Genomic DNA, 138,310 nt, shown 5'->3' on the forward strand with positions numbered 1-138,310 from the left:
TCAGTTGTTCAACTTTTCCTGCGTTGGTTCAACATGACCATTTCGAGATTGTTTGATAGTCATTAAGGGCTTTTGTCTACCCTGATGTACAGTACACTCATAGAACACTTCTTATATGGACACACTATATTTGCAGAGAGGTTTTTTTCTTTCTTTTTTACCACCACACACCAATGAGCATATCTGAGGGCACCGCAGCATCCTGGGCCCGTCGGTGTCCCTCACCTTCTCACCTTCTTGTTGGAGAACAACCAATGTGATCTGCCTCAGAGGCCCTTTTTTTTTTTGGTTCAGTGGCACAAAGAGCATCAAGCACACAAACATAATTTTGTGAAAAGTTTCTATAAAAAATTGTGAGAGTGCTCATTATTTGGACTAGATTATTATTATTTAGTTCATTAATTGGTACTAAAACATCAAAAACCAGGAGAAGAAATTCCAGCCTTTTCAGATATGTGTCACGATTTAGCCCAACAGGTGAACCCCTTTTCCGACTCAGACAGTGTTAGAAAACCTTAAACAATTTTACTTGGTTTGAATTAACTGCACAAATGTAGAGTAAGAAGTGTATTATTGAGACCACAGGATTTTTTTCTAGATGTCTCAATTAGATGCCTGCTTTAGATTACACGGCAGCTGGCCCTAAAAGTGAGTCTTTAATCAACAACTGATGTGTTTCAAGGAAGTTAGCTGCTTTAGCCTCAGTATGATGCAAGCAGAGACTCTACCTTCCGTTTTCTAGTTTTTCTCATGATGCAGCAACTGCTGCAAGGGTTTTGCAGCATTCAATAGGAGCGCCTTTCATGTGCAAACATTGGTCTCCTAACAGTTAAACTGCCCTCCTCTGTCTTAAAGACTCGTGCAAAAAAACAATAGCGAGGAGTATTTAAAGCATTTACTCTACAATAATTCAATATTTTTCTCATATTTTTTGCATGATAAAAAAAAAGCTGGGAAATGAGTGTTTTTAGACATAAGAACATGGTCTCAACTATGAATCACAGCAGTGTGTGTGTGTGTGTGTGTGTGAGGCTCATCTTAGTGTGAAACAACATTATTTCAACTTTAACCTCACTGACTGAAGCTCAGGTGGTTAGAGGGTTGTCCATAAATCATATTCACGATCCAAGACACAGTCTGAGCCCTTAGTTGCTCTCAAAGGCAGGTGGGATCCTTGCATTGCTGCTCTGTCATTATTGGTGTGTGTGTGTGTGTGTGTGAGTGTGTGTGTGTGTGTGTGTGTGTGTGTGTGTGTGTGTGTGTGTGTGTGTGTGTGTGTGTGTGTGTGTGTGTGTGTGTGAGTGTGTGTGTGTGTGTGTAAATGAAAAACACATTGTCGAGTGCTTTGCAGGACCTGGTTAAAATGTCCCATGTGGGTGCTTACCTTTTACCTCTTGCAGCCGTGTGATTCAGCGAATATGGGCGTGTGATGAACAGGAATTGATAGGTTCCATTATAATGTTGCGCTGTTCCAAGCAACTTACAAAAAGGATATCAGACTGACATCTCTGACATCAACACAATAAGTAAAAACAAGCTACTAAATGTACAGAGAAGATATAAAGTTTAAAAAGAAAAAAAAAGAAAAGGAAAGGAAACCAAACACATAACTTAGTAAAAAATAATTTTCACAAATAGAAATATTTGCATTTTTAGTCATGTTAAAGAAGTTGCTGACTTGCCAGTTTCAGTTAATCATGCAGATGGGGCATACCTGACTTTGACTAATGAGTTCTGTCAGGTGGGAGACTCCACCTACAGAATAAGCACAATGCGATATGTAAACGCTCATCGAGTTCCTGTTTTGCAGCACATGCTTTCTTGACTGTGCAGTCGGAGGGTCTATTTTTGAAAAGCACTAACACGGGAGGATGTGGTCTCTGTATTGTTTCCCTTCGAGGGTGGTTCTCAGTTGTGGTCGATCTGGGATGATTTAGGCCGCTGATTACTTTGATTCCTGCATTAGAAGGTAAGCGTTATGTCTCTCTCTACTAATTTTGTCTTAATCTCAATCTCTTTAAAATATTGCCCAACAGGCACACGTGTCATACTGTATTTCCAGCGTGCGTCTCGGGTTGACGAAGTGACATTTAATCTATTTTACAGTTTAATATATACACTATGTAGTAGCAAGCTTCTGTCACAGAGCTTACATCAGATCGAGTGTTATTCAAGTTCTGCACATTTCCTGTTCCCCTTCTTTTACAACCCAAAAGCCAATGTTTGGCGCAATGAGCATTTCGCAGCCTTAAACATGCACATTGGTAGAATGGATTACAGAGCTGCAGAGAAGAGCTGCATGTCTTCGCTCTTCTTTAACACAAACTATTGCAGCAGTAAGCTTATTGTTTCAGGCAGCCTCTGCAACGACTGGTGATTCTGCATTGTGGTCAATTTTACACGGCAAGGCTAGACAATAGAGCCTGGCAGGCAGCATACAATGGATCAACACCTGCTTCCTCAGTATACAATTGATGGGCTTGCTTGCTGATGTGAGATAATTCAGGTACACAGAGGACAGAGCTGCCGAAAATAAGATATATATCCTAAACATCCTTGCAGTCAAACAGGCGTGAGCACATAGACTTTTTTGTGTATTTCTTTGTGTGTGTGTGTGTGTGTGTGTGTGTGTGTGTGTGTGTGTGTGTGTGTGTGTGTGTGTGTGTGTGTGTGTGTGTGTGTGTGTGTGTGTGCGTGTGCGTGTGTGTGTGTTTGAGTGTGTAAATGATGACAGGGTTGAAACAGCTGTCTGGAAGTAATGGATAAACAACTGAAATCTACAGCTAAGTGTGGATGAATGGCTGAAACATCCTGTTTCAGTACCACCGCACAACTCCTCTGTTTCAACTGTCTGCACTCATTCTTTACTGAATCGCATGTCCTCGTGCATTCATAATAAAAAGAAACACATGAAATGTTGACAGTGAGACATTTTACTATTTCATGGAAAATATTAACTCATCTTGAATTTGATGCCAGCAACATGGGGCAACAAAAAGGTTGGAAAAGCAGGTGGTATTAAAAAGAAACGGCTGGAGGAACACGTTGAAACTAATCATATTAATTAGCAACATATTAGTCGCATGACCAGCTATTAAAGGAGCACCTTAGAGAGACAGAGTCTCTCAGAAGTAAAGAAGGGCAGTGGTTCAGCAGTTTGCATTAAACTGTAAATATTCCAGCATCAACAGTGCTTGATATCATCAAAAATATGTGGAGAATCTGAAGACATCTGTATGCACAAGGAAGATGGCCAGAAATCAATATTTAATACCTGTGATTTTCGGGACTTCATGCAGCACTGCATTAAAAAGAGACATGATTCTGTCCTGGAAATCCCTGCATGGGCTCAGGAACACTTCCAGAAATCACCGTGCCATCCACAAATACAGGTCAAAGCTCTATCATGAATATAGGAAGCCACGTGAACATGATCCAGAAACGCAACCATCCTCTGCGGGCTAAAGCTCATTCAAAATGGACCGAGGCAAAGTGGAAAACTGTGTGTAGTAGTGGGACCATCCATCTCTGATGGTATGGGGCTGCGTTAGTGCTAATGGAGTGATGAGAAGTATATACAAGCTTTAGAGCAACATATCTAGATTACATCTTTTTCAGGGAAGGCCTTGCATATTTCAGCAAGACAATGTTAAACCACATACTGCATCTTTTACAGCGGCATGGTTTCATTGTAGAAAGGTCCAGGTTCTGGACCCTCCTGCCTGAAGTCCAGACATTTGACCAACTGAAAAATAATAACACTGTGGTAAATAACTCAAAGTGAATCTCTCATTTTCAACATTTGATATGTTCGCTAAGTTATACTGTGAATGAAATATTGTTTTACAAGATTTCCAAAATCATTCTGTTTTTATTTACATTTTCAAAGCTTTTAAATTTTTTTTTTTTAAATAGGAGTTGTATAATGCATTCTTTGGAGGGCCTTTCCTGTTTTAGTTACAGTAACAGCTTCTTCATGCACCTCAACATTCTGAGTGGTACCAGGGGGAGTTTTCCTTCTCACTGACCTCAGGCCGGTCTCATTTGAGTTCGGCAACGCAGCAACACCTGCCTAAAGAACTCCCGCTTTCAACAAAGTAGTCATTTATATTGTGACATAGTCATTGTGGTTTTAGTTGTTCACTTATCTCAACCACAGACGTCATGTGATTGTTTCAAAGCAAACTTCAGAAATTCTCAGCTAAATCATATTTATTTGTTTGAAATTCCTTTAAAAGCAGATGTCATAGGAGACTTTAGGTGGGGATCCAATAAGAAGCGGTCATGCCATGTTCATTTCCAGGCCAGTTTTGAGTCATATGAAATCAGATGTCAGCTGCTAATTTTAAGAATGAAAAAGTAGAAGTTGTGGTCGGCTGCTTTCCACCAGCTCATCTCCGGTCCACTCACGCAGTCTGTGACTCACCAGTGGGAAGTGCCAGGCTGTGTAGTCTGCGCTGACATCTGTGCCGTGGACACTGGTGTTTGCTTTTCTGTCTGCGAACAGGTCTTTTATCCTGTGTTGGGCTCGACTATTTCTGGAAAGGAACTGCAAGGATTTTTAATTGTTGGCGACACAGCGAACAGGAAGTTTGGACTACTGAAGAGGCACTCTGAATTACCAGAACACAGTAAAAGAGAGCAGACTTCCTGTGGGTTTATCTTCTGTTACTTGTCTGTGGATGTTTTAGATTCTCCTCCAGATGATGGAGCAGAGTTCGTGCACGGAGGATCGTATCGAGCATGTCCTCGAGCGTTGCCTCTGTCACCTGGGTCTCGACACTCCTGACAAAGAGCTCTGGAACGGTAGGACCCCAAAACCATACTTGCTTTTAATGTTAACATAAAAAAATGAATAGATATACAAGCAAAGTGACTAAGCTGACAAACAAGTATGGGGGGAAAAAAAGCTTGCGATAATATGTTAAAACTAACATTCGCTAAGTATCTGTAAAAGCTGCTGAACCATTTCAAATCAATTTGTAACCTCAAATATCCAGCTAAACAACAGGAGACGTATTGTCTGTATAAAATAGGAATTGAAAGTGGTGACACAGAGCATGTGGGAGTATCTTGCAAGATATGATTTTGGAATAACTAACAAAAGCGGATTCATTCAGAAATTCAGCAACAGCAACGTGTGTACTCGTTTGAATCGCATCCCTCACCTTTCTGTGGAAACGGTGGGTTTGTGTTTACCGACTGACATCAGAATGAAACCCAAAAGGAGAACTTCAGTTCAGGTTCTGTGTTTTTGTCTCTCGGGTTAGCTGGACTGTGCATAAGCCGCTGGTGTTTGGAGGAACTCGTGAAGAGAGATCCCCATCACTTCCTCATCCTTCTTCAAAAAATATTGTTGAAAACCAAAGAGGTACAGAGCTGAAAAACCACCATCACCGTTTGACCTCTTCATTGTAATGTGTGGGGGTGGCACTTTGTTTCACTTTAGATTTTTCTTGCTCGTTCAGGTGCTGGAGCAGTGTCAGTATGAGCTGGTGGTTCCCCTCACTCTCATGTTCTCTTCAGCTCTTCTTGGAGTGAGTTGGTGTCAGTTTTGGGTACTCACTGAATACAACATTTCTAGACTTTGGTTCCTTGTTTAACCAGGTTTCTTCTTTGCCTCTCTCAGACTCCTTATGTGGATCCAGACTGCGGTGTGCTGCAGGAGGCCTGCCTGTTGTTCCATAGGTTCCTCTCCTGGCCTGAGCCCTGCAGCTCTGCCTGCAAACGCCTGTTAAATATCATCCAGCAGGAGCTCCGGGCACCAGGTTGCACTAAAACTCATTTACACTGCAATAAAATGTCTTTTCCAACACAGTTCCAACCCTCTTAGACAAGCTTTCTGTCATTTCTTTTAAGTAGTCTTCAGGAATAGTTCTCCAGTATAAGTTTTCGACTAATTGCTCTTTGGGAATCGCCGTGTTGTTGCTTAAAATGTTCTTACACTAACGTTGTGTAAGAACATTTTAAGAATCAGGGTTGTATTTTATGTCTGTACAGCTGTGTTATCTTTGGATATTTTTCACAGATGCAACTAAAGCAGTTGGAAAAAAAGGATGTGCCTTTGCAACAGGCTGCTAGTAATAAAGTGCCTAAAGATGCAATTTAAAAAAAAGGACCGGACTGAAAATGTGTGGAGAAAAAAAGAAAACGCCAGAAAAAAACTTTCGGGAAGCCTGAAGAACTATTGCTCAGGACCACTTCAAACGAAAGAAATTAGGGGTGACTCGAGAGTTTTGCACAGTTCTTTATGTCTACCTTTCGCAGTAGAGAAGAGATGGTTTCAGGAGTTTGCTCAAACTAAGGGAAATGTAGTTTATATAGCACAGATCATTAGATTACATGATGGGTAGATGCTCGTGTTCAGTGCAAGCTAGACCACACAGACTTTAAAGAACAACATTTGTATCAATGCAAAAATGTTACATTTTTACTAGTTGATAACGTTAAATAGGAATAAGACTCGTGTGAGAGATGGGTTCACCTGACAAACAGCATTTGGTAAATGTGCAGATGGTAGTTTAGCTTTTTCATACATCTCTGTAACCATAAGGGAACAGTATTCACCTGATGGTGCTCACGGTCTCTAACTCCCTTTTTTTGTCGCAGGCATTTCTTTTCAACGCATGGTAAGGACAGAGCAGGCCGTTTCCCATGACATTCACTGCTCTAAAACCATGTAAGTTCACTCAGACTGCAACGATTATTTAATGAGAGCTGTGGAAATGCCACAAACAACAGTTTTTATACATCTGCATGCGGATGAATGTCTTTGTTAGAATGGTGCTGATGCTGAGCCCAGATGATGAGGACCCCCCGGAGGTCCAGTCGGCCTCTGTGCAGCTGAGCACCTCCCACCACTCCAGCAGCGACATCAGAACCACTCTGATCCTGCACAGCTTTCAGGCTGCTCTGGGCAACAAGCACGACCGGCAGGCACTTCACACGGCCCTGCAGGTGAATCACCGGCAACGTCACATCACTGGTTCTCCTCCTCGTTCTCTCCTTCTCTCGCTCTTAAGATTCTCTCTCTCTCAATGTTCCTCCAGAGAAAGCAGTCAGAAGAACTACAGCAGCTCCTGGAGGCGATAACAGACAGCATGGAGATGGCAACCTCGACAGCAGATCACAGGACGGCTAGAGAGGGTCTACTCGGCAGAATGGAGAGGCTCAGAGAAAGCCTCGGTGTTCCTGGTCCTGCTGAGGGCTGCACGGTGACTGGTAAGACAGCAAACGCCACAAAAGAACTGGAATAAAAGCAGTTTTTTCCTCAATCTCATCATCATCTTCTCTGGTCAGGAGGTGTGGAGACTTTCACGCTGCCCCTCCCCAAATGTCACACATGTTCATGGGACAACGATAACTTCGGTAATTCGCCTGGTTTGAACAACTCTTCAAATAAGATCTGACTTTAGTGTACAATCTGCACATCTGTGTTTAATCCAGCTCTTTTTTCCGGCTCTTCTTATTCACACAGATGTTCTGAAAGAGATTCTTGCAATCGATTCCGACCTGGATTCTCCTCCAGAGTGTTTCTTCAAAACAGGAATGGATGAGGATGACAATGACACCAGTGTGGATGAGGAGGATGAGTTGGAGAAAGTGGATCATGACTTTCAAAGCCATCGCATCTCCACTGTGTCTTCCTCTTCGAGGGACTCTGCCTTTTCCAGCATGTCTCTCTCTTCCAGCTGGTCTGTGCCATCCGGCTCATCGGGTGTGGAGAGTGACTTCAGTGAGGACATAGCCCACGAGGACACAGAGGAAGGCAAAGACGGCCTAACAAAACCCAGAAAGAAACCCAAGAAGAAGTCCAAATCCCTCTTGAATATAGAGCGCTTCTCCTTGCATTTCAAGACTCCTCGCAGTCCGAGCACATGCCGCCGTGCCCAGAGCATGGGCTTCCACGGTGATGTCAGCAAAGACTCCAAGTCCATCTCAAGACAGGCTCGTCCCCGGCACGTGTCCACCACTCCCTTAGATCCTCTCTCCCCCCAGAGGCACGTGTGCATCTTCAGGAGGCCGATCCTGAGCTGCGACGAGGGAAATGTGGCAGAAGGGCCGACCCTGGTTAAAGTGGTGGTGTTCGGAGGGGACAGAGAGGCTGGAAGGCTGGCCAGAGCCTACAGTGACCTGCAGCAGAAAGAGACTAAATGCCCACAACTCACCAGGATGTGCAAACTGCAGTTTTACTTTGTTCCGGCCAAAAGGAGAAGTGGAAGTCCAGGAGGGGGACACACGCCAACAGAAGGGCAGACAGGAAGTTTAAGCAAAACTGCCAACTCTGTGGTGAGAACTTCAGCCACCATCACATCCTCCCATCTTTATTACTTTACCTCTATATACACACACGTGTGATAGTTATTTTTACGAATAAGTCTTCGATCAGTTATGCACCATAAATCAGAGCAAGTTGTGGTGAGACATAAAGAGGAGGGTTCAACATTCCTGACCAATGCTCTCCTTTGCTTTTTTTTTTTACTGTTAGAGGCCGGATAACAGTCTGTTTTCTGTACATTAGATAAAAAAAACTAGCAGCTTATAGTTTGAATTGTATGTGTTGTGCAACTTTCTGGTGAGCATCAGTGTTTTTCCTCCAAGAAGTGATTTAGCTCTTTGAAGGTTCATTTTACGAGAATGATTGAAGCATTTCGTTTCTCTTTATTGTCACAGGACTCAAATGGCACAGCGGAGGACAGCACCACAGATATAGCCCAGATGTTGGGCGCAATGGATCCCTGGTACGATCGCAACGTCCTCAGCCTGCTCAGCTTGTCCTCTGACGTGCTCTGTCAGGTACTCTCCTTATTCTTCGCAGTTTGTGATATAAATCAGGATAGGAGCTGAAGATATAAACACGCGGAGGTGAAAAACTGAACACAGGGAGGAGTGTTAGCAAAGAGCTTATACAGTCTGGCAAGGAGTGACTGTAACCAGGGGAGTGTATTCATGAGGAGAGTAACGGTGAATATGAAAGAGGTGCATGTTGGGAAAAGAGCTGTGGCTGTAATCAGCAGAACTCCCAACAGGTGAGGGAGAAAACCAGCAAAGCTAACTGAAATGCATAGAGGACAGAGGATTTCAAAATGACGCAAGATAAGATTTTGCTTTTGGCAATCTGACGTAACTGATAAAAACTGTGGTGATTTGCTTCTCTAATTTAGAAGAAATATCTAAAAACACTCAAAGATTTATAACAATAGGGGGACAGTGAGAAGCGATTTCCAAATACAACAATTTCAGACTTGTTTTCATTAAGAAAACGCTGTGTTAAGCAGTCTTTGACATCCTGTAGATGGTTACACAGAGGATGCAGTGGTATCGAGACATCCAATTTAATTGGGGGAAATAGATTTGGATGTCATCAGCATAACAATGAAAAGAAATATTGTACTTTCTGAAATCGATCCAAAAGACAGCATGTATAATGAAAATAGAATAGGATCCAAAATGGACCCTTGAGGTTCACCACATCCACCATATTTGGTGGTCCTATTTGAAGATTTTAAGTAAGTTATCATGTTCCACATATCGAGCTTTCTAACATTTGATGCTAAAATATGCAAATGATGTATTACCTGTCTGAGTTTGTAGTGATTTGCATGAATGTTCAATAGAAATAGAAATAGAAATAGAAAAATACTTTATTCATTCCCCAATGGGGGAAATTCAAATTAGTCAAGTAGCTCAACATTTTTTAAAATATTTACAACGATTGTATTAACAACAACAATAATAATACCAATTCTAGTAAAAAATACTACTACTAACTAATAATAATAATAATAATAAATGACTAAATAAACAAATAAATTAAAAAAATCAATCAATCAATCAATTTGAGAAGAACTCAGCAGTCACTGTTAAAAAGCCTTATGGCTGTGGGAACAAAGGACCTCCTGAACCTCTCAGTCCTGCGGCGCAGAGAGATGAGCCTCTCACTGCAGCTGCTCCTCTGTCCTGCCAGGGTGCTGTGGAGAGGATATCACCAGGTTTAAAATTCCTGTTGAATTTGACAATATAATTCAATCAACTGCTTTGTACAGGATAGATTTTGGAAACTCTTTTCATTTTCCAAAAGTCAGAAAAGAACGAATGCTTTTGAGAACTATTTATAAATCCGGCTGTTAAAGACACGCTCGAATAAAACCTGACTCTCTTTTTCTGCAGTGTTTTTATTATGTCTTTGCATTTCCCATGCATGCCAGTTATCGATACGCTATATCAAGTGTTCGTTTGGTAAAGTCTATTTTTCTGGTAAAGTATACTTAAGATCTCTGACAGCTGGGTAACTGTATGCATATAATGCCCTCACCACAATCTGTATTCTCTGAAATCCATGCGACTCAGGCTCCCCGAAAGGACGAAGATTTCTCAATGAATTCTGGGAACTCGGAGCATCTCCCCCTGCTGGCCGACTTGGTGCTTTATTATTGCAGAAATGCAGACCAGCCGGTTCTGGTGCAGCTCTACCAGGCTGAGGTCTGAGGATCATCTCACACAGACACACACACACACACACACACACACACACACACACACACACACACACACACAGACAGGACACAGTGACCTTTAATCCGAGCTTATCTGCTTGCAAATGAAATATTGTTGTTCCTTCTTTCACACAGCTGACCCTGGTTGGGGGAGAAAAGAGAAGGGAAGTGTTTATTCATTCTTTGGAGCTCGGACACACAGCTGGAATCAGAGCTGTTAAGGCCATGGGTTAGTAACACTCAGAAAAACATACCCAGACAACAGCAGCACCATATCGACTCGCACACCCTCATGCACCCATAAACTGATAAGTGCTTCATTCTTTCTGAAGGGGCTGCCAGCAAAAGGTTTGGAATTGATGAAGAGCGGGAGGCTGTCCCTTTAAACCTGAGAGTTGCATACAACAAGGTACAAGACTGTTCCTTCATACAGATTCCCTGCAATTATAAACAATAACACATGGGTCTACTTTCATAGCCAGATCTATTTTTATATCTGTCCTGTTTACACGTAATTACAGGTTGCTGTGAGCGGGAGGAGTCAGTGGATCCAGAAAGAGATAGCCTGCACATCGATTAATCTTTCCAAAGCATGCATGAAACCTGAGCAGCTCGGTCAGCGTCGGCACACAACCACAGTCCACCTCTTTTCATCGTGTGGCAGTTTTAAAATTAATCTTCTTTATCATATGTGGTTTCTGTACAGATTCAAAAGAGAGCTTGCAGATGGCAATGACAGAGGTCCTGAAGCGGCAGTGCTCCAAGTCTAAAAAGTGCTACAACCAGGTGGAGGATGCATAACACCCTGGGAAAAAAAACACAATATCAGCACTAGCAATTTGAAGCACTCACTAATGACATTTCTCTCCTGCCGGCAGCACATCTCGATATCAGAGGTGAAGGTGGATAACGTGCAGGTGATTGGCGGAGACGAGGGAACAACCTTTGCTGTTTGTCTGGATCAGGACGAAAAGAAGTTCATTCAAAGTGTCACCAGGTAGCGGCGCCATCGCAGACTGTCCTTGAATTATTTCAGTTGGAGAAATCCGTTGAAAGGGTGGAACAAAAATTATGCATACACAAAGTCTTTGGCCGACATTACTGGTGATCAGACTGACAGAATGGCGTGTTGGAGTGTGAGATTGATGAAAGGGATAGGACGAGACCCCTGGAGTCCTATGTTGCTGGTGGAGGAGCCGAGTTAGGAAGAGGCGGGGACATCTGGTGAGGCTCCCCGGTCATCAGAGGTGGAGCTGTGGGGGAGGTGTGTGGCACGATAGTCAGTCTTCAGAGAGAATAACACAAATTAGTTTAAGGCTACGGCTACACGGAAACGTTTTTCACTGTAACCGATACTTTTGCTTATCGTTTGGCTGTCGCGGCCACATGGAGCCGGCGTTCCCACTACCCCAAAACGATAGTTTTGGAGAACGGGTTCCAGAGTGGGAAGATCTGAGAACGGCGTCGTTTCGTTTCCATTGTTACAGCCAGAACGGATTTGTTTACATCTGCGTCACAGCCACATGGCCAACGCCAGTGACGTATACACATACGTCAGTGACCAGAACAAAATCCGGAAGAAGAAGACAACACAACAAGGACAGACAGCAATCATCATGGACCCCACAACATTGATAGCAGCACTGCTGCAGACACTGCTAACTACAGCGGCGTTGTTGAAGGAACAACGTGAGCTTCGCGCTGGTAGAAGTAGGGGCGTACACACATGCGCATTGCTTCTTCTATTGTTCTGGTGTAACCGGTGGGGGTGGCTTACAGCGCACATAGAGGTGTGGCGTGTGTACTGCATCGTTTTCAGAGTTTTCATCGTTTCCATCTGGACCTGAGTCTTTACAGCAGCTTTCACGTGTGGTCGCAATAATTTTCGTACCCGTTTTCAAAAAAAGCCTCGTTTCATTTTCGTGTAGCCGTAGCCTAAAGGAAAGGGGATCCGACTGATTGAGTAATAAAGTGACAGGCAAGAAGACCATTGGGCCGGTGTGGTGATGCTGAATCTAAGAATAAAATGAGCGTGGCAGCGTGGAAAAACAGATGTGACGTGGAGTAACAGAAGGGAATCCTGATCACCAGGGAACAAGGACAGACATTAGGGAACAGAGGTTCGCTTATGTAGTCTGAAAAGAGAAAAGCAACAAATATTTCTCTGACAGCCATTTTTCCATCCATCATCTTTGATCTTGTACTTCAACCACAAAGTTCAACATGTAAAATCCCTCCTTTCACCTGATACACTCCTGCACTGATTCTCTGTCTTTGTCTTCAGGTGTGACGTGTCTCTGTGCTGCAAACCAGGAAGCAGTTCGGACTGGAGGTCGTACAAAGCGTTGCCGGGCCAAATCCGGCCTCTGCACCCGGCTTACTGCTCTCTGCTCTGTCTTCCCATTACCTCTTTCTCTGCCTCGTGTCCATGAGGCACTTGGCTCTGCCCTCTGAGGATGCAGGATGTAGGTGATGGGCAGACAGAGAAGGTTAGATGAAAGCTCCAAAGTAAGATATGTGATAAAAGGTCTAAGCGGGGCTTTATAAGATTCAACAGATATATCACTAAATCTGCCATCAGTGACAGATTGCACAATCACTGTCTACTTGAGTACATCGGTGTACATTTTTGATCCATGACTTCATAGAAATATATGTGTATTAATGTAATCTATTTATTTTGATGATTTGACAATAAAAGCGTGTCAAGTAGAAATTTCATTTGTTTTTCTTAGTCCCAAAACTTAAATAAAACCCTGCCAATTCTTTACTCTAACTCCTTAGACAGCCAGTGCTTTTCTCACACTTCCCTTTCCTCTGTGAGGTTTCTCCCCACGCAAACTCTTTTCACACACGCTATCTGGAATATGAAGCTATCGCTGGTTATATTGGAGCGAGTTCCTGAGACAACATAGCAGACGGGAAAGGGACTTTGTGAAGAGATGAAGGGGATCTAAATGAGTAACGTTGTCCAAAAAAAAAGAAGAAAAGAAAAAAAACAGAGGTCTAATTGAGTGTGACTTTGATGGTTATTAAAAAAGACCACAAAATCTAGAGACTAACTGAGCTGGACAAAGCTTTCCTGGAAGGTTTTAAGTTAAAACCTAAGCCGAGGCAGGATTTTCATGTGTCAACAGTGGCTGCACAAAATATCCCTTTGACACATGAAAAGCATCTCATTGGTTACAAACAGAATAATTGAGTGTTTATTGAGTTTCTCCGAGTTATGAAAACACAGAAAAGCAGAGAAAAGGCTCTGAAATCTCCCTAAGCAACAGGTTTTTTTTCCTTCTGTTAATACCCTCCTTTAAAATCATTGTTTAGATCTCCCAAACTAACTTCCTGTCCTATCGCAGATTAAGCTAAGCAAGTTATTCAAAGAGTTCAGAGAAGTTTTTTTGTCTAATTAGACACAATATATGTTTAACTGACTTCCATCACAGTGGGATGTTCATCCCGTGGGTTCAGACACCACAAAGAAAGGTTTTTGTGTTTTTTCGTGAATCACTTTTATTCTTTTTGTGTGTGTGACTCCTGACTGTTAACATACAGTATGCTGACATGTTGTCATTGACAGAGGAGCCAATCAACAGCATTTGTATGTCACCTAAATAATGTTACATTGAACAATGAACAAACATTCATAGGGGCCATAATGAGATCGTTTGAGATCGTTTGTCCAAGGAGGAATACTCACGGTACAGTTTTGAATGATGCAAGGAAAAGCCTGCTAAAGGAATGCAGGTGCTTCCAGAGAAATGTATGAAAATCAAAAGTTACTCTTAAAATGGCATATTAGATTAACTTAATTTCTATAATTTTATTCATTCATCTGGTCCTGCTGATCACCCAAAGCACTTAACATAACAAGCCACATTCACCCATTAATGCAGCACTTTTTAGTCTATACACATTTTTTTCAGCGCATGCATTTGTTGTCGTGTCTATCCTACAATCACACTCTGATGAGGAATGTGGGGTCCTATCATCCCGGCTCACACATCAGCATGATGGATGTTTATTTGATCACACGGCCTGTAATAGCTGCTTCTTGTGTTCGCTCTCAGATCAGCCCCCTGTTTTCTCATTCCCCGTCTCTGGGAATTTATTCGCCTTCCTCTCTGCCGCCACACAGGGGCATCCACACCACGAGGGGGCGCTGCATTCATGCGCACGGCTCCACAGGTGTTAACCAGCAGAAGCGCTGCTGCCGAGCGCTGGAGCCGCCCCGTCTGCAACAGGTGCAGCTCCGACCCGAACACGAAGCGGACAAACTGGTGGGTGTAATGTCGGAATCAGAGATGGAGAGTGATCCGTAGAAGGGAATAAAGAGCTGTTCGCGGAAAGAGGAGGTAAATCTTTAACTTTTGTCGCTCTTTTTTTCTTTTCTTTTCTTCCTCCCTTATCTTGTGGACTTGGAGTGACGTGGACTTAAAGCGTTCCACGTCCCGACATCCTGCAGAGACAGGTGTAGCTCACCGTCTCCCTCCTGGTTCAACTTAACCTGCATATTTTCCGCAGAGAAGATTCCACCCGTCTCTGTGATTCGGACGCACGTTTAAAAGTAATATGTGTTCCGTGCTGGGAATGTTTTGGATTGAGCCGCAGCTTTCTGTCTACTTCTCTCATCTGCAGAAAAGCGTTCATATAGAACCAGATGAAATAACTCGTTGTGTTAATCTTTAAGTAAAGGCAAAAAAAAACCATACAATTGGGGACTTCGTCTTGGTCTTTTGAGATTGACATATTTGTTTTTCTTACTGTTTCACAATCCAAACAGCAGCTGGAGCTGTAGCATTGGATCCTTCCAACTGAAAAAGTGGTGATACTTTACAAACTGTATATTTGTTCACTGAATTATTATTTGCTGGTTCTTCCAGTTTGCATCCATGTGACATCCCTCGGCTGAGACCACGCTGCTCGGGGGGGAAACCATGAAGAGAACCAAACAGATCGACGTCAAGCGTGCCCTCGCCCTCGCGGGCACCTTCAGCTTCCTGCGCTCCTGCTCCAAAGCCTGCCTCCTGCCCTTCCTCACCCTCTTCTTCAGACAGCTGGGCCTGTCTCCTGCGATGACGGGCGTCGTGATGGGTGCCAAGCATTTGGTCACGCTGCTGTGGAGCCCCGTGGCCAGTCTGCTCGCCAAACACTACAACAAGAGGCGCGTGGTGATAAACTGCTCTCTCGTGTTTTCTGCTGCTGTCTCTCTGTTCCTGCTGCTTCTCCCACCCACAGATGTGCCTGGTGCACGCGCCGGCACCTGCAACGCCTCAGATATTACGCTTCAGAGTGTCGGTCCGACCCAAAGTCTGCGTGATGGCCTGCTGGCGACTGCTGCTGCGCCTGAGGCATCATCAGCTGGGACGCACCCAAAACCCCCTTTCGCCTCTGCTTCCACTGATGTAAAAGCTGCTCCTGCTGTGACCAACAGCCCCCCGGTTCATCGAAATGTCACAGATGGGAAGGCATCGGTGGTGCTCAGCAGCAGTGTTGGAGGATCAAAGATGAACGCATCGATTGTTTCTTCCACCAGCAGCTCTTTCGCGACTCCAGCGAGAAACAAGAGGTCTGAGTTCATGCCACGTGTGGAGGAGTTGAGAGGCTTTGGTTTCCTGGGCAGCCTGAAGGACATGGACATTAAAAAGCAACTTTTTTTCATGATACTAATCATCGTGTCGGTGTGGGAGTGTGCCTCAGCGCCCCTGGAGTGGACGGCAGATGACGGCCTGTATGAGTACCTGGACTCTGCGGACGCCTCGGACCGTCACAGCAGCACAGAGGTGTGGGCTTTACTCGGAGCAGCGTGCGGGGTCGGAGGAACCGGCTTGCTCGTGAGCCACTTGAGCTGCCTCATAGCGGCTCACACCTACAGGACAGCTGTGCATTTCTACAGCTACGCCGGCCTGGCAGTGCTGGCCCTGCCCGTGGCCGCCTACCTCCCTCTCTACCTGAACAAGAAGCGAGACAGAGCCAACGGGCTCCTGAAGGCCACACAGTTGGTCCATGGCTCCCCAAGCGCCCGGCTCTGCACGCTCACCATCCTCCTGGTTGGAGCGGGAGGCTCGGCCGTGAGTAACTTCCTCCTGTGGCAGATGCAGGACCACGGGAGCAGCGAGCTGCACATGGGACTGACTCTATCCCTGGCTCTGCTCTCACAGGCCGCCTACCCCCTTCTCTCTGGCCGAGTTTCTAAACTCCTCAGCCCGGGGAGAGTGCTCGCAGTTGGGGCTGCAAGTCTGGGGTTGCAGTGCTTCTACTACTCCTTCCTCTCGGGGGCCTGGGCTGCCCTCCCCGCGCAGGTGCTCTGCTGTTTCAGCAGCGGGGCCCTCTGGTGGGCCGTGAAAAGCCAGTGTGAGGATGTCGCCACACCAGGAGCCGAGAGGAGTGTGAGCAGGGTCTACTCTCTGTCTCTGGGAATGGGAAGCGCGCTGGGGAGCTTTGCGGGAGGCTTTGTGGTGCAGAGGTTCGGGCTGGCGTGGCTTTACAGAGGAGTGGCCGTGGCCCTGATGGCGTGGTGTGTGTGCCTGCCTCTGCTCCAGTGGAGAATCCCTCACCAGCGCAGGATTAACTACTCCCGCCTTTTGGCTGCCGATGCAAGTGAAGCAAGTGACTCTGAGTCTGAGCAGGAGAGAGACTGGCTCGATAAAGCAATGGCAGACGACTGCAGTAAAAACAGCAACGAAAGGAGAACAAGTCTCTCAAAACCAACTAATTCCACACTGTGGTAACAGAAGAGACGCGGCGGGATAGAGAGGGTTTGTTTTCACAAAATCAAATGACAAAATTATTTCTATTAGCATGGAAATGGGACATTTCATCAGTCTTTCTTAAGAAAGTCCAGTCAGGGGCAGTTTGTTTTGTAACCTCACAGGTTTAATTACAGTCCAATCATTGGCTGTAAACATCAGATGTTCATTTTATGCCGTCCTTTTTCTAATGCATATTTGCATAAGCGACCATTGTTGGTGTTTTTTTTTAATTATTATTGCAAACAGGGCAGTATAGGATTATGGGTGGGAAGGCCAAGAAGTCAGAGTTTTGTTAAGCCATCACGACAATAGAAACACGGAATCCTGTAAGAGGCAGCGCAAACAGGGCATGCCAAACTGGACTGGGCTCCTGTCGTTCCACACCACACCCAAAGTGTTTATCTTCCACTGGCTGCAGGTGTCATCTATGTCCCTGTCATTGGACTCCAAGCTGTGAACTAAAAAAAAAATCAACAATTAAACTGAAAAGTGTTTGTTCTATGATTGTGTATTGAACCGCAGTAAGTTTAGCGTGTTGCCAAATGATTGCCGCATAAGCGGATTGAGCCGTTTGATCCTTTGTGTGATGAAGACTGTCTGACGGGTGGCAGCATATGTTTGTCAGACCTGTTTTTCAGGAGCTCGTGCTAAACGCACCTCACGTGCGCGTTGCTCCGTAAACAAGACTCAAAGTCAGAGTCGGTCAGCAGATGTTGGGAGGCACCGCAGCGGGGATGAAACGGGTTGATCGACGTTTTGTGTCTCCAGAGGGAGCCGTGAAGCACGAGCCCAAATCCGGTTTAGAAAATGCTGCTTTTTACAAAAAAAAAAACAAAGGACAAAGTTGACATAAAGTTTCTATTTTTTTTTTTTTTTTGTTCAATGACGTTTTATGTGACATGTGAATGTCCCTCTGTATTGTAGTTCCTAGGCTTCCCGGTAATGGTAGATATGCACCTCTGTCAGAGGGTCTGGAGCCCAGCTCAGGCTAAAGTCCTTCCAATCTTAGAGGAGAGTTGTTATTGAATATTTCAAGGATTTTTTTTCTCTCTCACACACTTGTTGACAAACTGGAAATCCTCTGTTCCTATTTGCTCTTCAAACATTAAATCTTTCATGATGACATGCCTTTTATACCAAATCATTACAATCGCCTTTTGACATAATGGTTGAAATGCTTCTTTTTTTCTTTTTTCTTTTTTTTTTAACCTCATTTCCAGCTATAAATTATCTCCACTCGCAGGCCTGAAATGCAAAAAAAAAAAAAAAAAAAAAAAATGGATGAATAGAAACAAATTAAATCAAACTGAAAGGAGAAAACGTGTTTGTTTGTGTTGTTTTTCTACTGTCACAACCTTTACTGATATGGGGGTCGGCATATTTTATGTCAAGTGCACTCATCGCTCAGATATCAGAGTGTCTGGGAAGGGAAATAAAGACTAAAAAAAAAATTCGCCAATAATTTCTTAAACTTCTAAAATGCATCCTAGTTTTAAGTTTAACATTTGATTCCTGACAATAAACTGAATAATTATGCTGTCTTTTGCCATTTGGACTTAAAACAGCATGTGTGAATTGTCCTGGGCACAGTTGCAGCTCCTCTGTGCAGACAGATGTGAGCTTCACTCCCAGAACATCTGGATTCTGCCCGGGGGGCCTGGCTGCATGAATTAATATCATCTTGTTGTAAGCAGCTCCACTCATTCAGGAGCAATGGAGCACAGCGGAATGGAAGACAACTCGACTCTCATGTGGTCAGCAGGTGTGTGTGTTTAATCCTTGTTTTACTTGTACTGTTTGTAAAGTCGCAGGGAGGCTGAGTGGCGAAGCACTGAACGTCAGATGTGCTACCGGAAGGTGGTGCATCTGAGCTCGTGTAACCACCACGAGCGGCTTTGTGCAGAGACCACCGCTGTAGTGACTGGACTCAGCATCAGCCGGCGGATCTCCTTCCTCACACGGTAACGTTGCATGTTTTTTCTTTTTTTCTTTTAATGCTTCGTGCGTATCTCATTTGAATTATCCTCCGCAGGAACGTTCCATATTCACATTTTTACGAGAATGGAAAAGGAGAGAAAATCCTCTCAACAGTACGGCGCGTTGGAAACGACGCGGGTGGATGAAGCGGCGGAGAAATCAGGTGAGTTTTCACTGTCACTGGGCGCAGGTTCTGTGTTTGTATATGACCGGGTGCATGCTTGAAAAATCACTGCGTTTAGTATTAAGTGAATTGGGAAGATAACTGTGGTGGCAACGTGCCGACACTCACTGTGAATCATGTAAAAGTTGTGTGCAGGGCCGTAGACAGCATAACTAAAGTCCTCAGGGGCTCCCGGGTGGTGGGGGGAGACTTTTGTATGCCACTATATTTTGGGAAGGGGAAGTCCTACTTTTAAGATGTTAAAGTCTGTTTGTGACACTGGTCTACCAAAATGGGAACTTTTAAACTAGCATTTTTTTCTGCATGTGTGCTGATGGTCTGAACCTTTTTGATCATTTTCACAAGGTTCCGTTTGACTGTTTTTCACTGCCTTTACATTATTCAAATGTAAAGAATCTGTGTCACAATCCCCCCCTCTCAGACAGAAAAGAATGTCAAGCCCAAAGATAAGCTTTTACTGAACTCCAGAGACAAAAGCACTGTTACTGTTAATTGTGTTACTCCCGAAAGGAAATTGGAGGTACCGGTTTAGGTCAACATGTAGCAACATGTACCATTTAGTGGAATTTAACTGAAATTTCATATATGAAACACATGACATTTGTTTACTCTTCTAGCCACTATTTAAACTTGATTTCTTAGCAAGGATGGAAAGTTAGGATATGTCCAGTGGAAGTAGGATGTAAAGGATTTGTTGCGAAGTCTGTAGTCTCATTGTTGAGGGAGCTGGGTGTAAGTGGACAGAGTGTGAGGAATATAGTGAAGGAAGTGTCAGATGAGGCAGTAAAGTCCAGTCAGTGGATTTGGATTAGAAGAAGCAATAGCAGCTGGGGGGCCAGCAGGGGCAGCACTTAGGGTAAACAGACTTTTGGAAAAAGCAAAGAAGAAGTTAAAGATATTTAAGTGGAGGGTGTGGCCCATGTGAGCCTTTTGAAACCAGGCGGCCATTTTGGGTGAGTTGGCTTTGAGTGAGTTGAATGGCTTTGTTTTTGCTGGCATTTTTAGTGATTGTAGGACTGTTTAGGTGAGTTTGTCTGCTGAATCTGCTAGTGTGTCTTGTCCTGCCTCCACCTCTGGCACCCTCTATATTTTCATTGTTTTTTCTTTAGCACAAGTTTCTTGTGTTTACCTTAAATAAACTGAAAGAAGAATCACCGATCAGCAAGACACTGCTAAAGCACCATAGAGGAAAAGCTACAATGTGAACCGGGATGAACTTGCATGGAGCAGGTAGAACTGAATAAATAGTTTTTTTAAGGAGCGACGATGCTTGAAAATATGACAGCATTGAAAAGTGTCATGGGGTGGAGAGTGTGTTATAGTGTTACAAATAAACGTTAGAATAAATATTTTTCTAGTTATATTACAATAGAAATTAAAGTAAATATCAAAAGTGGCATCTGGTTAGGATGCCTCCTGGACGCCTCCCTGGTGAGGTGTTCCGGGCCCGTCCCACTGGGAGGAGACCCCGGGGAAGACCCAGGACACGTTGGAGAGACTATGTTTCTCGGCTGGCCTGGGAACGCCTCGGGGTCCCCCCAGAAGAGCTGGAGGAAGTGGCCGGGGACAGGGACGTCTGGGTTTCTCTTCTCAAGCTGCTGCCCCCGCGACCCGATCCCCGGACAAGCGGAAGATAATGGATGGATAGATGGATCAAAAGTGGCCCAGATTAGGTCGAAATGTTGTTGTCAGGTCTGTTATATTATAAATAATAAATAACTGAGCCATTGTAATTTGTTGTTTAAAAACAATTTGTCCTGGTATTCGGTTGAATTAATTTCAATGTCAGATAAAACTTGTGATTATTAATGCTATCTATTGATCTGACTGTTATTGTCTCATAAGTGTTGTATAAAATGGCAGGAAATTGTAAAAATACATTCACTTCAGATATTTTATTAAATTGATTTCTTTGCTTATCAAACCATTCAGAGATGTTCACTTTTCTGATATAGGCCTATATATTTTTTTAAAAACAACAAAAACAAAGCCGCTCATCAAACTGTGGCTGGAAATGCAGATTATGTTGCAGTTTTTCTTGTAAGAAAAAGAAATACTGTAGCAATAAAAAAAAAAAAATCTATCAGTCATGTTCAATATTTTTTTCGGGGGTTGAGGCTAAGTAGAAGAAAACAAAAAGAATGCTCTCAAGCTTTCTTTTTTGACACGGAAACATACATGCAAGTTGAACAACGTAGAGGAATCGCAAGGTGCATTCAAGCAGTTAGAGGGGTTGTGTTTGTGAACATCCCTGCTATTCACAGTGAGGCAGTGTGACGGTAATGTCTTTCCACACAAGGTCAGGTAATTAAAAGCCAATCCAAGTTCTGCTGCATGACTCATCACCCCTGGTGAGGAGTAGGAGGCTGCAGGAAGGGGAACGGGGATGTTCGAAGAATTGCTCGGGCGTAGTATCCAAAGAGCTCTGATCGTATCATATCAGCCTGTTGAATATGATCCAGGGAGGTTTTTAGAGCTAAATAAGGAGCAATTCTGACTTAAGTGTCTTATTAATTATTTTTATTTGGGCTTTTAGATAGTCCGACACGATAACCTTCACTTGTCATGAATATCAAAAGGTTTCGTATACATGAAAGATGTCTTATTGGAGGACACAAAATTACTTTCATCCAGCAATTCTGCTATTTTGAACTAAATCAAGGAAATGGACAACAACATCATAGAAAATCTTGTTTATTTAAATTTAATTGTATATCTTTTCTCATTAGCCATCTATCCCTTTATTTATAGTGGTAGTGGAGATATTTTAGTGCATTAGTTTCTTAAATTGAGTGTTGTGTGACTCAGACTTGCTTGGAAACACTTCAAAGTTGTGGCAAATGTAGCGGTAATAATATTTACAAGCAGCATTTAGATTTTTTTTGTTGCCTTCTTAGAAATGGTAATTTGCTTTCTTGCTCAGAATTGGATACGAAGATATCTTTCTGTACACACACAGCCTATCATGCTAGCTTAGCAAGCGTCATTTGTCCGTGGGAAAGTTTTTGTTATCTTCAGACAGACCTAAGCTGTGCTGTCAGTCTTTATGCTAACCTTAGCTAACTGGCTATGGCTGCTAGCTTCATAGTTAGTGCATACATGTGACAGTGAACTGGCTCTAGCTCGGAGCAAGAAATAAAATTGAAAAAGTCTTGATGCCATTTATAATGATTCTGTTACAATAAATGTTGTTATCCAATCACTCCAGTACAGGAACCCTGTTAGGTTATTACATTAAGGTAGACAGAGTAGCATCCCTGCATAATCACTAGAACAAGATTCTAATCTTCTAAACTGGCTGAAAGTGAATGTGATTTGTCCAGCTGCTATTTTTTTAACTTTTTCATACCCTAATGTCCTTACTTTAAGCGCATTTAATGAAAACACAAAGTGTTGTTTGTTCTGCTGTTTGCTCTTAACTCTTCATCAGGTCAGGTATGTGAGACTGCAGGTGGTATTTCCCGGAATTTGCCGGCTGGTTTGGATTGTCGGTGCACTAGAGTGCACTTGTTTTGATTCATTTTTCCTTTGTTAGCCTTTTTTGACACAAGTTTTTTATTTTATTTTTTTTTTTTTTAATTGACTTACAAGGCCCTCTCCGTTTTGAAAGCCTAAAAGGCCACTTTAATCACTGTTCTCTTTCTGTTGGTGCAACTGGGAAACAAAAGACAGACACCTGAACCTGTCCAATAAAAGCATTAATGCAATTCACAATTTTTTTCTTTTCCAGTGTCCCAGTGAGCTACTCTATTTAACCGGTATGCACAATGCCACAAGTATGGACCTGGATAATCTGAATGAAATGCAGGCATTAAAAAAATGTATAAGGTACACCCACATCTATCTTTCTATTAGCACATAAACATATCTACTGTGACAGACTTGAAGTCTCCTCACTCTTCTGTTTGTTACACTAATGATGCCTTAGGGTAGTTATACTCAAAGAACAACTTAATGTTGTATCTACTTTGGGTTCACAGCACAAAACATTTGCAGTTACACAATAAATGTGCAATGAAATTATACAGGGACTCCGCAGAAGCAGCTTACGTCTCACTATGTGATGATGTTGGTGTCTCACTCCGTAATAACACAAACATTTTATGTCTACATTGACTTCAACATTAACAACTGATTCTGCTACGTGATGATGCAGACGTTCAACCCTGTTGACTTGGCCGTGAATGCCTTTGTGACTGTAGGAAAGGAAGGCGGAGGTACTCGGTCGCCGACTCCCATGCAAGACACCTTAGTTGGAGATCCATCCGATGTTCCACAGTCTTTCACTTTTCTCGCTTGTGTTAGTAAGGATTGTTAAAGATACCTGGTTGGGGTTAGAATTGATATGACATTTAACTATTCGTGGTTTGGGATGGGTTTCACATCCCTCCCTTCCCTGTATAACACACTTAGGACAGCCACCTCCCGTTTTCTAACCTTGAGTTGTGACTTGACAACGTTTTGGACATGCAGACTAAGGTAACTGTTGCATCTTTTGTGATGACACTGGGCTGCAAACAAACATATTTCGGTCATATCTGTCTTCCAGGAGATTATGTGGTTTCGATGGCTGACTCCGCAGTCACGACTGAGGACATCGAAGGAGAGCTGGTCAGAATTGAGCGGATTCGAGACATCCTTGTGCGGAGAGAATCAGAGCTGAGATACATGTAAGATCGGCATATTTATGTCAGAGACGTTTAAACAACACAGACAATTAACTAAGTTGAATGTCAATAGTCAGGAAAAAATCCGTCCTTAGGCCCTGTATTATGATAAGATCTAATGTTGAGATCTAACTGTGTGTTAGAGGGATCTGAATGCAAAGATTGTTATTAGTCCCTCATCCATCACTGTAGCTGCACAGTGGTGTTTGGCTAATTGGTGATTCTACATTTAGCCTATAGGACTGAGTTTGGGTGTGCACGGTTGTTTGTCTCTGTGTTGATGCACCCGCATTTGTATTAGGCGGATGCGGAAAATGGATGGATGTCAGCAGTGGGAGCAGCCATGTGCATGTGATTTCCTCTCAAGCCACCGGGATTAGCCTGAGGCTTGAGCGCAGCAATTGCTAACAGCAGTGAGAGCGAGATCACGCATTAGCTTACTTAGTGGACCGACAAAAATCCTTTTTTAACAAGGAGGATTTTGATGAAAAACAAGTACTTGAGTAAAAGTTGTTACATCAAACAAAATGCTAAACATGTCAACACTTCTGCTTGAACCTTGACATCACTCAAGTGTGCAGAAATAGTTGGATTAACCACATAAAATGTAAATGAAATAAGCAAGACCTTCCCTGACAAATATTTAATCTGGAAGGGGGAATATGTTGCTCCAAACATTTCAGTTATGTCCGGAGGACTTCCAAAACAAATTCAGATCTTGACTCGTACCTTGCATTGATGGAAACAGTGGAAAACTGCGTTCGCTTCCAGTAGTTTTTTTTGTTTTTGAGCCTATCCTGGGATTTCCACTGGAGAACATTGTGGTTTTGGTGTCATGTTAACTAAGGGCCAGATAATAACGGACAACGAACACTGTTTTTGACTCTTAGCTCTTTGCTGAGGTAGCAGTTGGTCAGTGTCAACACGGCTCTCTGATGTACTGACCTCAGAATGTGTTCTCTGACTTCACTCTGTAATCTGTTGATGCGACCTGCCGGAAAACTGCCTGCATGGCAAACAAACAAAGTCGTCTGTTTTATTAAATGAGCTCGAAGTGTACAAATAACAGCCATTTTCCTGACAGGCGACTGGCCCCTCATGTTTCAAAATTGCCATCAGTCAGAGGGTGAAATTAGATCTGATACTGTCAGCTGGGATTCACTCCTACAGGTCTGCTTGGCAATGTTATTTCAGCTAATAAGCACCGAGACTGTGTCCCCTGTGACCGAGTTCAGAATCCGAGTCCACTCTTTTTCTCTGTTTGATTTGCTCATGCAGTTTCACACCGATGCTTGTCTGTGATATTAAAGGGGAAGTTGTGTCTCTACCACGATAAGATAAAATCCATCTCGTTTATGAAGCCTTGTGAGGGAGAAATAGTTTCAGTCAAATTGCATGGAAGTCTCTTTCATAACACTCAGCCTTTTTTTCGACTGGGGTGCAGAATTTTCACCACCTTTTTGTTTCCCGCTCAGGATGGACGACATCCAGCTCTGCAAGGAAATCGCAAGGCTGAAGCAGGAGCTGCAGAAGCTCGTCTCAGTTCCAGGTAATCTTAAAAAAACACTCTACCTCTATGTGGGCTTTTTGTGTCACACTGTATTTGACCTGCAGACATTTAGTTTTTTTTTTTTTTTTAAAGAAATCTTTCTGTCAAGGCTTTTTCTCTTTTCAAAAAAATTCTAACCAATGCTCACATTCCTCTTTTCGTTGAGTTCAGATATCAGGTCTTATACAGAACTTGTATACTTGTTGCTGTACGAAATGAGAATAAACAAGGTTACATTGTTTAGTATTTTGTAGTCTTTATAAAAATCCCCTAACCTTTCCTTTGGTGCCACCATGGGACTGTTATTATTAGTTTTAAGGTAAATGTTATGACATAAATTTTCTATATAGCATTCGATTTTGTGTTTAATATTAACCGATGATCTACAAATTTGAGCACGCACATACATAAGAGAATAAACCTCTCTGTTTTAACATCATTGCGATAGCATTGGTAGTGAGTGGTGAAGACATGACTTATCCAGAGAACAATAGCCTACAATCAGCTCAGAGGATTCAGCACATAATAGGAAAGCAGCAGCAAAGAGCTGTGAGCATCTCTTAGCTTCTTCTTCCCTGTTGCAGCAGCCCAGTCCTCAGGAAAGTATCTTTTTCTCTTGTTTGCACAGTGTTTGCATGCTTTATTCTGCATTGACAGGGATGTTATGAAACACCCAACCATGTACTTTTGGTTGTGCATGTGTTCCAAAAGAAAAAAAACAACAACTCTGAAGTAGGCACCATGTGGCATGTGCGTAAAATCCCCACAGTATGTACAGATTGTTAGTATTGTGTGTATTTTTTGGTTTCCAGACACATACATCGTATTTTCTTGGTGACTGGACTGGCTGAAACCGCTCGTATCGCATCCTTTATTTTGAATTTTTTTTGGGGGGGGCTTTTTATGCCTTTTATTGGATAGGACAGTGGAGAGGGACAGGAAGCAGGGGGTAGAGAGAGGGGGAATAACGTGCAGCAAAGGGCCATCCGATGCGGGACTCGAACCGGGGCCAGCTGCAGCGAGGACTATAGCCTCTTGTACATGGGGCGCCTGCTCAACCCACTACGCCACCGACCGCCCCACGCATCCTTTATTTAACCAGGAAAAAAAACTAATTGAGATTAAAACCTCTTTTCTGAGAGTGACCTGGCCAAGACGGCAGCAGTAAAACAAACGACAAGACCAAAAAAATACAAAACACATAAACAGTTTCACATTTCATGAAAAATACCCTGGAGACATCACAAAGCATTAAACATTAGGGCAATTACAGGATCCAAGTGAGCTAATGTCTCTGTCCTTTAAAGTTGACTCGAATTCCCCCAAAGTTATAAGAAATGACCGTTTTAAACCTTTTGCATATTATTCCAGGTAGCAGGGGGAGAAGCTTTAAAGGCCTTTTCACCCAATTCAGTTCTGAATTTTGGGACCTGGATGAAAATGGCTATAAGTTCCTACACATAAATGAGCATAAATATGTAGGAACAAGTCCAAGAATACATTCATAGATAAAAAATAAAAAAACAGCCAGTGAGAGAGTCTGATAGTCAGACAGAGACGGACAATTTGCTGTAGCATATAAAGTACAGTGATGTACACAATAGCTGCAATCGGTCATAAAACACAGTGATACACAGTATCCAATTTTTTCAAATGCTGGGCTGAAGTGTTGACGAGTAGCAGATCTCCATCATCCATCAGGGGGAGAAAGGCTGACGTGATCAAATGCCTCCTGACTTGGTGTGAGAAACACTTTTTGTTTCGACACTCGCTGTCTTGTTCAGGTCTATGCACACACAGTGCAGATTGCACAGAATTGCACAAATGAATGCAGTCCATATGTAAAACATCAAACCAACTTAAACTTTAATGGATCGGATAGGAATTTTCTGTGAGTACTCTGCAATCACTAAAAGGCTCACAAACTAGTCTGTGTTTTCAGCACTCTGCCGCAGTTCATGTAATGCTCATCGTGTGACTGTTAAACAGACAAAGACAGGTCCAACGAGGACAGGGAGCGAGAGGAGGAGCTGCTGAAGCAGATCAACAAACTGGTGGAGACCAGAGACTTCCTCGTGGACGATGTGGAGTTTGAAAGGCTAAGGTGGGACGACTCGATCAAAAGGACTTTATCTGAGTGGTGATCCTGTCCATTCAGTCACTACAAATTATAGCAACCACTATCACACACGCTGTTTGTTCCTGGTTTTAGATTAGCAATTTAGAAATATTCTCTTTCACAGGGAAAGAGAAGAAGACAGAGAGATGGCAGCTTACTTACAATCTAAATTTCCCAAACCACTGGCTGCAAAAGGTGAGTTTAACACGTAAAGTCTCATTGGCAAACCTTTGATTTTAAAACAGGTCTTTGTAGCCACCATTAATCTCTGAGAGGACAAAGAAACAGGAGGTGTTTTTTTCTGAATGTTTGGCCTTCGCTGTGATTACTACTGCAGCCAACAAGCAGTCAAACACTTTTGCACATAGATCAGCCTAAACATCAGCTCCTGGGTGCCTCTGCCATGTCAGGATGTGCTTAGCCAGGCTACATGTAACACAGATGGCTCAACTAAACCACTTCTGTCAGTGGTTTTAATGTTATGGCTTATCAGTGTTGATAGCCAGCGTCATTGTGTGACAAAAATGGAAATACTTTCTGAGAAGATTAGACTCCTCCTACCCACCTAAAGCTCATTAATTAACACGTAATAACTCATTTATTGTAAATTGAACTGTAACTTGGAAGGCCTCAAAGGGTTACAAGGCCATTTTCAAGATTATTCACAAGTGGCAAACATTCAAGACAGTTGACAGTCTTTAGGAATGGACGTCCCATTAAGCAAACACAGCATATCAGCACAAATTCCTCCCATTAGACAGATGGAGGGCTGATGATTTGTGTTTGCTTTGCAGCCACATGACCTGGACACCTTGTCGTCAGTAACTCTGAAATACCAAAATATTTTCTCTATCAGACAGCTACAGCTTGGCTGAAATTGGTTCATTACAGCAGGACAATGATTCCAAACACAGCAGCAAATCTACAACAGAATGTCTGAGAAAGCAAAAATTTAAATGCTGTGGCGGGACCTACATAGAGCGGGCCAAAAATCCTCCAATTATATAAAAGACGAATAACATCATACAGAAAACAATTATTTCAAGATACTTCTGCTGAACAGGGTTGTAGCTACTGAAATGTGGGTGTACTTACTTTTTTCACATACAGTTCTGGAGTTTGGTTTAGTTTTTGTTAAGTGATAATGACATGATGCAACATGTCATGTGTTGTTCATCTGAGGTGGTAATTACCTAATTCTAAGGACCAGATATAACTTTATCACGTTCTGATATAAAAAAAAAAACCTTTGAAATGGAAAAGAGTGCGTGCTTCATTTTTCACGGCCGCACTCAGCAAGAAGGCGAAAAAGAAAATTCACAAAATGTTGGGCGTCTTATTTAAAGCTATGGTAGGTAATCCTAGAGAGCTAGCAAGAGAGCTAGCAAGATTCGAAAGTGTCCCCTCCTCTAAGCTCCACCCCCCCCTCCCCATTCCGTCAGTGCTTCATCCAAAGCCGGTAGAACCGCATGCGCACATGGAGCAGGGAGCCGGCAGAGGGGGACGTAGGCAGAAAGCAGAGGCATCTGATTGGTTTTTTGTAGACGACCAATCCGAGATCAGCGGGACGCTGATCTCGGATTGGTCAGCTTTTTCTCAGTCCTGCAGCTGCCACAGAGGTCTGATTATTTTCGTCCCTTTTTCTAAATACATCTTGTATAGATTTCTCTCAGGATAGACGGACCATTTCACCCAGTATTACAAAATGTGTTTCTGAACAGGATTACCAACCATGTCTTTAAGGAATGGAACTGTAAAGAAGAGACTGTGGAGGTTAAATGTTTCTTGTAATGTCTCCTCACTCAGGTGCTTTGCTAGATCGAAATGTGGCATCCAAATCCCAGCGGACGTCTGGCCCCTTTATCTCTAAAAGTGGTCTCACGCTGCTGAAAGACTGCTGCGGCTTCACCTGCTCCATCATGTGACGCAGTGTCCAGAGGAAAGCTCGGTGACGCCTGCAAACGTGAGCCTGTGTGTGCCTGTACACATATGAGTGTTCTCAGTGAGTTTGTGTATTTATTGTGTCTGCCCTTTAATGAGAGATTTGGGACTAATTCTCTATATTATATTTGGTTATATAGTGCAGGAGACATAAATGACATGCATTTATGTGATTTGCTGCTGTGAAATCCTCTTTTCACTCTGTATGTCTTACAGCAGGGAGGCTGACTGCCATCATACTAACAACTCTTGCCCAGTTAAGGTAATTAGATATGATTATTGGCTGCTCTGACAGTATAATTATCCATTTGCGATGTATGAAGCGGAGTAAGCTCTCCCTCAGGGAGCAAAATACACCTACCAGTCTCCATTTGCTTTTGTGATTATTATGATAAAATTGTTAGGAGTTTAACTGGGCATTATTTTGATGGTTGATTAATCTGTATATTATATGCCTTACAGTCTTTGTCTTTGAAAAAAAACACCATGAATGTGTATCAAAAGGGAAAAAAAACGTGCCTGTGATTTAAAAAACATTTTGTGACTAAAATCTTTGCAGTATTGTTCTATTAAAGATGTTAAAAGGTCCTCCTTGGTCATGGTGCCTGAAAATGTCTTAATCCTTAGATGTACAGGTTATTGGAACTTATGGTCTTTCTTGTAAATGGTCGGTTTTTACCAGTTCATTGCTCAATGATGCATATTTGTATTAGTTGTCATTGTATTGGTTTCTTTTTGTAAAAATAGTAAAGCGAACGTTTATATTTCAGAAGTGGGAACAAGTCACTCTTTTGTAAGTCTCAAGTCTTTTTAATCAAGTCTCGAGTCAAGTCCCAAGTAAAAATATGTGAGTCCCAAGTCGAGTCCAAAGTCAAGATGTGGAAGTCCAGAGTCGGGTCCAAGTCCTAAACTTTGAATGTTCGAGTCCTGAGGCAGAATAATAATAGGAAAAATAATTAAGCGCTTCTTAAAAGGTGCATTTATTTGCCAAAGTAAGCAGCAAGTGCAACTGAAGTTGATCATAAATAAAAAAAAAAAAGTGCTGGGGTTGCACTGAACAGCAAATAATAACCCAGAACTACAAAAAAAATTTAAATATGGATTAAAAGCCTCCATTATTAAACTAGCAAGCTAGAAAACGTACTTAGCCATTAAGCTAACGTTAACTTATCACTGTGACAACCTTAACTTATCATTCTGTATGTAGCTTCAAATGTTGAAGTTGGACGTTGTTGCCTCCCCGTCCATAATTTTCAACCTGGATATTTTGCATGTTGCAGTTAACCACCTGGTAATTTAGGTAAGCAGGCGAAATTACTTTAGGTATCATTTTTCCCAACCGGGACCCTGTAACGTCACTGCAAATCTTCTGTGACTTCACAGGCAGTGTAAACAGACTGGAAATGAATAGTCAATTGATTTGAATTTTGAGTTAGTTGATTTGAATAAGGTATTAGAAACTTTAAAAAAAAAATACACATAAAGCTTTTTGTTTGCTGTGAAATATCAAGTATTTTCAAGTCAAAAGGCTCAAGTCTCAGTGAAGTCGCAAGTCACTGATGTTAAAGTCAGAGTCGAGTTCAAAGTCCTTTATAACTCTATCAAGTAAAGTCAGAAGTCCTTAAAATTATGACTCGAGTTATGACAGAGTCACGCCTCTGATATGAATACAGCTAAAAGTCCAGTAAAGCCGCTCTGATTCAGATGTTTTTGTGTGTCTTCAACTGAACACGTCAGAAATTGTGACTGATTCTCACCTCATCAACCGTGCACCAGCTCATGGTCACGTAAAGCATTTCCAAACAGTCCCTGTGCTTGAAATGAAACCCTAATTTCACAACTATAGTTTTCATTTGCCTTCTGAAAAAAAATCACTATTCTAGTTACTTAAAGACCAAGTCTGTGCAGTTAAATCAGTAATACGTCCATGTATGATGATCTCCCACAAAGAAAGTTAGAAGTGGCAGAATGTCTTTAAAGGGTTCTCCACAGCGTAGCAGCGTTGGATACACTTCAGTCAATGACTCAATTCCCCTCCTGTGCATGTATTCAGGAACAAGGACAGTGGTTCAATTCAATTCAATTTCAATTCAATTCAATTCAAAAATACTTTATTTATCCCAGAGGGAAATTAAATGTTGATGTAACTCAATTAAACCAAGGAGTTATTATAGATGCTGATGGCTGTGGGCAGGAAAGTTTTCCTGTAGCGGTCCGTTTTGCATCCAAACTGAAGAAGCCTTTGACTGAAGAGACTCTGTTTTCCGATAACAGTCTCATGGAGAGGATGTTCAGGGTTGTCCATAATCTCTTGATTTTATGCAAAATCCTTCTTTGCATTATTGTCTCCAGAGGTTCCACAGTCGTCCCCAGAACAGAACCAGCCTTCCTTATCAGGTTGTTGAGTCTTTTTAGGTCCCTGGTTCTGATGCTGCTGCCCCAACAGATGACGCAAGAGGAAATTATGCTCTCAACAACAGACTTGTAAAATATCTGCAACATCTTGCTGCAAACCTTGAAGGACCTTAGCTTCCTCAAGAAGGACAGTCTGCTCTGTCCTTTCTTCTAGATGGCTTCACTGTTGTGTCTCCAGTCCAGTCTGTTGTCCAGATGAACACCAAGGTATTTATATTCCTCAACCACCTCCACTTCTTCTCCCATGATGGAAACAGGGTTTGATCTGACCCTGTTTCTCCTGAAATCTACAATCATCTCCTTTGTTTTGTTAACATTCAAGATGAGATGATTGTTCCCACACCATGCCACAAAGCGGTCCACCAGCTCTCTGTACTCAGCTTCATGTCCATCTCTGATACACCCGACAACTGCAGAGTAATCTGAATATTTCTGTAGATGACAGGAGTCTGACTTGTACTGGAAGTCTGAAGTGTACAGAGTGAAAAGGAATGGTGAGAGTACAGTCCCCTGTGGTGCTCCGTCCTATGCTGCTGATGTTGTGGAGAAAAGGAGTCGAATACGCGTCGGTCAGCCTTCCATTGGGGAATTTATTGGAACAGTCGTCACAGCAAACGTGCTTACAGAATGTTCACAAATGTCCAAAGAACTCATTTTGCGACACCCTTTTATACTGCCTTGGATCATAACAAGCGTACGTGGCCCTCTCTGGAGGCGCCTAGCTCTCGCCATTATCATAAACAAGCTTATTCTAACTATCAACAATATTCATATGAACCAGTCAACAAGGCACACGATGTAATTAGGACATGTCATGACATTCCTCTCCCACACTGATCACCTGGTTAGACACACAATTCTTCAGTCTGACAAACTGTGGTCTGTTTGTCAGGTAGTCATTAATCCAGGTGATTGTTGAGGCCTCCACCTGAGTCTTCTGGAGTTTCAGACGAAGCAGATCAGGCTGAATTGTGTTAAATGCACTGGAGAAATCAAAGAACATGATCCTCACAGTGCTGCCTGCTTTGTCCAGATGACAGTGGGTTTGTTAAAGCAGATGTATGATAGCGTCTTCAACTCCAACTCCATGGCGATAAGCAAACTGCAGGGGGTCCTGATATGTGCTGGTTTGCTTACACAGGTGGGTCAACAGGAGTCTCTCCAGGACCTTCATGATGTGGGATGTCAGGGCAACAGGTCTGTAGTCATTGATGACTGAAGGGTGAGTTTTCTTTGGTACCGGAACCAGACAGGATGTCTTCCACAACAGTGGTACCTTCTCTTGGGTCAAGCTAAGGTTGAAAAGGTGTTGCAGAATCCCACAGAGCTGCTCTGCACAGGCCTTCAGGACTCGGGGCCTGACACCATCTGGACCTGCAGCCTTGTTCCGGTTCAGTCTCTCCAACTGCCTCTTCACCTGACTTCTAGAAACAGAAAAGTGGGAGGGGGAGGCAAAGGGGACAGCAGCATCTCCTGATTTGGTTGAAGACAAACTAGTGGAAGCAGAAGAATCCATGACTGAGGTGGAGGTGGAGATGTTACAGGAAAGCTGTGGGTCAGAGGAGGGTGGGATGTCTCTTTGGCTGGGAACAGGAGGGGAGGATGGTGAGCTTGTTCCTGAACTGAACCTGTTGAAGAATGTGTTCAGCTCATTTGCTCTGTCCAGACTTCCATCCATCCGATCCTCCCTCTGCTTGAGGCCTGTGATCTTCTTCATTCCTGACCACACATCTCTGATATTGTTCCTCTGCAGTTTACTCTCAAGCTTCTTTCTATACACCTCCTTGCTCTCTCTGATCTTGACTTTGAGCTGCTTCTGTATACTCCTCAGTAACTCCCTGTCTCGCTCCCTAAAGGCTCTTTTTTTCTTGTTCAATAGTTCCTTTAGCTCACTGGTGATCCAGGGTTTGTCATTAGGGAAGCATCTCACTGTTCTGGTGGGGATGGTGTTGTCCACACAGAAGTTTATATAGTCAGTCACACACTCAGTCATGGCATTAATGTCCTCTCCATGTGGCTTCTTCAATTAAATGGCCGAGTGGAACTGTGACCTTAGCTTGACTCAACCCTGCACATAACCATGCTGACTTAGTTCCACAGCCCAACCACTGTTAGCTTAACTTGATAATAGGCTAATTTTAGTGTCAGTGTTAGCCTGATTCTTTTGTCGGAAGCCCAAGAACAAGCTGGAGAAATATTAAAGGGACACTGTGTAATTTCTTCCCCCATCTAGTGGTGCAATTTTATTTTGCAAAGTCGAATGAATTTGCTCTCTAGCGCCTCGCGTTTTCAAATGTGCGTTGCAACTTGTTGTACTACGGCAGGCGGTATGTGTCAAGATTCTCTTTTTCGCTTTTTTGGCAACGAGGATCCCTTCTCCTGTGGCGTGGCATAACTATGGTCTTCCATTGCGAACAAAAGTGCAGGCCGTTCAGGCTGGCTTATGCCAGAGAATGTCTAATGGCGTAGACTGGCTCTGTTTATACCTGCGTTCAAACGTGACGTCAAAATGACGTCATTTCCGCTTGCAGGCCTGGCGTTGGGGAAAACGCCATTCGAAGTGCTTTATGTCCCTCTCGGCACTTCTGCGTTTTTCATAGACCGGAAGGACATGGCAGCCTCCATAGAGCTTGCCCGCTCTATGTAGATACAGACAAGGGATTCTTCGCTCAGGACGATAAGTGAGATTGTTGACAGAGATAATTTTACACCAATGAGGACTAATTTATGAATGAATATGTTAATTTGAGATAATAAATGACTTAATATATTACACAGTGTCCCTTTAAAGGGATACAAGGTAGTTTAGCGGCAGTATAGCGATCTCTATTGGTCAAACTGAAATTCTACACTGTCGTAAAAATGCCCACCTGTACACACCCACTAACTAAACATCGTGGCGAATGCTGCCGTTGTGTTATTTAGTCAGTGCAGTTAGGTCATCTGATTTACAAGTGTAGACTGCCCACGTAAGATACTATAATCAGAGATTTTCTGTAGAGAGAACTCAAGATAATATGCTATAATCCTGTTGCTGGAGGAAGTGGCCGGGGACAGGGACATCTGGGTTTCTCTGCTCAGGCTGCTGTCCCCGCGACCCGATCCCCGGACAAGCGGAAGATAATAGATGTATGGATGTATGGATGGACTGTTGCTGATCTTGAATGGGATTCTTCCCTCATCATGGTGTATTCATGGAGTGATTCCTTTGTATTAGCAGACACTTACAAAAGTTACATCTTAGACAGATGTGCGCAGGCACTACCAACATACACGCCGCAATAAACGCAGACTAGCTCTACACTATTCTGATTACAATCACAAATTAATCAATTTTCATTTGTAGATAACAATTCTTGTTCGGATCAAAACGCTATTCTTATTATAATCAGGTCAGTCCGTGTATTTCTGAAGCTAGGCTACGTCTCGAACTCAGGAGGAATTAGAGCACCGTCATCACCTGTCTCTTTGCGATCTAAAACGCAGATCAGACACTATGGTAGATGAACAAGATCACGCTTGGAGAAATTTCACAAAGATGGGAAGTGCCAACATCGAACGTTTCATATTCAGTCTGTGAAAGGCAGAATATGAAACGCTTGGTGTTGGCTCTTCAACGCAAGCGAACACATAGCCTACAACTACAGCTAGCATACAGTACCTAGCTAAGTGCCGTAAACACAAACGACTCTTCTCGCGCATCACGACACTTCAGAAGCGGGTCGCTCCTGCCGAAGTTACATATGGGATTTTCAGCATACAGACCCCTGTTGGGAGCGAGACAGGCTTCATTCGCTTACCATTGACTTGTTTAACCTTTGTTAAACTCCTGAAGGCTATAATTTTAGGTGAAAATGCTACCTAGTGCCCCTTTAAGTCAAACAAAGTATTCATTAGTGGTCACAGGTAAAGTATGGCAGCGCTGGACTCGGAGTGACAGAGCTCTCGCAGTAAAATCCGTCAGCCCGAGCCCTGATATCCGGAAACATATTTATGTTCACCTTTATCTCACAACACTCGACAGAGAATAATTGGCCAGTTTTTAGTGACATGGGCAGGCCAACCACCGTCCTCGTCGTGTTCTTTGGATGTGATAAACAACGTGTGTGTGTGAGTGTTGTTTTAGGCATGTATCTAATGTACCAGGCTTATCTGACCTAATAGAGACGCTTTATCTGACCCAGTCATTTTGTCCCGCTATGTCATCTTAAAGTCTTGGACCATTCAAGGACATGCATTGTGTTGTATGATCAGAGTGAAAAAGTACAAAGTGGGAACATAGGTTATTCAGTAAAATACAGAATATGAATACATAATGTCTAAGAACAAAGCCAATTATAACATCAGCAATTATTTATTTTTCTAAAACAAACTTGAGAATTTTTATAGTTATGAACATCTTTGTTCTGTTTTGAATCACATCAATAGTGATAACTTTCATTATTATCATGATAAATAAATGTAAACCGTTCAGCAGTTTTTTTTTTAAATGACTGCAATGCCTGATGGTTTAAGCTGAGGAATTCAGCTTCCTATGGATTGGTATTTTACTTAAAATGGCTGAAAACCCTGTGTGGTCCACTTCACACAGAAGTTCTGGGCAATCATCATGGGCGCACCAAGTGTTTCAACAGCAGATTGCAGCTCCACACCGATCTGATAACTTATTTATTAACTCATTAATTCTTTTGCAGTCTTTTGTCTTTCATATTTATGTCTGCTTTGCTCACTGAGTTATCATCCAGCTGTACATAATGTAATTCAGGTATTCAAAGAATTCTTTGAATAAAGATTTCTTGTAGACAGGTGATTTGTTTAAGACACTAATTTCTTTCATGTAGCACAAGCTCTACTATCACAGCCGATAAATACAGTATATCTCAGCTGAAATACCTGGAAATAAACATCTGACCCACTCCAAAGAAGATCTAACTGTCATCCCATGCCTTACTGCCATGACAACAGGATGAGGGGGTGTTGCATGTGTGCTGCTGGTGACTGGGGGTAATATTGTTCACTGTAAAGAGGAGGAAACCAGATTGTTTCAGTTCCACATAACTTACCTCGGCTGCCTTCTTCTGATTCCCTCACTCACACAAACACACACAAACCCACTGTGGTCACTAATGACTCATCCTGTGGAGTTAGAAATCTACTTCCCCCAAAAGCAGCACCGCTGTCACGTAAATACGTTTGAATTAACCACCTTGTGTGGGGAAAAAAATTGATTGACAGGAATATTCACTTTCATATTGTACAGGAGACAGTTGCACATTCATTTACACAAATTGTCTGACGCTATTGTCAGTACTGATTGTTCCTGCACCTCTTTTTTGGCCTGTTATGTGGTTCCACTCTCATGGCAGTTGATAAAGGCCATCACAGCTGGTTCCTGATACACAGTTGTGCGCAGAGGCGAGCAATACTGTCTTTAATTTTCAGGCTGAGAAGACTAATCGCTGGGTTACATTACTGTGCATGCGTTAGTGCCAACCCACTGTAATTAGATGAGAAAGCTGCTTTTGTAAGCTTTGACTGGAATTTTGTCTTAAAGCACCCAGTGACAAAGCAAGCAGACAATGGCACCCCTGGAAACCTTTTTACTCAGAAAATAGAACATAAATGGCAAACCTTTGCGTGCACACCTCATGATGTGAAAAAGAACAGGACAGACGTTCACAGTGGAAGTTCAATGTTCAAAGGGGATGAACATGTCGAAGAGAGGTGGCAAAGAAGGTGCTTTTAAGTTTACTTTGTGAATTCTCTGCCGACAGTGTAGAATATGTTAAATGCATGAATGGCTGGATTACTTCTTTTTGTATAGTTGATGATTACATGGACACACAGCTATTTCTTTTCATTTTTTTTAATTGAAAATATAAACTTACAGGGTAGTAAACCTTTACTAACTTACTAACTGAACCACTGGGAATGGGTTTTTTTCCCACACACCACCTCACAAACGTGCTAAAAACAAATATATTCAGGTTTACAACAACCAAGAAAAAAAAAAACTGGTCATAAAAAAAAAATGTTATCCGTGCATTGTCAACAAACTTGTTAAGATTTGATCAAACATTTGGCAAAAAAGGAATGCTGTGTATATAGTATTAAATGCTGTTGACAATAATTGTCACTGTGGAGCCATTTGTGAACACGACTTGAAACGAGTGACACCCCGTATCCCAAAAGTATCTGTCGTGGACTCCTAATTCTCAAAACTAACAGGTCTTTATCTTTTTATAGGAGTCAAACCTATTTCACTTACTACAAAACATAGATGTGTAATATCAGTATCCAGTGTGTGCAGTTCCCTGTCATGTTTCATTGCCTGTTGTTTAGTTTAGGCCAGCATTCAGGCAGCGTGACACAAAACCTCTGACCATATTTTTCCAACATTCAAGACTAACTATGTGTTTTTATCTCTAAACATAACCCTATAAATACCTATTCAATGTAAACACAAGAAACTTGTGCTAAAGAAAAATAAAAAAATAAAAGGACCAGACTCAGTGAATAATTCCCTATACTCCCTATAATATAGATCAGTGAGCAGTGCTGACCAACATGTCATTTGGGTCATCAGGTGGGAACCTCCTTTCATCAGTGTTTTGTCTAGTTGGGCCCACGACACCTCCAGGAGGCTGACAATGATCACTGGCGTCCCAGAGTCACCCCCCTAATGCCAGCCAACACTGCTCCTCACACCACAACAACCATCTTTTACAGCCACAATCTACCTCAGCCTCTCACCAACTGCACACCAGTCACAGCGGGGTGGGGATGCAAACCCTGGTTCGGGTAGGGGAAGAAATAAAAGAGGTAAGATGAGTAGGAATAGGATTCAAACCCTGGTTCGGGTAGGGGGTAATGAAAATATAGAGGGTGCCAGAGGTGGAGGCAGGACAAGACACACTAGCAGATTCAGCAGACAAACTCACCTAAACAGTCCTACAATCACTGAAAATGCCAGCAAACACAAAGCCATGCAACTCACTCAAAGCCAACTCACCCAAAATGGCCGCCTGGTTTCAAAAGGATCACATGCGCCAAACCCTCCACTTAAATATCTTGAACTTCTTCTTTGCTTTTTCAAAAGTCTGTTTACCCTAAGTGCTGCCCCTGCTGGGCCCCCAGCTGCTATTGCATCTTCTAATCCAAATCCACTGACTGGATTTTACTGCCTCATCTGACACTTCCTGCACTATTTTCCTCACACTCTGTCCACTTACACCCAGCTCGCTCAACAATAGCCCCTTTCACACTGCCGAATAACCCGCGTTTAATTCGCGAATTTAGCGTGTCCGCTGTTGCGTTCACACTGCCGACCCGGGCTGCCGCGTCAACTCGACTCGCCTTTCGACCCGCGACGGACCCTAGTCTTTTTGCCGAGCCGAGTTTGATGTGAACACAATCGACGCGGGTCGGACGTGGGCGTGACGTGAGGAGTTTAAAAGACAGAATGGACAGCTGATTCAGAACAACAGCGACAGGTGAGGACAAGTTTTACTCTGTTTTAGCCTAGATCAAGTTCGAGACATTTTTTAATATGGCCAACTGGGGAGACAAGGAGGTCCGCGAGCTCCTCAGCCCCCGAGCAGAGGATGTTATTTTCCGCCACATTTCGGGGACGGTGAAGGATGGACCTCTGCTGGAAGGGCTGGCGAGAAAGATGGAAGAGCGCGGTTTCCCACGCACCAAGACGCACCGTAAAGTAACATCTCCATGAACTGCATTGCAAAAACGAGTTCTCAAGGTGTCCCGCCATCGTTTGTTTGAAAATTTTGATGCAGACAGGTGTATTTAACCCTACCTCCGACGCATGGCTTGTGCCTACGTTATTATACACGCCCAGCATTTTATGTGTTTCGTGTGACGCTCTGTCACTAGGCAACGCCCCCTGAACTCGGCTTCAGGCGACACGGGTCACCCTGACACGCCAAGCGTTCACATTGCTCGACGCGGGTCGAAGGTGCAATTTGGACCCGCTAAGATAGCGGGTCGCAGTGTGAAAGGGGCTAATGAGACAACAGACTTTGCAACAAATCCTCTACATCCTACTTCCACTGGATAGATTCTAACCTTCCATCCTCGCTGCTCTGCTTCTGCCCCCAACTATACATATCTAAGCTTTTTCCTTTCATATGCTTCTGCTACTAATTCCTCCCAAGGAACAGTCAGCTATGAAATAGACTCTCATTCTACTCCTAGACCACAAGACCATATCAGGCCGTAGATTTGTAGAGGCTATCTCCTGGGGAACAAGAAGCTTATTTCCTAAATCTACCTGCATCTCCCAATCACAAGCATCCTCTAAGCTGCCGTGCCTCCTTATCGTCTTTTTAACTTTCTCCCCCTCTTGAACAAACTGAATTGCAACTCTCTTCACCTTAGACCCTCCTAGGTTTACCTGCCTTCGTTTATCTTCAATACCTGCAGCTAAGCTTCTTAATACTTGGTCATGTCGCCATGTATACCGGCCTTGTGACGGACTAACCTTACAACCTGACAAAATATGCCTTAGAGTTGCAGCACCTGAACATAACGAGCATAACGGGTCTCCATTTACCCAGAGTTTTAGGTTCTGGGGAGTTGGCAATACATCATATGTTGCCCCTATCAAAAATCTAATACTCCTTTCCTCCATACTCCACAGTTCTTTCCAACTAAGCTTTTTCTTCTCTACACCTTCCCAATTCAACCACCGCCCCTGCTTAGCCTGAGCTACTGCCTTTGTACCCCTTAACATTTCCTCCTGTCTACGAACCTGCTCAACAACTAGCTTTCTCTTCTCCTTTGGACCTGCTGTACTCTACACTGGTTTACCTGGGCCAAGCCCCAAGCCTCCCCGGCCTATTTGCACATTACCCACAATCTCTGCATGTCTAAGAATTGCTTCTGCCTCCTGAGCTGCCATTCTTGGTTTCCACTTCCTCCCCTTGGTTGGGTTTGGAACCACCTTACTAACTACCACATCTTTACTCCCAGCTAACAGGAGCTCTGTCCTAACTTTAGTACATTTAAAGTCCTCTACTAGACTAGATACTGGGAGCTGGAGTATGCCTTTCCAATACAGTGCCACAGTACTTAAGCATCTAGGAACACCTAGCCACTTCCTAAAATAAAAACTAACTAATCTTTCCATTTTTTCTACAACAGATAATGGAATCTCATACACAGACAGTGGCCACATCAACGTAGGAAACAATCCAAACTGCAGACACCACAGCTTCAACTTTCCTGGAAGCTCTGATTTATCTATTCTATCCAGTCCCTCAGTCCCTTTCCGAAACTGCACTGCCCGCTCTCCATCATTCATGTCTGCCTGGTACCACCTGCCTAAACTCTTTACTGCCTTTTCCCTAATTATTGGAATGCTTTCTTCATCTATTACAAACTTTCTATCACTTAAATTCCCTGCAGGTTTGATTTTCATACCAGCCCACTTTAGATTTTTATTAAGTCTCTCAAGTATTCTCTTCATACATGGCACTGTTGTAGTCACTAACGTCATCATCCATGTATGCTCTAATTGGTGTAAGGCGCATGCCATCCTGACGTCTCTCTCCTCCTACAACCCACTTGGAAGCTCTAATAATTATCTCCATGGCCATTGTAAATACTAATGGAGAAATCGTACACCCTGCCAAAATGCCTATTTCTAGCCTCTGCCAAGCTGTTGTGAAACCTGCTGTACTTAAGCACAGTCGAATATCCTGAAAATATGCTCTTACTAAGTTAACAACTATTACAGGCACTCTAAAATACTCAAATGCTTTCCAAATAAGGCTATGTGGCACTGAACCAAATGCATTTGCTAGATCCAGAAATATAACATGCAAGTCTTTTTTCTCAATCTTGGCTGTCTGAATCTGATGTCAAATCATGCTAGTGTGCTCTAAACACCCTGCGAAACCTGGTATTCCTGCCTTCTGCACAGTAGTATCTATTAAGCTATTCCTTTCTAAATAACTAGCTAATCTCTGTGCTACTAAACTAAAGAAAATCTTCCCCTCTACATTTAGGAGAGAGATCATCCGGAACTGACTCAGGTCCGAGGACTCTTTCACCTTTGGAATAAGAACGCCTCCTGCCCTACGCCATGCTCTAGGAATAACCTGTTTCTCCCAAACTATTCTTAATTGCCTCCACAAAAACTTTAGGATATCAGGTGCACTTTAATAAACCCGGTAGGGGACTCCATTTGGCCCTGGGGCCGACGAAGCCTTTGCGCGCCTGACTACCTCCTCAACCTCTTTCCACCTAGGTGGTCTAACATCCATCTTATGAGCTATCTCTCCTAATGGTGGCATGTCAGGTGGAAGGCCTACTACTCTACGCTGCTCAAGATCTGAATATGTATTTCTTAGATACTCTTCTGTCAGGTGTGGGTTGAGGGTGAAGGGAGGACACGGATGCGGACTTCAAAGGTAAAGGGTGATTTATTTTCCAAAAACAAAGTAACAACAAAAGGCGCGGCTAAGCCGGATTCAAAAAACCAAATTGACAAAATAAGGAACTAAACATGGCATGGATAAATAAATACTTAACTTGGCAAAAACGTGGAACATGGGAAGCAAGGCAGGCAGACAGGGGTATCATGGGTAAGGGTAAGAATCTCACAAGGAACAAAAAGGACTGAGAACTTAAATAGGGAGCGAGCGTGATTGGGGACAAGGTGCAGCTGGAGGGGAATAAACAGGTGCAGTGCGTGAACTAATTAACAGGGTGCAGGGAAAACTAAGACATGAACCGAAAAACTAAACATGGAACTAAAAACAAGTCCATGGGCGTGACAGAGCCCCCCCCTCAAGGGGTGGATCCCAGACATCCCTTAAAAGTCAGAGGGTGGGAGGGAGGGAGGGAGGGGCTCGAAGCTGGTCAGGCGGGGGACCAGAAACAGGCATGTGGTACCGGCTTCGGGCAGCAGGAGGCGGTGGTCTGGCGGATGCCCAGACCGCAGATGGCGTGGCAGGAACAGGTGGTGGTCTGGCGGATGCCCAGACCGCAGACGGCGTGGCAGGAACAGGTGGTGGTCTGGCGGACGCCCAGACCGCAGACGGCGTGGCAGGAACAGGCGGTGGTCTGGCGGACGCCCAGACCGCAGACGGAATGGCAGGAACAGGCGGTGGTCTGGCGGACGCCCACACCGCAGACAGCGTGGCAGGAACAGACGGTGGTCTGGCGGACGCCCAGACCGCAGACGGCGTGGCAGGAACAGGCGGTGGTCTGGCGGACGCCCAGACCGCAGACGGCGTGGCAGGAACAGGCGGTGGTCTGGCGGACGCCCAGACCGCAGACGACGTGGCAGGAACAGGCGGTGGTCTGGCGGATGCCCAGACTTCCGTCGGCGTGGCGGCAGGAGACGGTGGTCTGGCGGACGCCCGGACCCACGACGACGTGGCAGCAGGCGGTGGTCTGGTTGGCACCCAGACTTCCGTCGGCGTGGCGGCAGGAGGCGGTGGTCTGGCGGACGCCCAGACTTCCGTCAGCGTGGCGGCAGGAGACGGTGGTCTGGTGGACGCCCGGACCCCCGACGACGTGGCAGCAGGCGGTGGTCTGGTTGGCACCCAGACATCTGTCGATGTGGCGGGAGGAGGAGCCGGGGACCGTCCGACGGTCGGCCGGACGTCCGGCGGGGGGGAGTCCCCCCTTCAAGGGATGGATCCCAGACATCCCCAATGTCTGGGGGTGGGAGGGAGGGGCTCGAAGAGGTGAGTCCATGGGCCAGGGCCCCATGGGCTCTGAGGCTTTGTCGGCCCCTGTAGCCTCTTTGTCAGGCCCTGTGGGTCCTTGGTCGGGTTCATGGTCAGGCTCGTGGTCGGGTTCTGGGACGGGTTCGTGGTCAGGCTCGTGGTCAGGCCCTGTGGCCTCTTGGTCAGGTTCGTGGTCAGGCCCTATGGACTCTTGGTCAGGCTCGTGGTCAGGGCCTCTGGGACTGAGCTCTGGGACGGCTGGGGCCAGCTCGGTCTCTGGACACTGTGGCTGTTGGGTCTCCGGACACTGTGGCTGATGGGTCTCCGGACACTGTGGCTGATGGGTCTCTGGACTGAGAATCTGCGGGCTGAGGTGTAAAAGAGGTGAGGGAGGATGTGCACAGCGTGCCTACCTTCTCTGGTTCCAAACCAAAAAGTTCCATCAGTAAGGCACGCTGCACACTCCTCGCCACCTGCTGGAAATCGGGCAGATTCTCAGTCCAGTTGTGGAGAGTCCGCTCCACTGAGAGGAAATCCAGCAGTTTAGTTGTTGCCTCCAGCCTCTGCCATGAGGTGGTGGTCCAGAAGGCCTCCATTAAGTCCCAGAAGAGATCGGAGTCCGCCGCGTCCATGGTAGAGTATGGCAACCCGACCGAAGCCCGACGGGCCCGGTCGGAACCCGACGGGCCGGGCCGGACTCGGACAAAAAATTAGAATGTCTTGTCGGACTCGGATCGGGCTCGAAAGCAAGCAGACATCGTGAAAATTATAAACAGCCAGAGGACAGGTTTCAGTTCATTGCAAACGTCAGTTTTTGTGATAAACATAAATAATTGAAAATGCATAAATGAAAATGTTGGTAGGCTATTCGTGCCTCATGCCGTGCAGCATGCATCTGTGTGCATCTGTGGTCTGTGCATGTTCGGTGCGCACGCACGCATATCGAACATTCGAACAACTTTACATTAAACACGTGCGATCAGTGCAGCCGAGCTCAGTTGGCTGGAAGCGCTATGGAGGACATTAAAAGAAAAATAGCTTCTGGAGAACTGAAAGTCGTGGAAAATGAGAGGGGGAAATCCACTGTGTGGAAACGCTTTAAGCTATAATGGATTATGGTAGATAATGGTGCGCTGTCACCAATGTGTATTTACTGATTAGGGGGCGCCGTCTTGCGTTGGTCACTGGTCTCGGGCTTCCGGTGGGCTCGGACACAAATATTTTAATTAATCTCGGGCTCGGGTCGGATTTGAGAACTTTTCTGTCGGTTGAGGGCCAGGCTCGGACAGAAAAATCCGGCCCGAGCCAGGCTCTAGTCCATGGCTGGTGAGATTCTTCTGTCAGGTGTGGGTTGAGGGTGAAGGGAGGACACGGATGCGGACTTCAAAGGTAAAGGGTGATGTATTTTCCAAAAACAAAGTAACAACAAAAGGCGCGGCTAAGCCGGATTCAAAAAATCAAACTGACAAAATAAGGAACTAAACATGGCATGGATAAATAAATAAATAAATACTTAACTTGGCAAAAACGTGGAACATGGGAAGCAAGGCAGGCAGGCAGGCAGGCAGGCAGGCAGGCAGGCAGGGATGACTTTGTTGCCTTAAGCTGCCCTCCCTTTTCCTGGTTAAACAATCCTTTAACAAACTTGAACTGGTCCCTGTAAAATGCAGTCCTTACATATTCTTTCTTCTTTCTCTTTTTCCTAAGATTTTCAGCCCTTCTGAGTATTCCTAGCCTGCCTCTCAATTCTTCCTGCAAAACATTAATTCCCTCTCTCTCTTCTTCTGTAGCTCTTTTCCACTGCTTTCTTAAATTTCTTCTTTCCTTAACCAATTTCTCCATCTCTTTTTGCCGTCTAGACTTAACTAAATGTACTCTTGCACCCCAAATCTCTCTACACCATAGGAATAAATTATATCTCCCATCTTCTCTAGCCTATCGCTTGCATTTCTTCCTAACCTACCCAATATTATTGACAAATCTTTATTGACTGCCTCCCATTCTTTGTAACTATTTTCCCTAGGCCACTTAACTCTAGCTTTCTGCTCCATATTTCTCTCTATAACTGGCCTATTCACCTCAGTATCAGCTGCATCCCTTCTTAGAACCTCCTCCTCGACCTCCGTAGCTGTGTTATTGATATCCTTCGGACTGTGGTTTTCTACCTGCCGCTGGACTTCATCCGACTTACTCGAATGACTTCTTAAAAAGTATTGATCGATGCGGCAAACCTAAACCTAAACCTGACCATGAATTTTGTATGCCTAATCCTGACCAATCACGGCAGACGGGAAAAATAAAAAAATTAAAGGTTATCGAGCAATACCGACACTCACAGGTGACGGTCTGCAGTGTTAATGCATTGTTTTTGCTCATGAAATATTTGTACAAAGCAGTCACATTAGGGACTGTTTAGTGCAATGAAAAATGTAAGCGTATGACATTTTGAAATGGACAGTCTCACATCATGCAAAACATAGGCATATGACAATTTTGCAGCCTAGAAAGAATTGTGACTTTACAATTTCTTTCATCTGTATTGTGAAACTGCTCTGGATTTTTTTATGCTTTGGAAAAATGTTGCTATTTCACATTCTGGTTTGAGACTACGTTGGGTACATAAAGAGCATAAAATGGGATTTGCCAGGCACTGACACCTAAAGAACAATGTTTCAGTTCAGAGTTGATGTTCATCAAACTCCCTGTGACGCTGTCCGTGACATTTCAGCCCACTGGGCGAACTCCACACTGACATTTCAGGTTGACTTGCTGGATTCTGTCAACAGATTATTCACGCCATGAGTTTTGTGTTCTGTTTCTCATGTTCTAACATTTTTTTGGAGAGGTAGGAAATGAGAGCACTACAGCGTGAAAGGAAAAAGCAAAACAATGTTTTACTTTTACTCTTGAGATGTTAACAATCAGATTTGGTGGTGAGCTCTGCGTGAGTTTGATTCTAAGCCAAAAAACCTTTCAAAATGTCTTTGTCTGGCTTTTTGTGAGCCTGTTGCTAAAATAGATTTTTGTTCTAGTTGAACTTGAATACATTTTGCTATATTCAGGAGCTGATTGCTGATTGATCAGTAGCTTCTGTGGTTGCTCAGCTGTAAAATATCTTATTACAACATACACATTGATATATTTATGGTATAATATATATATAATTTACCAATATAGATGCCTGCCTGCATCGTTCACGGCAATATGTAACAGGGATTAATGTCTGCATGCGTTTGTCTTCGTACCACAGTAACAGCATGGCAACAGACCTGTTGTGCACAGTGGCCGCAGCCAGGCTTGAGAGACACTGCACAAACAGTAAAGTTACATTCACAAATATAAAACTCATGTTAAAAGATTGTGAAAAGTAATTTAAAGCAACTAACTTTGACAAACTGAATTCCTCCCCTCAGAGCCACAGGCTTGCTCTGGTTTCTGCAAGATGCAACGACATCCGTTGGCATAGCAAAAACATTTTGAAGGGGAAGAATGATGACAATGCATCTTTAAAGGATTACAAGGGTACTATGTGGGGTGAAAAAAATGTTTAAGCTCATCTAGGATCACACATAGAATGTCCTAAATGGTGTCAAATTCCAGTTCAAAGCAGGATTCAAATGCATTAAATAGTACTTTTAATTTCCATGACAGGAGATACAGGAGCAGGAAACAGGATTAGGAATGGAGGATTTTGCAAACTGTGAAGAAAAAAATGACGTTTTAAGTGCAGCTAAGGGTGATCGGGCAAGGGGATTTGCCAGTTTTTACGGTTGAGCTACAGTGGAGCTACAGTGGAGCTACAGTGGATAGAGGAGTTTAAAGTTAAAACTCACATCCAGCTTTACTGTCACGGCAGTCATATTGATCAGACGGTTGGCAGGTAATTTATGTTGATACAAGCACACAGAGGAATTCTGAAAAGATTATGAAACTGCAGGTGGACTGAAAAAATAGTCTCAGAAACTAAAGGAGCTGAACATTTGATTTAAAAACCAAAGGAAAAACCAGAAGAAGAATCTTCTAACAGGGCTACAGTGGGGCACACCAGGCTTAATATGTTATCCTTACCAAATGAGAAATGCCAAAGAGACACTCGGAAGTTTAAAATCTCTACTTAGAATAGAGGTTAAAAATCTGATTATTTAGCTTCAGTTGTTGAGAATACAGAGAGAAACGTGTCGATCTTGTTGTTTATCTTTATCTTGTAGGGGAGGTACTCATTTCTGGTCCACACTGGGTGGTGGTTATGTTGTTGGCCATTTGCCACAAGAAGAAGAAAATAAAAAAAGGTAAATGGGAAGGAGCCGGTGAGAGGAGGAGATGAGTGGCAGGCTGAAGACACCGAGAGGGAAAAGACAAAAACAAAAACAAATTGGTCTTTTGATGGGTAGAACTGTGCAATCTGCTGGTGTAAACAGTGGAGGGGGGGTAATCATCAGTGAGAGTAAAGACTCTAATCTCAACTGGGCTGTGAGTCACTATGTCTGAGTCACTCGCACCATGATCAAAGGTAACAGTGCTTTTCCCCCACTTCATCTCTGTGAGAAAGCCATCATTTGGAGAATAGTTAACTCATTTCTGTACGGTATTCATTTGGAAGGTGATTGGAAGTCATGTCTGACATCGACTTAGTTAATAGCCAGTAGCTTTTCAGCCCTGGATATTTTGTTCACAGAAAGTAAAAGGAAGATCCCGATGATCTCTTAACTATCCTGGATTGTTGTATTGGGTTCAGAGGGTGTTTCTCTTTCTCACTGTTTGCAATCGGACCGAGGCTGGAAGTCAACAGAGAGTGTCAGGCAACACATCTTGACAACATGTAAAATCGGGCAGCACACCCTTGTGGCAGAAAAACACACAAACAAGTAGATCTCTAAAAATAAAAACAATAATGCTGACTGATCTTAACAAGTTCAATTTGTCCCTTCTGGTCCTTGACACCAAATAAAAGATGGAGGCACGCACAAAAAAAAGCTGTGAAACTGTAGCTTTCAAATTAAATTATTCTGACCAGCTTTTTAGGTGCGATGGGCAGGTAAGTGAGAGAACTCTGAATTGCTATCTGCACGATGACCTGCCCAGCAAGCCACCCTTTACAGAACACTTAGGAGTGAAGGTACCTCGAAGACACAAAGCGATGAAGCCTTTCGGATGAGAGCCAGAGCCTGAACCATAACAGAGCCTTGCTTTAAGCTATGATTCCAAAAGTGAGGTACACTCAAACGCCCTTTTCCCAATTCCATTGATGATAGTGCAAAGGAATAAGTCTTTGCGTTGAAGTGGATGTGTATAAATTTATATGTAAAATGTCTTTAATTTGTTTAGGTGTATAGCTCCTATAGAGAGAGTCTGCAGAGGGTCCACCATTACTGGACTGCCAACGAAAGCCAAGCACATTTTTAGTTCCTCTCTTTCTTGTTGCTGCGTTCTTTCCCTTCCTGGCGCTTTTACTGCGCAGAAACACAAACCACCTGTACGGGGCGCACTCTCACTCTGTCCTCCTATCAATGCGCCGAGCATCTGATAACAGCAGGCTGCTTTCCCTTTAAAGCATGACGCAGTTCAGCTGGCTGCCCCACTTTGTGGGGCGAGCAGCAGCAGTCTGCAGAGAGCGGCGCTTGTTGTCGCATACGGCTCAGCCCGGGGACGTCGGCGCTTCGCTGGGGCCCTCACCGCCCTCATCATGGAGTTTTTAATGGGGAATCCGTTCAGCACGCCGGTGGGCCAGCTGATCGGTGAGCTCCTTTATAACCTTCCGCTGTAGATATACTGTATAAAGAGCAAAATGCTTCTTGAGGGCTCAGCCATCTCCACTCAGATGTTGACGCCTGCAACAGCCGCATCCCTGCTGAGCAGTCTTTTTGTTAGTGATCAGGAATGCCCCCCCCCCCCCCCCCAGCACCGTATCATTCATTTGCAGTGTGAGAACGCTGTCAGAGAAATTAAGTTAGATGTATTAAGGCTGACAGAAGTAACAACGGCTTATGGTTTGATTGACGTGTCCTACAGACAATGATTTGGCAGAGTCCGGGGAGAGGCGGCTGAGGTGATTGGCTGTTTGCTTTAACCTGCAAAGAGGTGGGCGGGACTGGCACTGACCGACATCCCGCTGACCCAAATGTGATGTAGCCCCAACGGTTTTAACGTTTACGGCACAATGTGTCTTTCAGTCGCTGATGGAAATTGAGAGTTTGGCCACTAAAAAAAATAAGCAGCTCGGCCGATTTAGTAAGAAGCTGCAGCAGGCTATTACGCGTCGTGCGAACATGTCATTTACAAGACTGTAATAAATGTGTGTTAAGCTTATTTGTGTCTGTTTTATTAGGCACTCGCAACAGTTGCGTCATCTTGTGAACTGGCCCAGATGCTCGAAAGGTTTAGATCCTCAAAAGCAATGAATACCATGGACTTTTTCTAATTTTGTGCCTGTAGTTTGGCCACCTGTAAAGGTTGTAAGATGTATTGTGTAAAGGGGTTTTCTACACATAACAAGAGACCAAATACAGAACCCTGTTGGCAAAGCTCAGCCTTTACATTTATCTTCAGTCAATGATTTTCAGTGTTGGGTTGTCTACTTAACTGGGTTACGATTTATAGTAACTAGTAGTTTACACTCACATTTAGTCATGAAGCATGCACTTTTATTCAAAGCAGCTCACAATTACGCTTCCCTGCAGTAAGAAACGCTGGCGTATACCCATAAAGCGTCAAATGTATGCAAATCCATTTAAATGACAGAGTGCAAATAAAACCGGTAGAACAGGTGAGACTTTTTAATGGTGCAGAGGGACGCTTCTACTTTGCTAGCGTCTGGTAGGCTTTTTCCACACAGTTTGGTTTAGAACCACCTAATGTGCAGGGATGGCAGCATCAGACCATGTCTCTGAGAGTCCAGATCCCACAGCCACACTGCAGCCATGGGTAGCCACTGGAGCTCAATGAGTAAAATGGAGTCACATGTCCTTATTGGTTGATCAAACATCAGCTGTGCCGCTGTGCTCTGGGAAACCTGTAGCAGTTTCACAGTTAATTCTTGAAGCATTGTAGTCGAGGTGAGGGGTAATATGGCCCGTAACAGGAGCTTTGTAGCACATATCAGGTACAGCCTTGAAACAGCTACAAATTCTTCTTGGAGCGATCACACCTTGTTTTCCCTACAGTTTATGAAAACACCCTTTTTGTGTGTGTGCTTAGCCTTTGAGAGGTTTAGTTGAAGTTAGCGTTCCTTCATCATTTCAGAGGGGCAAGCTCAGATTCATGCTGGAACCGCGGGGTCGCCTGGTGAGAATGACAGGTACAACTGGTTATCATCTGTGTAGCACCGATACAAGATGCACGGTGAGAAGGTGACCAGGCACCAGGGAGGTGCTGTATATTACAGAGAGGAATGTTACATCCCTCCTTTGAGGATACCATAAAGGAATCCCACAATCATCCGCATTGTCTTGCAGAAATATGCAAGGCATTCCCTTCAAAGGTTGTCATTTGATTGGGAGCATGTGTTGCTCTAAAACCTGTAAATATCTTTTAGCATCGATGGCGTCTTTCCAGATGTGAAAATTGCCTGTCACACATAGGCACTTATACATCCCCATACCAGCAGGGATGCAGGCTTTTGAACTGAGCACTGATATCAAGCCAGATGGGCCCTCTCCTCTTTAGTCCAGAGGTTGCAGTGCTCATGATTTCCAGAGAGAATTTCAGATTTCCATTCGTCTGACCAAAAAGCAGTTTTCCTCTTGTCCATTATAATGAGCTGTGGCCCAGAGAGGAAGGCGGTGTTTCCGGGTTATAGCTTATTCTTTTCATGGTAGAGATTTAACCTGCATTTGTATTCCTTGCGCAGAGAGATGTCTCCAGATTCTCTTTTTCATTTTTCATTTTTCATTTAGCAACATTACTTCCAAATGGCCTCACAATTAGAAGATGCAATTTTTTGCAGATCCCTGAACCTCCGGTCATCTTTATCTCTGCCAGACTTTTTGTGCTCAGCCCTGCTGTTTTCCTGTTGTCATTTTACCTAATTAACTGTAACATAGTCCTCCAGTTGTTTCTTAAAAATAACTATAAGGCAAACATGAGGTAAATTCCTGCGTATTATCTGCATGTTATTCAGCAGTCTATTTACCATCTCTTCCTTTTCAGAGCGTGCAACCGGCTCCAGTTCACCATCTGAAGACTGGGAACTTAACATGGAAATCTGTGACACGATCAACAGCTCAGAGGAAGGGTGTGTGTACGTGTGTGTGTGTGTGGGGGGGGTGTTATCTGTCGACATCAGAAACAAGCCAGCCCTCTTGAGGTTACAAGCCTCTGACTGTTTAAAAACTCTCTGATTACAGGCCCAAAGATGCAGTCAGAGCCATAAAAAAGAGGATTGTCGGGAACAAAAACTTCAAGGAGGTTATGTTGGCACTAACTGTGAGTGCTCAGCTGCCTCTGTTCATCATTGCAAAATCGGTGAACATAACATGCAAGGCCTTTTCTGACTCTCCCCGTCTTTTATTCGACTTCAGGTGCTGGAGACGTGCGTGAAGAACTGTGGCTACAGATTTCACATCCTGGTAACCACACGTGACTTTATAGAGGGGGTTCTGGTGCGGTCAATCATCCCGAGGAACAACCCTCCCTCAGTGGTGCATGACAGAGTGCTCGGCATTATCCAGGTGAGGTGGGACTGCTGGTTGAGTGGAATTTAGGCATCAAGTTGTTGACAAACTTTAGGTCTGCCCTTATAGCTTTAACATCTGTCAGTAATTCATTCTTTTTCTTTATTAAGGCGTGGGCTGACGCATTCCGCAGCTCACCCGACCTGACGGGTGTGGTGTCTGTGTATGAGGATCTGCGGAGGAAAGGGCTGGAGTTCCCCGTGACTGAACTCGATGGCTACACGCCAGTTAAAGACCCACAAAAGGTGCAGGCAGGGTCGGGGGCGCACTTTTCCCACTGCTAATAGCTGGAAAACCTCCTCTTATCTTTGGTTGTTTCTCTTTCTTGTCATTTCTGTGCCTTTGCCTGTCAGACTTTTCCTGGGAACGGGCCTGCTGTCACTACTTTGCCTGCTGTGCGCTTGTCTTCCACACTTCCGCTCATCCCACCTCAGACCTCTGAGCTAAAACTGGCCCTTGAGGGAAACAATGCCTTTACTCCCACCCAGGTGATGGAGCTAGAAAGAGTCACCGATCCTTCTCCTCGTTTGTTCAAATGTTTCCTCACAACTTCTTTTTGCGCCTGTGTATCTCAACTCCTTATACCTTCAACTCTTCGTTATGATTGATTTCTCCATGGAGGCGTTATAGTATGGCTGTATTTATTTTGTAAGTGATATTGCTATTCCAGGTACAAAAGCTGAAGACAGAGCTGGGAGTGGTGCGAAGCAACCTGACTATGATGTCGGACATGATGAGTCAGCTGGATCCAGTCACGGTGAAGCAAGCAGACATGGAGCTGCTGGAGGTAAAAAAAATAAATGAATGCTTATGGAAATAAAGTGTGTTTGATACAGAAATGTCAATCATTCTTCTCTCTGCTGTTGCAGGAATATAATTTTCTTCCTTTCTTGTTGAGTTAACGCTGTTACTTACCCCTAACTGATCTAGCACTTTATACATTTTGTGTTGCATCTGCCCCGCCAATCCCCTCCCCGCCCACACATTCTTTGTCTCATTGTGTCATTAGCAGTTATACACAGTTTGTAAGGAAATGCAAGACAGGATAGTGAAGATAGTCCCCAGACTCAGTGAGGAGAAGCTGATTGAGGAGTTACTGGCAACAAATGATGAAATGAACTCCGCCTTCACTCGCTACCACAGGTCATTACATTATTATAGCTATTACTCATACTATTTCAACAACACTTGTTTCCTCTCTTGATGATCTCTTTTTTTCTGTTGTTTGCAGGTTTGAAAGGCGAATAACAAATGGTCCAAACTCAGAGCAGAAGGTAAAGAACATGGCAATTGTTTTTGGCTTTAATTGTCATTTTTTCCTCAAAGTTCAGCTGTCATAACTGCGTGAAGTGACACAGTTTTGGACCTTCAATTCATTGCTTCCAGAGTCACACCGGAAGTCACACCGATTTGAAAACCGAGTGCGTCGGCCAGTCTGGGTTCGCATCAGTGAAAAGTGACAGCTCCCTCAGCCTGTCAAAAGCTGACAGTTTGTCAAGTCAAATGGCAAAACTTAGTAAGTACTCCAGCTTTGACTGTTTGTTTTTATTGCGATCATATTACTGAAAAGTTGGGACACTGTGTAAAATGTAAAACAAACTAGCAATAAAAGGTCTGAGTGAGAGGTCTGTCCTGCAGGCAGGTCAGTCCAGCACCTGCACTCTTCTACTATAAAGACATGCTTTTGTAATAGATACAGCTTGCAGTTTAGCATTGTCTTGCTGAAATACGTAAGGCCTTCCCTGAAATAGATGTTGTCTGGATGGGCGCATACGTTGCTCTAAAACTTTGCCTTTCAGCACTGACGGTGCCTCTCGAGATGTGCAAGTTGTCAGTTCTGTAGGCGCTGATGCACTCCCATACCATCAGAGATGCAGGCTGATAATAAACCGGATGGTCCCTCTTCTCTTCAGTGTGGAGGACATGACGTTCATGATTCATAAGAGGATTTGAGATATTGATTTGTCCTACCACAGAACAGTTTTCCACTGTGCCTCAGTACATTTCAAATTTGCTTTGGCTCAGAGAAAACTGCAGCGTTTCTGGATCATGTTCACATATGACTTCTTCTGTGCATGATAGAGCATACAAACCTGCATTTCTAGAGGGCACGGTGAACTGTGTTCACGGAAAACGATTTCTGAAAGTGTTCCTGTGCTGAAGCAGTGATTTCCATGAGGGATTCATACCTGTTTTTAATGCTGTGCTGCCTGAGGGCCCGGATATCACAAGCATTCAATATAGATTTAACACCAGTATTGATTTATTTTTTTTTCCCTTGTCTGAGCTGTTTTGAAGCATACTGCTGGCATCACATGCAAGATGAGCATGCTTTTCAGTAACAACAAGTATTTGACATGTTGTCTTTGAACCCTTTCTTCTCAAATATTTGGTTTAAAAGATCAACTTATTCAGTTTGTGTTGTTAGATTTTACACATGTCCCAGCTTTTTGTTTAGGAGCTTATTTTGTATTTTATTAGCAATGTTAATACAAGAATGAACTTATTGTGTTTGCCATGCACACTCTTCATACAGTCCCTCATTTTATGCACTAAAAATCTGTTACTTTTTGTTATTGCAGGTACAAGTGAATCAGATGACATGTTATCACAGAAAATGAATGTCTCGACTCAACAAAGACCAAGGTACAGAAAGGCTAAACCATATTTGTCACCCTGAAAACACATCTGCAGTGATAATAAGTTTATTCAACAGTAGCTCCAGCAGGTTCAATCCCTTTAAACTGTCAGTTTATGGAGTAGCTTAGAAAAGAGACATTTCAATTTAGAATAGATATAATTCACACTGCATTATGGCATTGACATTATATGAAACTAGATAATAGACATGGACTTTGCTCTGATTGCTCCGTGAAGTCGACTTCACTGGGTATTCTGTCACTCAATTTAAAAGGAACTTCTCACTGCGCAGGGACGAACTGACCGACGGTTCATCACTTCACATTAAGTTGAATGTAGCAAGATTACTCGTCAGTCAATGCGTCTCACTTGAGTTCCAAACTAAAAAAGGAAATAAACGAGAGTTTGACATCTTTAAATGCGTTTGGTCATAATTAATGTTCTCGTTATTAACATTCCCTCAAAACAACAATCTTTAAAACTATAAGTATTCTCTAATATCTTTAGGAAAACAAGCTATTGCTGACATTAGAACTAGCCTATAAGCAGAGCTAAGCTAACATCGGTTTACTACTTAAAGGGATAGTTCACCTCTTTTGACATGAAGCTGTATGACATCCCATATTAGCAATATAATTTATGAACATTGACTTACCCCCCGCTGCGTCCTGTGAGCCGAGTTCCAGGCGAGTTTTGGCGCTAACGAAGGTAGTCCGGCTAGTTTGCTGGGGCTAAAGAAAAACAATCGCTTGGCGCTATTTTTGCCTCCCTTGATATCAATGCGTCCAGCCACCTAGCGATAGCTACACCTGTTACGGTGTTTACTGCTCGGAAGCAGGGGAGTGCTCGGTCTGCTCTTCGGTCTGTACAGTTTACATTGGACGCATTGATATCAAGGGAGGGAAAAATAGCGCCAAGCGATGCAAGGTCTGACTTTTTCATGCAAAACGATTTTGTGATTCAAATGTATTACTCTTTTGAACGCATATTGTTTTGAGAAGCAAGACGCTTTATTTGTTTAGCCCCAGCAAACTAGCCGGACTACCTTCGTCAGCGCCAAAACTCGCCTGGAACTCCGCTCACAGGACGCAGCGGGGGGTAAGTCAATGTTCATAAATGATATTGGTAATATGGGATGTCATACAGCTTCATGTCAAAAGAGGCGAACTATCCCTTTAACTCGTAGAACAAATGTTAACATTAGCTTCCAATGCTAAAATTCATACAGTGGCAACAGATATCTCCTCTGATTGGGCAACAAGCATAATGCACGGATAGTGCTGTAATGCTGTAGGGCGTTCTTAATAGAGGGATTTTACTAAGGGGAGTCCCCTAAGCTAACATCTTCTCTGAGTGATTTCTGTTTATGTATAGGCTACTGTGCAATGGAACAGATACGGGTCAAAACATTAGCAGCATTCTGTCAGTGATAAACAGAAATGGCTAAAAGTAATACATAATTGCATTGCATCATTTCTTATTGAGCTCAAGCAAACCAACCTAACCATTTTTCTGTTAAAGTGTGTGAGCTAATTTCTTGTGAAGATATACGGATAATAACAAATTTTTGTTGATGTGTTTCAGTTAAGTTGCAGACGTGAAAATTCCGCTGAGTATTTGTTGGAATGTTGACCTTTGTTTTGAACCTTTACTCTGATTTGTTCTTTCTCATTTCTATTAAAGAAAGAATCTAGCATTTAGCTCTCTGGTGTATTCTCAGTTCGTGTTAAGGGTGGCTAACATAGAAATCGTGTCTTTCAGGGACAAGACTGAAGTAGCAGTGGATGGTCTGGCTCAAGCTCAGGACAGCAGTTTACAAAACACTGGAATGGTAAGCAAATACCACGTAACTCGTGATTTAGACAGTGTAACGGATTTAGTGACGGAATTTATGGGCTGCCATGATTGAATTTGTTCCTGTCTGTCATGTGATGGGACCACGTGAAAACTTAAAGATGGGAATTGCACAGAATCCCTGGGCCTAACTGTTACCTAAACGGAGATGTTGCTTTGAGTCAGTAACTGTTTCCTCTTAAATGAACTCTCTGTCTGTGCACGAAGGATGACAGTCCAGCCTCCACCCGCAGCTCTTCACCAAAGTTAGATTGGATGATAAAAAGGGGAATGGTGGGTGTCGGTCCAAAATGAGTGTGTCCCAGTTTTTCACCCTCTATGATTTGGTTTTTTGTCATGGGGCTGCAGTTTACGTGTGCTGTGGTTTGGATTGCTTTTGTTTGAATCACAGTTTGGGTTTGGTTGTTCAGAGTTTGAGATAAAACACAATGGTTTGCATGCTGTTTTTCATTCTGGGAGCATGACAGTGTTTGGTTTGCATTGTCCCAAAATGCTACATTGCTGCTTAATGCTATGTTTACCATTATGTGTTTTTCCTTGGTGCATTTGTATTTTTTTTAAATTGGTGGCTTGGTACAATAGAAATGAGTTTTAACAATGGTTCATAATTAACTCCAGTGACCAACTTGCTGCTCTGCTTTCTTCTCTAGATTCCCATCAACCAGTCCAATGTAATGGATGATATTGAGAAATGGCTGGCATTGGAGGAGGAGGTTAGTGGCAACATAACTACATTTTGTCAGATACATATAGCAAAATAAGAGTCACGATTTAATTCTTTTTTTTGGCTCATGATATTTTTCCCTCCGCTGTTAAGTTAGATTTTTCATGTGAAATCTGTGATTTTTTTTCTTTTCTTTGCAAAATAGAACAGATGAATGCATGTCCTCCAGGAGTGGTAATTCCAGTTTTTTTTCAAAGAGTTATAATAACAAAGCACTCTTTAAAGGAATACTATGTAACATTTCTACCTTAAAATAACAGCTTGAAAAAAATTGTGTGGCTAGAATGAGTTTTAATATTACGATTGGCCTGTCTACTATGCCCTCTGGGGGTCTGAGTTGGAAAAACTGCGCTATGTAACTTTGCTGGACCGGCCCGGTAGCGGCCCTGTAGCGGCCCGGTAGCTGAGCGGAAGTACTTCGACTTGCTTTCTGGCACACCTACCGCAAAAACAAATAGACCCCTCTCACGCTCCCAGGCTCCGCCCTCGCAGTGACGCAACACCTTCGGCTCTGCTACACTTACTCAGGCAAACTGCTCATTCAGGTGGATTCGAGTTCCCGAAAAAATGGGAACTCCACCCACTTTGTCGGGAAGCAATCAACTTTGAGCAGCGGCAACGGCCCAGAGTAGAGGCGTGTTCAAGGTAGTGACGTGGTTGAACTGCCACTCAACCCATGGATTGTACACGGAAGCGCTTCATTCAATATCAACATGGAGCAGCGTCAAGCTTTTGACACTGCTGTAGATGCTGTAATGAAAGTGTTCGACGGGAGATTCAAGTTAAAAATCGAGCAAAGAACAGCCCTTGAATCATTTCTTGACAGGAAAGACGTTTTCGCCTTGCTCCCTACTGGCTTTGGTAAGAGTGTAATCTACCAGTTAGCCTCGCTGGTAGCTAAATCATACGTCAGAGGAAAGAGTGGTGTGATTGGCTTAAGCTTAGGCACAGCCTTTTCTGGCCACAACCAGTAGCAACCCGAGGGAGGCGGGTTGACCAGGCCATTTCGAATCGTATTCGTTATGGTCTTGGTCAGACCAGAATCTCGAAGAGATTTGAAAGTCTATGTTAATCAGGCTAGCTCCCAGGTACATTTGATTACTCTTACCTTCTCGGTCGACCTAGCTTGCACCTTCTGACTCCTCGCCGGTTCGTCAACAAACGTGAAAAGTGAAAGTGAAAGGGTGTTGTATTTATGACAGTGTAACCGTACATTACCTCCAAGCCTGTAGGGGGAGCTCCATAATGGGCTTTTTGAGAAATTACATTGTATTGCTTTAAACACTGTGTAATTTCAGATTCTTACTTGCAAAAAAGCCCTCTTTTAAATTATGAACACAGTCATACTGGAGTCAGAAAGAAGGAATCGTCCTTAAGTTGTATTTGAAATGTGATTGAACACAATTCATAAACAGATGCTTGAATATGCATTATGTATCACCAAAATGTGTCCTTTGTGTGTTTTATGTGATGCAGTATGATGACTTTGAGGACTCGGATGGTGTGACCAGTGAAGGTGAGAATCTTTACACTTTACTTCCTGTTCAGAAAACTCCTTTTTTGTCAGTATTTTCTGGGACTGCTGAACAGAAAAACGCTCTGCCTTAACATTCAAATGGAGAATTTCTTACTGCATGAACTGGCTACATGTGGAGCCATCTGCCCACATCCAAGTCATTTATCATGTTGCTTCGAAAGCCACACCCACTAGCCATAAACCTGCCCTCTGACCTTAACCCTAACCCCTTGAGTTGGATTTCGGCTAAGTTAGACGCTGCGACAACTGCGGGTCGCAGCGAGACATACTTGAGTATTTTCCACATTTGACCAGCAGGTGGCATTGGAGGTGCTACTCTGTGTAAGGTGCCTCATATGACCTCCACTTAAACATCCAAACTACACTTTAGCAGTGCTTCTCAGTTAAGTTTCTGGACATCTTCTGCCCTGTATGTCTTCTTGCTCCGACTCTCCATTGATTAAAACGAGTGGGTCATTATCTGACCACTGCCAAGCTAAGACAAAGACCTCTTGAGCTGATGTATTCATTTCAAAGGTGGGGAAGGTTCCAAGGTACCAGAAATGAGAAACACTACAGGTCACATACAGTATGTCTCAGTCACATTTCACAGAACTACTGCTAGTTATTATGGACATTCTCTGGAATCAAATTCTGTAAGATTCCCTAGGTTTTTCTTATTTTCTCACTTTATTTACACCCATTTACCTCGAGCTGACTGACAAAGGGAATCCTGTTTTTCTCTTGCAGAGTTTGACAAGTTTTTGGCTGAGAGAGCAAAAGCAGCTGAGCGCCTGCCGCCACTGCGAGCCCCCTCACAAGATGCCGACTACTCCGAGTCTTAAGCTCCACTCAACCCCCGACAGACTAACATTACTCATGAGGCTCCTGCTCATGGGGGATCTCTCGTTGATGAACCGCTTAGTGGCACATATGTTGGAAATTACATTCCATATTTGTGGAAGGACGTGTTTGTGCACCCCGATATTTACTGGGGAGCAAACGTGTTTTTAACTGATAGAAAATAATGGTATTTGTCGAAGGACAAAAGTTTTTACTTGACATTGCTATGAGGGTTTGTATGTGAGAAAACTTTTGCACATTTTATATGGTTATGTTACTGCTGTTGAAGGTAAAAGAACATTGTTATAAAGAAACACTTTGCAACAAAGGTCATGTATTATATTGCTGTTAAATGTCTACATATCTATCTATATATATATATAGATATATATGCTGTATATATATTGGTGATATGAATGGGTATAAGCCACAATAGCAAATCCTGTTAACTTGTAAGAGAAGCCCAGCTGTAACATACTGTGATAATTTGATGTTTCACATCAATATTGTAGGATGTGGAAGAAACCAGATTAGATTTTTTTACTTCCAATTTTTCCCTATAAAGATGTATTACTTGAAGTAACAAAAGGTCATGACAGGTTGTTGTCATATATTAAACTAAAACTATTAACTGGAAAGCTGAACTTTTGTTTTCATGTTTTTATTATCTGGTGTCTACTGGGAGATACTTTGGAATGTTTTACTATTTTATGCTATTCATGAAGACACACCAACAGCATCTTTAGGAATCTAACATGCTACTCTGGTATGATATTTATATTTAATATCCACAAATGATAAACAAGGTAACGGTGCAGAATTTTTGTGTCAGTGTAGTCGTTGGGTAATAGACCAATGATACGTGGTATTTGTTTGTTAGTTTTACAGTAAATTTGAATGTAAAAATACGACCGACATAAAGTGGTACAACACCATGATTTCATTGGGCAGATGACCATCTGTTCTGCTACCATTGCGGATATAGTGTGTAGCAGAGCCTTATGTAATTGGACAAAATGAGCCACCTGCCAACAGTCCTTTCATCTGATTGGCCACTCGCATGTACGCCCACCTTTGTTATGTGACGCAACCCCGCCCGGCTGCTCTCAACATTTCGTTCCGGTGTCACATTTAGAGACCTCCAACAAACAATTTCAACGACATGTCTCTCGGTAAAGCAGCCAGAAGTTTAATTAAACCGGTCCTGCGGTCCTCGGACTCGGCCCTGAGACGGAGCTATGCGGCGGTGGCTGAAGCCAGAGCCGTGCTGGAGCACGAGCTCGACTCTATCCGAGCCGCGGGGACGTGGAAAGCTGAGAGGATCATTACTTCCAAGCAGGGTCCTCAAATCAACGTGGACGGCACTCATGGCAGTAAGTGGTGTAGGTTACAGTAACGGCAGTTATCTAAGTGTCCCTCAAAAACACCATGACGTATAAAGTCTGTCTCTACGGTGGAAGATGTGCTCTGATATCTTAGATAACTGAAATAAGTAGCGCCTCAGTGTAAAGATACGTTGTCAAGATAAAAGCCCCAACTCCTACCTTTCTGACGTTTGGCTAGTTATGTTAAAGTGTACTTTTTAAGCAAAGCAGTCATTATTACACACCGAAAAAGGACAATACAGTTTGTTTTAACGTGATACAGCTGAATGATAACTGACGAATTGACGTGCTAGCGAGAATTATAATTGCAGCTGATTTTAGGCTACTTTTTATGATTATTTGATCAAAATTAGCCATATTTTATACCATTCACTATATAGTTGTAGTATTATGATGAGTTTAAAAGTCGCAACTACTGTAAATTGTAACGCTAACATGTACAACATGTCTTTCTGATACACAGCGAGATTGTAATAGCATACAAACAGTTAAAATACTCTTGCAAACAAAACCACTTTGAACCTACACTCATTACTCAAGTGTTGTTGTTGCATATTATCACTGATGCATATATATATATATGCAATATACTCAGTTACTTAACACACTTGCCTTTTAGTTGGCGCTCTGCCCTGATGTTATCTAAGTGTTAAACTTGAGGCAGTTAACTGAAGTGATGGGACTTTTTCTTTGTAAAGAAATGGCTCATAACATCAACAGTTTCCTGTTTTAACTTCAGAATTATCGATTTTAAACCCGGGATGATTGTTGGCTTTGTCAAAACTCCCAGCAGTTAACTGGACAGCAGCAGCTGATACCTACCCTGTCACTGTCCTGCCAACAAAGCAGCTATCAGATGTTGACTTTTCAGCATGAACCTTTGCCAGACATTGACTCTGGCCCAGTTACTTTAGGTCATGACCCCTCATGTGAGAAAGTGACTGTTCAATTCACGTGCACGCCGGTGCCGCGGCCCTGCACGTTGTTTTCTCTGGCCCTCTTTGTTCTGATGTCCTCTCTTTATTGGTTTGGCTTTTTGCCCAAAGGCAGGCAGAATTTCAATCACAGGCTATGATTTGCTGACATTGTGCGTTGCTTACTGGTTCAAGTACGAATGTTCTGTCTTTCTGCAATTCAGTATCTGAAACCGTGACTTATTCAATTGAATGATCTCTTCTCCTTTGAAACATACTCTCTTAGGTATATTGAATTTCTGTGCCAACAACTACCTTGGCCTGTCCAGTCATCCAGAGGTGGTGCAGGCCGGAATTGATGCTCTGAGGGCCTATGGTGCTGGATTGAGCTCCGTCAGATTCATCTGTGGGACACAGGTACAGTGGTTAAGTCGATTTAGTTTCATCATACCGTGATTTAACAACAACGGATTGTTTTTTTTAATTCACTTGTACAAAACATACTAAAACAAGCTACACATGCTCCCATCTTTAAAGAATATCCAAGAGCCCTTTGAATCGTACACCAAAGGTGACATTATCCACTGGGTCTCCCCAATGCTGCATCCTCTCCCTTCTCTTCTATAGTCTGTATTCCGACGATTGCCGCAGTCGGCATGAGAATAGATTCATTTAAAAATTTGCTGACGATTCGGTAATAGTCAGTCTCTTACATGATGACGAATATGCCCACGGTCCTGTGGTCAATGAATTTGAAGTCTGGTGCGACAATGCTTTTCTCCAGTTAAATGTACCGAAAACTAAGGACATGTGCATTGATTTCAGACAAAAACCCCATAACACCAATCAAAAAACAATAATCAAAGGTCAGACAGTAGACGGCGTCGAAAATTACAAATATCTTGGGACTATTCTAGATAGTTAAATTTCAACTGCCATTCAGAGAACCTGCAAAAAAAGGGCCAGCATGAACTGTCTTGTCTGAAAAAACTCTCCAAGTTTCAGAGCGATGAGTCCCTGATGATCTTATTTTACAGATCATATACTGAATCTGTGCTGACCTTCTCTCTCCTCTGCTGGTTTGGCAACCTTAATACAAGGTCCAAAAATGCACTGAACAGAGTGATAAAGACAAGCAACAAGATTCTGGGAGTTGAACAGTGCACACTTACGGATCTGTTTTAAGAGACAGATAATTTGATGGGCTAATGCCATTCCGTCTGACGGCTCCCATCCTTTACATTCTGAGTTCCAGTTTCTGCCTTCTGGCCCCCGGCTCAGCCTTCCTCGTATGAAGAGCAACAGATACAAGCACTCCTTCGTCCCTGCAGCCATTTCCCTTTTGAATTCAGGACAGGGTAGGAGGAGTCGTACCTGATTGGTTGATATTGTTTTTGTTTCTTGTCCCCATGTGTTGTTATTGATGTTGGCAGAAATTGATGATACGCACCGTTCGCACTTTCGCTACTTTGTAGGGGCCGCTACTGATGTTGTTTCAGCACACTGTATTATCGCTCCCTCTTAGACTTTTAATTACATGTCTTTTATGTTTTATGTCCTTTTTACTTGCTGCAACTCTAATTGACCTCCGGGGACACAAATAAAACTGAAACTGAATCTGAATTTGAATCTGAAGGTCAAAGGGGCTGATGGAGAGCTGTGACCTAAGCTAGTTTAGAACACTGCTTTCGGATACTGATGGTAAATGCACATATATCCTTAAAACTGCTACATTTATTAGACTTGATGAGTTTTATGTTTGTGTACTGTGATTTACAGAACCTGCACAAAAATCTGGAACAGAAGCTTGCCGAGTTTCACGAGAGGGAGGACTGCATCCTCTACGCCAGCTGTTTCGATGCCAACGCCGGATTGTTTGAGGTTCGTTAAAGTTCGCCGTCTACTTGTTTCGATGCAAAAACAAAAAACGGCTTCCTCGTCGTGGTGGATCATTTTATGAGATGATGCTTAACAGGTGCTGCTGGGCCCGGAGGATGCAGTGCTGTCCGATGAGCTTAACCATGCCTCCATAATCGATGGGATCCGCCTCTGTCGAGCAAAGAGGCTGCGCTACAAACACATGGACCTCAACGATTTGGAGCACAAGCTCAAAGAGGCTCAGGTGGTTACACACAGATCTATAAGAATTCTATGATGTGCATCTCTTTTTATATTGCTCACGATGCAGGTCACTGCTCTGTGCTCCACTTATTCTGTGTGCTCTGTGTGGTCCTCCTCAGTCATCTCGCATGCGCCTGATAGTGACAGATGGAGTCTTCTCTATGGATGGAGATGTAGCTCCCTTAAAAGGAATCTGTGACCTGGCTGAGCAGTATGGCTCCATGGTGTTCATAGATGAATGTCACGCCACTGGTTTCCTCGGGGCAAGGGGCAGGTGAGTAAGATGCCGCTTTAACCAAAACGGAACATTGAAATGGCAAAGAAAAATCCCATAATTTCTATTTCTTAATCTTAATCTTAATTTGCAGGGTAGAAGGCACAAAAGATGGGCTGACATTTATTTTGAATAATGCTTGTCAGCCTCTGTGTGTAGGAATGCTGGCACAACTTTTTCTTGACTGTCATTTTTAACACTGCCACTGGATGTCGCCAAAGCCAGTCTAAATGAAAGCCTCCAGTGTACATGGAGGTTTTAATAAAGCAAAGCTTTTTATGTTCGAGTATAAACTGTGCTTTAAATTTCAGAGGCACAGACGAGCTCCTCGGAGTGATGGACAAAGTTCATATTGTAAACTCCACTTTGGGAAAAGCACTGGGAGGAGCAGCAGGTATGGGTGTAACTGGCTTTTAAATGTACCGCCTTTGTAGATTAACTGATATTTTTTCATCATTATTTTTGACCACTTTGGAGCGGGGAAAAAAACATTATTATATACTTGTTTTTGGGGGAACTCGCAGGCGATAATGTTTTCAATTACATATGTAGCACAGACATAAGGGTTTGCATGGTGTGGTGGGCCGGACAGACTAATGAATGCAGCTCCAGTATGTATGAGGTAGGGCTGGGCGATATGGGGAAAAAGTCATTTCACGATATATATATATATATATATATATATATATATATATATATATTTTTTTTTTTTTATATCAGTCAATATCGATATATATCGGGTCCATAATTTTTAACATCCACTTGAACCCCTTATTTTCCACTGTGCTTATCGGTAGCATCTCTTTTGCTATACAATAAGCTACTGCATTTGTAATATCACGGTGTCTCTTAGAATTTGTGTCATACAGCGCTGGATAAAGCAGACTCTATGGTCCTCTGTTGCTGCTAATCAGGCGTTGTTATTGGGGCAAGATTAGCACTTGTTCCGGCTGTGTTTGTAAAAGTTTGCATTCTCCGTGCTCAAACGGGTGGCGCTGCTTCAGGTGATGAAAAAGATTAGTGGTATTCCCCGTCTTTGTCAGAACATGTGCTCGACAGAATTTACACACTATTCTGTTTCGTGTTGGACTTCAAAAAACAAAAAAACCTCCACACCACCGAACTTTTTTTCGGGCCCTTCTTATAAACAATGTCATCCCCCACGCCTTGGGCTGTGTCTTCCGTTGTTTCCTCCTTTGTTTTTACGGCTGCAGCAGCACAAACCAACACACCACGACTAGCTGCTGGCATGGCTCTATTCCAGCCACGTGATTGGGTCAGCGCGGCACAACTCTATTTGTCATTGACTATTCGTATTGTCTGTCAAAAGATGGACGAATGTAATCTATCGAAAAGTATATCAACCATGTTTCATGTCTCTATCGAGAAAAAGTTATTCCTCAATAGCTTGCGTTGTCGCTTTATCGCCCAGCCCTAGTATGAGGAAGTCGAAAAAGCAAAGCTCCAAAATCTGTCAAGCTTTTTCCACCTTGTTTTTCTCATTTAAAAGTCTTTGTAAAACAAAAATGGAGGGATATATGTACATGAAACTTCAGTACATTATTCCAAATACCTGCAACCATTCAGACCCCAAAACTTGAGATGCGTCGTACATAGATGGCACTGTACTAGTCCAGTTTAGGGTTGAAAGGCTTAAAGTCAGAGTTCTGTAATCAGATTGTTGCTTTTCCCACTACGAGCAGCTTCCTCTTTCATATGTCTAATCTGCATTTTCCTTCAGGTGGTTACACAGTGGGTCCCAAGCCTCTCATTGACCTGCTCAGGCAGCGCTCACGGCCCTACCTGTTTTCCAACGCCCTCCCCCCACCCGTGGTGGGCTGCTCCACCCGGGCTGTGGAGCTGTTGCTTGCATCCAGTGAGATCGCAGAGAGCATGACAGCCAAAACCATGAGGTGCGTTTGCACTGAGGAAGGGGGCGGTGTGCTCTGTTATTGTGGCGTTGCACATAGGTTATCACATAGCGTCACATCACCAAGAGATATACTATTCTGCTCTTAGCAATGATGTTTAGCTGAACTCATTTTAACTTTTCATGAGTGAATTTTCTTCTGAATGCTGTCCAATTAGATTCCGGAACAGGATGACACAGGCCGGCTTCACCATCTCCGGCTCCTCTCACCCAATCTGTCCCGTGATGCTCGGCGACGCGCGCCTGGCCTCTCTGATGGCCGATGACATGCTGAATCACGGTAAGACGCTACAGCCGATCCCCGCGCCAGACAGCATTGCCCAGCGTAATTTTAACCCGCCTCTTCACTCCACAGGAATCTATGTGATTGGATTCTCCTACCCAGTCGTACCAAAGGGCAAAGCTAGAATCCGTGTTCAGATTTCGGCTGCACACACAGACGAAGACATCGACCGGTGTGTGGACGCCTTCATCGAGACCGGCAGAAAGCACGGGGTCATTTCCTGAAAGGGACAAATGAACGGGAAGGATTCAGCAAACCGCTCGCCTTTACAGAGCTCGCTGCCTGTTACTGAAGAGCTATGAAAGATGTTGATGGAAATATTAGTTACCTTTTGTTGGTCTGTGGAGTTGATTGTTACTCTTGTTTTCACAGCTGAGTGAAGCGCTTTTGCTAACGTGTAGATGTTTGTATTTGAAGAGGAAAAAAGGGCTAATAATCCCACATCTCCTGCACTTTTTATTACGAGGAGAAAAATGTTTCTATTGAATCCAAAAAAAAAGTGATTTTGAAGATTGTGGCAACTGTGTTGGCAAGTTATTATTATTATTATTGCATTATCAGCAATTATTATGGCAAGCATTAAACTTATCTTTCAAATCGGAAAAGTACTGAGAAAAAATGCTTTTTTTCACTCCCAGCATCTGACATGTGACAATATAATTTACTATAAAACACTGAATGATCAGGCAGTTATGAGAAAAAAAGAAGGTTTTTGATAAGCCATCTTGTCCTTACCGGATTTTAAATGAGCTGAACAACCTCAGATGAACAACGCGTGACGCTGAAATGTAAATATCTGACACCTTATCGGTTTCACATCGTCGTGGAGCAATTCTGGCCCACTTCATTCTCGCTTCAGAAGCGTTTATTCACAGCTCTCTTAAAGTCCCACCGCAGCATTTCAATCAGGTTGAGGTCTGGATTGGACTGGACCATTGCAACACCTCAGTTCTTTGCTTTTTCAGACATTCTGTGTTAACCGTTTCAGCCTAACTGTAGCTGTCAGACAGATGGCCTCACATTTGACTCAAAAATACTTAGGTACACAGAGCAGTTCATGGTGGACTCAATAACTGCAAGGTGTCCAGGTCCTGTGGTTACTAAAAAAACACATCATCACCCCTCCACCACCGTGCTTGGCAGTTGGCATGCGTTTTTTTGTCATGATGCACACCATCTTTGTTTGAGATGGGAACATTTGAACATGCATTGTTTTAGCTCAAAAGATGGGGGAATGTCTGTATTTTATGCTGTTTTTAGGTCAGCTTGTTTAATTAGTGATCGTCTCAGCTCAACAATGAACACTGTGCGGGCAAAACAATCTTCTCAGGGTCTGCTGTGTTATCTTGCCCAGCTCCTGTATAAAATGGCTCCCTGCAGCTGCAGCCAATTGTCTGTTTCTCTGCAGGCCGTCATGCTTTCTGTACGACAGATGGACCTTTCTTTCAACAAATTAATATATAGAAGACAGCTTCATTGTTCTTCTCTTCTTTACCCTCACTTATGAAAATTTCTACAACATGGTAAAAAAAACCATTTAATTAAATACCACTTTTATCTGTTCAACGGACATTGTTCCAGAAGTCTTGTAGTTTGTTTAAATGCAGCTGCCATGTTCTTTTTTAGAGAGAATAGGCTTTCTTCTGCAACCCTTCCACATTCAGTCTTGTTCTAATTGTACAGTCATGAGCTTCAACATTTAACATTCGAACTGAGGCCTGTAGAGTGAGATGTAGCTCTTGGTTTTTCTTTTTAGTTTTTTTTTAGTTTTTCTGAGCATTGTATGGTCTTGACCTTGGGGTGAAAACGATGGGACGTCCAGTCCTGGGAAGACTGTCTAAAACTGTCTAGAGTGTTTTTCACTTATGAATAATCTTTCTCACAGTAGAATGATAGACTCCAAAATTTTTGGAAATGGCCTCATTCCCAGATTGATGGGCAGCGATTTTTGCTTCTCCAAGATCATTACTGATGTCTTTCTTCCTCGGCATTGTGTGAACACACACCTGAATGCTGCAGACCAGCCACTGACAAGACTTCTGTTTTCATGGAGGCACTCACTCATGATCAGTTAATCAAATACATGTCATTAGCAGCACTTCACTGCTGCTTTCACTGGGTTCCTATGGAAGAGTAAGCATCAGACCGCTCCTGCATTAATGGCTTAATTTTTGTTCAATAGAGACCCAATGTTTTATGTCATGTGTTGTTGTCAATCTGATGTCTAACTTCAAGTCCAGGTATAAACTACAGGGATTTTTCAATACTGAAAGAGGATATCTGATCATATTTCACATAGAAAAAACTGGCCCATTTTATTCAAACAACATTGCTGCTCTTCGTTCAGTTCAATACGGCTCCTTAAAAAGCAGCACGGTGCATTGAGTAAACTGTTTCCACTGTGCTCATAAACTTCACTTTGTCATTTCATTCGTGTTTCTTTGCGGCACACTACTGCTGCTCCTGCCATGCTTCTGTAGCTCCTCCCTGCGTTGTCTTTTTCGCGCCATCACTCCTCATGAGCTCCACCTTCACTTACTCGGCGCCCCTCCCAAAGAGACTGTCTGGCCAATAGAAAGAAGCAGTCTTTCTCTTAGCCAATCACACGACGTTGTGGGCGCGTCGCGAGAACACGGCTCGCGGGAAACGGACAGGAAGAGGTTGAGTTTTTACCGCGAAACGGAGTATCTCCTCAGTTTTGTTGCGAGCACTTTACCACGAACTCTAGCTTTTGTTCGTCTGAACAAAAAAGTCGTTTTCACGCTCAGTTTTTCGTCTCGCCGTCGCGTTCACCGAGCCGCTGCAGCATGTCTGGCTTTGACGACCCCGGAGTGTATTTCAGCGACAGCTTCGGAGGTGGAGAGGGGCCCGGCGGGGATGAAGGTGGACTGAAGCGCACCCAGATCAAGAAGCGATTCCGTGAATTCCTCCGCCAGTTCAGAGTGGGGACGGACCGCACCGGCTTCACATTTAAATACAGGTAAGGAAAAACTGTGACGGGGTTCCCGTTTGGTGACTGTATAAGCGTTTGCTACATAGAAGAAAGAGGATAGAGCTACAAAAGAAAACGCATGTTGGGGAAACAGAAGGCCGCTCGTAATACGGCTGAGTTGTACTGTGTGATGGATATTTGGATGGGTCACTTGGACATTTGAAGTCGGGGCCTCTGAAGCCCCCAAAAGAAAACTCTACTTTGACAGTCTTCGTCTAATGAGCCCTAAATGAGGATAATGATGAACCAGTCCGCCATTGTTTGCTGATTTTTCTATGAAAGTGTTCTATGAAATTTGGCTTTAAATGCCACATTCCCATTCATATTTCTATCATTTCAATCAGAGATGAGCTGAAGCGACATTACACCCTGGGGGAGTACTGGGTGGAGGTGGAGATGGAGGACCTTGCCAGCTTTGACGAGGATCTGTCCGACTGTATTTACAAGCTGCCTACTGAGAACCTGCCATTGGTAAGTGTTCTGCTAGGAATGTCCCTGACAGTTAGATTTCCCACCTGAAAAGCAGGAGGAACTTCGCCAGCCCCGATTTCAAAATCCAACGTGGGTTGATAGAACATAGCACATAGTAATGTCCAACCTCTGTAAGTGGACATGTTGCTACAGTGTAATGATGTCCGAACTACAATAGAATGGGTTGCCATCGGCTCGTTTGGCTATTAGAAGGTAGCATATTGATTTAACACAACAAGCCGTGAACTTAAAGGATCAGAGTGTTGCAGTTACGGACATCCAGTGGTCAAGTTGTAGATGGCAGCCATCTTCTGTCTTGCAATAAATTACATCTATATCTCGGCTAAGATATCCCCGGAGGAGAAAACGAGCAACTCTACAGCAACGGCTGTAGGTTCCCCAAAGAGGGCAGCAGTGACACCTGATTTAAGTTAATACTGCAGTTCTAAAAGGCAAAGGGCTCTCCCTATGCATGTGGTGCTTCATACGTTTCCTCCTAGTTTGGGGAAGCTAACAGTTGAGTTGGTTCTCCACTCTTGGCTTTAGTCATCATCATTGCAGTTTGCTAATAAATGGTTTGAATCCACAGCTGGAGGAAGCTGCAAAGGAGGTAGCGGACGAAGTGACTCGTCCCCGGCCCGCGGGGGAGGAGACCGTACAGGACATCCAGGTCATGGTGAAGAGTGACGCGCATCATGCTTCCATTCGCAGCCTCAAGGTACCCACCGACCTCTCTGCGGCTCACGCTGTTGTCGTTGCACACAGTCGAGTCACTTTTATTTTGTTGTCATCTTTTGCAGTCGGAGCAGGTGTCTCGTCTGGTGAAGGTCCACGGCATCATCATCTCGGCCACGGGGGTCAGGGCGAAGGCCACCAAGGTGTGCCTTCAGTGTCGCGGCTGCCGTGCCGTCCTCAACAACATCCCTCTGCCTCCGGGCCTGCAGGGTTACGCTCTGCCGCGCAAGTGCAACAGGTGAGTTCCAACAAGAGGAATGACTCTGTCTGCTCAATCTTGTCAAGCGCCATGCGCTCAAACAAGTTTTGGCTTTCCTCAGTGAGAATGCCGGCAGAGTGAAGTGTCCCGTGGACCCATACTTCATCATCCCGGACCGCTGCGTTTGTGTGGACTTCCAGACGCTCCGCCTGCAGGAGGCTCCGGATGCTGTGCCACACGGGGAGATGCCCCGTCACCTGCAGCTCTACAGCGACAGGTAGAGGACACCTCCGACATCTGCGCTCCGCTGTCACGCTCCTGGGTTTTTCTCTACTCATTTCCCTCTTCTCGCAGGTATCTGTGTGACCGTGTGGTGCCTGGCAACAGGGTGACCATCATGGGTATCTACTCTATCAAAAAGGTGGCCGCTGCAAGGCCCAAAGGCAAAGAAAAGGGCATCGGTGTGGGAATTCGTGCATCTTACCTGCGAGTGGTCGGCATCCAGATGGACACCGAAGGAGCAGGTATTTAGTTTTTTCCTGTTCATGTGCTCACGTGTCAGTTGGATACATTTTCGGCCATCTGTGGGTGATTTTTACAATATATTTCTCCATGGTCTCTTCCAGGTCGTGGCACTACTGGATCCGTGACTCCTCAGGAGGAAGAGGAGTTGAGAGCTCTTGCTGCTTCTCCTAACATCTACAACTCTCTGGCGCAGTCGATAGCTCCTTCCATCTACGGCAGCGACGATCTGAAAAAGGCCATTACATGTCTGCTCTTTGGAGGTTCGAGAAAGAGGTGAGGCTACAAAAGCTGCCTTTGGCCTTTTTTATCTTTTCTTTTCCTTCCAAAAAAACTTCATTAACGGTTTGGTTTTCTCGGTCGTCAGGCTCCCTGATGGACTCACTCGTAGGGGCGACATCAACCTGCTGATGCTCGGAGATCCCGGTACAGCCAAGTCTCAGCTGCTTAAGTTTGTGGAGAGATGCTCGCCTATCGGGGTAATTATTCAATCTCCAAGGCTGATTTGTGCAACAAGAACGGGAGTTTTCTTATAATAGCCTGCGATGCTCAGCCGTGACTCTGTTCCTCGCAGGTTTACACCTCAGGAAAGGGCAGCAGCGCAGCTGGTCTGACTGCCTCCGTGCTCAGGGACCCCACTACTCGTGGATTCATCATGGAGGGAGGAGCCATGGTGCTGGCGGATGGGGGAGTAGTATGCATTGACGAGTTTGACAAGGTAAGGCATAAAACTGAGCTATGAGTTGAGTGTTTCTGTTTATTTCTTGCCCGCATTTAAAGTCATAGCCGCGCTTTTTTTTTTATTTGTCAGATGAGAGAGGATGACAGAGTGGCAATCCACGAGGCCATGGAGCAGCAGACCATCTCCATAGCTAAGGTATAGCCCATTTAAAGAAGGCGTAATATAACTGTCGCAGTCTTAAACGGGGTAAACTGACCTCTGGACTCCTCATAGGCTGGCATCACCACCACCCTGAACTCTCGCTGCTCCGTTCTGGCTGCGGCCAACTCTGTGTTTGGCCGCTGGGACGACACAAAGGGGGAGGACAACATCGACTTCATGCCCACCATCTTGTCCCGCTTCGATATGATCTTCATCATCAAAGACCAGCATGACCATCAGAGGGACATGGTAAGGAGGCTGGAACTTTGCTGCTTTACATCCTGAAGTCGTCAGGAATGTGAACATTGAATGTGCTGTATTGTGTTTCCTCGGACCTGTTGTAGACGCTGGCCCGCCATGTCATGAACGTTCACCTGAGCGCTCAGACGCAGACTGAGGGCGTCGAGGGAGAGATTCCATTGGCTACGTTTAAGAAGTACATCGCCTACGCCAGAGTGTGAGTCTGCCTGTATCAGTGCACCATGACTCTGCGGGAAGGTTACAGTTCGCGATCATGTGCTCACGTCTGTTATTTTGGTCGTTTGCTCACAGTAAATGTGGCCCTCGGCTCTCTGCGTCGGCCGCTGAGAAGCTGAAGAACAGATACGTGGTGATGAGGAGCGGCGCACGAGAGCACGAAAGGGAGATGGACAAAAGAGCCTCCATCCCCATCACCGTCAGGTATGTTTCTTACTCCTCGCCTCCAAGCCGGTGTTGAAGATGTATGTTTTCCTCTACATTTGACAGCCTAAAGTAATCATTCCTCTCTTTTTTTTTTATCCCACCTTCAGGCAGCTGGAGGCTGTGGTACGCATCGCAGAGTCCCTTGCTAAGATGAAGTTGCAGGCTGTGGCTGGAGAAGAAGAGGTGGACGAGGCCCTCAGACTCTTCCAGGTGTCCACACTGGACGCTGCGCTCTCTGGAAGCCTCTCAGGTGTGTGTTTTATGTGATGTAAAGTTTTATTTCAGCATGCCGCCTTTTATGATCTGATGTTTTATTTAATTTAAGTTTTTCTATAATATGATATAAAACTACGTACTGTGTAAAGCAGGTAGCATCACAGTGAAGAACTTAGTTAAACCTTTAATTGATATTATTGAGGTGGAACGATTCTCCAGAGGGAAAGACGGCTTTATCCAGCCTGTAATTTACTGTAAAGCTCAGCCGAGCATGTCTTTTCACTGGATGCCATCTATGCGCCTCCTGACGTTGACATCTTCCCTTCCTCGTTCACCGTGTAGGAGTGGAGGGCTTCACTTCTCAGGAAGACCAGGAGATGATCTCCCGCGTCGAGAAGCAGCTTAAGAGACGCTTTGCTATCGGCTCCCAGGTGTCCGAGCACAGCATCGTCCAGGACTTCACCAAGCAGGTCAGCCAGAGAATAAATCAGTGGGCTCGGAATGTGCAAAATACTTAAAACACTGCATTAAGGCATTTGCACACACAGGACCATGCTCCCATTTCTTCAATTGTATAATAAAATGTGCCAAAGATAACAGTTTGACAGATATAAGTGAGTATTTTTGCACCAACAAGGTGAAACGGCTGTTGTGGAGGATAAAGAAGTGGCAGGCCTGATAACAATTTACAGCAGATGTGCAGTATCTGAACATGATGTCCTTCAGAAAAAAGAAAAATCCAGCAAAGGCCGGACAAGGACCTTAGAGACGCATCTGGACCCTCAGTTGATCCATCTGTTGGCTCGTACTAGATATCGACTCTAAAAGCTCACTAGGATTGTACAAACTCAGTTTTATCTACTGTTTCGCATACACTATAAATACGTTGGCACATATTTCAGTAAATTGCGGCACCAATCTCTCGTTACTGTACATGAACACTGAGGTGTTGGAAAACAAAAAGCACATCTAATTGCTGAATCCCTTTCCATCCCATCTGCAGAAGTATCCAGAGCACGCCATCTACAAAGTCCTCCACCTGATGTTAAGGAGGGGGGAGCTTCAGCATCGCATGCAGAGGAAAGTCCTCTACAGAGTCAAGTAGAGCAAATTGTGCTCCGTTGTATTTTTTTATGTAAATAGTTTTGTTCTGTTTGTGCTGCTCTTTTCCCAGCAATGATTTCATATTCTGGAAGAGACTGATAACATAAAAGGATTTGTACTGAAACGATGGATCAGAGGCGTCACTGTTGCTCATTCTTAAATGTTGTGAAATATCTTTGTACCATGTTAAGAATAAATAAATAAAAAGTAATTTAGACTCAAATTCTGATCTGCCGCCTTGTTTTATTAAACACAAATCACAGTTGAGTTACAGATGGCGCATAAGTGAAGTTTGCACAAATGACAAGCTCAGAATTTCCAGCTGCAGTTGGGCTGCAGTTTGAAGTGATATAGAATTTTTTTTTTTTTTTTTTTTTTTTTTTAAAAAGGTAAGAATTTCATGTTTGATTTAGTTTCAAGTGAGTAAAGTGCTATCTGTGCTAATTCCAGTATACAGTATGAATGCAGTTAAAGTCTACAAGGCGTAGATTCCCACTCCAATCGTGGCCAGTGCGAGACACAGTCCCACGGTGAACTTCATGATGGGTGACCCGGCAGCTGGGACGCTGCTCTTTGATTGGTCCGCTGCTTCTGCTGTGACGCTCAACATTTTCTGCAAATCATCAAAAACCTGCGGGGAGGTGGGGGAAACAAAAACAAATTTTAAAGGCGCATCAGCAAGTCGGCAGTGAGCTTGTTCTGCATGTGTTGGTTTCACTTCCTCTGCTGGATTCAGTGTGACCCGAAGCAGCTCTCAATACTTTCACTGGTTTGCAACACGTTAAACTGTCCGTCTGCGCGGGGAACCTGTGCCTCGACGCCTTTTTGCTCACCTGGATGTTCAGCTCGAAGGCCGACACGGCCTCCTCCAGCACGGCCGCCTTCTCCCGCTCCGTCAGCTCGATGCTGTTCATCCGGCTCCTGTACAGCTGCTTGAAGCGGTTGGGGCTGGTCACACCAGGGAAGGTGAAAAATGACAGCCCCTCTTTGCTGCTCAGCCCCAGAGATTTCTGGGTAATTTTTCCCAGTACTTGCCCGCCTGATAGATCACCGAGGTAGCGAGTGTAAGCGTGGGCGACGAGCAGCTCTGGGTTCGATTTGCCAATCTGGAAGAAAAAAAAATGAATGAATGAGAAGTCGGTTTGCATATTTGGATTTACGGATCATTTCAAAGGATCTTATCTACCTTTCGTAGCCTCTGTTCATATCTGTGTGTGGCTGCAGGGACGATCACTCTCTTCTTCCAGTTTAAACCCAAAAAATACTCCAGATCTCTTTCCAGTGAATCCAGGCGGGCAAGTTCCTGAGGGAAGTATATCGGTGCAACAGCTGGATGGGAAGAATTTCTGTCCATCTCCTCTTCTAGAGCCTTGTAGATCTCGTAGAGGGAGCAAAGCAGGACCTGGTGGAGGCATCGGGATCAATATCCACTTTTCTCGACAATGTGTGGGGGGGAAAAAAGTCCCATGAGCGGAAGAGGAAGTGTATGATCTGTGAGGATGATCGCCTTACTTTGTACTGTGGCAGTGTGATCTGTCCCTTCTGGTAACTCAGCATCAGTTGTGTGTTTTCAGCTCTGACGTGGTTGTCCTTAGTGGCGGCTTTAATCAGCTCGGATAAATCACTGCGGGCAGACGGCAAACACAGCAAAAGCACAAAAAGTCAGAAAACCAAGTTTTTTTTTTTTAGTGATTTCTTTCTTTTTCTTAAAAAAAAAAAAAAAAAAACAAGCTTTGAGACACACTGTCATACCTGCCAGCGTCCCCCGTATCGTTTTTCCTTGCGCTCTTCTTGGTCTCCATCTGTTCAGATCACATTAAACAGTTAATTTGGATGGTTTAAAGTGCATTCAGCGCAAATAAACCTTCCAACAATCTTTACTTACGTTCGTCGGTTCTCTGTGCGGGCTGGAGTTCTCGCCTCTGTGTGACCGGGGTCAGCTGTGGCCTCTCGGTTCTCTCCTGCCTCTTTTATACAGGCTCGATCCTGTGGCTGCTCGGGCAAAGGGGAAGTGCGACTGCTGCGTCATGTTACTTGCTGTAGCTTCACATGACGAGGCAGATCTGAGCCCATGCTGGCGAAGTCATCAAAACATGATGAGGCAGAAATCATCAGCTCACATTGCTCAATAGTTCATCTTAACTTATAGAGAAGTTTACTCAGAGCAGTATTGAAGTATCGTCTTTTTAAACTCCTTTATGCTCCTTCTTTCCTCTCACTGATTTGTAGATGAAGACAGTGTAAAGCTTTTTAAATATCACAGACTACTATACTGGCTCCACATCAAATGACTGCTGACATGCACTGAAGAGATGCCAGAATTGTACAATATAATGCAAGTATGAAAGTGATTAAAAGTACCAGGGTGCATGATAAGCAGCCCAATTTTACTTTTGATGCTTTTCCTTATCATACACCTAGGTTTCTAAGTACATCTACTAGATGGTAGATGCACGTAGCCCTAATCCACCAAAACACAAGCAGAGGGGCTTCAAATGGACACAAGATCTGTGTGCAGACCAGGCACTTATGTCAGTCTGGCCCCTGGGAGAATGAGGAGTGTGATGTGGCCCCATGTCTCATAAAGGTGATTTGAGGCATGGCATATCAAATTTTGTGTTTAAAAAACAAACAAAACCCACTTACATTTAAACCATAGGGAGTTCTCTGGAAACAGAGTGTATGATGTATGTTGGTAAGAATGTTTACTTCCCCCCCCCCTGACTGCCAAGACGTGGGACACGAAGATGTGTGTTATTTGAAGTTATACAGGCTCCGTTACACAGGGAGATCTGGAGAAACAAGAAGAAGAAAAAACATAACTCAGAACCTTTTTGGAGAATGTAAAGTTCAAATGCAGAAGAGGTCGAAATGTTTGCTGACTGCTGAAGAAAATGGAGGAAAACATAGTTTAAAAAAGACATATAAGCAGTATAAACAGTGAAAACCGTAGTACCTTGTTACAAATTCCTTGGATGTAGGTCAGAGCATGGCTTTCCTTTTCTTTCGGGACACTAGTTTTCACAGTGAAACTCCCAGAAACGAGGATTCCTTTTTGGAGTGTGGTCCCCTTAACAGGATGTTCGCATACATACGCAGAGTTTGACACAAACCTTTAGAATATAACGTTACATTACGTACAGTCAGGATGAATATGTTATCAGACCTCAACCGTGATAGACTTTGTTGTTTTGTTTACGATAAAAGAGAAAGTGCAGATATTACTTTAGGAACGTTAAACACGCTTATTCGGTCATTTTTAAAGGAGGAACCACATTAGTCACAAATAATGTGTTTGTTTTTTTTGTTTTTTTTTACAGCTCTAAACAGCCATTGAGACAATAAGAGATATGACATGGACACCTATTATTCTCCTCTGTTCTACCCTGCTCTGTGGCGTTTTCACGCCCCCTTATGCAAGCAGCACTCCATTATTGGTTTTTATCATCCGGCGGGGGAAGTGGGTTGTGCTAGTGCAGCTTTACTTAGGAGCCCACATACTAAACTCAAACGCGCTTTAAAATGCCAGATAGTAAGCATGTAGCGGCACCGACACTTTCAAACCCCCCAATGTTGCGCGTGCGGCACCGGCTGTTCTAAAAAGGTAACGTACTGGTCTCCATGTTTCCGTGTTATAAAACGTTAGCCGACCTCACATCTGGCTCGCGACGGCAGCCGCCGCATCCTCAGCAGGGTTTTATAACGTCGGCTGGAGAGTTCACGGAGAGCCGGGAGGAGGAGGAGGAGGAGGAGGAGGAAGAAGGGGGGGTTCACGTCCTCAGCCTCCTGCCGTCTCCGAGCACCGGTTCGCCTCTTTCAGCTCACTAAAGCCTAGCAGTTTTCTTCTTGTCAGCCTTTGTGTCATAATAGGGTTTCTAGTTTAGGAGCTGAAGTTGAACATATGCTCTGGTGTATCGAGTTTCTGCGTGCCGCCTGACGCAAGCTGCCCCTTCATGGCCCGAACGCTCACATATGTTGGGGGGGGTGAAGTAAGTCAGTAACACAGCTAGGTTTGGGAAATAGTGTTGGGAGATCCTTTTTTGCATGTAAATCCCAAATTTTCTTCATTATTTTGACCCCAGATACACGCACAGTCTTATGTTGTGGCTCAAATGTCGAATGAAAGGCCAGTTTGAGAGATGTTGTGTTGCTACACTTTTCAAAGTGTGTAAATGTCCATATTTTTATTGTTATTATCCATGTATTTGTTTTTCAGCCTTATCTATCAATGTTACAGTAAGGTCACACATCGTCGCTGCGTGTCCAGCAGGTTATGGAGCCGAGCCTTCCGTGTCTCATCCTATTCACCCTGATTGGCTTTGTCATAACCTCCTCCGATGAGCGCCACCACAATGGCACCCACCGTTATGACTACTGTGTGCTCGGCGCTGGCCCTGCAGGACTGCAGATGGGATACTTCCTCTCCAAGGCTAGAAGAGACTACATAATCTTGGAGAGGAACTCAGGGCCTGGCAGCTTCTTCAACAAGTGAGCCACTTTGCAAAAGCTTTCTCTAATGACAATTTGACACGTTGGCTCCCCTGCTTCATCTTCGAAACGAGGCTTTTTTTTCAATGCTCCGGCTTGTGTTTCTATAGGTATCCCCGGCACAGGAAGCTCATAAGCATCAACAAGATCCACACGGGAAGGCAGAACCGAGAATTCAACCTGCGGCACGACTGGAACTCGCTGCTGAGCGACAAACCCGACCTCCTGTTCAAAAGAGTGAGCAGTGAGTTCTACCCGCCGGCAGACGCCTTCCCTCTCTACCTGTCCATGTTTGTGAAGGAGCTCGGGTTGGAGGTACAGTACGGTGTGGACATCGGAAGGATCAGGGCCGTGCAGTCAGCCACAGAGAGGAGCTACATCCTCACTGACCAGCATGCATCAGACTATATGTGCAGGTAATTCATGACACTCTGTACCAAAGATGAAAATTCTGGATGGGTTTGGACTGTGGACTGCATTGTGTTGTACTTTTGTCCTCCTTCCTTCAGCGTCTTGCTGGTGGCCACAGGTTTGTGGGTACCTCAGAAGGTGGAGTTTGTCGGCTCTGATCTGGTTGAGGGCTACGAGTCCATCTCCACTAACCCCGACGACTACAAGGACCAGGCTGTGCTGATTCTGGGAAAGGGGAACTCTGCTTTTGAAACAGCCCAGAGCGTCTTAGGAAGAGCGAGTCGAGTGCACATGCTCAGCTCCAGCCCTGTTCGACTGGCCTGGCAGACGCATTATGTTGGAGATCTAAGGTACAGTAAAGTGAGAACGCTTTCAAAGATAATTCCGTGATTAGTTTTTATCAGTTAACTTTATGCTAAATGAAATCAACAGAATAAAACCAAGCCACTACTTCTGTTTTGTTTTGCAGAGCTGTTAATAACGAGCTCATTGACACATACCAGCTCAAGTCCCTTGATGGACTGGTGGAGGCACGCCTGGAGAAAATAGTTATCGCTCGGCAAAAGGAGCAAGGCCGGAAGAGATCCGGCGGAGAGAAGAAAGAGAAGAGGGGGCGGCTGTATCTGACTTTAAAGAAGTACGTAAACACGAAAAACAGTTCTGATGTGACCCGAGAGGAGCTTCCGGGGCACCACATCGACAACTTTCCCATGCGAAAACCCTACGACCGCGTGATCCGATGTCTTGGGTTCCGATTCAACTTCAGCATATTTGACGGGTATGAATTAAGACAACATGCTCATTGGATCACATTACAAAGAATTCAATGAATGACAAAAGTTGATGTTGAAAAAACCAAAAATCTCTCCAGCTCTGCCTGCCCGCCAAACAGTGAAAATGCCAAAGGGAGGTTGCCGGGGGTGACGGCCTGGTACGAAGGAAACAACACGCCCGATTTGTTTGTGCTGGGAACCGCCTCTCACTCCAGAGACCACCGCGCGTCCGCGGGCGGCTTCGTCCACGGATTCCGTTACACAGGTGAAAGTCCAACATGTGGTGGTTATTTCGAGGAAACCAACATATTGGTGTACAAACCTCATTTCTGGAAAAGTTTCATTTCAAATCTGTAATGAAATTAAAAACTGTTTTGTGTTTATTTGTTTGAAGCTTTGTTCAAACAGAGACAAAAAAAAAAAAAAGTTGGTCTTCACTGAACCACTTCATTGTATTTAGAAAATATAAACCTTTGAAATCTGATGCAGAAGTCTAAATCAGAATCTGAATCTAAATAGCATCATATTCCAGTCTGCACCCAATTCTGACACCCTCACCGATCGATCTACTGGTTGTAGAATCTTCCGGAACACTGTTGCTTCTCTCCAAACTTGGAAGAGACGCTTAAAAATCGTCTCTTCGAACTTGTCTCTTGTTAAAGAAAAGGGCTTGAGTGAATCAACGCATTACAGATTTAGGTTTAATCGCAGTTTGGAAAATGTTTCCAGCTCATTTCTGCGGGATTTGATCTGCAGCTCATAAGGCCTGATCAGTCGAATAGCACAGGTTCTACATGCAATCCAGATGTTGGAAAAAAAAAAAATTACTTGCACTTTCTGCCTCAGCCCGAGCTGTACATCGAGTACTTGAACACCGTTACCACGGCAACCCGTGGCCGTCAACCAAACTGTTGACAACGCAGTTGCAGTCCTGGATTCTGAAGCGAGTCGGCGAGGCCTCGGGGCCGTACCAAATGTTCGAGGTGCTTGGCGATGTTATACTTCTTCATGGGTAAGCGCTTGCTCTTTTTCTCTTTGTATAACACTAGATATCATCTGCTTTTCCCAGCTGCTCTTTTATTCATCAGCTCTTCCCCGCGGTCAGTTATTGTTTTAATGTTACGTGCCCTGAATAACCGCTGTACTCCAGCACCTTCTTATTCGTGGTCCTGGTTTTATCCCGAATCCCTCGCACACTCCCAGCAACTGAACAGCCTGTCACCCACATGGCCTCATCCCGTCAAAGGATTTTAGCCCAGAAGGCAACAGACACCCATACCACTTCAACCTTTGCTGAATGTCAAAGAGGAATGGATTAACAACTAGGAAATATATAGTTTTCCCTTATTTACCTTCCAGATCTGTGTTAGGGGAAAATAAGGATCAAGAAAAAACTTCATATGTTTTTCCTGCTCTCTCTTCTTGACTCTCAGCTCTCACTGTGAGTATGTTGAAGAGTTCCTGCTCCAGGCTTTGCCCGACCTCTCCTCTCTGTCTGGCCACCAAATTTCCAACCATGGACTGATAGTGTTAGTCATGCAGTACGGGAAAAAGAAGATGGACTACCTGGGACGTGGCAGGGCAGAAACAGACTGGACCAAAGCGTGGCAGTCCAACTTTCTGCACCCGGTGTTATACTACTATGACAGACTCCCTACTGGTGAGTGAAAGCGCTGCTACCTTTAGAAGTCGTTGTACTTTTTTAGGAGTCAAAGTTGTTAACGCAGGCTCGTTTTTTTTTTTTCTTCCCTCAGAGGAAGAAATGAAGACGCGCAGCCATGGCTGGCCCTTACCACGGCCCAAGGCGATTCATCACATGGTTGAGGACTTCCTCACAGAATGGGACGGTCCTCTGTCTCACATCCAGCCCCTGCGGCGCTTCCTGGAGCGCTGCGTCCAGACTGACCTCAGGGCCTTCTATGCAGGTAAGACGTGCAACGTGACTGGATTTAAACCGTATCTGTAAAGCCCTACTGGCTGATGATTTGCAAAACTATGACCACTCGTGAGTTAGGAATCAACTAACGACTCAAACCACACTTTGATTTCACATTTGAGATTCTGAACGGTTTACGTGACTTGCTCAACACTCACACACTTTAGAAGGATGGCTGGGCAGCAAAACTCCCTGTAATAATCCAGTCAACACACCAGAAAACACATTGATTTCCAATAATAAACACATTCCTCAATTTTTCAAGTGACCCTCTCATAGAGAAATCCCTTTTAATGAACTAGATCCCTGATTGTGATGAGAGTTTGCTGTTGATGGCAAGGCAAAAAGCAGGGGAGTTTCAACGTCACGCTGAGGTACGGCGAATGCAGAGGATTTGATGTTGGATTGGCAGAACAAAGTTAGAAAGAAAGAGTGGACATCTTGAATATTTGGGGGGTTTATTTTTGGGTTTGTGTTGGACAGTGTCTGAAAGCAGATTTAAAGAGTCCTGGGAAAGTTGACGACAGCTGTTTTTCCCCCTGAAAGTGAGCATTATTCAAAAGATTTCAGATTTAACTCCACACTGGAACATATTTTTCGGGTGTTGTACAATCCTTCAGTTTGCACTTCTCTAAACCACACTTGTGATGCTGGGATGTTTCTGATGGTAGTTTGTCTGTTTATCCTCTTATCTTTCAGAATCGTGTTTCCACTCAGCCCTCACTCACCGTAAGCCGCCACTGTTTTGTCAGCAGGGATACTTGAACCAGCTGGGGGTCCCTCGCAACAGTCAGCTCCGGCAGCCGGTTTATGAGGCTGAATTGAGGACAGCTGAGCAAAATGATGCTGGCACATCAGGAGCTAACCCAGCATTGCCCAAATACCTGGCACCAGCTGGTGCAGCCATGTCTTCAGGACTGCAACTTGACTTATGATTGTTTTTCCTGTTTCAGTTGTATGATGCTGTTTAAGTCTCCTAAAATTGCTACCTCCATTACCCATAGTCATCTCCTCCATGAGACCAACATATTTGGACAGAACACTGTCCTGGGTATCTGTGGTTTCCAACCTCTGTTGGCTTGGTACCTTAAAAAAACAACAAAAAAACAAACCAGCAATTTCTTCACACGATGTATCATTACAATATGAATATGTCTACCACTTGATTATCTCAACCAAATACTTTTTTTCTTTGTCTTGACTAAGTTTAGGGGCCATGAAAAAGTTTGTCGAGGTGATGACTGTAAAAATGTCAACAAAAAAAATAAGCCAGACTTTACGCATGTCCTCTTATGCTAATCATCCTCTACCCCTTAAGGTTTATCACGTGACTTCGTGGGGTTAAAACCTGGAGGATGGAAACCACTGCCTATCACTGGAAAGGCACATTGTCCCTTGGGAGCTCCCATGTTGTTCCCTCACAAATTTATATCCACTGCACAGTGCCATTTTCATATTATGAAAAGTTATATGGGTTGAGGTGGGGTGCCAAATGTTATTATACATTGCTATTTTTTACATTAAACGTATGTGGAAGAGGGAAGGCAAAGCTTGACTTTTCAATTCTAATGGATATGTTTCTTTAATGTTATTGTTTTTCACGGAACGCATGCCCAGAGAAATAGTTGGTCCCTGATTGGTCCACCACAGAGACTCTTTGATTGGCTGCTTCGTTGCATTGACACCATTGGACAGCAGCAAATTAACAACGCGAAATGTGATTGGCCGTTATTTCTCTGGAGCTGCTGGCTGTGCAATGGTGGCGCTTCTTACTACTCTCACACGGTGATATGGAACATGTAAAGCAGGAGACATCTTGGTGACGGAAGGCGATGGTATCTGCTGTCTGAATACTTCAAATTATTAATGATGGAAAGACTTTTATGTGAGAATTTGTTCGTCGATGCCCCGTTCAATGGACCCAGGCACCACTGACGGTACATGCACCATATTCAAACTAGGCTCCTTATTCTGTTGAAGGCTGTATTTCCTTTTAGGTTTGGCAGGAGTTGTGATTACAGAGTGTTATGTAAAAAAACAGCTCCCCAAGAAAACCATCAAATATGGACGGGTGGAGACCTGTTGTTGCCTTGGACAATGACCGATCCAGCACCGAAGGGGAGTACGTGCTGGAGCGGGGACCCGAAGGGGAGACCCGGGAAGAGGATGACGGAGAGCAGCGGTGCCAAGGGGAGAGGATGGACGACGTTGGCGCTGCTGTCGGTTTTGGTATAAGTGGGATAGGGGAGGGCAAAGTGGTGCTGGGCCGAGTCGGACAGAGAGACGACAAAGAACTCAGGTACCTGCACTTGCTGTGGGAGCCCGGACGTGGGGAGCTTGGCCCGGGTGGTGTAGCGAGCAAGCTGGGGAAGATGACCGGGAGTAGGGCCAGGCGGCACCACCGAGCTGTGCGGGGCGTCGGTCCTATTGGTAAAGATATTTATGGTGAGGATACAGATCATTTGAAATATAAGCATGACATTTGTGTGTACGATATTCCACGTGTACGTGGTTAGTTCTTATAGTATGAACTCGTTACATTAGAATATATTGTAATGTGGATCAACCCAGACAGTAAAGATATAACTGACTAAACTGTGGTACTATGTAATTCAACATATGACATCAGGTTACTGTCTAGAATCGTGTATCTAAGCCAATAACTGTGATTTAAATGTGCTATTATGATGCCAGTTGCTCATTAACCCCACTTAACAGCAAGTGTTCCTGTAAATTCCACCTCTCTTTGCTCTGTCCTGTTCGTGACATCATAAAGCAGCATTTACATCCCTGTCATTTTGAATATCTTATCTCCACAGCTGCGAAAAGACTGAGGGAAGCAGCCAACAGCAACGATATTGACACAGGTACGAGTGGTGGGTTGATGCAGCAAATGGCCTCGCAAGTGGCGTCAGAAATGGATGATTAATTAATTAGTTCATTTATTTTCAACAGTGCGAAAGATCCTGCAAGATGACATAGACCCCTGTGCGGCAGATGACAAGGGAAGGACAGCTCTTCATTTCTCCTCCTGCAATGGCAATGATGGCATTGGTAGGTCGGTGACCGCCCATTTCAGACACTCGACCCCTCTCCATTCACCTCTCTGTGACTGATCGTGTCAGCTTCATGTCTGAATGAGCGACCTGGTCACTTTTCCATGTCAATTGCAGTGTCAATCACAAGGCCTTTTCACACACAAGATGCTTGACATTAATGGCTTTATGAGTATGTTAAATGGGATGGGATTATGTCATTCAGAGACTGATCGCTTGCCCGTTAATGTTCCTCAGCCTTTATTAAAGGGTTAGTTCGCCATTTTGCACATTAAGCCCTGTTTTTAGGTAGTCTGGGGTGAATTATAGATGTTCTGATCACAATTTGGACATTTGGTGCTGAACGGAGCATTTAGGTATCCACTGCTGCAGCCCCCCCCACCTTTGCATTGAGTCAATGACCACTCAAGCAAACAATCATAAAACGGCATTAAACTTTCGTTTGAAAAGACATGGAACTCACCGTGTGGTCAGCGGTGGACAGCGATAAATTGACCCGAAAATCGCAGTGAAATGTGCCTTCTAACAGTTGTTTAAGCATTTGGTGGACCTATTTTTCCGGACACCGTTGAATAGCAGCAGCAAGACATCCAGCGACATACAGCGCGCGGAGTAATACTAGTCAAACCAATACAAATCAATGAAGACGGGCAATAATGGTAATATAACTTCTCTGGAAGCGTATTTTGCGGTGATTTTCGAGCCAACGTATCGCTGTCCACCACAGACCACACGGTGAGTTTCATGTCTCTGCAAACGAAAGTTTAATGCCGTTTTATGATTGTTTGCTTGAGTGGTCATTGACTCAATGCAAAGGTGGGGGGGCTGCAGCAGTGGATACCTAAATGCTCCGTTCAGCACCAAATGTCCAAATTGTGATCAGAACATCTCTAACTCATCCCAGAATACCCCCAAACAGGGCTTAATGTGCAAAATGGCGAACTAACACTTTAAGACACGCCCCGCAAAAGTGACGACGAGAGACGTGAGACTCGACAGTTTTTAAAGTGCGGCATTGAAGATACCTAATATCCTGGTTGCTTTGTCAGATTAATTGTTCCACGTGGCATAATAGTAAAAAAGTGGCAAATTGGTGCGCGGTATTCATGATAAAATGTTGTGTTGTACACTCCGAGTGAATAAAGGAGAGTTATGCACCCTGAGGTTGGTTATTGTTCAAGGCTGTGGCTGCTGTTTGCGATGCTGCGCAACAGCGAATTCATCTGCGTTTTTCCATTGAATAAACTTTTCACTAAAACGCTCTTCTCACATTACAGTGCAGTTGCTGCTGAGCTATGGTGCTGATCCCAACCAGCGAGACAGTCTGGGGAACACCCCTCTCCATCTGGGTAAGGGAACAGCCGCTGTGACCTGCAAACCACGTCGCACTGTGGTCAGTGTTGCGTTGGACTGCAGTTTCACTGAGCTGCTCGAGGCTCACATCTGTAAAACTGAACAGACACGGAAATCGCATAAATCCACACTTATTTTTGCATTTTGTTTTATTTCAACCTGTGTTCTTGCAGCGGCCTGTACCAACCACGTGCCTGTAATCACCACATTGCTGAGAGGAGGTGAGTCCATTGTGGAAGAGTTCCATTTTTTTGTGCCATAGTCAGCTGACAATAAATGGAAGCGAAACCATTTTTAGATCTGGTGTCATACCTTTGAACTCTACATGTAAGAGTTGGTTAGCTGTCTGTTCTTCAGAAGAGGCTCATACAGTCATGTAGGGAAAAAAAAAACTGCGCCTTCATTCTCAGGTGTTATATGTCAGAACATTAGAAAACTGGTTCTTACAGGTCTTAGAATTCGGTAAATACAACCTCAGGAAAATGACAATACGTGACATTAAACGGTATACAGGGTCTATTAAAGCAGAAGTTTTGGCAGCATTCAGGTGTGGGTTAACGCAGTGCCTAGGAGGAAAGACATCAGCAACGATCTTAGAGAAGCAATCAATCTGGGAAGTATTATAAGGTCATTTCCAAACCATTTTGAGTCTACAGAGAGAAAGATAAATCACAAGTTGAAGACATTCAAGACAGTTTCCAATCTTTCCAGGAGTGGACATCCCAGCAAGTTCTGTGCAGACTGTGCAGTGTTCAGAGAAACTGTGAAAAACCCAACAGCTACATCTCTACAGGCCTCAGTTAGCATGTTGAATGTTAAGAAGGAGAATGATTGCTTTGAGTTTTTGCTGCTGAAGGTGGTTCTTTGTCATGTGTTGTTGTTCATCTGGGGTTGTATTTACCCAAGTCTAAGACCTAGTAAGGATCAGATGATTTTCAATCGTCGTTGTTCAACAAAATACTTGGTTAATCCTTGCGATCTGAACCAACTGCCAGGAGTTTTCTTCTGTATAAAACACTTGCAAACATAGTTACTTAAATAGTCATAACAATGCAGCCATATTGCAGTTATAAACCCGTCAATTGATAACCACAAAGAGAGAGATTTCTTACTGTTTATCTTAAGGAGCTCGCGTGGATGCCCTGGACCGAGCTGGCAGGACCCCGCTGCATCTGGCGCGCTCCAAGCTCAACATTTTGCAGGAGGGAGACTCGCGCAGCCTCGAGACGCTGAGAGGGGAAGTCACACAGGTAGAGAAGAGGAAAAACTTGTCACGTATAAGTAGTTTTACGAGCTTACCGGTAAACTCGTAAATGATGAGTTGTCCATCTGACTTATTTTCTTGCAGATTATTCAGATGCTCAGAGAATACCTGAACCTGATGGGCCAGAGTGAAGCTAAAGAGAGGCTGGAGGACATTTCAACTCAGCTGCAGCACACGCGCACCAGAGAGCAGGTGAGAGCTACGAGTGGTTCTGAATTTTTTTTTCTCGTGTAACTTCATATTGTATGTGCACGAGCCAATGATTTACAATGAGGTTGTTTCATTTTGTCATGCATAATTGTCTCTTTTCTTTTCTTTTTCTTGATCTTTTAGGTGGATGAGGTGACAGACTTACTGGCCAGTTTCACATCACTCAGTCTACAGAAGCAGAATTTGGGTGATAGGTAGAAGAGAAACTGCACATGGAGCTGAAGCCCTGCTGCTTGCCAAGCCATCCAAGCCTCTGCTTCTCTATCGTCAGCCATACAAGCAAAAGTTGGACCATTACGTTGGGACTGCCTGTTCCAAACTTATTGTTTAGCTAAAGTACTGCTTTATTGGACAGTTGTACACCTTGTTATTTGGTAACAAAGTTATTGTTTTCTTGGTTAAATTGAAACAGACCTCAACTGTTAAAATCAAGTACTGTGGGTAAATATTGGTGGAAAAGTGATTCACACGTCAGCACTGAAGAATAAAAGAAACCCTTAAGGATAAAATACATTGAGAAGGGAGTGCGAGTAGAACAGACGTTAACCCGCAAGTGGAGCAGGACCATGGCTTCTTTTCTTTTTTGTGAGTGTGAGCATTTGAGTCGAAATGTTGCGTTTGTGTGTACACGTGTTCTTTTATTTGCCTGCCATTAATTGAAAAGCTATGTGATATGAGAAATGATTTACCAGTTTTAACTGTTGCATTTTTGGTTTTCTTATCAACTGCATATTTGTATCGTTGCCTTCTTTATTTTATTTTATTTTATTGCACGTTATGTTTCTATGTGACCTGTATTGTAAAGAAAAAAAAAGGATGTTGTTTGATTGTTGTTGAAAATGGATATGAACCAATAAATCAATATATTTGGCTATATTTATGCAATATTGTCTTTGATTTGGTGAGATATAGAAGGCTTTTCTTATAATTTCCTTTTATCCTCATTTCATTATCAACATTAAATGTGAACACCTTTGTAGCTGTCATTGTGGAGAGTGAATAACCACAGCATTAGCTATGGTAATACATTGGTAGTATGGCTACTTTTCTTCCGCGCTGATTGGCTGCATTCCCAAAGCCCCGCCCCTGCTCTTTAACGAATTGTTGTCTGCCGATAACAAAGATGGCGACCGGACCCGCGTAAATTGGGAGATTCCATTGAGGTAGTAAAATTTAATAAAAGCATATTTTTTTTTACCTCTACGTGTTTGTAAACTAAACACGCTATAAGTCCAGAGCAGAATAAAATATGAACATCGTAGAATGCATGTCGGCCGCAGTGTTCTGTCTACTTGAGGCGACTTCGGCCTAGCTGTTTAGGTAAGCCTCCGGGTTTCCTCAGCCGGCTTCACTGGCCAGCTGAGCGCAAACTCGGCGGATCGAAGTCATGTCATGGAAATGTTGGGAAAGCTAGGAGAGTCAAAGTGAATAGAAAAGGGGTGTGTTTGTGCATCTTTCCGAAAGTAGGCGGGAATTTGTTTAGCCATCATTTCTGTACTGCTTTTGTATGTGACACAATTAACCATTATTGAAATTATCGTGCTAATAGTATTTTTCCCTCATATAGCGGCACCCGTTCACTTTTGAACGCACCCAGGTTACTTTCAGTGTCTCTGCTGCTTCGGGTGCCCGGTGTAGGGTGTTGGACTAGCCAAACACAACCCATCACCTGTTTAGACAAAAGCCAGAAATGTCTTGGGTTTTCAAACCTGGGCCACGCACTTCAACGATCACCACTCTCAGCCGTTTTTTGAGTAAATTGAGCAGATTTTTTTTATTTTTCATGCATTTAATTCTCGTCTCATGCCGTTTGCTTAACAGGTCAGCATCCTACCTTTCATGTTGTCCAGAACATCCCACAACAAGTAAACGTGTGAACGAAGGACAGACCATGGCATATGAAGAGATAAAGGGTAAAGAAGGAAGTGTTCATGTCATTCTGTAATGTAGCCCAGCTGTTAAAGTTCTGTGCAGACTTATTAAACATTTCCATTTTTAAACTCTGAAATAAAAATAAGGAACATTTAGTTGTTTAATACAAGTATAATTGCAACAGGTGCATATGTAACAAGACCCAATAATACTAAAACTAACTTAAATACAGCTTTTCTTAATGCATATGTGAACGTAACAATCAGGTTTTTCCTGGTACGGTAAGATTACTGACTTTAGTTTTTGTGAGTTGTAGAGATGGGGATGGAGGGAGACAGAGGTCTTGTTGCCGGTCGTAGCCAGAGAGAGAAGAGGAGGTCATACAAGGATTTGTTACGAGAGGAGGAAGAGATTGCGGCTGAGGTGCGAAAGACGTCCAAGAAACGACCGAAGGTAAGTTATCTTTTCTCAGTGACTTAAGACACAGTGATAATGCTCATTACAGTGTTATAAATACAATTCTGTCAATCTAGGATTCAGAACTTTTCATGCTGGGTGGGGACTCTCACAAAAAGAAGAAGAAGCATAGTGATGACTACTATTACAGGGGTAAGGAGGTTATATGGTTTGAAACGGGGGGGGGGGGGGGGGTAAAGTTTGATGTTCAAAGATTTCTTATCACTAACTGTATTTCTTTCTTTTGTTTTCCTCTCCTTATCAGATCATGACGGTTCAGGTCCTCCTCCCCATAAGAAAAAGCACAAGTCTGCAGACCGCTCGCCTCCTCTTTCTTCCTCATCGTCACACCCGACAGATACAGCGATGGGCCTCTTGCAAGCCATCACCTCTCCTCTGGCCACGGGTTCAGCCCCCAGCCCCCACTTGCACAAAAAACCCTCCTACCCCTCCTTCTCCTCGCACTCTTCCAAAGACCGCAAACGCGAGAGCGGCGGCAGCGGAGGTGGAAGCAAATCCAGCCACTCCTTCTCGCACTCCCGCCCCTTGACGTCCTCGTCATCTTCCTCCAAGAAGCACTTGTCCTCCTCCTCAAAGTCGTCTCTGTTTCACGGTGGAGCTCCCAAAGAGGAGCCCTTGACTCTGCGTGAGGCGGACGGACTAAAAATGAAGCTCATCATGTCACCAGAGAAGGAGGAACCAGAAAGCTTCCCGTTCATGCCGCATTCTTCCAAAGGAGGTGTGAAGAAAGAGAAGGATAGAGAGAGGACGCAGCCGGTAAAGTCACCCAAGAAGAAGCTGCAGCAGAGCAGAGACCCGCTCCCTGTAGTGGGGAAGGAGGTGGAGGTAGAAGGTAAGATAATCCTGAATGATGCAGGACGCAGGTTTAGAACACAGTCAGTTTAGATTTCCTTTCGGATACTTTTAGCTCGATGTTTTGTTGATTAATGTTCATTGCTCTTTTCCACAGGTCATTATGGCGGTGGCATGGGAGATGATAGCTCTTCATCTGGGGGAGAACTGGAGGCTGGTGAACTGGTTATAGACGACTCATACACACACTTGTCCAAAAAGAAGAAAAAGAGTAAGAAAAGCAAGAAGAAAAAGGACAAAGAAAAAGACAGAGACAAGGATAAAAGTGGGAAAGACAAGAAGCACAGCAAAAGTTTGGGAGGTGAGTTTTACACAGAAAAAAACTCAGCAGGCCTTTTTTCAGACCTGTTGAGAAGCTTTTTTCTGAAGAAATCAGAGAGCAAAAGATATAACCAAGCAACTTCAGGCAGTGTGTACCCGCTGCAGGCATTGTGGGCGTGCTTCACTGTGCACGTTTTAACGGGTTGCAATCTCAGACCCATTTTTCCGCCTGATAATAGAAACTGACAAATTAGTAAATTGTGTTTTTATTAGAAATTCTGTTGTATTAGAACAAGAGCAGAGATAGGAAGACAGAAGTCATCAGAATCAGGTAGATTGCTAATACTTGGTGTTCCAAAGTACTATTTTGAATGGTATAATAGTAGTTATTCGTAGAAAATAGATGCAAGTTTCTCGTCCGTATTCTTTACTCACAAATGTGCGCACAGACCCAAAATAGAATTCACCTGTTGTGCAAATAACAAGCCACTGGTTTCGAGTAGGAAAGTCTCAGACCCTCGAAGAGCCCGTACAATGAAAGTGGAAACACTAATAAGCTTCCCCCCCCCCATCTCTCGGACCTTCATCGTTGTCTGACTTTCACCAGACTCATCAAGAAGCCACGGTCACGGTCACTCCCATCCCATCGTCACCCATAGCGCCGTTGGTCCAATGTATGCCATGAGCAAACCCATCACTCCACACCACCAAGGCAACGACGGAACGACAGAGAAGAAGAAGAAGAAAGAGGATAAAGAGAAGGAGAAACACGAGAAGGAGAAAGTAAGGCTCCGTTTCTTTTTGTCTTGGCAGCTGAAAATCATCAATTTTGTCTTGGGTGACTAAGTCGTTTTTCCCTATTTTGTTGGAACTGTTTTGTCCGTGTCCAGCCCAAGAAGAAGAACACGACAGCGTATCAGGTGTTCTGTAAAGAGTACAGGGTCAACATAAATGCTGAACAGCCTGGACTTGGTGAGTTAAAGTTTGCTACATGATATCATTTTGTGTTCACACAGACATCGTTCCTCCAAAAAGAACTTAAAGTCACTGTAAATGTGTGTGTGCGTGTGTCTCATTTGTAGATTTTGGTGAGCTAAGCAAGAAGTTGGCAGAGGTGTGGAAGGCAATGCCCGAGAAAGACAAGCTGGTGAGTTTTTGCGTCATCCAGTTAAATGGAACGTCACTGCAGTTGTTTGGGTGTGTTGAACGTTGCATTGTTTTTTTTTTGTCTGCAGGTTTGGAGGCAGAAAGCTCAATATCTGCAGCACAAACAGAACAAAGCCGAGGCCACCACGGTCAAACACAAGCCCTCCAGCGAGAGCAAAAACAAAGGCATGTCTGACTCTGGCTGGGAGCTTTCAGATGACTGATCAACTCTTTATTCCCCCCCGAGCTTGGTTCTCATTGCTCTCGTTGTTTTTGTCTCTTTTATCAAAGTTGTCGGAACAGGAACCGGGATGGTGTCTCCAACCAGAGCACCTAGCACCGTGTCCCTGTCCCCAGCTAGAGTGCCAGATGTGGACCCCATCGATGCAGCAGCTCACCTACAGCTGCTAGGAGAGTCCCTGTCTTTGATTGGGCATCGTCTACAGGAAACAGAGGTGAGTTTCTGTACTTGTGTTCCCCCCGCATTAGTAAATATTGGGGTGTAAAGATTCGTCAGTACACATAAGAACCCAGTTTTAACAATAGAGAGAGTTGCATTAAAACACAGACCTCTGGATTAAATAAACTGGATGGCACAAAGTACAACCTGTATTTCCCAGTTTATTGCTAAAGAATTACAAACTTACAGTAACATATCTGATACCTGTCTCAAAGGAATATACAGCAGACTGCGCAGAATCAAACCGAAAAATGTATCCTCCCAAAATCGTAGCTTAACCCCATGTATCAAATCATCTTGTCAGGGAGGGGTTCACATCCCCTGTGTTTCCATTAATATGCAATGAGGTTTGTAAGGCATGTGACTGATGCTTCCCTGTGTTAGGGGATGGTGGCGGTGTCGGGGAGCTTGTCTGTTCTTCTGGACTCCATCTTGTGTGCGCTGGGCCCGCTGACCTGTCTCACAGCACAGATACCGCAGTTAAACGGGTGCCCTCGAAATGTCCTGGTACGGTATTAAGATTTATTAGAGTATCAGAAGTGATAATCCTCCTATCTGCATAGAATCTCATCAGTGTTAAGTTCATTTTGATAGCTGATTCCTTAAAAAACGTTCCTTTTGTCTTCTTCTTTTTCCTGCCAGTCAAATACGTTGGACAACATCGCTTACATCATGCCTGGACTTTGAGTAAAAGGATGATCCCGAATATGGAGGAATGAGACGTCAAAAGTCAGCAAATTTGGACCGGAGGGGTCCGCTGCCGGAGAGGCGTTTGGATTTTAATTTAAGCCACTGTGTTGACGTTTGAAACTCTGACATTTCTAGTATCGACCTGTTTTTTAAAGTGTATTTTTTAAGGAAAAAAAAAAAGTCTCACAATGTTTTCTAATCGCTGTATTTTTTTAGAACAATCGTTTTACCGGACACTTCTGTCTATTTCGGCGCCTCAGCTTGGTTTCATTGTTACTGTACAGCCCTTTTATGAATGCGTGTGTGTGCGTGGACGTACTGCATTGAGCGACTGCGAGTGTTTGTTCAGCCGTTAAAGTGAGACTGTAATTTTATGACCGTGCGTCTGTGTTTGGATTTTTTTTCGTTTTCTAACTGAAATATAGACAACATTTTTAGCTGTGGCCGTTGGCTCCTGATCAGTGTAAGATAACATTTGTCACGCCTGCCAAGTTTTTCTTTCACCATGTTTAAACTACTTGTTTTATAGATTGAATATTTTAGTGTACAGCAATTTCGATTTTGATGGTTTCAAAAGGGGGGGGGGGGTTAAAAAAGCTGTTCCAATTATTCACTATCAGGTTCAAACTGAAAACAAAATGTCAACATTAAAATATCTGTTTTCCAAAGGTCCCCTGTGTTCAGAGGTTGAATTCTACAGATTTTGGTTCGCTGTACTTTTTTTGGGGCGTTTTCAGGTCAAATTGTCAAACTTATTGGCCCTCATTTATCAAGCCGTCGTAGAAAGCATCGTAGATATGAGCGGAGAACTCGTCGTACGCAGAGGCTCAAGTGAGATTTACAGAACATGCGTACCACACCAATCCCATCGTAAAACCGAGCGGCTGTTGATAAATCCGGCGGCTGAAATCCATCGTAATGATCCTAACCACGCCTTCTACAAAAGGGGGTTGAGAGGCCGCACCTCTAGAATTTGCGACATGGATAGACGAAAGGCGGCAAAGAAACGCTGTCAACAGCGTTGGTGATGTAAATCGCAGACCGGACGAGTTATGTATTTTCCCCTACTGTGATGGTCAATAAAATGTGATAAACTCCAGATTAAATGAAATCTAAAATTGAACGATGTTTTACTTTTTCTCCAATAAGATCAGGAAGAAGTGGTCCGATATGAAATTTGCCACCAAAGAAGGTCGCAGCTCTCCGACGCAGCATGTCACAAACGGGGGAGCTCCGATCCAGGTTTGGATTTGAGTGCCTTGGAGGAGAGGGTGGCTGGCCTGATCGGAGCTACGTCTTTTTTCCTTGAATAACAGAATTCTTACCAAAAGTCAGAATCGCTGAATAAGTTCCTCTCTCCTCCTGAGCGCTCTTGGCTGTGCAGGCTGGTGGTAGGGATCTCTGGGTATGGGGTCCTCTGGATGTACATCTGGAAATGGCACTCCGCATGCAATAATAATATTGCATACCTTATCGGGCGTATATAGAAGGGTTCCCCCCGCAGCCGAGAGACAGATCCACCTGCCCTTTAGGAGCCCTGTACACCTCTCCACAGTGGCACGCGTACTATGCGCAGTGTTAAAGCGCCTTTCCTGTACGGCTCATAAGCCACTCATCATTTTCCCGAAAGAAATCCTGCCGGTCCCGGAACACTCTCTCGCGCCTGATGCGCGCGTTCAGGTCCTCTAACAAAGCCAGATCTGCCATCGTTTCGCCATTACCGCGCCGCTAGAATCACCTCTTAAATAGGCGGTTGAATAATGAGCCATCACTCTTCCAATTACGGAGTTGTCCTTGTTTAATTTTTTTATTTATTTAATTTGCGTTTATGTTTATATTTATGTTGAAGTCAAATAAAACATGGGCCTTCTTTGAAGTGATAAGTCTGTAATTTTAACCTAGGGATTTGTTGCGACTCATGAGGCACGCACTAGTGACGCTGCTGTTTGCTATTGCAGTCACCGCAAGTCAAAATGGAAAAGTGCGTCCACTGCTTCAGACCTGTCGTGGCGATTTAATCTTTCCTGCGCTCACGATGGATTTGATAAATGCCAACCTTTGCGCAGAAAAGAACGTACACACGACCTACGCATTTTTTTCGTCTTACGCAAGTTTGATAAATGAGGGCCATTGAGTGGAAGTTTTGAACAGGCGTCAACACATCCGCACAACAGATGGAGCTGTGTCCACCTTTGCGGAGTCAGAGCAGCTGACTCAGCCAACAGGAATGAGGAAGCCTCCTCATCCCGTTTCTACAGCAAATACCATAGGGCAAATACGACCGCGAGCAGGAGCAGAAAATGGCAACAACTGCCTCACACAAAGGTAAGTTGGATGTTTAGTTTAGTTTTTTTTTAACACATATAATGTCTCTGAAGTTGTAACAGGAAGACACAATAGTAAAAGAAAAAAGTCAGTGGGCGCGGTTCACTGCTGCCTGTTTTAAGTATTTTGGGGTTTTTTTGTTCGCGGTTGGTAATGAGAAGAAACGGCAGCTGCAAAGGGCGCTGCCACTTCTCGGAAAAAAATTCAAAGCGATTCTGAGCACACGAGGTGATGACACATGAGACAGCACAAATGGCTATCGGAATAAGCGGCTGGGTAACAACAGCTGGCTCTGTACCGTGACGCGCGTGCAAAGCAAGATGTCAAAACTAAAGTAGCCTAAACAGTCGGGGGTGGACGGACTTCGTAGCTCCGTCAGAATGCACCGCTTTGTTTGAGCGGTGTGTGGCCCCCCCGGGACGCCGTGAAAAGGCGTTCATTTCAGCTTGTGCTTTTCAGAGCTGAGACTGGTGGTGCTGGGCCCGACGACAGCAGGAAGCAGGCCGGCCGTCTGCTCCATCCTGAGCCTGCAAGACAACCAGCAGGGTGCAGACGGAGCCCAGGAGTGCAGTAAACACAGAGGCGAGGCTGCCGGCAGGCCGGTAGGAATGCAAGAGCAAAAAGTTTTTTCAATCTTTTTTTTTTGTCATCATGCATATTACACACTGTGCAAATGTCTGAAGCCACCCCTCATTTCTTCATGTATTGCCGGGAAAACAGGAAATTTGCAGAAAATTGCAAACATAAATGAAATACACAGGGCCGTAACCAGGATTTTTCAAATACCGAGGTCAAATATTGCGATAAATCTTATTTGACAAAAAAACATCCTAATTAGTTGACTTTTTAAAATACAGTTTGGAAATGTGAATAAACAGAGGTAAATCACAAGCCCATCAAGGAGGTGAATATGTAGGTGAACAAATTTATTATAACAATGTGATCACAAAAGTAGAGTATTTGAGTGAGTGAGTGAGACTCAGTTCTTCCCCTTTCTTCCTCTACTGACTCTCTCTCTTCAACTCCCTCATTCTCATCCTCTCCTGTGTCATCTGTTTTAAAATATCATCATCAGCATCACCATTAATATTATTGTTATTATTAATATTACATTATTATTATTATTACTATTGTCACCATCATCACCATGCATGTGCATGACCCACTAAAAGGTCAAATGAATGAGTTGGGTTATTGGTCTAACCGATGTGCAAAATTTTAGACACCATTGGCAATAAAATCCAAATGGTTCATTAGGAAGAATGCAATCGTTTTACCTAAGTAACTGGTTGAATCCAGCCACTAAATTAACATCGTAGAATGTGCCAAACAGACCACAAGATGTTGGCTGTATTTTAGATGTATATTCTCAATTCAATCCATTCACTCAACACAGAGAAGACATAGGTATCATGCTGGGCCTGACAACTAGCTAAATGCTGGTAAAACTTGGCTTCATAATGCACCATGAGCAGCACAACTAACCTCAAGATTGTGTCATATGAGAGAGTACACGGGGTATTTAATTCTGTTATTTTGCCCCGTGTGCATCATCAATTGTTTTAAGTTCCTCATGTTAAAGGGTGTGTGCTGAATATTTAGACCTACTACTCCAACGAACACTTTAATCGGCAGGTATAGGTTATGTCCGCTGTGCATTCATGGTACGCGTGCTTGCAGCTGAAAGCTATTTCAGACCTCACCCAGCAACAAGAAATTCTGTTTTCTGATTGGCTGAGAAATTCTATTTTGTGATTTGCCGATGGGTTGCTAAATCAAGACGGCTGTACCAGAGCTATAGTTCTGAGCTGTACGAGCGCATAGTAACCTGCCATTGACTCGTTTATAGTATAGGCCATTAGAATTTCTGTGCGACGAAGTTGATCATTTCTCAGCGTGAGAAATGGCATGTGTGGCGTGTGAGCGTGTGAACTTGTTGAAATGCGTGTGTTTCACGCTCATTGCGTGAGACTTGAGAGCCCTGAAGCCATATAGGACTGAACAAAACTGTAGCTAGTGAGGCTGAATGACCACTAGCCACAGTTGGCACAAAACTGTCTAGCTCTGATTAAAAAAAAAAAAAAAATTTAGCCTAACAGCCCAAGCTGTGTCACGATTCCCAACAATTCCATTACAGGTCGCTACTTTTTTTTTTGGAAAATCGAATTGAGAGAGAGATTTGTGTGCAGTGTGTTTGTGCCGACTGGAAAACGAAATCCTAACCAAGGGGCTTTGTGACTGTTGCTTGAAATGCTGAGAACAATGATCTAGCATCCTCCTATTCCTAGCTGCGCTTTGAACGCATATGAACATTATGAACTGTCACTCATTTTCAATTCAATTCATTTTTATTTATATAGCGCCAAATACAACAAATGTCATCTCAAGGCACTTAGATAGTAAGTCCAATTCAAGCCAATTGGAATTCAATTAATTAATAATAATCATAATTCATAAAATAATCCAATTCGTTCATATAGAGCCAATTCAAAAACTATTTCCTAGCTAAGAAAACCAACAGATTGCACTGAAAACTTTTGTTTTTCGGTCCAATCTCCCGGCCTGAGGCGACTGTGGAGAGAAACGACTCCCTTTTAACAGGAAGAAACCTCTGGCAGAACCAGACTCAGGAAGGGTGGCCATCCGCCTCGACCAGCTGGGGTTTGAGAAGACAGAAAGGGGGGGAGGGCCTGGCGGCGGCGGCACTGTAACACCATTCAAAGGATATCTGTTGGAACAGGGAAACACGAGTTAATGACCACAATAATATCACATATACATAAAGAGAGTAAAGTGAGGAAAGGTGTGACAGATGAGGCCCCCCAGCAGTCTAGGCCTATAGCAGCTTAACTATGGGATGTTTCAGGATTACCTGAGCCATCCCTATTCAAGGTAAACACAAGAAACTTGTGCTAACGAAAAAATAAATAATAAAATAAATAATAAAATAAAGGACCAGACTCAGTGAGTAATTCCCTATACTCCCTATATAGATCTGCTCCTTACACCACAACAACCATCTTTTTACAGCCACAAGCTACCTCAGCCTCTCACCAAGTGCTCTCATTCTCACTGGCGATTGGCGAAATGAACTCACCTCCTTCTCTCTTTCTTTTCCCCTGGCCAGTTGGCTTTCCAAAGCTGAGTTTAGTTTGTTTAGTAGATTTCTTCATCTTGCTTCCATTTCCTAGCTGACTTTCGCGTCGAAGCTGTGTAATATGATAAACATGTTTCCAATGGCGGGTGGCGTAAAAAAGAAAAAAAAGTCGGGTGGCGTTTTTCCGCTCAGTTTTAAAATATAACGTGATGATAAAGGGATTATGTGGAGTTTATTTTCAGAAAAACAAATGAGAATGCATGCTGATCTTTCCACCAATCAAAGTCAGAACGATTTTCATCTTATATTAATTTGACATTTCTCTGAATAAAAAAATTTTAAAAAATTAAAAAAACACCGGGGAAAATACCGAGGTCATGACCTGTGTGTCCTCAATGCTGGTTACGGCACTGGAAATACAGTATATAATGCACATTTCTTATGAGCTTGAAAGTCATTACTTGGTCTGAACTCCTTTATTCTCCAACACAGCCTGAACCCTCTTAGACAAGCTTTCTGTCATTTCTTTAAGTAGTCTTCAAGAATAGTTCTCCAGGCTTCTTGAAGGACATCCCAAAGCTCTTCTTTGGATGTTGGCTGCCTTTTTGTTCCGTTCTCTGTCAAGATGATCCCATACTGCTTCGATAATGTTGAGGTCCGGCCTCTGGGGAGGATTCATCCCTCCATCAGACCTGTTGCCACTGATTTTCTGTCCACTTCTTGTCCACTTCCCGTTTCTCTTCCTTAAGAATGGCTCCTTGACAGCCACCCTTCCATGGAGAGCATTTCTGATGAGGCTTCAGTGAACATTAGATAGATCAACTGAAGGTCCAGATGCATCTCTCAGGTCCTGTGTCAGGTCTTCGCCTTTTCCCTCTTTCCTAAGGACATTTCATTCAGTTACTGTATATCTACTGTAGACAGTTTTTTTTTAGGCATGACACTTCTGCTTTTGTCTTCCTCTTGTCCGCTTTCCTCAGATTTTTTTTTAAGGACACTGCTAAGATTTGCCAAGTTTTCAGCTAATAGCTCTTTGTTAGTGTATAAAATACAAGTTTATGTCAAACAGTGTTATCTTTGGTTTCTTTGTGACAGGCAAAAGTGCCCCAATATTCAATTTAAGATTTATTCTTTGCTAAGGTGTTTTGTAATGTGTATTAATAACACAAATTCTTTCATTTGAGTTTAGCAAAAAAAGATTGTTCATGTGGCATTTATAAATAAATGAGGAGTGGCTCAAGACTTTTCACATGACTGTAAATGTTATGAATAGATGTATTTGTATATTAGCTCATATAAAGCTGCTTTCAGCTGGTTCAGATTATAAAATACAAACATAATTGCATGCAGTGGGCCCAGGCTCTGAATGTTTGTGAGTGACTGGTGGACTCTTTAGGGGTCAATAAGGGGATGCAACACACCAATCGCATCACATAGATAATGAAAAGTTAAACCCCGGGTTTTTGAATTGAAGCGGTAATCAGGATTTAAGAGAAAATTAGAATTTAAAAAAACGATCATAATGTTTTAACTATCATAGTTCTGCCAATTCTCTGCAGGTGGTGGTGGTCTCGAGTCCAGCCTGGTTTAGTTCAGCCTGCAGCCCGGAGGAAAGGAAAAAACACATATCTGCCCTCATTGCTTTGTCCAGCCCGGGGCCACACGCCTTCTTGCTCTGTGTCCCCGTGAACCGTCCAGCTGATGGTGAAGCCAAGGCAGTGGATGCACTAAAGCAGCTATTTGGTGACTCTGCAGTCAACCAAAACACCATTGTGCTCTTTACCCACACCGACGAGCTGGAGGAGGACGAGCAGCTGGAAGAATACCTCGTCACCTGGCGCAAAGACCTCCAAGAGCTGGTAGAGAGATGCGGCGACCGCTACCATACCCTGGAAATCCGCAACGGAGGACCGGAGGAAGGGCAGGCTGTGGAGGAGCTGCTGGAGAAGGTTGAGCAGGCGGTGAAGGAGAGTGGGAACCAACACGTCAGCTGCCCTCTCTACCAGGAGGCTGAGGAAAGGCTGAGAGAGAGACAGCTGGAGATTGTGAGGCAGAGGACGAGAGAGGAGCCGGGTGAGGAGGCATCCCCCACAAACTCACAACCAGACGCGGCAGAGGAGGAGATGGAGGCGGTCCGGGAGGAGGCCGAGAGGAGCATCGGTGATTTTGATGTGGATTTAGATGGTATTTTCTCTTCGACCAGCATCTCAGCTTCTTCCCCAGCTCCCTCTGTTCTGCGGGGCCTGTGGGAGAAGCTGAGCGGCTGGATTAGGTGGCTGCCCTCGCTGGTCAGAGCGGAAGCCCTGTTGGGGGCCCTGGTCGGCCTGTTTGTGGGAGGGCCATTTGGAGGTATGGTTGGGGCGACTGTGGGTTCCGTTGCTACTGAAGTGGGGCAAAGAAAAACACAGAAAAATAAATGAGATACACTCTCAAATAAATGCAGGAAGTTTGCACCTCGACACCATTTAACTTTGCATCACTGAGTTATGAGCTTGCCGGCAAACACCAGTCGAAATAGTATTTGCAAGCTTCTGCACAACTGCATGAACACGACCTCCAACGTCATTAGCTTTTCACATTCGCTTTCTGTCTGGAGAAAGAACATCACCGCATTCTATAATAAGAACCTTTCCTTATCTATGAAACACAGCGGCGATCGTATCATGGTTTGGGCCCTTTTTTTTGTTGCTGCATGGAATAAGCTGGTTTATTGGAACAGTTACTTGCGTAATTACTCTAATAATTCAGGTTTTGCTACAGTCGTTGGCTGGTTTGGATCATCCTCTAGTGTTACTTGGAATGTCTTTTTTCTTTTTTTTTTTTAAAGTTGGTTGATTCGTCTTGATAGCTCTCCTATCAGAGTTGGAGATATTGTCTCTTTAGCGGCTGGGGTCTTTATAAATTTTATTATCTGGTGTTTGGTGAGTTTTTGGAAGCTTTTTTTGTCTTCTCTGACCATTAAGTGAAATAGTGACAGCGGATGATCCCACGTGGCTTTGTCACTATAACTGTTGAAACAGCACAGTGTTTGTTTGTTTCTTCATAGAAAAAACTGATTATCAACTAAGCTAACCAACACCCAGTTTCCTGTTTCTCACTGCTTCGATTCCGACTGATCCCTGAATAATTTATTATCCTTAAAAGCAGCTGTTTTTCAAAGCGATACACTGGGCCTCCGCTTAGACCAAACTTGGTGACTTGCTTTTGTTCAGTTCCTGGATGCCATGTAGGATCACTTTGTAATCTGGGACACCTGCATTAGACTGTATCACCTTATATTACGCTTGCCAATTTCAACCAATCAATCAATCAATCAATCGAGTGTTTCGTCGTGACAGATAAACCACTTCTTGGTTTTTGAAGATGGGGTGTGTAAAGAGTTGAAACGCTGTATTTAAAGAGGCAATAACAAGAAGAATCCACGAGGTGGAGACATTGACCTCTGTATGGGCGGGTGTGTGTGTGTGGGGGTTAAAGCTTTGAGGTAACAGTGTGATAATTATTTACTGCTTACCAAGCAAATAAAAGCTGCTGATTTAAGTGCGTTTCATTGTTACATTTCTTGAGACGTTTGAATGAGGACTTTCGTGTAATAAGAGGCTACGCAGCGTGAAACAAAGATTAACCTTCTGCATGTATTCTTTTGTCTTGGATGTGTTTTTTTTTTTTTTTTTTGCAAACGGAATCAATCGCGCTGATATGCAGGGAGCAGATGTAGATAGCTGCGTTGTGGGGAACTAAATGGCGGGACCCGTGCCGTGTTTCCCAGCCGTTCTCCTCCTTTCACAATGGCAGGTTACGGCTCTGATGCTGATGTAATTGATACTCTGCTAAAACCGTCCGTCACAACCCGTCCTTACATCTTTCTTGTTCGCTCTGTGTCTCTGCAAGCTGCCGGCGGCTCTGCCTCAGGAACAGCTAGGCGTTTCCGAATGTGGGTGGTCCGGCCCAGGGAGGGAGGGAGGGAGGGAGAGAATTAGCTCAGCTCTCGTGTTTCCCAAAAAGAGAAGGGAGAAGGGAGGGGAGGGACATGAGAAAGAGAGAGTGAGGGAAAGAGAGAGGCAGCGAAAGCGAGGGATAGAGTCAAAAGCTCTGGGAATACATCTGTCTTCCAGATGTGCCTCCTCTCTCTCTGAAACGGGGGAGAAAAAAAAGAGAGAAGGTTTTAAAAGTAAAGGAAAATTGGTGCTAAACAGTTTTTTATTGTTAGGGATTACACATCCAGCATGGACTACAGTGTACAGTACAAACTGCAGAATCCAACCTCGAGCATATGCTGCCTTTTTTTTCTTCCCCTCTCTCTCTTTAAGAAACGGCAATGAAATGGCACACCAGACCCCTTGAAGTTAATGTATATGAAAGAACACCTGTCCAAATATTATTCAGTCTCACTAGATACACATCACACATAAGACGGCGAGCGCAGTGATAGAGTTTGAGCTGTGGAGAAAAATAAATGAAACGTTTTGGAGGGGAATTTGTTTCTTCAGGAGGAGGTGGGAGACGGGAGTATCTCGGAGCAAAAGAAGCACAAATCAGGGCCCAGTTTCCATGGTGTCACCTCTGGGACCCCGAAAAGTCACCAGGACAGAGGGATGCAGACTTGATTTGTGCCTGTGCGCACGATCGGAGCCAAAATCTGTGCAAACATTCGAGGGAATCAGCAGTGAGCCATCATTAACTCACAGACTGGAACTTCTGCTCCTCTCCCTCAGAGCAAAAAATGTTGTTGTAAGGGCCTTGTGGTCCCTCGTCGGATTGGGGGGCCGTCCGCCGAGAGACACAGACGCCGCAATATTTTTTTGTTATTATCGCGCCCCATGGGCTGGAAAAAGACAGCAAACCAAAGGAAAATAAACAAGATGACACACTCTTTCCTGAGCAGCAAAAAGGCGGTTTCTCTCTGCCCGGTTTCCACGGTAACATCACATTATCATTAAATCCCCCGAATTATGACGGTGAGTGCGAGGACATTTTTAATCTGCTTTTTTTTTTGGGAAAACCTGGCATTTTCAGCACGACTTCACGTCTGAACTCTGAACTTGACAGAAATGGACAGAATTAAACGGGGTAAATGAAAAAAAAACTATTTTGAAGTGTTGGAAGGCGGGGAACGTAACAAAAGTATATCTACAAATCACCTTCGAGTTTTACTAACAAAATATTCGACTGAAGAAATGAGTGAAAAGAAAGGGAAAAAAACATTGGAAAGCTTTGTGTGACATGCGGCATTAGAATTGAAGGCTACTTTAATGGGTTCGTAGCATGTCGCGTGCAGTGAACCCTCAAGTGACAGACAACTATAAAAGAACACACAGTTGGTGTAAATTGAAAGAACACGAGTCGCCTCATCAATACTTGTGAACATTCCTCAGCAGACGATCTTTCTATCCGTCTCCCAGAGCTGCTTGTGTGTGCCAGCGAGGTCCAACAGCCGCCTCCTCCTCCTTTCTGGGAGTGCTCGCTGCAGGCCCGCTCATCTTTTTCCTATTAGTGCTGTTTTCATGTGCCCTCCTAGCGCGAGCGTGTGTGGCTGCATTTGTTTATGAAGCAGTGCTCGCCCCCATCCGGCTGTGCGTGTCCAACATGGATTATGCAACAAATCCACGCAGAATACGGCATGAGAGGAAATCTAATCACAAAGCGTTTCCTTTCCCTAGTTTTCTCACATTAAAGTGGGATTAGTGTAGTGCAAAGAAAAAAGAAAAAAAAAGGAGTGTAAAATGGATCAAAATGTTTGACACATGAGCTACGGCACGAGATGAAAAATTTAAGTCCAAACAATTTTTCTTGCCCCCCCCTGAGGTTTGCCCATCACACCTTTACTTTGCATCAATGTTCCAAATGTGTTGGAAAAGCTAATAAACAAAGAAAAATATTCCCGTGTGCAGAAAGGAAATGTAACAAAAGAGGCCATACAAAGAACATGAAGTTCAATTAAGAAAAAATGTGGATAATTCATTGTAAGTATTCCAAACATTTTTTTTTTTTTTTTCTAGAATGGATTTTAACCCTGGATGTGATGTTTTTAACACTGTTTGATCAAGTTTACGTCTTTGCTGCCGGTGGCGTAAACGACACCCCATCTGTTCTGAGAACTGCTCTTTGAATCGGTGGATTTATTGTTTTCCAAAAATTGATCTGTTCACAGTACTGTGGAAACGTCTTGCGCCACCTCTACAGTTCTTAAAGTATTGCCAAGAAAAATTCAAAACGGGTGCAAACGTAATTGTGCATACAGGACATAAGGATACGCGACGCGATTTTAACAAGCTTGAAAGTCAATATTTGGTCTCGCCACCTTTGTTTTTTAGACAGAGCCTGAACTCTTCTGAGAGGAGCTTTCGCACCGCACACCCTGCTGAGATATGCCAAGTTTTCAGCTAATAGCTCTTTGAAAATAACCTTGGTTGAGAAATGCTCTTTACTGTCTCTCAAACTGTGTTATCTTTGGTATTTTCAGAGAATGGAGCCAAAGAAATGGGAACAAACAATGTGCTTCTGCAACAGACTGTTAGTGACAAAGTGCCTAAAGATGCGAGTTGTCTGTTTAGTGTAGACACTGCACTGGTTCATCCCTGGGTTGGGTCCTTTTAAAAAAAAAAACAATGCTTGAATAATTCATAAATCAGTATTAAGTGGCTTAACAAAACAAAAGAATAAAGAAAGGGAAAAAAACAACATATTCCTCTGGAAATAGTAACAAGGACTGGACTGTAAATGAGTGAAAAAGCAGCCTTTGTTCAAAGAAAAACTTTGAAAAGTCCGGAGAACTGTTGCTGAAGACCACTTTAAAAGACTAAAAAAAAAAAAAAAAAAAGCCTGCTTGGAAGCAAAATATAAAGAACTGAGGGGTGGCTCGAGAGTACTGAACATTTAGCTGTTTTACGTGTTTACACGAGTTTAACTACTGTAACTATATATTCCGGATCAGGCCACAAATTTTTATTATTTTTTACTTTTTTAGTGAAGCCACTCGATATGTTACACTTGCCCCCGAACAAACACTAAAAAAAACAAAAAAAAAACTTCTGGCTGGAAATCACAGCGTTTGAAGTTTTTCCACATGAAGCAAAAAATGGAATCGATAGAAATGATGTGCATTATAGATCAACATGCACAAAATGATTCTAATTTGTTCTCAGAGGGAGCAAAAAAAATAAATACCCACACACTTTTTTCTTAAATTTAGAACACGCTCTTTTGGCAGAGGAAATGAAAACAGAGTTACAAACCGTCCGGTCCATGTTTCCACTGCACGGAGCAAGGTGTAAGCACAGGCAGGAAGCAAGAAATACAACAGGAAAGAAGCCCCCAGACAACACGCATACAAAATCACACACAGCTGCTGAGGTTGGGCCCTCTCGGACACACACACACACACACACACACACAGGAGCAGCTGTTCATATACCAGCAGCTGAAGTGATTCTGGGGATAGAAGAGGCTTGACTCACACGGAGGTGCGCTGAATGAACAGACCGACATGAGAGTCACCCTTTGTCCCCCTCGCCTGATCTGAGCCCAGCAGTCCAGATGTGACGGAGCAGTTCAGAGGAGGAGAGGAGACAGACTTGGATGATGCTCCGCAGTTCTGGTTCAGTTTTTCTCTCCCTCTTTTTTTCTCTTTTTAATCGATTTATGTATTTCGCTTGCCGTCATCCATCTAGTTAAAAGAAGAAGAAAAAAAATCCAACTGCTGTTGCCACATCTGTGTCATTTATTTTCACTCGTGCAGCCTTAACATAGGTTCTGTCATTTGGATCGCAAAAAGGCATCTGAGCTTAACTAATACACTGTGGCAACATGTCAGAATCAGATGAGGCTAAATGAGTTCCAGTCTGACTCTGTTCGCATGCCAAGGGACAGATAAACTGCGAGTCGGAGGATAAGGTCACCGACTCGTGATTCAGCCTACTGTGAGATGCATCAAAGCAACTAAGTGGAGGGATGAGGATGACAATTACATTAGGGAAGGGATGAAGTGAGCCATCATGCAGCCTGAAGAACTCTGCGGGAGGCCGTATTTAAAGGAGTTTTCTTTTTCTTTTTTTTTTCCTTTCTGAGTTGTGGTGAGATAACGTGGCATGAAAGCAGCAGAAAAAGCTGAGGCTCGGTTAGTGTGACAGCTCTGAGGAGTTAGCAGCCTCACGCCGCACCTCCTGCAGCAGATGGGCTTTGAGGTCTCTGGGAGGGGGCTTCAGTCAGAGAAGACAACTCACTCCTTGTGGAGCTGTGGCGCGGGTGCTGCTGGATGGCCCCTGAGCTTACCATAATTGATGAATAGTGTGGTCCACATTAAGTGACATGCGCCGTTGGCTGTAAGTGGGTGCGATGATTGGGGAGCCTTTTGAAGCCGGGGCCGTGAGCTGTGTAAAGGACACCAGCCTGTGGTTTGGTCTCAGCCTCGGCGCATACACTCGAAAACAAACACACACATGCGCCCATGTTACCCTTTGGTAGTATTATGGGGTTTTGGGGGAGGTGACTGTATTATTCCTGCTGCAACACTGGCTTAATTCAAGGCAGATCTGACCCGAGTCCTGCTCCTCCACTCCTGCTCTATTGGATCAAGTCTTAATCCTGCACTCACCACATGAATGGGAGACACAAAGAGGAGCTGCACTCGCTCCTGCCACATACATCAAATGTCACTCAGGTCCATATGCTGTCATGCAGCTTATGATGGGTATCGGCGTGTCATATGAAAGCTGAAGGAGCTTATAATGGAGGCCTAGAAAGACCAGAGCCGGAGACAGACATGCAGGAAAATTGGAGCCACATCTTGCACAGATACAGTGGGCTTATGTGCAGTCAACCTGGAACTGATCTTCTGCTGCCCGGTTGTTTTCGCAGATCCGCAATGTCGACACATCCTCTGCCAGGAAAGCAAGCGGGGCTGACCCGCGACACCACTTCAGAGTCGCAGCACACAAAACAATCTCTAAATAGGAGTGTCTTAGGAGGCTCTTTGGCGAACAAACTCAAAACACCTCAAAACAACACTGGGAAGCATCCAACTTCTGTTCCAGCAACACGAACCCCCCCCACTCTCAGCCAAGCACATAATAACTCACGCTCAAGGGCCCGTTATTGTCATATCTTTTCAAACGACGCCAAACCCAAAACACACTCCACTCACACACGACCTTGAGCCAACAGAGGGATGCGGGAAAAGCTTTCCAACGACTGCACACACCACACAGCTGATCGCAAGGCTGAGGAACCTGCGGTGGGTTCAACGTTTGGTGCGTGTCATGGTCCAGCTCCCACACAGTGGAAACACAGAGGCCCCCCCTGATCCCTACTGACGCCCCGAGGAGCAGACATGCCCTTCAATCTCCATCCGAAATGAGAGACAGGCCGTCGGTGCACAGGGATGGGCCTCTGATTTGTTCTGTGGTCCCTTTGAAAGCATGCATCCTGCAGAAAGTAGGAGAGGGAAACATCCAGTAAACAGGACATGCAGGATGAAGGCAAAATAAGATTAAGATGTGCAGCAGCAGCTGCAGTGGCTTTGCATTGTCCCAGAGAGGGCAGTGAAAACAATGTGGAAATGATAATTTACATGCCGTAACCCTGGGTGCTATCGATCTTCTTTTTTTCTTCCTCTTAAAAAGAGAACGAAAGGAAGAAAAAGAAAAAAGCTCCAATAATCTAATCTCCTCCAGAAGAAGAGCGCCAGCAACTATATGAAAATAAAAAGACTTCAATGTCAAAAAATAAATCACTCGTGCTTTTGAACACTGTTTTGGAACGAATTTACTAACAGTGATCAAAGAACACGTCGAATCCCCTCCATAACATACTTCTACAAATGTGTTTTAGTTTGTGCACAAGCATGGGCCAGAGTGAGTGGAGTGTGCGTGTGTGTGTGTGTGTGACAAATCGTGAGAGAAACAGACAGATTGTGGTGGCTTTGATGTGAACTCAGAGCTCAGTCCTCAGAATAGATACGAAGAGGGGAAAAAAAACGCAGTATCCTAGGACAAATGTCTGTGCAAACCACTACAGTGGAAGAGTGTGTGGGAAAATGTGTGTGTGTGTGTGTCGGGTGCTATGACTGGCAAATGACTGGCAAACATTCGTTCCTGCGTGCAGACTATCGACATGTCAATCACGAGGAGCGATGAAGCAGAAAGAAATATTTTTTTTTGCTCTCGAACAACCTCAAGCCGGGCAGACAACCGACACGCCTTTAAAGGGAAAGAAAACTGGCCCCACCACATCTAAATCTCGCTGTATTCCTTTCTCCTCACAGGAAACTCTTGTGATCAGAACTCTGCCACCAATATGCTCCCCATATGTCCGAGTTTGAGCTTTTTGTTTTAGAGGAACATGGCTCTATCTGTCCTGAATATTAAAGGGAGGGCTGTCTTTGTGAGAGTGCTGACAGGCCGTCACTTAGCGCTGTAATGATGACTCTATCATAAGTACATGCGGCAGAATAAGGAAAAAGGGGCATAAATCAGTGATTTAAACCCATATTTTCTGATGCAGCACTTAGCATCCCCATAAGCCACGTTCCAAATGTCTAATTTTAAGTGGATGTCATTCCTCACTGATGAATATATCTGGATATAAAATATTTTATTGGTTGACCCGTGATTCCTTACTTTTGGTTTCCTCAAAGTTTTGGAGCCATTTCGTAATTTTTGCGCAGCATAAAAAGTCTTGAGACACCTCTCATTTCTTTATATATTTCCAGCAAATAGGTGCAGTGATTTATTTAAACACGTGGAAACATAGATGAGCATACAATTACATATGGGGCAAAAAAAGTTTTTCTTTTCTAATTCTAATGAGCTTGAATGTCAATATTTGGTCTGAGCACCTTTTATTCTTCAGCACAGCCTGAACCCTCCTAGACAAGCTTTCTTGTCATTTCTTTAAGTAGTCTTCAGGAATAGTTCTCCAGGCTTTTTGAAGGACATTCCAAAACTCTTATTTGGATGTTGGCTGCCTTTTTGTTCCCTTCTCTGTCCAGATGATCCCACACTAGGGGTGCCGTATAGCTGAAAAGGCACCCCACATACAGAGGCTGTAGTTCCTCTACCCAGCCGGCCTAAGCTCCAGTCCCTGCCTGAGACCCTTTGCTGCATGTCTTCCCTGACTCTCTCAGCCCCCTTTCCTGTCCACCTACAGTCTAATAAAGGTCACTTACACTCAAAAAGACATTTAAAAAAAAAAAGAAAAAGGGGGGGGATCCCACACTGCTTCAGTAATGTTGAAGTCCGGGATGGGGAGGATTCATCACTCCTTAAGAACCGTTGCCACTGATTTTCAGCCTAGTTCTTATTTCATTTGGTGTATCTCAGTTTTTTCTCCTTGTTTGTCAGGTGAACAGGTCTGGGTGTTCCCCTGGACAACAGACAGGATTGGAAATGCAATACAGAGGGTATTTACAGTAAGGGACAGCGCAGACTCCTTGAGGAAGCGTCGGTACTTTAATGTTTGCGGCAAGATGCTGTATATCTTCCGTAAGTCAGTGGAGGAGAATGCAATCAGTTTTGCAGTCATCTGTTGGGAGCAGCTGCATCAGATCCAGTGACTCAAAGAAGCTGAACATGATAAAGAAGGCTGGCTCTGTGCTTGGGTCTGCTCTGGAGCCCCTGGAACTGACTATGCAAATAAGAATGCTGCAAAAACTGATCAACTTAATAAACAATGCTGCCCTCTACATAACATAGAGATGAAACAACAGAGTGTTCAGTCAGAGGCTTCTTCAGCTCTGCTGCAACATAGAAAAATCCCTTTTTTGGGATTAATAAAGTATTATTTTGTATTTTATTCAATTAATTCTAATTCAGTTCAGTAAAAAATGGCTTCTGTTCAGTCACTTTTCCATGGGGACCATATCTGATGAGGCTTCAATAAACAGTAGATGGATCATCCCTTCAGTTAGGCGCCTTTTCATGCTTGACTGTTTCATAGGTCAGTGTTAAGTGGCTCTGAAATGGTCATTTACAAAGATTGGACTGATAATGACTGAAAAAGCAGCTAACATCCAATGGAAAAACTCATTCAATGGAAGAACTATTGTCCAAGACCACTTTAATATGTTAGAAGAAAGTCTGGATCCATGGAATAAAAATATAAAGAAAAAAGATGTGGCTCAAGAGTTTTGCACAGTACTGTTGGGAATCTCTGGCCTAAACGGGCGCAAAGATCCAGCCCTTCAGTGCGAACAGATTGCGCAAAAATATCAAACAACATCAATGTTTTTTCAATCTAAATTCCAAGATTACTTCATTTTTTAGCATGAGGCCAGACTCCGGTCACAGCCAACATCTGAATACACCATCGCTCACTGAAAAATTGCAGACATCAGAAATGCACATGCACCAGGGATTTGAAAAATGAGCCCACGTACTCACAAGGCCCGTCTAATAATTAACGGACGCTATGACTCAGCGTGGTCACAGCACGGTAATTATCTGAGGAGGCTGTCATATTTATTTAAGTAGGAAGCTAAGACTGCTGAAGTCCAGCCATGTCCTATGTTAGATCGTGTCAGATTGAAACCATGACACATTAAGCTGATCCCCCCCCTCCCTTGTTCGTCTCTCTCTGTAGAAGCAGGGTGGTCCTCATTCTGGCTCCAGTCTGCTATGTGTGCGTGTGTGTTTGTGAGACTGTCACAACAACATAACACCACCACCACCACCACCCCGGAAATTTCGTACATACGCAATTATTCTGATTCAGACGTGCACATCCTGCGTGCCCATATGCGTGCACACCACAATCCCTGTCCCGTCTGCAGGGACAGAACCAACAAGGCCGCCATTGACACTGACCCCAGCCTTCTTCCCATCTCTCCATCCGCCCCCCAAACCCCGGGCTTCATCACCCTCCCACGTCGCCTGGACCCGCGCTGGCCACGGGGCCCAGAATGCGGTTCAGGTGCAGGACTCTGCTGTTTCCAATTAGTGGGGTATAAATTAGCATCACTCTCCCTTCTCCTCTCTCCAAACATTGCTGCCTCTTCATCCTTGTCGACCCTACACACTTCACTCTGCCTCTGACCTCCCGCCTGTATCCCTCTGACACATAAATTCACCTCCTTTATGGCTCTTGTCGGCAACCTCTGCACTCCACTAACTCATGCTCGGTGCCGTTAATGTGCTGTGCATTCGGAATAAAACCCTCCATTTTCAGTCAATGAGAGGATAAATCTAGCGCTATACATCAAACTCTGAGAGGAAAATAACTCCTGGTTTTACTGTACAGTCTGGTTACTGTAACTGCGATATTTTACAGAACACACTCCATGTTGCAGTAAGGCATGCGCCGATAAGGTTCCACTGAGATTCAATTACTCCGTGAGAGGAAATGTAGCCTTATTCTTGGACTTATTACACAGCGTGTTTGCGAGCTTTTTCTTCCACAGGTCAGTCTGTTAAAGCGAGTGTTATTTTTCCAGGGCAGAGAGATCAGCTGCAAATAGGACCTGAGGTCACGCTGGCATTGAGAGTTCACATCTGTTCAAATAAATCCTCCACTGTGCCATCAGCAGTAAAAACACACACAGGCACACTATCCACAACACAAGAATGCAAGCAGTGGTGGAATGTAACCAAGTGCGTTCACTTATTTATGAATTTTATACAATTAATAACCATACTGATGCCTTACACTTGCATATTATGCTGCACTCTTACAGCACGTTACATAAATGTATGATGTTACAAAGCTTATAACCAGAAAAGACATCCACCGAAGCAGGAAGGGGTCGTGGCTCACCACTTTGTGCCAAACTCGGTCAAAAAAAAATCATCAGTAAGTTAAAAAAAAAAGTTTGAAATCCAAGACTGTGAAGAAATTTGGTCTTTCAGCATTTACAGAGCAGAATGTTATGAAAAAATTCTGAGATTCTGAAGAACTTTCAGAGAGTAAAGGCCGAGCATGGAAATTGCTGTTAAATACTTGCGACCTTTGAGCCCTCGGCTCTGCGTGAGAAAGTGTCATGCCGCCATGATCAATATAGAAAAAGATGGGCTCTGGAGTAAAGCCTTGGAAAACCATTTCCACTCAACAAAGTCTGCTGCTACATCCAGAAATGTAACCTGAAACTGTATTATGCACGGAGGAAGCCATTGATCAATTCTGGACGGAAACAACTCTGATGGAAAGAAAGATGGTGGCCATCTATTCTGTGTTCTGATGAGACCTCATTTCAATCACTTTGCCATCTGGTTTTATGTGCAAAAGACGACAAAGACCATCCGAGCTGTTATCAACGAAAGGTGCGCCAGTGGCCATGGTATGGATGACTTGCATATATATCCATAGGCACCACTGATGCCGAGGCGTGCATAGGGAGAGGCATATACCACCATCAGGTTCTTAGTGCTTAATTCAGCAAGACAATGCCAGACCTCATTCTGCATGACTAACAGCAGTCGGCCTCTGTCCACGCAGAGTGGGTGTGATTGACTGGCCTGCCTTCAAACCAGATCTGCGTTCTATTGAAAATATATTGAGAACCATAAAGAGGAAAATCAGACAACAACCACGGACTGTCGAGCAGCTGAAGTCTTGTATTCAGAAATAACAGATTCTTCTGGCAAACTACAACTACGAGTATCAGTTCAAACAGGGCGAATGACACAATGCTAAACATGCCTCCATCCCAACTTTTTTCGAGTGTGTTGCTGGCATCAACTCCTGAATATGTTCTCTAAATGTGTTGAGGTTGGTCACTGAAGACACTGAAAACCCTTTCTTTAAGCTTGTGACTTGCGTTAAATAAAGGTTCAAACGAATGAACAAATTACAGATTGAAATTTTTGTTGCATTTTATTAAATATTTAAAGTTTTCTTAAAATGGGGTTTGTATTTTAAATTTTTTTATACCATACTGTAAGTTAATTTTGTTAGTAATACATTTATAAAAAACTAATGCTTCTCAGGTTGGACTTCCTCCAGCACTGCATGCGCGTATATAGACTACACTCAAAGACAAGTAAAAGGTTCCAATCACTGAGAAGAAAAAAAAAGCAAACTAACAAGCAAGCAGCCTTACAATATTTCACCCATCACTTTTTCACATTCCTGACTTTGGCACCTGTCATGTGTGTGGTTTTCATTTTTTCTTTTTACTAGCTCACGGGAGGGAGGGAAATTTACAGAGCGTGTCCTCTCTAGGCCGTGCAGTGCTCACAAGGTGTGTGTGCGTGCGTATATGAGTCTATATACCTCTCCACCACTGCTACCAGCTCCAGAGCTGCTGCCACAGCCTTTTACAAAGCCTGGGACCTCAGGGTGCCCTCTGAGTTTTCTCTTTATGAGCTCTAGCTCATCCCTTGACTTGTAGAGAAAACAAGAACTGAGCAGGCTTTTGTGGGACTTCTGGGGAAAAGAATAATAATAATAGAAAAAAAAGTTTTAACAGCTAGTTTGAGGCTTCTGCTCTGTGAAGGATGGCAGGAGATGAATGGATGAGATTTAATTGTTGGCTGAAGGATTAGACAGAATGTTGCCCCATTTGCTGCACCCTTTGACCTTCATCTGCCTGGAAGATGCTAAAAAAATGTTGGAAAGAGGTGAAGCAGATGAAGATGAAGAGAAATAACAGGCAGGGACGAGGAGGGTGTGAGCTTTCCTCCACCAACACAAGCTCACTTAAGTGCGCTCCCTCCTCCACGGGAGTCCCCAAGATAAACACGGCTGGTCATTTAACATCTTTCACCTCTTCCACTGACCTCAGATTATTCCTCCTTTTTCTCCCACTCCTCTCGTTCTCCTCCGCTCCTCTTTGTTACTTCCTTTCCCTCTCTGCGTCCAGATGTTTGGCCCGGCGGCAACAGCAGCAGCAGACGCGCTGAGAGCCAGGACCTGGGGCTAAGCGGTGGAGATCTCCAGCGTGGATTGGAATGCTGACCCTCAATCCATCTCCATCAGCGGAGACGCATTTGTTTGACTTGAGATGTGATTGTGTTTTCTCTTCCCCACACCTGCAGCTTCCTCTGAACCGTGCTCCCCCACCCACCCAGTCCTCCTCCGGACTCTCGCTGATCAATTGCTTTAACTTGGAAAAACACCCATCCAGCTGCTACTGCTTTTCCTCATGTTTTATATTTTCTGCTGGTGTTCCTCCAGGGCCGACCTGCAGAGGAAGAGCTGCAGTTGTGTCTCTTTCTACAAGTATGTTAATCCAGTGCAGTCATGAAATGAAGCAGGCGCACTCAGTCCACTGACAGCTCCTGTCTCCTTCTGCTGTTTGTTGTCACTTCTACTCTGATTGACTGCTGTGAAAAAGCAGACTTTTGGGGGAGTAGCATTGCTATCAGAGGCAGCTCATGTGGGATCTGTATGAAATAATAAACTCTCATCTGTTATGAGGGTGTTCTCTTCACCCGGAGTTGAGCAGGCATTGTGACTTTCAACAAACTGTGGTTTTGAGCAGATCAAACACTTCTCTTGTTTTTGAATTTATCATGCAGCAAACCCGCTCTCATTAGTCAATGGCACTCAGCAAGTTGTAGTGTCTAATTCTGCAAGGCTGCCAAAACTTATCACCCTCCATTTCAACATCGTAGGCTACCCTGTTGCAGGAACTCTCTCATGCTGTTCCAGACATCTGACAACAGCCACATTTATTTATTGACTTCATTTCGCTCAGGGGGCAGCCTTTACAGCTCCCTCGAGTGATACAGAGTTAATGTAGAGCTGTTCATTGCTCGTGAGTGTTTTTTCACTCCTCCTACTCCTCTGCCACCACCTCCTCACCCTGCTTTTAAACTGTTCCTAAGTGTTTAAACACCCGGGTAATGACGTGCTGTTGTGGAAGCGAAAAACCATGTGGGATAAAAAAAAGGAAAACATCCATGTGGGCTTTTACCCTCGAGGAGAGAGTGAAACACCAAGGATGGGATAAGAGTGAGGAAGGCCCTGTTAATCAAAATGAATGAGCACCTCTCAGGGCCCTTGTGTTGACGAGGCCACAGAGGAGCTCTTCCCATGCAGCTCTGGGTGTAAAGAGAGCTCCAGACACTGCAGCACACACACAGCCAGCAGCAAACCCAACTCTTACTTCCTGTTTGCGCCACTTTGCATCATGTTGACAGCAGGTCGGAAGACCTGAGTTAAATGTTTACATTTTAAAACTGTCGAGGTAGAGATGGTTACAATATTATTCTTATGAATTGTTACTGTTTTGCAGTTTGGGAAGATTTGCACTCAAACATTTACTCCTTTGACAATGGGAGCCATTTTGATTTGTTATTTGTTCATATTGAGTTTTGAATTTGAATTTTTTTTAATTCAATTTCACTTTTCTGTAAAAATGATAAGAGCTTTTATCAACTTTTTTTGTTTGTTGAGCTTGTTGAGTAACTTTAAGACACTTTCAATACACAATTATGATGTTTTCAAACTGACTTAGTTTCTGGATTATTCAAATTTCTTGAACTCCTTATATAAATATAAAATGACAACTGACTAGAATTGCACAGACAAAAAATATGGCCACTGAACTCTTTGGAACTCTTTAGCCATATGACCTGAGAAACACAGCCTAACAACGGTTGCACAAGCTGATAAAACATATATATATATATATATATATAGATGTACACAGACACACACATATATTTATATGTACATAAATATGTAGATATATATAAAAAATATACTGGAGATCACTGTAATCAGATGTGTCCTAGCTTACACCAGCAGCTAGCTTCTGGTTTAGCTTCAAAATGTGGAAGCAACTGAGAAGGAAGTGTAGGGCTTGTTTTGTCCAGTGGTAACAAAATTCTCCTGCCAGAGTCTTTAAAGCCCACTATACAACAAGTCTTTTTTGTTAAATGCATTTAAAATGTAAATAAGTGAGTCGTGGCAATCTTTTTAACAGCTCGAGTTATCAATCAGTAGCCTATGCTAACCTCATAGCAAACTGCTTGAATTAGCTTCATAGTAAATGTCCACATTTGAAGGTGGTTCTCATTTTCTCATCAAACTGTAAAAGCAGGTGAATATTTCATTTTCCCCTAATATCAAAAAACTTTACTTAAAACCATTTATTATGTCAAATATCATTTGGAATGGGTGACTTCTGTTTTTCCCTTCTACCGAGCTCTCCTCGGCATTACTTATTTTGATCTGCATTCAGGGCAAGCCTGACTTGAATATAATGGGATTGCCAAAATATTAAAGGTGAACTGTAATTTATGAATGGCATCATGGGAAGATGCAGTTAGACATTACTTTACCATATGTATAACAGTGAAATTAACGATGGAAAAAATTAATAGAGACGCAAACACAGAACTTTGATTCACACCATATGGCAACATGGATTCAAGACTTTTAATACAGCGACCCTGGTTTGATTTCAGGGACATTCCTTTAACCTTTCTTGCTTTTTCTGTCTTTTACTTTTGTTGTAAGTCACTGTTGGGTTTAGTTTAAGATGCTGTTTTTACTCTAACTTTCAGTCTCGGTTGGTTAAGTCAAAATAAATCAATTAATTAAAAATTATGTAAATTCTTAATTTGGTGTGGACAACACAAATATTTTTTTTTTTCAGTAAGGAAAATATATTAATTGGGAAGCCAGAAAGATGGTGGTTTAACTTAGCTGACTACAAGGAGAACCTGCCCTGTGTGTAATTCTATGAACTTGAAAACACAACAAATCATATGCGCATGTGATTCTACATAAATGAAAACAGAGTTGTGAATATCGTATTGCATTTCTTCTTGTAGATCGCTATAAATGCTACGCGCTGGAACTTTAAGCCCACCAGTCCTTTTGCCACTGACCTTCATGCACTGAGTCCTACCTGAGAGATGATTGCTAAAGCAGAATACTGCTTGTCATTTAATGACTTCTAAGAATATCCGGCTGTTTTCTCTTTTTGAGATGACATATTCTGCAGCAGAGAGTCAGCTGGAGAGAGTTTTTATCTGAGCAACCTCAAGAAGAAGACAAACTAAACACAAGTGAAATATGAGCTCTATTGTTTTATCCAAGTTAGTCTGATTAGAATGTGAGTGTCTTTACAGGCTAAACAAAGATCATATTAACTTGGAAGAGAAGAGCAGAAAATGATCTAAATCATTTCATTAAAAGAGCCATAATTATTGGTGGCTATGGATTACATTACCCAACAGTTGTTATTGCATTGCAGTCTTCAGCCTTCTGAGGCTTATCGTGATTTTGTGTTTTTCCTTTTCAGCTGATTGAATTTAGGCCCTCTCTGTGTCTCTCCTCTCCCCACTGCTGCTCTTGCAGAGCGCCTTCAACTCAGCAGCTTTTTCAAATTTGGGGCTTGCAACACTCAGCCAAAAGCCGCAAATTACCCCCCTCTAGCAGCAGCGAATTAGGAACAATTTTGTGTTAGCTATAAAAAAAAGAGAGAGCGAGAGAGAGCGAGAGAAGTAAGGGGAAAATATAGCTTACACCAGGGACCACCAACAGAGGCAACATGGGATGAACGGCTCGTCAGCCGACAGTTTGGGTGGCAGGGCGGTGCTAGAAAACAGCCCAAGTGATCTTCAGAGCAATCAATCCTATCATATCACATGTTAAATGCACATAGAGCGGCATAACATCCATTACCAGACACAAAGGCCTGAATTAGTGGATTTATATTGCTGTTACAGGATGTTTGCAGGCCTGTGAATTGGCTTTACAGTTCCCTGAGCACACAGAGACCTGCAGCTATGACTCCGACAGCCTTGCAGCACCTACGTTGTGCACTCTGGTGACACTGAAGGAGTAAGGATTCGTATGAGGGGACAATTCCCTGCCTGGAATTTTCATTCTGTCTTTCGAGATCTTTCGAGGAGGGTGGGATTTTTTTATTTCCCCCCACGCTATGCGGTTGGTCCTTAACTCAGAGCATTAATATAGAAAGGGGCCTTATTCTTGTTTCTTACAAAGCGTGAGGTTTGGCATGCCCACTTAATCTGCTTCCCCTGAGCCAATCCATGTTTTTCCCATTCTGGCACCCTTTTTCTATTCCCTTTTAAAATCCATTTCCAAGTTGTAATATGCCACTGCAGACGTTATTGAGGGGAGAAAACCAAACGTAATGGGGGAGAGAGGTAAAGCGAGAAAGTGTGGACAGAGACGTAGAGGTACGGGCTGCGATGTAGGTTTCCAGCTATTAACTGGCTGCTTTTCATGCTTATCCTGCTCTTCAGGGTGAGGCCTGGTGTGGACGACAGACCACTTTGTCTTGCTCTGAGATCAGACGGAGCAGTCGGGCTAAAGCCAGGTTGGGATTACTTTCTCTCATTAGGCCGTACACCGACCGCCAGGCCGTGGACTGCACAACTGTAACAAGAGCCTCCACGTTTCAACCTGACCCCTCTCTGACACATATTGGCCCAGAAGTTAATTGGGTTTCCTGCTCTCCTTTTGATTAAATGACACTGAGTTTTAAGTCTTTGTTTGTACGGCTAATGGCTCTCATTTAGTGCAATAAGTGGTTTAGGGGCTGCTGTGGGTGACATCACACAGTCGCCGCCTTTGATCTCAGGCCTGCAAGAGGAAAGCAACTCTCTTGGTGATTGGAGAACTTCTACCTGCAGTGCATAGCGCTCCTGCTGACGCCCATGCTGGCGTGTGCCTCTACACAGAAAAATCCTTGAGAGGGGATGTTGTGGTAATGCCAGCCTCCATGGGCAGGGCAAGGGCATGAGGTCGCCAGCTGCAGAGCAGAAAAGCAGCAGGGATAAAGAAAATGAGGACTGCTTTGATGGTTTGTGGTAAGAAGAGGGATCCGCAGTAAATAAGCACAGAATTTCAGACAACTTGGGATATAAATGCAAGTGAACCTGTTTTTTCTGTATCACCTACAAAATTCATTCAGTCTTCATTCATTTTCCATACCCACTTCCTCCCATTCAGATTTGTGGGGAGGCAGGGTACGCACTAGAGGGGCCAACGGTCTATCACAGGGCCATCAGCTACATATTTTTGATGTAATGTCCAAAGTTATTGAACATAATTAAATTTACCCCAAAGACAACTACGGCTGGCCTTTACAAATATCTAGATGCAGAAACGTTGGCAACAACTTTGACTGTTCTTTGAAGTTTACTGGGGCGCTTTTTGCAAAGAGAAATTTCAGCCAATTCCAAAGGTTTTAAAAAAAGGACTCATTAATGGCCAGTTTAAAACTGTCCACATTTCTCTATTTTAACCACGGTTTGGTGCTGCTGGAAACAGGTTTAAGGTGATTTTCTGCTGAAAGACCCACAACTCTCACCTAAGACCTGTTTTTCTCACTGTAGATAAAACATTTTTCTTTAAAAGGTCAGTAATCTTCATACATAGTTTTCCTAAAAAAAACTGCGTTCAAGTATTTAAAACATTACAACAATATTACTGGGCATGTATTGTTGTAATGTTTTAAATACTTGAACGCAGTTTTTCTAGAGAAGATAATTGTTTTGTAAATGGGATTATCGTCCATTGACTCTTTTGGGCTTTCACATGCGCGAGGATACCGACAACCGGTAAGTGACATGCTGTTTATAAAGTTGTTTTGTAATGTCCCCATGCCAGTAATGTGAGAACCATGCATATGGTTTTGATGGTAAGGCTTGTGACTTTATTGTCGGATGGTTTATAAAGTGGTGTGACGTTTCTGCAGTGTGCAAGTTGTTGTTTTACGTGGAAGGGTTAGCACTTGCCCCTAGCCACCACGTAGTTGGCTAGCATGACAGGCTGCGCAAACAGCACAATCGCCGCACAGGGAGCGCCGATTTGCACCAGTCTGTGTCCTACTGTCAGTATTTGACAACCTCTAGCAATGGGATTGCGCTTCAAATGCCCCGGAGTTCCCCTTTAATCCGATTGCGAGTAATCCGATCCGATCCAATTTCTTGTCAGATTCAGGTGTATACATGCACTTAATAACTCAATCTTATTGTAATTTAGCCAATTATCCGATCCTTTCAGTGCCATGTAACCCCACTGAATGAGTTCACACGTAGTCTTCTTAATTACAGTGTTAGACGCTGTTAGCCGCCTCACAAAAACAAAAGAGAGAAGCTTGAATGGGTTATTTTACAATTTTGGAGTGAGTCATGTTCACCAAACAGCATTATCTGGGTGTGTTAGCCTGGTTTTGAATGACAATTTCCGTCGGACTAACATGTTTACATGCATTTCAAAAGTCCAGTTATGGTTAAACTAACAATCATTTGTTTTTTTCTAGTTTCATGCAAACGATGTTTAGTGTTGCACATTGTTGACTTATAAGGATGTTTGGTGGATGGAAGTTAGCATTAGGCTACTGTGTCTTATACATGACACCACAGGAGTCTTTACACTTTTTTTTTCTCATTGACTTTGGTCTCACTTGTCAAATGCTTAAGGTTACGACTTAAAAGTTTATGGTCAGAGTCAGAATCAATATGCATGCTTATTGCTTACGTTTCAACATTCATGCATTGCTGTCGTAGTGACGTCACACTGATGAGTCCCTGCACAAAATCACAACACAACCTGCTGCAATTTCACAATTTTGAACCTTGAAATGTGACACTACTACATTGTGGACGTGCGGACAAATGTATCTATTACAAATTTTCTGGCGAGACTGAGTTAGCCACTTTCAGCGGTGGTGTTTTCTGTGGCCTTATGTCTTATGTGCACCATATGGTGCAGGCTGAAATCACAACTCTGAGTCCATCCAAGTCAGCCTGAAGTTCTTTAGACGTCTCGCTTTGTGCATTTTTTCCATAATCCCCTCCAACACTCACAGACCTCTATCATTTAGTTTTTTCTCATCAACACATCCTGGAAGGGTCTTAACAGTTTTATGACCGAGGAATTTCTTGATAACACAGCAAGTAAATGGGGATTTCAGGTTTTTTGGCAATTGGGTTGTTTTCTTTGAAACTGTGTCTTTTTGATCATAGCTTTTCAAATGCTCCCACGGGGCTCTGTTGTTTTTTTACCACTGCGAGAAGGAAACTAAAATCATTCATCCTCTTCTTTTACGCAGTGGAATTATCTTTTATTAGCTACAGTTTAATGCAGGTTATATGAACTCTGATAAATAAGCACACGCGAGTCCTCTTAGTTCTTCATTTTGTTCGTGGATCTCATTCAAAAGGGTCCCAGTAATTGTGTCTGGGTTGTTTTTTTGCACATATATTTCCTATTTAACTGTGGAAGGAATTTATGTTGTTTGTTGCTCACATTCCCCAAATTGAAAAAAAAAAAAAGGTACGGGTTCTATAAAACAGGTTTGCTAGCACTGATTCCTGAAATTACTTTTATGTTTACAATTCAGGTGTGCCAATAATTCCGACAAGAGCTGAATCTGCATTAAAATCTTAAACGAAAGGGTGGATTTTCCTTCGATGCCTGCTGGAGCTTGGCTGACAAACACAAGTTATGGTTTGAGGAAAAGAGGAGAAAATCTCAGAGCTTTAAGACATTTCACTTTACTTGGAAATCAATAATGCACTGAGTTCAAGTTTAACAAGTAGCCTGAAGTATTTAGTTAAGTCACAGGCATATTTTTTGTTCCCTACTCTCGCAGCGTCATCAGATCATTTACTCTGTTTGTTTTCCTTCTCTCCACCTTTCCTTTTCCCAATCCTTGCTTCTTTTCATCTTGATTTTATTGTCCCCTCTACCCCCAGCTGTAGATCTCTCCTCTCCCTCTATTTTCTCCCACTCCCAGCGAGCGCGTGGCTGAGGTGTGAGATCATTCTCCTTCTGGGTGGCTTTCCTGCTATATGTCACTGTCATCTGTTGGCACTGTGACTTGAGGGGGGGTCCCTTTTCCAAAAAACGCACCGCACTCTGCTTCACCACCCTGCGCATAATAAATTTTTGGGCACGAGACCGGAGAGGGGTGTACCAGCGGAGCAGCGTGTTTTACTGGGCTTGGCAGGGTAACACGTAGGCCGGTGAGAGGAGGAGAGGAGGGGGCGGCGACAGAGGAGGGGTGGAAGATTTATAATTGAATAACTCCCTAAAGCAGGGCAGCGGGGACTGGCCCTGCCAGGAAAAGCAAACGCCAAGGAGCAAGTGAGGCCTGTGGAAGTCAGCCATTAAAATGAGAGGAGAGAAAACCTCAGCTGTGATATGCCTCAGAAGAGAGGTGCGAGATTTACTTATGATAACTGAAAAACCACAACACCTACAGCCTTTCTGCTCACCAAGCCCCGGATCTGGAGCTGCAGCAGCCATCATTTCAAACGCTGAAGCAAATGCAAGCCGGGTTAAGTTTATCTGTTACGGTTCACTGATCTGGTGAAGCGTTCTGTCTTTTAGGCCCTTCATAAAAGTCTTCTCAGGGCACTCTAAAGAGACCCAAAGTGGATTGGTACTATACTGAGACGGATGATGGCAATTTAAGAGAAGAAAAATGTAACCAGTTATCATAACTATTATATGAGAATAAAACATGGTCAAATTAACTCATTGCAGCTCACACTGGGACAATTTTTTAACCCGTGATTTGCATTCTTGGCAGCCTAAAACCTTTTCTTTCTTACGTGAGGAGAGTTCATTTCAAATGATGCATTTGAATCAACACACTCGCATTGTTTTTCTTGCCCTCGCTGAACTTACAGGGGTTGTCCCAGAATGCACTGCTCGCCCGTCTTTGCTGTGGAGGCAGAAGGAGCGAAGGCAGCGAGGCGGGGTGCTCCGCGAATGAGTTTATCTTGCCTGTTTGGCTTGGCGTTTGGAAGTGGAGAATGGAAGCATGGCACAGCAGCAGCGTTCGGCATGGATGGAGCTCTGACCCAATCGACTCACTTTTCCCAGAGAAAGGAGCTCCACATCAGAGATATGAGCAGCACCGCTCATCCACGTGGAACTGAGCGGAAACCCAGCAGTGTTGCAACATGGCACGCACCACTGACACACTGTCACATAAATGTACATTCACCACGTACACTTATGTGATGAATCATCTTTTATATGACACTGATTAAAATTCTCTGCGGCGACATATCGAGTGTGAAACTTCAGCCCTTTGTGGCAAACTCTTGAGTGGTTTTGCAGATTACATTGAATTTAACTTTGAGACCTCACTGAAGACCAAACGGTTTTGGGTGGAAAGCAGTAAAATTACGTGGGTAATTATTTCTAAAAAACTGTTTTTCACTTACGGGGGAAGACTCAATAAAGCATGTCACACTTAATGAGGCAGAAGAGGAAAAAGTAAAGTAAAGAGACTAAGCAGTTTATTGGCAAATTTTTAGCTCCTTCGGGATGGAAAACTGATGTGCAGTTATAGCTACACACACACACACACATAATTAGACACATTATTTTATCAGGTGCACTGGCTACCTTTCCCTCTAACAAAAAAAAAAAAAAAGAAAGACCCTGACTCCCCTCGCTGGCTGCCAGTCGCACTCTGCAACACTGTTTGTCTGCTTCAGTTTTTCTTCTCTTGGCTCCCCACTCACAAAAAAAAAAGAAGCTAATTAGGATAAAAAACATTTCTTTTCCCTTGGAGTTTAGTCATGTTGGTGTGCACAAAGCCCCCTGATTGCCTAAAAGCTAAAAACACACAGGTGTAAAAGAATTATTTCTCACTTTTAATGACTCCCTTTTTTGCTAGTCCATATTCAGCTCGCGAGCAAAAAAAACCACAGAAGCTAAATAAAATTTTGGTTTCCAATCTGATTTTTCTGAGGCCGAGGTGATGTATGACATCAGTCTGGTGCTTAACCGCAGCTCTCGCCAGACTGTTTAAGATTATGGATACAAATGTAACACACTGAGAAAAATAAAGAGAGCCTCATTACAGATTGGATTAAATCCGAGTTTGTAAAGAAATTCCCACATCAGAGGGAAAAGAAAAGAGAGGAGACTCAACCTGAAAGCGAGCTCTTCCTTTCCAAAGCCACCCCACGAGTTTCAAACTGTTTTTTTTGGTTGTTTTTTTTTTGCTGTCACGGCCCCTCGCTGGGAGCTTTACATCGGTGTGACCACCAGCAACGTCCAAGAGCTTCGGCGAGGTGCTGCACCTAAAACCAGACCAAATGGAAGTCAACACTTCCAAGCTGTGAAGCCTGGAAGATTTGGAATGATGGGACTGATATTTAAAAAGGAAGGAACAATAAATCGGATGTTTAGAATGAGCAGGGTGGAGAAATATGTGGCAGGTTTTATTCAGCCCAGTGTGAATATTGATTCATTCAGTGTGTGTGTTCAGATCGAATCGCAGAGGGTCCGCTGACTCAAACTCTTTGTTTGAGGCTCAGATTATGGTGGATTGAACCGATCTTGGTTGGGTTTAGATTTCAAGCATGTTGAAGGAATAATACGTTGAAATTAAGTTAAAATAAAAAGTAAGTTTTACATTAGGGGACTTATGTGTTGGGGGGGGTATTTTTACTACCACACAAGACTTATTTTTGTCTGATTAGCTTATCTTATTGAGTGACTTATCATTTAAACTGCATCACTTTTTTTCCCCTTTTAATTAAAAAAAAAAGTCCTATCTGCTGAAATTTAATTTAGGTTGAATTATTTCCAAACTCAAAAACATTATTATTTATTTCTTATTTTTAGGTAAAAACAAACAAACAAACAAACAAAAAGCGAGCCAAGATGTTCCTGACCTATAACTCCCTCTTTAATACGTTTAACGATATTATAAAAGGCTTCTTTTGGGGCTAAAATGAGCAGATTCACTCACGTGAAAATGTGTCGTGCAGATTTTCTCGCGGGAACGAGACGTGTGTGTGTGGCCCTGCAGAAAAATGCAATTAGAGGCATGTATATTTTCAGGGGTTTAGCGATCAAGACGACACACACACACACACACATACACACACACACACACACACACACACCTGACAGACATTGAGAGCTAATCGACCCTTTAAATACTTTCTATGAGCTCCATCAGCTGCAGTTAGCTTCAGATCATTGTCTTCCCTGCTTCTCTGTAATAGCCGGAGCTCCAACACCGACTTTGGCCTTGACGCACCAGGGTTTCTCGAACGTGGTGCATTCTTTTGCCCCAACTCTCCCCCCTCCATGGCTTTCGAAATTGATTAAACTCCTTCTATTTCTGCGAGTTTTCTTAATTGTTTGCCCGTATCAAATATCTAAAACATGTTGCTGACTCTCAACCACTAAAAATCGGCATTTTCACGGATGTGAATCTTTCCTTTGATTCTCTTTCGGAGACACGAAGCTTTCCAGGGGGCGAGTGCGCCTTAAAGGCCTGACAGTCCTCATCTTCGTCACTGTGTTGAATCCAATCTTTCTGCCCCATTCTTTCAACTGTTACAACGCGGGGCTTTTAAAGAGCTCTGCTCTTGTTTTGATATGATCGATGAATTTAGCGCAAAAGGCCAAACTTGGGTCACTTCTCCTGATCATCACCTGCACATTTACTCAAACACATTTGTTCAAAATACAAGTGAACGCAGTGTTTAAATATTGAACTTTATTTCTTTTTCCAGAAACAGATATAGGAAAACTCGTCATTTAAATATCTAAACAAAATATCATAGTTCGTGATCCAAACGAAAAAAAAGCGCCTGCTGAAGGATTTTTTTATTTTTTATTATTTATTTATTTATTATTATTTTTTTTGTCATTAAGGTGTAAAGAAAGGAGAATTTCTAACCTATCTACAACATTCTGGTAAAATATCCATTTTCCACTGCTGGAGAAACTGTTAAATTCCTCGTAAAAATGTCTCTGTTACCTGAGAAAAACATCAGTTTAAAGTCTGGTTTTGAAGGGATTATTCGTTATTAGTGTTAATGTGTTTGGCCAGCTCTGCATGGCCACGCTGAGTCTGTAGTTTCTGGTACTGCTGGTGTAAACTGAGGAAGTGCGGAGACGCCGCCGGGTGGAAGAGCGCGGGGGGGAGGTAGGCAGCGCTGGAGGTCAGAGGAGGGGAGTAACTGCTGCACTGGGCCGGGGAGAAGACGTCGAGGCCCGGCTGCGACTGCAGGAAAGCCTTGGCCGTGAGGGCGCTGCGGGAGAAGAAGCTGGACAAAGCCGGGAGGATGCTGCTGACAGGTGGGATGGTGGCGGGGCCGCACGGAGAGGGCGCGTGGGCATGGAGGTAGGGGTAAATCTCCAGACCAGGCAGCTGCAGAGCCGCCGTGCCGATCCCGTAAGCCCCGTGCGCAAAGCCGTGCAGCCCGCTGGGTTCCAGGTGCTGCTCCTTCAGCGGATCGAAGCGAAAATGCTGCCGCTTGAAGCGCTTCCTCCGCCGCAGGAAACTCCCGTTCTCGAACATGTCGGAGGAGTTGGGGTCCAGCGTCCAGTAGTTCCCTTTCCCTGGGTTTCCGGGCTCTCTGGGCATCTTTACAAAGCAGTCATTAAGCGACAGATTGTGTCTGATAGAGTTCTGCCAGGCTGGGAATTTCTCCCGGTAATAAACGAAGCGGTGGCTGATGAAGTCACAGATCTCGCTGAGGGTGAGGCGCTTTTTGGGGCTCTGCAGAATGGCCATCGTGATCAGAGCGATGTAAGAGTATGGGGGCTTGACAGACGCGGGGCTTTTGGTTTTAGGAGAAGGACACGCCGGTGAAGGGCTGTAGGTGTCCCGGTCTTCACTCCGGCCGCTGGAAGTCTCTGCGTTGCGCTCCTGTTCGCTCCGAGACCCATCCGGAGGCAGGAGCCGCTCCTCTCCGCTGTCTTTGACTCCTTCCCCCACTACGTCGATAACAATATCCTCCATGACAGTATCTTCCGAACCTAATGTCATAGTAGATGCCCGTGGGTTAAGCCAAGACCACCTGGCAACAGGTGGGTGACAGCTCTTCTCCGAAGTGCGATGAGCAGAACTTTACACGCAGCCCATTTCCGTTCACAGCAAAAGTACAAATCCTAGCGCGAGTCCAGATCCCGTTCCTCAAAAAACAATCGCACCCTGCGGACCGCAAAGCATCAGCGCAAATGCGCTTTTTGTTTTCGGTGCCTTTAAGTGCGAGCGGCGATCTGCGAGCGATTGCGCGCACAGCGTGGAAGTGCGTGCGTCCTCGGAGATGTCCAGCATCATCTGTGATCGCTGCTGCTTTCCTGCGGGTCGGCTGGATGTGATGTCACGAGGGAAAGGCTCCTGACCAATGAAAGTGACGCAAAAGAGAAGCAAGACCGAGAAGGCCCGCGAGCCATCCAGTGCGCTCTCATCATCAGCTCGGTGCCAAGTGGACGCGGACATCAGAGGTCCGTCGGGTAGGCCTAATTAAGGCGGAATCATTAGGTTAGTCTCAGAGTTGCAATAACAGGAATAAGTTAAATTGCTCGGCGGGACAACACGACAGTCTAATCATCTTCTGGAGGAACGTGCCCGATAACGTTGGAAATCTATGCGCTGCCATTTATGGCTTTATTTTCCAAAATGTACGCTCATTTTTTTGCCTGCAGAAGCAGCCTTGATGATGCTTTGTTTTAAAAAACCAAAAAGAAAAGTTGATAATTAACCAAAAACATTTTTAAATTAATAAAAATTTAAAAAAATCCGTTTTATATCAATCCTCAAATAGCGGTCAGAACCTCTCTATTTAGACCAAATCAACAGTGATGTAAAGTAACAGTAAAACAGCATTTCTTTTCATTTTACGATATCCTCACATGACTTTGGGGACACCCGAACACCATTCTGAAATCAAAGCGCGAGTGGGGAAAATCCCCGAACACCTCTCTAACGTGAGGCTGGGATTTAAGCCTTAATCCTCCCCCCCCTCCAAGGCTCCGGCAGCCGCACTTTATGCACACATTTGGCTCACAATTACACGTTTTCAGACGTGCAACAGAGGATAAAAACGGGAATGAGTGACTTTGCGCTCCTGTGAAAATAATAATTTGTTGCCCGCGTGGGGCTGGATAAACAGTGTGCCTTTCACCGTATCTCCGTCGCGCCTTTCTCCCGTCAGGGACACATAACCGTGCGTGAAAATGGACAAATAAATCGTATTTGATCTGAAATCTGCACAAACTGAAACTGTTGCGCCCTCTGCTCTCCTTTTCCACACAAACCTATCATATGCCGCCATAAACCCCGACAGATTATCTTCTTAAATAAGTGGCCAGCTGAAGGGAGGATGCTGATATCTGGATGAAAGTAAAAGATTTTCACTTGCTCAGACATAAAAGAGAAGGCAGGAGAGGAGGGCGCTTTTGGTATTGTTAGGAGGCCTCTCGTTGTTTGTGTTTAATGATGGAGCCCTTTGTTGGGGATTCCCATATTTCCTGCCTCTAATCGTATTGATAGCCCAGGGCAGAGGAGGTTTGGGCCCGGGCTGGGTGGGCTACACGGTACCAGCAAAGCTGCAGATGATTTCCCAAATTCATCGCGCATGTCTTCAGATTGGAAACAGGCCCCGTGCGCGTTGTGTGGTTTCAACAAGGCAAGAGCAGGAGCGTCAAAATCACTATAAAAGCTGGAGGTATGGGGCTGGAGTTCTGGACTCAGTTCTTGGGGACCGATGGTGGACAGGACTTTCTTTCTTAGATGCGCCAACGGCTGGTGTTGAGTGTTTCCCGATGTTACATTCACAAACGCGGCCTCAAGTTCTTTCTTTTTTGTGTGTTTTATTTCTAGTAATTTCGTAAGAAGCACGTAGTCATAAAAGCTATGCAACATTAAATTTGGAACGTGGTCTTTGGTGCTTTTCTTTCTCCCCCCTTTTTTTATATGATTCAGGCAGAATATGGAAACGTTCAAACCAACAAGGCCCTCCTTTTATTCACGAGGCGCTTGTACGCACATTTTAACAATAACAAATGCGCTATCTTACAATAACGGCCATTGTGGACATTTTATTTCTTCTGTATCGCAGATGGGAGAGACGGCAGCCAGCAAGGACTCGGTGTAATAACATCATTTGGCAGAGAGTGAGCCGGCCTGGGGGATCTCTGGATCAGTCTGGATCAGTCTGGATGAAGGAGAACCGCAGGTCAGACGAAGCTGTTATGGACCTCTTCTGTTCAGTGTTTTTTCATCTCAGTGAAAACTTTGAGGTATTCACATTATTCTAGGGGTAATAATAAAAGCAAATGGGGGAAGAAAAAAAAAAGAAAAGGAGCGAAGCTGTGTTTTTTTGTTGGAAGAGGTTGAACCTGTTTCAAAGAGCATAGCTTGTTTTTTTCCCCCCAAAATGCCCCCCTCTCTCATCTTGATTCCCCTTCAAAATCTCGGCAGAGCGGCGAACATGAATGTAACGTGTAATTTAAGGTATCATGAATCATAGCTGCACAAAACAAAGTCAGACGAATGGCTGAGCCAAGCCCACGCCAGAAACACACACACACACACACACACACACACACACACACACACACACACATGCGGCAGGAGGTTAGGCTACATGTGTAAATTTCACGAGCTGAAGTGCTCATTAACACGGTATTTATGGGCTAACACACGGCTCCAGAACATAGAAAGTGATGCAACCCGCTCTTTGCATGTCAACATCTCTTTGTGCTCAAGCTACCTTGCCCATTCATTACTCAGTGTTGCGTAGATCCATTTGCAGGAATGGGAGATCGCACGTGCTGTCAATCACCGGACGGTCAGACTCCCCGACTCCGTGGCGCCATCTGGCGGTTGGAAGAGGAAACGACAAGCGAATCACCAAACCAAAGGTTTCTATTAACACAGAGCATTTTAAAGTAATTCAAAGATTATGCAGTCTAAAACTTGTTGTGTATATGTTCTTTTGAACTAACTTACCAGGGCTTCTTTGACTTCAATAAAGGCAGTGTCCTTTTTAAAGGAAAACACCCATTTTCTCTGCTTATCTAAACTGGTCTTTGACGTGATTTTTGGTGTATCCATGTAGGGTTTTTATCTTTTAAATTTTCTTTAATTTTACGCTAGTGAAAACGTCCTTTCCTCAGACTTGGCCCATAACTCAACTGCGTCCCTGGGGTCTCATTATGGTGCTAAGTGACAGCCAGCTACGCTAATTCGGCCAAATGTCTTCATTTCACAGAAGAATTTTTCAACTTCAGCTCACCCTGTCACGTTTTTACATCTTCCTAACTTCAAGAGGACGCTGAATAATTTTTCAGGCTTCGTTCAGTTTAGGAACTTCTTAAGGCAGCAGGGAAGCACGAGTTTTTAACCCTGTTAGCACGCGAAACATCATTAACTAACAACGGACTGCGTGTACTGTTGGCCCATATTAAACCGGCAATGAGTAACACATTCTTTTAACATGTAAAGTGAGATAATGAACTCAATCTTTCTTCTTCTGTCTTAATTGTCCGTTTTATTTCTCGAGGGCGCTTCTGCATTTAGAGCTCCCTGCTTTCTTTTCCTGCCTCCATCGACTGTTAGGTGAACCATCCCAGTTGCTTCCCTGACAAGCAATGTATTCTGGATCATTACATGAAAATTTAATGGAACAGTAGCCTAATTGATGTAATGTAATTAATGCCCTATAAATTTTTTTTAAAAAGTTGTTGAGCAACATATTGTGAAGCTGTATCAGGCCAACATGTCTGCTGCTATAACTATACATGGGGCAATTCTTTACCCCTCACTAAGATATTATTTTTACATCATATTTTACTCTGTGTTAAGGAGTTTAATGCGGAAACTGTAGCCCGTGTTTATCACATGTAGCCCATGTTTGATCTTAGCATTCAGCATAATTATGTAACTTTACAGTTCTGAGTGCAGTTATTACAATTACTGTCTGTGAAGCAGAACTAACAGTCCTTGCAACATTCAAATATTAAAGAGCTTTCATAAAGACAAAATTATTATTATTTTTTTCTAAATGTCAGGCCACAAAAATTAGGCTTATGTTGGATTTTACTCATGTTGGGCATTTTAAAAATGCAAATATCTCCCTGGCTTTTTCGTTGACCAGTAGAGGGAGCTGTTACACCAGTGATAGATATTTCTTTTGGTTGCTACAGACTTTTAACTTTTCCATCAACTCCTGGGCTTATTTAAATTTGAATTTCCCCCATTGGGGGATGAATAAAGTATTTTTCTTTTCTATTCTATTCTATTCTATTTTGTATTTCTTGGGTCCTGTTCATGATTTGTATAAAACTCTCCTGATATGGGATTTCTTTCAGACCTCTTTGCGGTGTCAAGTGAAGTCGTGCTGTTTTTAAAAGACAGTAACACACTGACCTTTGGTCAGAATTGAGTGTTAGAATGTAACTTGAACGTTGTTTTGTAAGAATTGAACTTTGTTAGCATTTTTGTGCCTTGACTCTTAGCGCTACTACACCAAACCCAAATGCCTGTGGAACAGCAGGGCTGAAGCTTCCAACGTAGCTTTTTATTGGCACTGACAGCCGCGCTTTGCAGTGTCGTGTTCGTCCCTGTGCTGCTGCGAGAGCCAGCCTGGGGATGGAAGGAATGCAGATGTTCGTACTGTCAGGGTCAGGGTGCTAGCTGGAGTGACTGGCAAGATTTCAGGATGTAACAAGAAAGTTACAGAAGGAGTGTTTGTTTGATTTTCTCCTGCATCCACAGAGTCCCTGGAAGATGATAGAGAGTGATAAACTAGCACAGGATGCCACAATAAGATCTGGTTGAGTTTTCTCATTCCCTGTTTTTTTTCATCCTGCAGCCTCAGATAGAATGCTTAATCTTTTACTGTCATCATCTTGACTTGAATTGATTACAGCATGTTACAGCTTGTCTGAAGGGTGGCACAAAAGGCATTTCACAGTAGAAGGCATGCCACATGAAGAGGGTGTTGTTGAGGTAGAAATCTCCAGGGAAATGGAGCAAAAAGGCAAGATCTCCCCAGCAGGGCTCTGAGATGTCAGTGGGTAGATGATAGTGTGTCTATGCTATGATATGCCAGAATCTATTGAATAAACATACCCAACTGAGCTGCGGGCACACACTCTTTCATGAGGCTTTCCAATGTTTGGATGTGAGAAATCTCAGAGTTCAGTGGGAACGGACCACCTGGTTTTGGTAACCCTTAAAAAACACAGGCATGCGATGGCTTGCTTGGATTGAAATCTGGGACTGCCAAACTTTCTCCATTTGCCCACTGTGCTTGATTTTCCAAACAGCTGCACGAAAGAGAAGAAGATAGAAGGAATGTTTCCAAATCAGCACTTAAAATTCTAATGATGTTCTCATAACAAGTTTTAAAAAAAAATCCCTTTACATCCCTTTAGCATTAAGCGAAATATCCGTGCATACTTTTTCTCAATAATAAGGAAGTTTGATTTCTGTCAGAGCTGCTGGTTTGCTGCACGTTTAAGGGCTGCAATAAATTATTCTCCGACTTCTGAAGCAAGCAGTTCAGTTATGTGCACTGACCCTGCTGCTCATGGAAGTAGAGAGGTCCTGCACAGCAACTGGTCCCGTACCCCTGGGGCCTTGGATGTATATTTAGAGGGCAGGCTGCTACATTAAGGGCCTGGTGTGCCCTTTAGAGGGGGCTCACCGCAATCCATCAGAACCCCCCTGACAGAGACACTCATGCACACACCTGTGGATGCTGCATGACTTTTTTTGTTTTTTTAGCTAATATAGCTTATATAGTGCCTTTTTAATCTTAAGCTTGTCTGGGTTCTCCAAAGCGCTTTACATATTCAAACGTCGACACATGTTAATAACTATCTACAACACAGCTGGGGCAATGTGAGGTTTAGTGTGCCTGACTTCAACACTGGGCATTGAACCGATGACCTTCTGATTATCCCAGCTGAACCATGGCAACCCATAGGCGCTTAATGTCGTTGATTAATTAATAAACTGGAATTTCTGCTTTCAAAACAATAACTGTTTCAACCTCTCAGTCTTCATCCACGCATAACAATATGCATGCTGCAGGTCTATGCGAATAAAACGATGCAGGAACTTTAAAAAAAACCACCAAATCAGCCAGCTGATCCCGACACAAACACATTCCACGGTTGATTCCCACCGGACAAATTCGACGCTGACAGACAAATTCCTCTGCTGGCATCCCATCAGCAAACCCACCTGGTGTCTCTTTTAGTTCCCACATGTTTCGCAGGCCCGTGACCTTTCTGAAACCCTTGGACAGCAGCAATTCAGCTCCTAAAAAACTCCACACGGGTGCAGGGTGGACGGATTGAGATACAGGATGGTTTGCATTTGTTTCAGCTGTGGTAAAAGTTGTGCCTGTCCCACTGGTTTTTCTCAGTGGATGTCTTGACTTTGTATTTTTGTTGGAATGAGGCTGTTTTCGCTGTAAAAAAAAAAGCGTAGGAGGCCCAGGATGACAGACTGCAGCTGGTTCCAGTTTTTCATTCGGCTCTCTGGTGAATTCATGCAAATCCAGACACAGAACACTGCAGCAAACCATCTTGCACGGGAGCATCAGGTGCACATTACATGCATTAAGTAAAATGTAACTCATGTAGGATGAATTACATTGCAAGGCTGTGCTGAATGAACTTTTACCTAAGGTGTCCCGAGCAGCGTCTACCAACAAATCATGGTGCAGATGATCAGAAAAAGGCACTTGCAGTATGCTGACAGACCCACAGCAGCTTCCCTCTCTGCTTCCTGAAGATGAGGGTCCAGTGATGGGAAGTCCAGGTCACCTGCCGGCTCAGCCTCCCACGCAACCCCACATATACAGTAGGCATGTGCTTGCTCATGTAGGCACATATATAAATACACAAGCAATAGCTGTCATGATGATTGCAGGACCGGTAAACTTGTCCAGATAAGCTAAAAAAAAAGTTTGATTTCCTACTTGTTTAATCAGCAGTTTTGGCTGAAAGCAGTAGGTGTATCCACCAGTTATTCTGGTGTCATAACTGTGACAAAAGGCCTACAGGCTCTGACAAGCCCTGCATGTGGGTATTATGACTTAATATTGTTTACAAGAGTAAAAGAGAAAGAGAACATTTATGATTCAACATGACAGCTTATTAATTGTTGGTCTCACAGATGGAATGTTTTTCCATTTTATGTGTGTGGGAAAAATGTTGCAGGAGGCTACACTAACAGCCGAAGATTTGCCAGTTGTGACGAGTGCATTTCCCAAAGGCTCCAGTGTCCAAGCTTATTGTTGCCCGTCCAACAAACAGATGAGCCAAGGAAAACAAGAATGAAAGAGAAAAATGTTTAACTTTTGGGCCTTTTGGGTTTCTGCCCTCTAAGCTGTAAAACAGTCAAAATAATTTATGTTTCTTTAAGGATAAATTCTGTATTGTTTTTGGCTTTGATGTATCAGTTTTCACACTACAGTGAGGAAAGATTTGGGAGAGCAGAGGATTTAGTATATGGTCCTGGTCGGAATTATCGGTCTTTAATCATACACACAGAACTTGGAATACTGTGAGAAATATATGTACTTATTTTGTAAAGTCAGAACCGTTGCAGAACATTTGCAGACAACATAAACCAGTAAAAGTTAGTTGTTGCCATGTAGGAACTGTTTCCACCTGTCTGCAGATCATTTCTACCACTCTTCAGCGTGAATGGGTCCTCTTCACAGTTTATACAGGGTGTTAAAAAGGCCATTTGGCTGCGCTGAAGATTGTGAGCTTGCGCTTACGTCATCACGCTTCGCGGCAAGTTCAGTGTTCACTCGTCTTCAGTGAGGGGCAGTTCAGGTAGAGAGAGCTGCCTCCAGTCTGTGTGCCACGGACATTTGGCTTGATGTTTCGCCATGAAGAGACACTTTATTTGACTTCTGAACTAATTTCTTTTACCTTGTGTGCGTCATTGAAGATCTACACACACACACAGAAATACCTATGCAAATGAGTAATAATTAAGAAGAGTATCACCTGATTTCCCAATTGACCCTTGTGTATCACTGTGCTGCCTTCAAGTTCACTAAAACTCTTTAAACTGAATTCTGGACTCAGTGGCGTTCTTACCGACGCACCAGGAAGACACCATACCATTCAACCAACACCTATACAGTCCACCCACCTAACCACCTGATACCTAAACCCTCCTTAACACAGGGATTTGGGTCAGGACCTATTCCTTTCCTGCTGAAATTCCCAATAACTTAAATTCAGACATAGTTTTCTGACACACAAGTCCCTTGATATACTCAGTACTTCCAGTTGCATAGAGACAGCAATGCAGGTCCACAGGATGCTTTAATACAGGAAGGGAGTCCTTCCTTATGAGCCCCACTTGGCTTCTATCTTTCTACATTTTCCTTGATTGACTGAGACTTATCTCTGAAAGCATTTTAAATCATTTGCTATGCCTTTTGGACTGTCTTTCAATATCGGCGTTCTCACTGGCCTTTTTTCCACAGAGCCTGGCTTTGTTCAGAGTGCATCGTTTTATGCTACAGGTTTAAACCACGTCTTCAGATATCTCACTCACTTCGGATCATTTTTAAACAGAAAAATAATCAATTTACCAGATTTCTGTTCATTGGCGAAAGCAAAACTGAAGCAATCTTTTGAAAAGTCCTCACAGAGAAATGTGTATCCAACATGATTCCATTGACTGCTGTGAGTACCAGGGTGTGTAGCGGCACCAGGGGGTAGCTGCATAGGCTACATTGCTATTGGTTGTAATTATGTTGATGAAGTAGTTGTCATGAGTGTGAGCATGCATGGTTGTGTGTCTCGTTTGTCTCGGTGTGGCCCTGTGATGGACTGGCGACCTGTCCAGGGTGTACCCCGCCTCTCGCACAATGACAGCTGGGATAGGCTTCAGCCCCACGGTGACCCTAAACTGGATTAAGCAGGTATAGAAAATGGATGGATGGATGAAGTAGTTGTCATCACCAGAAACAAACATTAAGGAGGAAAAAAAGACAACAACATCTGCGGTGGACATTCACATGGAGAGAGCTCTTCTTCAGAAATGACTCAGATAATTCACGTTAGTTTATTCTACACCAGCTCAGACCTGAAAAAGCTGCTGAGTCATTTAATCTTACTCATGTGAGCGAATAAGCGTTTCTGTGCGTGAGAGGAACTTTCTTCTTAACTTTCACAGCTTTTCTTTCATCTTTTTTTAAAATTTAAATCTTCAAAATGGTAATCAAAAACAGCAATACAAACCTAGCTGTTATTTGAATCAGGTCTTATGAACACGTAAAAAAAAGCACTGCTGTTTAAAAAAAAAAATTTTTGTTTAAAGAACAAATGGAAAATTTCTGAAACAAAATAATTCGGAATAATTTGGAATTGTACAGTACAGTAAAACTTGTCTTTGCATTTTCAGTTGCACCGTATGAAAGCCTTTTGTTGTTGTTGTTCAATCATTTGGACATTTTATTGAAATATATTCTACAAAAGTGGGTGACAATAATTCTGACCTAAACAGTTTGCCTCGTTTGCCAGTCATCATGCAAATTATGGATAAACTGGATTATTGTGCCTCTGTGTAAATCCTGTGATGGACTGACGATTTGTCCAAGATTATCTCACCACTCATCAAGTGTTATCCACCCCCCCCCCCACCCCCCCACCCCCGTGACCCCAAACTGGATCAAGCAAATACCCAAAAGGATGGGTGAATGGACCGCGATAAAAAGTTTTGCACTTCTGTGGTTGCCAGACGATTAATCCTAATGCCTCTGTTGATCCTTTGTTCTCGTTCTCCCAGCAGATCCGAGTTTTCAAATGTCACATGATCCATCATCACGTTATATTTACATAAACTTTTTTTTTTTTTTTTTTCTTGGTTATGGTGTCCTGAAGCTTAATCTATCGCATAATGTGAGAACATACTTGTAGTCATTTCAACATTCCAGATTTATGAGCTGCAGTCAACAAAAACACAAGATTCAGCTTGGCAAACCCGGACTTTTTTGCACTGCTGTTGCATTAGACAACATAGTGTGTATCAGGTTCGTCACAACTACATCGTGTGCTGTTTTTATGAAGAAGAAAGAGGGGTAGTATTGGTTATAAAAATGTTTTTGATCCTGGGAAACAGATTTATAGCCACATAAGCCAGACTTAATGTTTCTGTGAGGTTTGGTTCTTTGAGGAGACTGATTTTATTTTTTTAAAACAAACG

General features: G+C 43.6%; 12 protein-coding genes across 23 annotated transcripts; 10 read left to right on the forward strand and 2 right to left on the reverse strand.

Annotated features, from left to right (window-relative positions):
* The first annotated feature begins 1,883 nt into the window (after nucleotides 1-1,883).
* LOC142371034 (phosphoinositide 3-kinase regulatory subunit 5-like) lies at nucleotides 1,884-13,148 on the forward strand. Of its 2 annotated transcripts, XM_075453625.1 has the most exons (18): nucleotides 1,884-1,969; nucleotides 4,692-4,806; nucleotides 5,271-5,371; nucleotides 5,469-5,537; nucleotides 5,630-5,768; nucleotides 6,610-6,679; nucleotides 6,780-6,957; nucleotides 7,050-7,221; nucleotides 7,300-7,368; nucleotides 7,478-8,289; nucleotides 8,674-8,796; nucleotides 10,351-10,482; nucleotides 10,632-10,725; nucleotides 10,829-10,905; nucleotides 11,018-11,111; nucleotides 11,203-11,282; nucleotides 11,375-11,493; nucleotides 12,781-13,148. In XM_075453625.1, exons 2-18 carry the CDS (start codon nucleotides 4,704-4,706, stop codon nucleotides 12,926-12,928), a joined length of 2,580 nt encoding a protein of 859 aa, XP_075309740.1. In that variant the 5' UTR covers nucleotides 1,884-1,969; nucleotides 4,692-4,703; the 3' UTR covers nucleotides 12,929-13,148. The 2 variants fall into 2 exon arrangements, with proteins under 2 accessions (XP_075309740.1, XP_075309741.1); XM_075453626.1 differs by lacking the exon at nucleotides 1,884-1,969 and having other exon boundaries at nucleotides 4,426-4,806.
* A 1,541-nt stretch (nucleotides 13,149-14,689) lies between these two features.
* Nucleotides 14,690-18,599, forward strand: mfsd6l (major facilitator superfamily domain containing 6-like). Its single transcript, XM_075454561.1, has 2 exons — nucleotides 14,690-14,848; nucleotides 15,377-18,599. The coding sequence occupies exon 2, from the start codon at nucleotides 15,431-15,433 to the stop codon at nucleotides 17,222-17,224; it is 1,794 nt and encodes a 597-aa protein (XP_075310676.1). The 5' UTR covers nucleotides 14,690-14,848; nucleotides 15,377-15,430; the 3' UTR covers nucleotides 17,225-18,599.
* Nucleotides 18,600-19,255: 656 nt separating this feature from the next.
* Nucleotides 19,256-30,550, forward strand: LOC142371310 (bMERB domain-containing protein 1). The gene is made up of 6 exons (XM_075453957.1): nucleotides 19,256-19,385; nucleotides 23,956-24,076; nucleotides 25,549-25,622; nucleotides 27,612-27,726; nucleotides 27,866-27,936; nucleotides 29,548-30,550. Exons 1-6 carry the CDS (start codon nucleotides 19,307-19,309, stop codon nucleotides 29,664-29,666), a joined length of 579 nt encoding a protein of 192 aa, XP_075310072.1. The 5' UTR covers nucleotides 19,256-19,306; the 3' UTR covers nucleotides 29,667-30,550.
* An 18,810-nt stretch (nucleotides 30,551-49,360) lies between these two features.
* Nucleotides 49,361-60,677, forward strand: tom1 (target of myb1 membrane trafficking protein). Of its 8 annotated transcripts, none has more exons than XM_075454234.1 (16): nucleotides 49,361-49,528; nucleotides 51,939-52,029; nucleotides 52,136-52,214; nucleotides 52,310-52,459; nucleotides 52,573-52,707; nucleotides 52,816-52,950; nucleotides 53,133-53,249; nucleotides 53,472-53,605; nucleotides 53,694-53,736; nucleotides 53,849-53,978; nucleotides 55,045-55,108; nucleotides 56,864-56,933; nucleotides 57,164-57,229; nucleotides 57,607-57,669; nucleotides 59,157-59,196; nucleotides 59,947-60,677. In XM_075454234.1, exons 1-16 carry the CDS (start codon nucleotides 49,477-49,479, stop codon nucleotides 60,039-60,041), a joined length of 1,464 nt encoding a protein of 487 aa, XP_075310349.1. In that variant the 5' UTR covers nucleotides 49,361-49,476; the 3' UTR covers nucleotides 60,042-60,677. The 8 variants fall into 8 exon arrangements, with proteins under 8 accessions (XP_075310349.1, XP_075310351.1, XP_075310350.1 ...); XM_075454236.1 differs by having other exon boundaries at nucleotides 51,939-52,023; nucleotides 53,475-53,605; XM_075454235.1 differs by having other exon boundaries at nucleotides 49,362-49,528; nucleotides 51,939-52,023.
* Nucleotides 60,678-61,121: 444 nt separating this feature from the next.
* On the forward strand, nucleotides 61,122-67,551 carry gcat (glycine C-acetyltransferase). Its single transcript, XM_075454453.1, has 9 exons — nucleotides 61,122-61,412; nucleotides 62,625-62,755; nucleotides 64,118-64,219; nucleotides 64,314-64,460; nucleotides 64,579-64,733; nucleotides 65,045-65,127; nucleotides 66,475-66,646; nucleotides 66,822-66,943; nucleotides 67,019-67,551. The coding sequence occupies exons 1-9, from the start codon at nucleotides 61,202-61,204 to the stop codon at nucleotides 67,168-67,170; spliced, it is 1,275 nt and encodes a 424-aa protein (XP_075310568.1). The 5' UTR covers nucleotides 61,122-61,201; the 3' UTR covers nucleotides 67,171-67,551.
* Nucleotides 67,552-69,572: 2,021 nt separating this feature from the next.
* Nucleotides 69,573-74,964, forward strand: mcm5 (minichromosome maintenance complex component 5). The gene is made up of 16 exons (XM_075453545.1): nucleotides 69,573-69,926; nucleotides 70,283-70,409; nucleotides 70,999-71,127; nucleotides 71,210-71,382; nucleotides 71,465-71,620; nucleotides 71,698-71,867; nucleotides 71,970-72,141; nucleotides 72,233-72,344; nucleotides 72,440-72,583; nucleotides 72,677-72,742; nucleotides 72,821-72,997; nucleotides 73,093-73,205; nucleotides 73,301-73,429; nucleotides 73,540-73,682; nucleotides 73,991-74,118; nucleotides 74,652-74,964. The coding sequence occupies exons 1-16, from the start codon at nucleotides 69,754-69,756 to the stop codon at nucleotides 74,751-74,753; spliced, it is 2,214 nt and encodes a 737-aa protein (XP_075309660.1). The 5' UTR covers nucleotides 69,573-69,753; the 3' UTR covers nucleotides 74,754-74,964.
* Nucleotide 74,965: 1 nt separating this feature from the next.
* On the reverse strand, nucleotides 74,966-78,455 carry hmox1a (heme oxygenase 1a). 2 transcript variants are annotated; one of them, XM_075453549.1, is made up of 8 exons: nucleotides 77,709-78,455; nucleotides 77,399-77,544; nucleotides 76,638-76,826; nucleotides 76,505-76,554; nucleotides 76,265-76,376; nucleotides 75,939-76,154; nucleotides 75,586-75,858; nucleotides 74,966-75,383 (listed from the first exon to the last, which is right to left on the reverse strand). In XM_075453549.1, exons 4-8 carry the CDS (start codon nucleotides 76,552-76,554, stop codon nucleotides 75,228-75,230), a joined length of 807 nt encoding a protein of 268 aa, XP_075309664.1. In that variant the 5' UTR covers nucleotides 76,638-76,826; nucleotides 77,399-77,544; nucleotides 77,709-78,455; the 3' UTR covers nucleotides 74,966-75,227. The 2 variants fall into 2 exon arrangements, with proteins under 2 accessions (XP_075309664.1, XP_075309665.1); XM_075453550.1 differs by lacking the exons at nucleotides 77,399-77,544; nucleotides 77,709-78,455 and having other exon boundaries at nucleotides 76,638-77,122.
* On the forward strand, nucleotides 78,180-83,898 carry foxred2 (FAD-dependent oxidoreductase domain containing 2). 3 transcript variants are annotated; one of them, XM_075453546.1, is made up of 10 exons: nucleotides 78,180-78,356; nucleotides 78,969-79,240; nucleotides 79,351-79,656; nucleotides 79,750-80,001; nucleotides 80,121-80,429; nucleotides 80,523-80,689; nucleotides 81,271-81,436; nucleotides 81,858-82,084; nucleotides 82,179-82,349; nucleotides 83,060-83,898. In XM_075453546.1, exons 2-10 carry the CDS (start codon nucleotides 79,026-79,028, stop codon nucleotides 83,293-83,295), a joined length of 2,049 nt encoding a protein of 682 aa, XP_075309661.1. In that variant the 5' UTR covers nucleotides 78,180-78,356; nucleotides 78,969-79,025; the 3' UTR covers nucleotides 83,296-83,898. The 3 variants fall into 3 exon arrangements, with proteins under 3 accessions (XP_075309661.1, XP_075309662.1, XP_075309663.1); XM_075453547.1 differs by having other exon boundaries at nucleotides 78,990-79,240; XM_075453548.1 differs by having other exon boundaries at nucleotides 79,023-79,240.
* Nucleotides 83,899-84,129: 231 nt separating this feature from the next.
* On the forward strand, nucleotides 84,130-89,119 carry ankrd54 (ankyrin repeat domain 54). Its single transcript, XM_075454501.1, has 9 exons — nucleotides 84,130-84,297; nucleotides 84,402-84,805; nucleotides 85,180-85,227; nucleotides 85,316-85,414; nucleotides 86,694-86,765; nucleotides 86,943-86,990; nucleotides 87,895-88,019; nucleotides 88,118-88,225; nucleotides 88,367-89,119. Exons 2-9 carry the CDS (start codon nucleotides 84,424-84,426, stop codon nucleotides 88,439-88,441), a joined length of 957 nt encoding a protein of 318 aa, XP_075310616.1. The 5' UTR covers nucleotides 84,130-84,297; nucleotides 84,402-84,423; the 3' UTR covers nucleotides 88,442-89,119.
* A 231-nt stretch (nucleotides 89,120-89,350) lies between these two features.
* Nucleotides 89,351-94,673, forward strand: hmgxb4a (HMG box domain containing 4a). The gene is made up of 13 exons (XM_075453164.1): nucleotides 89,351-89,406; nucleotides 90,065-90,156; nucleotides 90,432-90,568; nucleotides 90,649-90,724; nucleotides 90,837-91,424; nucleotides 91,542-91,745; nucleotides 92,313-92,488; nucleotides 92,596-92,677; nucleotides 92,788-92,852; nucleotides 92,941-93,037; nucleotides 93,143-93,306; nucleotides 93,696-93,818; nucleotides 93,954-94,673. The coding sequence occupies exons 2-13, from the start codon at nucleotides 90,135-90,137 to the stop codon at nucleotides 93,996-93,998; spliced, it is 1,779 nt and encodes a 592-aa protein (XP_075309279.1). The 5' UTR covers nucleotides 89,351-89,406; nucleotides 90,065-90,134; the 3' UTR covers nucleotides 93,999-94,673.
* Nucleotides 94,674-95,982: 1,309 nt separating this feature from the next.
* Nucleotides 95,983-102,963, forward strand: LOC142370732 (GTPase IMAP family member 7). The gene is made up of 3 exons (XM_075453165.1): nucleotides 95,983-96,326; nucleotides 96,786-96,928; nucleotides 100,983-102,963. Exons 1-3 carry the CDS (start codon nucleotides 96,302-96,304, stop codon nucleotides 101,841-101,843), a joined length of 1,029 nt encoding a protein of 342 aa, XP_075309280.1. The 5' UTR covers nucleotides 95,983-96,301; the 3' UTR covers nucleotides 101,844-102,963.
* A 24,153-nt stretch (nucleotides 102,964-127,116) lies between these two features.
* On the reverse strand, nucleotides 127,117-128,101 carry foxd7 (forkhead box D7). Its single transcript, XM_075454154.1, has one exon. It carries the CDS (start codon nucleotides 128,099-128,101, stop codon nucleotides 127,127-127,129), a length of 975 nt encoding a protein of 324 aa, XP_075310269.1. The 3' UTR covers nucleotides 127,117-127,126.
* Between the last annotated feature and the right edge of the window lie 10,209 nt (nucleotides 128,102-138,310).

The sequence above is a fragment of the Odontesthes bonariensis genome, chromosome 21 (assembly GCF_027942865.1).
Source record: "Odontesthes bonariensis isolate fOdoBon6 chromosome 21, fOdoBon6.hap1, whole genome shotgun sequence".
In the NCBI taxonomy this organism is placed as follows: Eukaryota; Metazoa; Chordata; class Actinopteri; order Atheriniformes; family Atherinopsidae; genus Odontesthes; species Odontesthes bonariensis.

Excerpts from the sequence above, each read along its gene's own strand:
- foxd7 (XM_075454154.1), bottom strand. The coding sequence starts at position 128,101 with ATGACATTAGGTTCGGAAGATACTGTCATGGAGGATATTGTTATCGAC.
- hmox1a (XM_075453549.1), bottom strand. The coding sequence starts at position 76,554 with ATGGAGACCAAGAAGAGCGCAAGGAAAAACGATACGGGGGACGCTGGC. Across the intron at positions 76,377-76,504 it reads GATACGGGGGACGCTGGCAG|TGATTTATCCGAGCTGATTA; the intron begins GTATGACAGTGT and ends GTCTGCCCGCAG. Across the intron at positions 76,155-76,264 it reads TCACACTGCCACAGTACAAA|GTCCTGCTTTGCTCCCTCTA; the intron begins GTAAGGCGATCA and ends TGCCTCCACCAG.
- hmgxb4a (XM_075453164.1), top strand. The coding sequence starts at position 90,135 with ATGGCATATGAAGAGATAAAGG. Across the intron at positions 90,569-90,648 it reads CGTCCAAGAAACGACCGAAG|GATTCAGAACTTTTCATGCT; the intron begins GTAAGTTATCTT and ends CTGTCAATCTAG. Across the intron at positions 92,678-92,787 it reads TGCTGAACAGCCTGGACTTG|ATTTTGGTGAGCTAAGCAAG; the intron begins GTGAGTTAAAGT and ends TCTCATTTGTAG.
- mfsd6l (XM_075454561.1), top strand. The coding sequence starts at position 15,431 with ATGAAGAGAACCAAACAGATCGACGTCAAGCGTGCCCTCGCCCTCGCG.
- tom1 (XM_075454234.1), top strand. The coding sequence starts at position 49,477 with ATGGAGTTTTTAATGGGGAATCCGTTCAGCACGCCGGTGGGCCAGCTG. Across the intron at positions 53,250-53,471 it reads CAGACATGGAGCTGCTGGAG|CAGTTATACACAGTTTGTAA; the intron begins GTAAAAAAAATA and ends TTGTGTCATTAG. Across the intron at positions 55,109-56,863 it reads TCGACTCAACAAAGACCAAG|GGACAAGACTGAAGTAGCAG; the intron begins GTACAGAAAGGC and ends CGTGTCTTTCAG.
- LOC142370732 (XM_075453165.1), top strand. The coding sequence starts at position 96,302 with ATGGCAACAACTGCCTCACACAAAG. Across the intron at positions 96,327-96,785 it reads AACAACTGCCTCACACAAAG|AGCTGAGACTGGTGGTGCTG; the intron begins GTAAGTTGGATG and ends TGTGCTTTTCAG. Across the intron at positions 96,929-100,982 it reads GCGAGGCTGCCGGCAGGCCG|GTGGTGGTGGTCTCGAGTCC; the intron begins GTAGGAATGCAA and ends AATTCTCTGCAG.
- LOC142371034 (XM_075453625.1), top strand. The coding sequence starts at position 4,704 with ATGATGGAGCAGAGTTCGTGCACGGAGGATCGTATCGAGCATGTCCTC. Across the intron at positions 6,958-7,049 it reads CACTTCACACGGCCCTGCAG|AGAAAGCAGTCAGAAGAACT; the intron begins GTGAATCACCGG and ends ATGTTCCTCCAG. Across the intron at positions 11,494-12,780 it reads TTCATTCAAAGTGTCACCAG|GTGTGACGTGTCTCTGTGCT; the intron begins GTAGCGGCGCCA and ends CTTTGTCTTCAG.
- foxred2 (XM_075453546.1), top strand. The coding sequence starts at position 79,026 with ATGGAGCCGAGCCTTCCGTGTCTCATCCTATTCACCCTGATTGGCTTT. Across the intron at positions 80,002-80,120 it reads CATTATGTTGGAGATCTAAG|AGCTGTTAATAACGAGCTCA; the intron begins GTACAGTAAAGT and ends TTTGTTTTGCAG. Across the intron at positions 82,350-83,059 it reads CCTCAGGGCCTTCTATGCAG|AATCGTGTTTCCACTCAGCC; the intron begins GTAAGACGTGCA and ends CTTATCTTTCAG.
- gcat (XM_075454453.1), top strand. The coding sequence starts at position 61,202 with ATGTCTCTCGGTAAAGCAGCCAGAAGTTTAATTAAACCGGTCCTGCGG. Across the intron at positions 61,413-62,624 it reads CGTGGACGGCACTCATGGCA|GTATATTGAATTTCTGTGCC; the intron begins GTAAGTGGTGTA and ends ATACTCTCTTAG. Across the intron at positions 64,220-64,313 it reads CCAACGCCGGATTGTTTGAG|GTGCTGCTGGGCCCGGAGGA; the intron begins GTTCGTTAAAGT and ends GATGCTTAACAG.
- LOC142371310 (XM_075453957.1), top strand. The coding sequence starts at position 19,307 with ATGGAAAAGGAGAGAAAATCCTCTCAACAGTACGGCGCGTTGGAAACG. Across the intron at positions 27,727-27,865 it reads GTGGAGTTTGAAAGGCTAAG|GGAAAGAGAAGAAGACAGAG; the intron begins GTGGGACGACTC and ends TCTCTTTCACAG. Across the intron at positions 27,937-29,547 it reads CAAACCACTGGCTGCAAAAG|GTGCTTTGCTAGATCGAAAT; the intron begins GTGAGTTTAACA and ends CTCCTCACTCAG.
- mcm5 (XM_075453545.1), top strand. The coding sequence starts at position 69,754 with ATGTCTGGCTTTGACGACCCCGGAGTGTATTTCAGCGACAGCTTCGGA. Across the intron at positions 71,868-71,969 it reads GATGGACACCGAAGGAGCAG|GTCGTGGCACTACTGGATCC; the intron begins GTATTTAGTTTT and ends GGTCTCTTCCAG. Across the intron at positions 74,119-74,651 it reads TCCAGGACTTCACCAAGCAG|AAGTATCCAGAGCACGCCAT; the intron begins GTCAGCCAGAGA and ends TCCCATCTGCAG.
- ankrd54 (XM_075454501.1), top strand. The coding sequence starts at position 84,424 with ATGGACGGGTGGAGACCTGTTGTTGCCTTGGACAATGACCGATCCAGC. Across the intron at positions 86,991-87,894 it reads CACCACATTGCTGAGAGGAG|GAGCTCGCGTGGATGCCCTG; the intron begins GTGAGTCCATTG and ends GTTTATCTTAAG. Across the intron at positions 88,226-88,366 it reads ACACGCGCACCAGAGAGCAG|GTGGATGAGGTGACAGACTT; the intron begins GTGAGAGCTACG and ends TTGATCTTTTAG.